Source organism: Meles meles, chromosome 11 (genome assembly GCF_922984935.1).
Source record: "Meles meles chromosome 11, mMelMel3.1 paternal haplotype, whole genome shotgun sequence".
In the NCBI taxonomy this organism is placed as follows: domain Eukaryota; kingdom Metazoa; phylum Chordata; class Mammalia; order Carnivora; family Mustelidae; genus Meles; species Meles meles.
Window position 1 is genome coordinate 29567475 of NC_060076.1, and position 144179 is coordinate 29711653.

Genomic DNA, 144179 nt, shown 5'->3' on the forward strand with positions numbered 1-144179 from the left:
GTGCAAAAAATGTTTAAATATGTGGAGGGATATATATCATGTTTATGGACTAGAAGATTCAATATTTTTAAAATGTCAGTTTTGATATATGGGTTTAAGAACAATTTCATCCATCCCAGCAATTATTTTTTTGGATATCAACAAACTAATTCTAATATATTTATGAAAATGCAGAGGACCCAGAACAGCCAATATAACATGGAAGAGTAACAAATCTGAAGAACTCAAACTATTTTTCTATAAAGCCACACTTATTATAAAACTATGTTAACTGAGAGCGTGTGACACTAGTAAAGACAAGACACATAAAGTATAGTCTTTCCAACAAATGGTACTGGAACAATTAAGTGTCCACATGCAAAACAAATTCATAATTCAAAGAACTCTTAAGATTTAAAAGATCTAAACAACATCTCAATGAAATTATAAAAATGGTAAACATCATACAAATAAATATTTGTCATTAGGGAATATAACTAAAATAGCAATCATTGCATAACCATTAGGGATGTCTATTACACCAAGAAAAAAGAAGAGGAAGGGGTTGGAGAGGAAAGACAAAAGAGGAAGGAAGGAAGGAAAAAAAGAAGGCAACAGTGTCAACTGTCATTTACTGGAAGGGATATGAGCAACAGGAATTCTCATTCACTAATAATGGGAATGCAAATAATAGCCAGTAGTTTCTTAGCAAATTCTAAATAGTTTTACTTCACCATTCAATAATCACATACTGAAATGATTTCAAAAGTTATGCCTATATAAAAACCTGAATATAAATGTTTATAGAATCCTTATTTATAATGTCAAAAACTGGTAACAACCGCAGTGTCTTTCAATATGTGAATGGATATACAAGCTGTAACACATCCATGAAATATTTTTCAGTGATTGAAAAAAAACAAAAAAAACAAAAACAAGATATCAAGTCATAAAAGAATACAAAGGAATCTTAAGTGCATATGTTACTGACGACAGGAGAGTATGCATTATATGAATGGAAGTTTGGGTCCTTGGATTCCCCAGGAAAAGATTTACATGGGGAACTTTACTCCAATAAAAACAACCAGAAGGAAAGTCACAACTACAAAGCAGTTCATTTAAGTGAGAGTCCACTCTCAAGGTGGGAAAACAGGCAGGTTCCATGAAGTGGAATGGCCTCTAGGTTGTTTTCGGATTGGGTCTCTCTGAGCTGGGAGGAGCTAGGATGTATAGTGGGGGTGGTCTCTAATGGAAGCTGCTTCTAATCATTTGGGGAGTTCCTCCTACAGGCTGGGAAGGGGAGTTTATGAACCTACAAATTTGTACTAGAACCATCATAGCAGCCTTTCTCCATTGGGGGAGAGGGCTGTCCCACAATGCAAATACATTATAATGAGTCTAGGGGTTACCCTGGGGCAGAGGTACAAGAGGAGAGTGCAAGCTCCTTACTGTGGCTCTTGATCTGTTAGCCCAAAGGTCTCGGAAGCCACAAGATCAGGATGTTGTGCTGCAGGGCTTTTAATGTGTAGTTTATTTATCATGGTCCATGCCTCCAGCTCATGTTTCCATTATTCCCATTCAAGGACTTGGGACTCTACCTCAGGCTATTTCTTCCACTGCTCATGTCTAGCTTCTACCTAATACATCGTGCAAAGTGAAAGAAGCCCATTTCAAAAAGTTACATACTACATTATTCCAAATATATGACATTTTGAAAAAGCTTAAAACTAGTAAAAAGTATCAGTGGTTACAAAGGTTCAGGAATTTGTGAGAAGTTTGAATACACGAGACATGGGACTTTTCAAGACTGAAACTATTTTGTAGGTTCTATATGTAAAAAACATCATTAAACTTTTGTCAAAATCCACAGAATTTACAGCACATATAGTAAAATAATATAAAACAATTAAAAAACTATTTAGGAGATTATGGGGTCACAGTATGAAATGCAGAATCTGGCTAAAGAATTTCAGTTTTTTACAATTCCGCTGCTGTCCTTGGTATTGAACCTGCGCTCCTTGGTAGGTGAACTTAGTCCTGGCTGGATTTTTTGTTGATCTTCTAGGGGAGGGGTCTGTTGTAGTGACTCTCAAGTGTCTTTGCCCGATGCGGAATTGCACCGCTCTCACCAGTGACCAGGTTAAGTAATCCGCTCGGTTTTGTTTTCGGGAGCTTTTGTTCCCTGAATGCTTTCCGTAGAGTTCTGGAGGATGAGACTGAAAATGGCAGCCTCCCAGTCTCTGGTCTGGAGGAGCCGAGAGCCTGGGGCCCCACTCCTCAGTGCGCCCCCAGAGAACAGTGCCCAATCACTCCCGTATCCCCAGCCTCCGGCCATGCTCCGAGCTCACCTAGCCTGCAACCGGTTCAAAGTAACCCTGAGCTGAGAGCTCACTCCTCAGCTCTGTCTCTGTAGCTGACTTCCCTGTTCTAACCCCTGCAAGCTCTGCAACACTCAGACACCCCCAATCCTTCTGTGACCCTGCGAGACGTGGGGCCACGCTGACCCCGCGTAGGCTTCACACTTGTTTAGCCTCTGGAGCGATGTCCCTCAGTCTAACAGACTTTTAAAAGTCCTGATTTTGTGCTCCGTTGCTCTGCCACTTGCCAGGAGCCGGCCCCTCCCCCCGCGGTCTATCTTCCCATCATTTTGGATTCACTTCTCCGCCAGTCCTACCTTTCAGAAAGTGGTGATTTTCTGCTTCTAGAATTGCTATTCTTCTTTTCTTCAATCTCCCGTTGGATTTGTAGGTGTTTGCAATGTTTAGATAAGCTATCTAGCTGATCTCCTGCTACCTGATGTAGTCTCAGCCTGCTACTTCTCCACCATCTTGACTCCTCCTCCTGTATGCTGTTTCTTTAAGAGATTGCCATTTTGCAGTGTTCTGCAGCTTGGTTATGTCTTGACAGTGGTGGTTGTATGAGAGGACATACTGGAGAGTGATCTCTGAAGCTTGACATCCCAGGTTTGCTTCTTAGCTCTAAGATTTCCTCACATAATAGAAGTCCTTGTTTGCTGATATGTTTTCTAACTTTTCAAGTGGAAAGTAAGTTCCAAGAGACCAAAGTAAGTCAAAATAAAACCACAGAAATGGAAACACTGGCATGTATTAGGCATTTAACAAATATTAAATGAATGAGTGAATGGAACTCAAGTGTCTCTAAACTGATAAGGAGATATATTCAGTGTAACTTCTTACTTTCTCCAAGAAAGTTAAAAAAAATTCTGGTTATAAAATTTCAGTAATAAATAATCCTGCTTCAGAGTTACCTGAAAACACGGCCTGACCAGAATTGCATTCACCATGGATACTTTGAGTCCTATTTTCTTTGTTTTAATATTTCTGTAAATGTGTATATATTCAGTACATAAAATAACTTTTTGAATGATTCTGAAAGAGGATTATCAAAAATGATTTCTACTGTGGTATGATTATTTGAGTAAGTCGAAGTTTTCCATGATAAATGCTTTATTTTTTTTTATTGTGTTTTTTAGCCACTGTAGAGTACCATAATTAGTTTTTGATGTAGTATTCAATGATTCATTAGTTAAGTATAACACTCAGGGCTCATCACAGCATGTGCCCCTTCTCATAACCCATCACCCTGTTACCTCCTCCCCCTCCAAAACCCCCGGACTATTTCTCAGGGTCCATAGTCCTATTTTTAAGTGTAATTGATGATACGGATGGAAATATTTTAGAAGAGCATTTATAGTCGAAGGATCTAAAGTTACATCATTCATAAGGATTTGGTTAGAGAAACTGCTTTATTGACTACATGGTGCTTTCAATAAATTAGACCTGGGTTCCAAGTGAATGTATTGCTTAGCAAAAAATATTTATATAAATCCTTACAAAGTGTTCATTGCCTGGATTAATGCCATCTAATTATTTTTTCTTATTAATCATTTGCTTCAAATTATATTTTTTTCAAAAAAGTTTTGCAGGCCTCTACAAGATAATGAATAAGTTAATAGAAATATATAAAAGGGCTTATTATATATGAAAGGGAAGCTTAACTGTTGCCTTTGTACCAACCTTTGATTTAAAAGAAATTTTTTCAAAGACATTAAGAAGCCAAATGAAAGAAATATCATGAGCATTTGCCATCAAAGATAGGAAAGAAACTTGTCCTAAGTGAGCTGTTTAAATATCTGTGGAATGTGCTACTTTGTGCAGGAGCTAAGTAAAAAGATGAGTGACTGAATTCTTACAGTTCAAAAAGAATTAGAAGGCACAAAATTCTATTTCCAGTCTGAGCCTCATTACATCCTAACACATGATTTACCTATAAAATGAGACTTATGCTCTCTTTTCTTTCAGATAACCGGATTGTCATATGTGAGATACACGTTAAACTGTTTTATAATTCCAGATAAATAATATATGTTCTATTTAACAAAAATAGCAATATTAGATAAATTTTGCCTATTACTTGATATATGTCAGGTACCTTTATATATGAGCTCATTTATTCCTTCCAACAACCTTATGATGAATATATTTTTTAATTATTTTTTGACATTGAGGAAAATGAAGCTTAAGAGTGGTTAGGTCACTGTCCTAGGCTCATACAGCCAAAGGTAGTAGGGCTGGGGATTTGACATGCAGATCCTTCATTATACTAGACTCTTTCCATCATTTTCATCAATAATAAATAGAAGTAGAGTTAACGTATGTCTAAATTTTGTTCTAGATCCAATATTCTGTGTTTCTAACTAAAATATTTCTCAGTCTACTTGTCAAAAGATTTTTGAACCTCATTTAAATTTAGAAGACTAAGTCTGACATATATCAAGTAATAGGCAAAATTTATCTAATATTGCTATTTTTGTTAAATAGAACATATATTATTTATCTGGAATTATAAAACAGTTTAACGTGTATCTCACATATGACAACCTGAGGGTTTTGAAGGGTCAGGGGTGGGAGGTTGGGGGAACAGGTGGTGGGTGATGGGGAGGGCACGTTTTGCATGGAGCACTGGGTGTTGTGCAAAAAGAATGAATACTGTTACGCTGAAAAAGAAATAAATAAATAAAAAGGGGAAAAAAAAATTTAGAAGACTTATAAATACTTAGTAATATTCCAGGAATATCCTTGTCATAGTCCAAACTATAGACTAAGGCATAAAATGATAACTAGGAAAAAGAGGAAAAGAGAAGAGATATTGCTCAGAAAATTTTTCAAAAAAAAAAAAAAGATTGTTAGATTAGACAACAGTGTCGGGAATTAACAGCAGCATTGCCTGAAGAAAAGAAGCAAATGCTTTCAGGTAACATATGAGTTATTAAAAAAAAAAGTATTTCAAATGATTGTGATTTCCTAATCTCTGAAAGTAAAGTGTCAATTAATAATATGTGCCTATTAATAATATGACGTGTTGAACTTCACAAGTCTTCATGTTGAGATAATCATCCTGCTTTACAATTCATAGGACTTTACAATTTTATTTATCATTTATAAGAATTTTACCTCATTAAGTTTATTCTTAAGTCTTTCTAGGAACCTAGTTTTTATAAATGAAATTTGACTAAGGGTTAAGGGCAAGTATCTTATTTCTACTGAAAATCACTGTGTACTAGGCACCCTGGAGTCCATGCACCTTATCTAAGATTCACAGCAGCCCCAAATGTAGATGTTATTATCATCATTTCACCCTTACTGTTGAGGCTCAAAGAGCTTTAATAGAATACAAAAGAAAAAGCTAATATATTCCTGAACCAGTACTTGAGTCTATCAAAGGTATTATCTATCTTAAAGCAAAATATTTACTTGTTCAGAAAAGGTCATCATTGCCTCTCTCATCCCCACCAAAAGCAAATTATGAAGCCATTATTCAGGGAGTGGGATGAGAGTACAACCTAAGTGTACCAAAGAGAATTAGTATTTTAGTTAAAGTGGAGTTACATAATGCTTAAATTACTGCAGCTTCTTCTGCCTTTTCCACTCTCGGTCTTTGGTAATCACATTACATCTGTGTAGCAGGTACTATACAGCCACATTGCCCGGCTTTGAGAATCTAAGGTTCTCCACTTTATAGAGACAGTGGGCAAATTACTCAGTAGATCTTTGCCTCAACTTTCTCATCTCTAAAATGGAGAGAAAAAAGACCCATACCGGCTTCATAGGATTTTATAAGAAGTAAATAACTTAATATGGATAAACTAAAACTGTGCTTGACACATTTGAGCTCAAAAAGAGAGAGTTATCATTAGAATAATAATAATTATTATATAATTATTGTTATTTATATAATATATAATATATATAATAATAATATTATAATTATTATTATTTATATATTATATATAATATATATTTATATATAAATATATATAATTATAATATAATTATTATTAGAATAATAATAATTATTATCACTATCTTTAGATGATATTCTCAATAAGGTTGAACTTCTAATATTAACAATAACCCTAGTAACACTGTTCATATATTTAATGAAAAATAGATATGTACAAGTGTTAAGTAAAATTATTAAATTCTACAAAGTGTGAAGTAGTTTTATTATTTTTATAGGGTCACAGTCTTATTAAATTCAGCAATCCATGGTGTTAGTAAGCACAATAAATTTCTGGTGTTTCACTTTCAGAGCTTTATAGGCAATTTGCATTCAATTGGAATTCTATTTAACTCATATCCTTCCTGAAAACTTTTTCTCTGTAGTTATTATTACTAATTCTTGAAATATTATCCTCATCTAACACATACAAAAGATGAGGAGGAGGATGATGAAGATGAGGATAAGGATGAGAGCAATGATGGAAGTCTCACTTTGGGCCAGGCAGAAGAGAATTTTTATTTCAGAAAGGACAAAACCTGATATCACAATTATTATCTTTTTTTGCTGGTAAAAGTAGGCTTCAAGTTGAATGTGTGTATCCCATTATACTCATGTATTAGATGATAGGTTCCCAAGTTTATTTTCCTACAGAAGTTTAGTTGAAAGACCAAAACTCAGGTAACCAAGTCTAGAGAATGATGGCAAAGCAATTTTTGTTCTTTCTGTTCCTCCTTTTTGATCTTCAAGCTAGAGGAAACCTATTCAATTTATTGCATAGGCCTCCTTCCAAACTTCATTAATTATATCCACATTCTCTCAGGATATAGTTAAAGAAGGAACTTTATATTTTCTAAAGTTTTTTTTTCCATTTTATTTATTTTTTCAGCGTAACAGTATTCATTCTTTTTGCACAACACCCAGTGCTCCATGCAAAACGTGCCCTCCCCATTACCCACCACCTGTTCCCCCAACCTCCCACCCCTGACCCTTCAAAACCCTCAGGTTGCCCCAACCTCCCACCCCTGACCCTTCAAAACCCTCAGGTTGCCCCAACCTCCCACCCCTGACCCTTCAAAACCCTCAGGTTGTTTTTCAGAGTCCATAGTCTCTTATGGTTCGCCTCCCCTTCCAAATTTTTTTTTTTAATAAACATATAATGTATTTTTATCCCCAGGGGTACAGGTCTGTGAATCGCCAGGTTTACACACTTCACAGCACTCACGATAGCACATACCCTCCCCAATGTCCATAGCCCGCTCCCCCTCTCCCAATCCCACCTCCCCCCAGCAACCCCCAGTTTGTTTTGTGAGATTAAGAGTCATTTATGGTTTGTCTCCCTCCCAATCCCATCTTGTTTCATTTATTCTTCTCCTATCCCCCTACCCCCCCATGTTGCTTCTCCATGTCCTCATATCAGAGAGATCATATGATAGTTGTCTTTCTCCGATTGACTTATTTCACTAAGCATGATACGCTCTAGTTCCATCCACGTCGTCGCAAATGGCAAGATTTCATTTCTTTTGATGGCTGCATAGTATTCCATTGTGTATATATACCAACTCTTCTTTATCCATTCATCTGTTGATGGACATCTAGGTTCTTTCCATAGTCTGGCTATTGTAGACATTGCTGCTATAAACATTCGGGTACACGTGCCCCTTCGGATCACTATGTTTGTATCTTGAGGGTAAATACCCAGTAGTGCAATTGCTGGGTCATAGGGTAGTTCTATTTTCAACATTTTGAGGAACCTCCATGCTGTTTTCCAAATTGGTCGCACCAGCTTGCATTCCCACCAACAGTGGAGGAGGGTTCCCCTTTCTCCACATCCTCTCCAGCATCTGTCATTTCCTGACTTGTTAATTTTAGCCATTCTGACTGGTGTGAGGTGATATCTCATTGTGGTTTTGATTTGTATTTCCCTGATGCCGAGTGACGTGGAGCACTTTTTCATGTGTCTGTTGGCCATCTGGATGTCTTCTTTGCAGAAATGTCTGTTCATGTCCTCTGCCCATTTCTTGATTGGATTGTTTGTTCTTTGGGTGTTGAGTTTGCTAAGTTCCTTAGAGATTTTGGATACTAGCCCTTTATCTGATATGTCGTTTGCAAATATCTTCTCCCATTCTGTCAGTTGTCTTTTCGTTTTGTGAACTGTTTCCTTTGCTGTGCAAAAGCTTTTGATCTTGATGAAATCCCAATAGTTCATTTTTGCCCTTGCTTCCCTTGCCTTTGCCGTTGTTCCTAGGAGGATGTTGCTACGGCTGAGGTCGAAGAGGTTGCTGCCTGCATTCTCCTCAAGGATTTTGATGGATTCCTTTCTCACATTGAGGTCCTTCATCCTCAAGTACACAACCTAACCCTATGCGTAAAGGAGCTGGAGAAAGAACAAGAAAGAAACCCTAAACCCAGCAGGAGAAGAGAAATCATAAAGATCAGAGCAGAAATCAACAAAATAGAAACCAAAAAAACAATAGAAAAAATCAATGAAACTAGGAGCTGGTTCTTTGAAAGAATCAATAAGATTGATAAACCCCTGGCCAGACTCATCAAAAAGAAAAGAGAAAGGACCCAAATAAATAAAATCATGAATGAAAGAGGAGAGATCACAACTAACACCAAAGAAATACAGACAATTGTAAGAACATACTATGAGCAACTCTACGCAAACAAATTTGACAATCTGGAAGAAATGGATGCATTCCTAGAGACATATAAACTACCACAACTGAACCAGGAAGAAATAGAAAACCTGAACAGGCCCATAACCAGTAAGGAGATTGAAACAGTCATCCAAAATCTCCAAACAAACAAAAGCCCAGGGCCAGACGGCTTCCCAGGGGAATTCTACCAAACATTTAAAGAAGAACTCATTCCTATTCTCCTGAAACTGTTCCAAAAAATAGAAATGGAAGGAAAACTTCCAAACTCATTTTATGAGGCCAGCATCACCTTGATCCCAAAACCAGACAAGGATCCCACCAAAAAAGAGAACTACAGACCAATATCCTTGATGAACACAGACGCAAAAATTTTCGCCAATATACTAGCCAATAGGATTCAACAGTACATTAAAAGGATTATTCACCACGATCAAGTGGGATTTATTTCAGGGCTGCAGGGTTGGTTCAACATCCGCAAATCAATCAATGTGATAGAACACATTAATAAAAGAAAGAACAAGAACCATATGATACTCTCCATAGATGCTGAAAAAGCATTTGACAAAGTACAGCATCCCTTCCTGATCAAAACTCTTCAAAGTGTAGGGATAGAGGGCACATACCTCAATATTATCAAAGCCATCTATGAAAAACCCACTGCAAATATCATTCTCAATGGAGAAAAACTGAAACCTTTTCCGCTAAGGTCAGGAACACGGCAGGGATGTCCATTATCACCCCTGCTATTCAACATAGTACTAGAAGTCCTAGCCTCAGCAATCAGACAACAAAAAGAAATTAAAGGCATCCAAATTGGTAAAGAAGAAGTCAAACTATCACTCTTCGCAGATGATATGATACTATATGTGGAAAACCCAAAAGACTCCACTCCAAAACTGCTAGAACTTGTACAGGAATTCAGTAAAGTGTCAGGATATAAAATCAATGCACAGAAATCAGTTGCATTTCTGTACACCAACAACAAGACAGAAGAAAGAGAAATTAAGGAGTCAATCCCATTTACAATTGTACCCAAAACTATAAGATACCTAGGAATAAACCTAACCAAAGAGACTAAGAATCTATACACAGAAAATTATAAAGTACTCATGAAAGAAATTGAGGAAGACACAAAAAAATGGAAAAATGTTCCATGCTCCTGGATTGGAAGAATAAATATTGTGAAAATGTCTATGCTACCTAAAGCAATCTACACATTTAATGCAATCCCTATCAAAATACCATCCATTTTTTTCAAAGAAATGGAACAAATAATCCTCAAATTTATATGGAACCAGAAAAGACCTCGAATAGCCAAAGGAATATTGAAGAACAAAGCCATAGTTGGTGGCATCACAATTCCGGACTTCAAGCTCTATTACAAAGCTGTCATCATCAAGACAGCATGGTACTGGCACAAAAACAGACACATAGATCAGTGGAACAGAATAGAGAGCCCAGAAATCGACCCTCAACTCTATGGTCAACTAATCTTCGACAAAGCAGGAAAGAATGTCCAATGGAAAAAAGACAGCCTCTTCAATAAATGGTGCTGGGAAAATTGGACAGCCACATGCAGAAAAATAAAATTGGACCACTTCCTTACACCACACACGAAAATAGACTCCATATATTTTCTAAAGTTTAACCTTTTATTTAAAACATCCTTGATTAATAAAGGGCTCCTGGGTGCCTCAGTTGGTTAATCTGCCTTAGGCACAGGTCATGATCTCATGGTCCTGGGATCAAACACTGCATCTGGTTCCCCGCTCAGCGGGACCCTGCTTCTCCCTTTCCTCCTTTCCTGCTTATGCGCTCACTCACGCTCTCTCTCTCTCTCTCTCTCTCACCCTCTTTTTCTCTCTCCCCTCCGTCACATAAATAAGTCTTTTTAAAAAAATGTTAAAAAATAAAAATAAAAAAATGAGATCATCCTTGATTAGTAAAAATTCATGGTCATTTTGTGATTCAAAATTTTCTGGAAATGTCTGAAAGATATGCTTCAGTCCCATAAGGTGTCCATTTGCCTGAGTGCCCAGGAAACCTCTTCCATGTGTGTGTGTGTGTGTTAGGATTCTCGGTGGAGAAATGAATATCCTAAGAGAGGGAGGATACAAAATTCAAGTACAATCCAAGTTTACTGAAGAAGGACTAAAAGAGAGATCTGAATAATAAATATCTTTTAATCATATTCCTTTCCAGTATGTCTCCTAGCCTGAAAATAGGAGCTTTCCGTGAAGAGCAAGTCAAATTGAAAACTCTATTTCACTATGCGAATGTGATTGTATATTTATGCAACACTTGGTTGCAAATAATCAACAGCTAACTTAATCACAGAGGGTAAAATAATGGAATGATGTGTAGTCAGGAAACATAGCTAGACCCCGTGAGGGACTGAAAGCAGGAATTTGTATGTGAACTGAGTTTATTATCACATTATTCCCAGTGATGTCTTGTTTCTTATCTCTTGCATTATTCTGAGTGTTTTATTTCTGTCTCATTCTTGAAGACTATTTATTTATTTATTGAAGTATAACTAATATACAGTGTTATATTAGTTTTAGGTGTATGATATAGTGATTCAACAGTTCTGTAGATTACTCCATGCACATCATGATACACATACTCTTAAACCCCATCACCTATTTCACCCATTCCCCACACAACTCCCCTCTGGCAACCATTGGCTTGTTCTCCAGATGCAAGAGTCTGTTTTGGGGTTTGTTTGTTTGTTTGTTTTTGGTCTTTTTCCCCTTTGTTCATTTATCTTGTCTCTTAAATTCCACATATGAGTAAAATCATATGGTTAGATATTTTATTTTAAATGTCTCTGTGCAGGGTGCCTGGGTGAATTCATACTTTAGGCATCAAACTCTTGATTTCAGCTCAGGTGATGATAGTCGTAAAATCAAAGAGCTCTATGGTGGGCTCCACATTGGGCATGGAGACTGCTTAACATTCTCTCTCTCCCTCTACCTCTCCCCTGACCAAAAATTAAATAAATAAAGAAATACTAAATGTATGTATATCTCTGTACATATTAGTGAAAACCAAGCACAGCTCCAACTTTCCATAATTTCATACCTGACTTTATAACTGAGAAGTTTTCCCTGATCAGTCTATACAAACAAATTCTGCCATAATTCTCAATCCTGTTATCTCACTTTGTCTTCATGATCATATAGCCATCTCACAGATTATTTAATTTTTTAATTTAACTTCTTTATTTTAATTTAATCAATTAAATTTAAATTTAGATAAAACTAATTTCTTTAATTTAATTTAGTTTTTCTCTCACCCTCACCAGATTAGAAGCTCCAAGGGAGTATGTACCCTCTGTTTTGTTCCCCAGGATCTAGTATAATGCCTGTCAAAAGTAAACATCTAATATATATTATATAAATGTATATGTAAAATATATACTTTATACATTTTCAATGAACAAGTGCTGGATCAATTTCATAGCTCAGTCACACACAAAAAAATAACTGACCTGTAAACTAACTAAATAGATACATGATAAGTGAGTGAGTGAGTGAGTGAGTGTGTGTGTGAATGAGAAAGAGAAAGAGAGAGAGGCTCAGAATACGGAATGCCTGGAAATTGGTGTTAACGAAAGAATTGTCTGGATGCCTTTCTTCCTTTTCCTTTTGAGACTCAAAAGGATCATTATTGCAGATCATAATCAGCTTTTTCTCTGTAAATTAAGATTCTACTCTCACTATACTCCTGGAAGAATATCCAGGGGAAATGAGGAGTGCTTAGGCAAGCCAAATATCGCCCAGTGATTTCTCTCTTTATGTAGAATTTACAGATTACTTATCACATACCAAACATGAAGCTAAATGTCTTACATATATTATCCTACTCTATGTATACATCAACTTTATGATGTGAATGCTATTATTATCAGCCCCATTTTATAAATGAAGAAACTGATTGAGAGGGATTTGGTACATTGGTGACTAGGATCCTGCTTAAAAATGATGGAGTAATGGTTCTCATTTGGGCAGTCCACATCTAAGGCCGTGCTCTTACCTAGAATGCTGCTACTTTATTTGCCATCCGAAATTATAAACTGCTGGTTAAGACCCGGTCAATTTCAGTTAGATTCTTACCATTTCATTGACCTGAATTTGATACTCCCATGTATATCCCACATCTAACTACCATATACCTATCCTATTCCCATCTCAGTATCACTTTTATATGAAAACCTGTGTTCAATTCATGCTAAGTGCTCCCCACAGAACACTTTTCTCCCCAAATAAACAAAAAACTAGTTTGTTGATATTTCTGTCTACCTCCTAAAGGACATTGTCCTCTTCTAAATTGAATAGAGTAGAATTCCTAAAATTTCCCATAAAATGATTCATGTTATTTTCCTTCTTATTTGATTTTTATTTTCTCAAGTTTTGCTGTCTTATATTGGATGTATTATACTTAATTCTAACAAACTACAAACTTTTTTTTGCTCATCAGATTGAATCCTTTTTAATTTAAAAGTGCTGGTGGTGGATATTATGGAGGGCACGTATTACATGGAGCAGAGGGTATGGGGCATAAACAATGAATTTTGGAATACTGAAAAAATAAAATTGTATTAAATTTTAAAAAGAGTGCTGCAATGATAATATAACGGCTTTTTAAAAAAAAAAAACTTTAAAAAAAATAGTATTGACTATTGTTCCTTTTCTCTTCTTGTTTATTTTGTAAAGTTACTGAATTTCCAAGTGGTCTCTTTACCTACTTACTCCTTTTTCTGGTAAGCATTCCAGATATTAAAATCTCAGGATTCAGAATTAGAGCTGTGTTTAAATTTTTACCACTAGAAATTGTTAGCTTATTGAGTCATTTAATCTCCCCAAATGACAGTAATACTGCATTCCTCAGGGTTGTTGTGTAGAATAAAGAAGATAACTAATTTAACCAAGCCTTCTGCTCTTCAGAGCTTTCCAGAATGGTATCTTGTAATTTTCTGTGACAACAGCTTTCTCCTTGGTTAGTCTGATCAGCATACTTTCTCAGATGCCCCTTTCTTACCACATTGTTTATTATTACTTCCTGCCTTGGGTGGCGTATTTTATTTAGATATAAAGAAAATAGTGTTGCAAAATAGTTATAGTCCATTGCAGGTTGGAAATAAAAATATATAAATGTATATATTTTTTTCAATTTCAGTATTCATTACCTTAAGTTTGTTAACGGTGAGTTAGCAAGTAAAATGTGACTCTGTGGGGATATGATACAGCTATGAACTACAGAGACTGAGAAATGGCTGCGGAACCAGAGAGATTGATTTCAATTCATGATACTTTTATTAGCTGTGTCATCTTGAGCAAGTTACTTAATCTCCATATGACTTAATTTCTTCATATATAACAAAAGAACAAAAATATCTACTTCATAGAGTTTGTTGTGAATGTTAAATGAAAAAAAAATTATGTGAAGGCTCAATTAGTGTTAGTTATTATTATCTTAATCCTAATGGATAACCCTCCACAGCCCTTTGATTACTCTGAATTTAGCTACTTATGATGTGCTAAAATCACTTACTTGGTGACTTTGCCTTTTTGTTTTGGTTCTTACAGTTTGGATATGCTCACAAGAGATGTAGGAGTTATTTTAATGCAGGGATTGATATGGAGAACCCAGGAGTCAGATTGCCTTGTTTTGCACTATCACCTGTTAACTGAGGGATCTTGAATAAGTTGTCTCTCTGAGCTTGATTTTCTTCATGGATAAAATGGGCATATTGAGTGCCTGTATCTCTCTCATGGCGTTATTGATCAGATGAGATAATACATGTAAAGTACTTAGCACAGTGCCTAATAATAAATAGTAGTCACTAATGCTGTTTTCTGTTTTTGGTATAATAATTTTTTAAAAATAAAAATGTTTTTTATGAAATAGATAGTGGTCACAATTAGATGCCCCTGTGAAGACCTATGTGATATCACTTTTACAGGAAAAAAACAATCTGACCTCATATTACCAAATGTTATTTTTCTTGTATTCCAAGAATTCCACTAGCTAGATATTCTTTTGAATAACAAGTCTTCTGAAGTGAAGTATCTTTCTGAATTGAGAGATTGTTGGTCTTCCATATTCATATGAGTTAAATTCAGCCACCTTTCCTTCCTTTTGAATGTAGTTGAGCTCAGTTTCACTGAAAAATGGTGCTATTCATTGGAGGAGTGGATGGGTTAGAACTCCTGGGTCATGGATTACTCTGGTATGCATGTGTCAGTCAATACTATTTAGGTTTATGGTATAGCGTTTAACCTCTTTCTGTCTCCACATTACATGTCCTCAATAATAAGTGACTGTTTTCCTTCAAAGGTACATAACACAGTCAGATCCCAGAGGAAGTTTCATGAAAATATAAACTAAAGAGTTTAATAGCCAGCTATGCAGAATTAAACTGTCATAGAAATAATTCTTTCACCAAAGAAAATGCAACATAGTTAAACTTCTAATTTCATAAGCCAGACTCTTGTTATAATAAAAAATGATCTTCTTTAATTAGAGAACAGGCCTATTTTTTTTTTAATTGTGTCAATTTATTTTTGTGTCATGGTGTAAGTAAGTGGTCTTGTTTCATTCTTTTGTATGTTACCTGTCCAGTTTTCCCAACGCCATTTGTGAAAGAAACAAGCTTTTTCCCATTGCATATTCTTTCCTGCCTTGTCAAAGATCATATCATTGTGGGTTTATCTCTGGAATTTCTAATGTGTTCCACTGATCTATGTGTGTGTTTTTGTGCCAGCACCATACTGTTTTGACTACTACAGCATTGTAATATAACTAGAAGTCCAGAATTGTAATGCCTCCAGCTTTTCTTTTTCTTTTCAAAATTGCTTTGACTATTCAAGGTCTTCTGTGGTTCCATACAAATTTTAGGATTGTTTATTCTAGCTCTGTGAAAATTGTTGTTGGTATTTTGATGGGGATTACATTAAATGTTTAGATTGCTTTGAGTAGTGTAACCATTTTAACAATATTTATTCTTCTAAACCATGAACATTTCTGTGTGTTGTCTGCAATTTCTTTCACCAGTGCTTTTTAGTTTTCAGAGTACAGATTGTTCACATCTCTGATTAGATTTATTATTGTTTTCTTTTATTCTTCGGGGGACATTCAAGTTTCAATGAATATTTGATTGTTTTTGTTTGCTATTGTCATTGACTTGTACTTTATAAGAAAATTTTAAGCACTTATCAACATTTAAATTTAGAAGAATCGCACATATTAGATAATCTATGCCCTCCATCTCTGCCCCCAGCCCATACTTATTTGTAGATATTCTTTTTTTCTTAATTACAGTCATTTTAATCAGTTATGATCAGTATCCTGCCCAGACCTTTGTCATAGTGATGTTTATGTAATTCACACCAGGCTATTTAAGTTCCTGGTCATAGAATTTTAGAGCTGGAAGTAAGGGAAATGAAGTGTTTAATTCTCTGTGGCAAAACTGGGAATATGTAAAGCCATTTTAACGGCCTAAAGATCAAATCTCTGGTCAGGGAATTAAATTAGCATTGAGACATGTAGACAAATGAGAAGCACATTTATTGTATTTTCCCATGTTTTTATCAACCATGGAAACTCATCTATCCCCTGTCAAATTTTATGTTTCTTGGTATTTCCTGAAGTGGTTCAGAATGGATTTCTGTGTCCTGCAATCAAAAGAAAGCCCCAGACTTTATCCTTATACAACTAAATGTATCATTTTATAGATGCCTATATCACAGGCATTAATTATTCCTGTTGTTCAACTGGGAAAGCTGAGAAAGAGGAAATGTCAATGACTACCTCACTGTCAGCCAAAGAGTGAGATATAAGACACTGGAATTCTATTTTGAGATAAAAGCTTGTGATAAAGAATGAAATACAAAGCAGAAAAGCAGAAGTTCAGAAAGAAGTATTTCTAGGTTTGTCTTGTTTCTGTGCTTTCTGGCCAGCAAATTCCCTACTTTTTGCTATTTGTAACCTACTTACTAGCATAAACCCTAATTATTTTAAGAGTGTAGCTCTTCCATTTCTATACTTAATTAAAGATCATGATTATTTGAAATTGTGATGGCTTATCACAGCTCTGATTTAATTCCAAATGGTAGAGTACACCAAATTACAACTGTTTCTGGAACTCACTAGGGATAATGGTTAATTTTACTTGCTTGACCAGTACTTTGATTACCATTGCTTTAATCAAGCTTTCCATCCACCTGAATCAGCCATCACATACTCAAGATTAGAATATTTTCTACAAAACACTGTGGCTGTAATTTTATATAATGCTTTAATGGAGGATTAAAGGCATACTGTGGATTAGTAGCCTGCACAGTTGAACAACTCCAAAATAAGGATTTGTTTTAAATAATTTTAGGGTTTACCTAGAATAATGGGCATTTTATATGCTCAGAATTGGCTGGTGTTATAATCATTCTTTTCACTTTCTGGTATAAATAGCTGGTGAGGTGGTAACAAACAAATGTGCCTTCAGTATCCAAATTGCCAAAGTAAAATCTTGAGCTTAACAACCTCAGGGACACCCAACTGATGTAGCTCTTAAATTCAGCAGAGTGAAAACCTGAATGGCCATTGACTCAATCATGAAAGGTTGTGCTTTGGTAAGGATAATCCAGAACTCTCAATGTCTTAAAATAATAAGGATTTATTTTTCACACATGTTGCAGGAAGGATAACACATTATCAGAATAACAAAATACCACATTGTAGTGTAATACCAAAGGCTGTAAAGGATGCAGGAAAGAGAAACCTCATACTCTAATCTCAGGAGTACAAACAGTTACAGTCATTCGAGAAGGCAATCTGTCATTATTTATTGAAATTAAGTGTGTGTTTGTTCTGTGGTTCAGTAATTCTACTTCTAGGTGTATATCCCCAACAGTCTCTTAAGGCCTATAGGAATGCACACATAATTCTGAGTAATAGAAAGGGAATGATATTTACAGTATAATTCTCTTTATATAAATTAAGTCATTTATCTCACAAATATATATTTAACAAGACTACACATATATTTAAGTACCTATCTGAAACACAACATATAGTTCTAGAACAGTGGGGAATAGGAGTGGTGATGAAAGGTGAGAAAATTTAAGTATAAAATTCCCTATGCTAAACTAATGATTGGAGAGGGGTGGAAATGTGCTATAAAGCAAGGAATATAATTTACCAAATTATTTGACCCATCATCAAATCAGAATTTTTACAAATGGTCAAGGGTTCAAAATAATCTCTAAGGACATTTATTTTTGTCCTAGCCATCTTTGGGCCATTATAGACCAAATCTACAGAAGAAATTTGTTTTCAGGTATGTTCTCATTGGCTATTATATTTTCTGTAGCTGTAGGACATCCATTCATCCATTTAATATTAGCAATTTAATTCTTAATTTCTACTATTCACCAAGATATTAATATGAATAAAATTGTTTTCCCCTTACACATAGGAAATATAGCATAAGGAAAAATTAGGAAGTGTAATAATAGGAATAAAAAATTAGTAAACTAAAATGTGATGTAATAAATGATAAAATATCAGATTAGGGTGGGGTGAGAGACAAATACAGAGACTAGAGTTTTGGAAAATTACCCCAAATAGTTGCACTAACTATATTTCTGTACTTAAGTACATAGCACCCACCTCATTTCTTCTGGTTTAGTCACTTATCCCCCCCTTCTTCCATCTACTTGTCCATCCGTCCCTCCAATCATATTAATGATAGCCGATTATGCCTTAGACAAATGGTGCCCTGGGTTCTGATGTTTAATATGCAAAGTAGCCAAAGTCCATCCCTTAATGAAGCTTTATTCTAGCCATTTTGTCAGAATTTAGAGATGGCTGTGTCTTGGAATTGAAAACAAGTCAGCTGGACTCCCTATTTTTCAATAAATATAAACCTAATTAAACATGTATTAAAAGGCTGAGTAGCGTTAAGTATCTAGACTCTGCTGAAAGAAAATATCTCCTGCAAGAGATAGGTTTCATTACAAATCTCTGAAAATATCAGATGAGGCAAGTGTAAATGAAAATAACTTTCAATCAACATTTCCATCTTTCAGTTTCTTTTAAACTAACTAGAATTGAGAGAGTTTTGCTTGTTTAAGGTTTATTTGTAGATTCTAACAACAGATAAATTTTATTAAATAGCTAATTGAGCCATTTCTTTAAAATTAAGGAAAGAGGTTTGATTTTTTAAAAACCAGTTATCAGGTTATATTTGGAAACTGTTAACAAAGAAATATAGATAAGTAAATATTGACAAATGTTTGAAAGAATGATAAATTGCCATTACACAGCCTTGCCCCCAAAAGTAAAAGAAGGACTGCCCAGACTCTTAGTTTAGTCAAATAGAGAAATTAATTGCATCTTCTGCTGAGACTTTTTGAGACTGCTTTTAAGACTACTTTTATTTTTCTTACAAAAATATGCTGTTTAAAATTCTATGTGTTCTTATTTCTATTTCCAAATAATTTCTTAAATAATACTTGTGCTTTTATTTTAATACTCTTAGCTATGGAAAACAGGGGAATGCATAAAATTTTTTAAATTCAACATAAATTCAATATAAACATTTAAAAAACTCAGTATGCATTGTAGTCTATGCACTTCTGGCATTTTTTTTCTTTACATATACAAACAAATGTACACTTTACATATGCATTGTATAGATTTTGAAACTTTCTTTTTTTATTTAATAGTATTTGAGTATTTTCCATGTTAAAAATTCATCTCTAAAGCATTATTTTTATTGAGGTTTAATTCACAGATGATATGATTCACAATGATGTTTGACATTTTAAAAAAATATATATATATACACATACACACATACATATGTAAATATATGAAATGTATACAGACACACACACACACACACACACACACATATATGTGACACTTCCATTGATAGTATATATAGTTGGTATATATAGTATAACAACATGGTGGTATATATAGTATTACAACCAAACAAGATAAAAAACCATTTCATCTCCACAGAGAGTACTTATACCACTTAGCAACCCCTGTCACCAACTATTTCATCTGTTCCCCATGTTTGGGGACTGATCCAATTTCTGTCACTGGATATTACTTTTATCTATTCTAGAAGTTTATACAAATTGGATCATGAAGTATTTATTTTTTTGCACCCAGCTTTTTTTGCTTAGCATGATGCTTAAAACTTTCAGCCGTGTTTGTTGCATGTATCAGTAGTTCATTTGTTTTTATTGTTGAGCAGTATTTCATTATACAAATATATCACAATTTGTAGTACATTTGGCTTGTTTCCAATTTTTGCTGTGAACATTTGGGACACATCATTTATGGACATTTCATTCTTTTATCAATACACCTAAAAGTTATTTATTTTTCTATTTTAATTTTCCCTATCAAAACGAATTCTGGAAAAAAAAACAATTCTGCTATAGATGGACATGTTCTTGTCTAAATAATTTACACATACTTGATTATTTACTAAAAATATATTCATTGAATTTTAATTACTTTATCAAGAATTTTGATATATGTAGACAAAATTTGCATCAAAATTATTGTAGAGATTCATAATTTTTCTTTTATTTTTACACAAGTAGAAAATAACTGAGTGGCGGGCGCCTGGGTGGCTCAGAGGATTAAGCCTCAGCCTTCAGCTCAGGTCATGGTCTCAGGGTCCTGGGATGGAGCCCCACATCAGGCTCTCTGCTCAGTGGGGAGCCTGCTTCCCCCTCTCTCTCTGCCTGCCTCTCTGCCTACTTGTGATCTCTGTCTGTCAAATAAATAAGTAAAATCTTAAAAAAAAAAGAAAAGAATATAACTGAGTGGCATAATTCCTTTTGTTCCTTCCCATAATTCCTTTTGTACTTCCACAGTGTGGAAGTACTGTTTGTGAGGCAAGGTGAGGGGGGTGTGCAGATGGAGGGGTCCTATGCCCTGTGTTGTTGTTTTATTTGAATTAATTTCTTCATTAACATATAATGTATTATTTGTTTCAGGGGTACAGGTCTGTGATTCATCAGTCTTACACAATTCACAGTATTCACCATAACTCATACCCCCCCCAAAGTCCATCACTCAGCCACCCCATCCCTCCAACCCTGTTCCACTTCAGCAACCCTCAGTTAGTTTCCCGAAATTAAGAGTCTCTTATGGTTTGTCTCCCTCTCTGGTTTTGTCTTGTTTAATTTTTCCCTCCCTTCCCCTATGATCTTCTGCCTTTTTTCTCAAATTCCTCATATTTGAATTAATTTAATTACCACTATGATTGAATATTCTTTTAACCCCTTTACATATACACACATAAATTAACAACAGTTTATATTGCATCTCAATTATGTGCATGTCTTTAAATGTGTATGTGTGCATGTGTATATCTAAACTTTAAGAACTAAAGAATCAAAATATTGAAATCACTTCTGGTGGATTAGGGTTAGGGTTAGGCTTAGGGCTACTCACCATTCTTGGAACAGCTCCTTATTTCATTTTGGTAACTCACTTCCACACTGTGTGCAGTCTACTTGGATTGGTTATTAGGTCCACCTTCTCTTGAATTAAGGAAACATGGGACTGACTACCATTTAGACACATACTCACGTGGTTATTAAATTAGAGATGCAGTAAAAAGGAACCTCACCAAATTATTTGATGGAGCAGCAGCATGTCTACTATCAAGTATCACTGATGTTAATGTTGCAAACATTGTGTTTATATTCAAAACAGATGCAACAGTGGTGTTTTTATGATACCAGTTTCTATGGCCTGCTTTTTGTCATTGTTCATTGCAGTTTATCTCTGTGCCTTGTTCTCAGGTCTACCCATGGTTTCTTGGACCAAACGTTTTTTTTAAATAAATGTTGTTTTTATTTAAATTAACTCCATATTACATTTCAGTTTCTTTAAACTTAAAAACCTATAGGTAGGGGCACCTGGGTGGTACATCTGCTTTTGGCTCCCTTCATGTTCTCTGGGTCCTGGGATTGAGCCCTCCGTATGTATTTGGCTCCCAGCTCAGCAGGGAGTCTGCCTCTTCTCCCCGCTTATGTACTCTCTCTCTCTCAAATAAATTAATAAAATCTTAAAAAATAACCCACAGGTAAATGTAGTCAGTTTAAGCATAGTTTCTTGCTTTATAAGTCACTTTCTTTCCCTTTCTGTAATTTCTTCTCGACTCTTAATTTTCTATTAGTTCTCTAATTAGAGATAGTAATCACTGTCCTATGTACATAGAAAATATTTTATCTGTGTCTATCAATATTATAACTTGGTTCATTTTCTTAATTAGAATGTAAATTTTTTAAAGATTTTATTTATTTATTTGACAGACAGAGATCACAAATAGGTAGAGGCAGGCAGAGAGAGAGAGGGGGAAGCAGGCTCTCTGCTGAGCAGAGAGGCTGATGCGGGGCTCAATCCCAGGACCCCGGGATCATGACCTGAGTTGAAGTCAGAGGCTTAACCCACTGAGCCACCCAGGTGCCCCTAGAATGTAAAATTTTATAAACTGTTTGCATACAGTTCTTCTCTATATGCAATTTTCTGTATTTTTTTATAGTTCTCCACTAGTTTATTCTTCAATGTAAAAATAAAACTTCCTAAAATAAGACCAGTGTGGGAGCTGACTAGTTTTTCCTCTGTAGCCCTAACTTGTAAAGCCATCTTTCTAGCTTTGTGTAATTGTGCAGTAGGAGAATCACTTCTCATATATCTCTCCTCAGTGAGTTATTGAAGTACCTGATATTATATTAATGTTTTAAAAACTAAATTCATACTTTTAAATTTTTAGCCTCATAACAGTTTTATGATATGGTTGAGGATAGCATTATTATATTAACTTTGCAAATGATACCTTAAGAAGTTGAAAAAAACTAAAGTTCATATGATATTAAAATACCAGAATTTTAATTTTTCATAATGTTATTCTTTCTGTTAAATTTCTTAGAAAGCAGAAATTACAGCTATTTTACGTAAATATTAAAATGATTATAAAACTAACACAGGATAACCACCTTCATTTATTCCTTCTCACGCTTCTCTATACTTTTTGGAGAAGATGTGGTCAGGTATCTTAAAGTAGTATTTTTTCCTTTTTATTCTCCTTCTCCTCTTCCTTCTTCTCTTCTTCCTCCTCCTCCTTCTTCTCCTTCTTCTCTTCCTTCTCCTTCCTCTTCTCCTCCTCCTCCCTTCCCCTCCTTCCCCTACCCCCTCCTCCCCCTCCTCCCCTTCCTCCCCTCTCCCCCTCCTCCTTCTTCTTCTTCCTTTTTCTCCTCCTCCTCCTCTTCTTCTTCTTCATCTTCTTCTTCTTGGTTTGAAACTACTTCAATTTACAGAAAAGTTCTAACCTTTAATTTTTGTAAACCATTTGGGACACAGTTTCTGATATCATACTCTTCACCACCTAGTACTTGTGTGTGTGGGTCTTAAAAAGACATTCTCCTAGGCAGTCAGTTGTACCTATCAAAATCAAGAAAATAACATTAAAATATTATACTATCTCTTCTTAGATCCCATTCCGTTATCTCCAGTAGTTCCCATGTCTTTGTAGCAAAATATCCAGGCCAAAGTCTGGTGATACACTGGTTTCAGGATGGCTTTATTAGTCTCCTTTGATCTGAAAGAATTTGTCCATCTTTTTTAGACTTTCATTTCTGTGAAACTTTTGAGGATTAGAGGCAATAGGTTTAAAATATGCTACTCAGTTTCAGTTTACCTAATGTCTCCCATGCTCAGGTTCAAGTTTTGTCCCTTTGGCAAGAATATCACAGATGTAATGGTACATTTTTCTCATCACTTCTTATCTGATCGTGTGTGATTTAGATTTGTCCTTTACATAGACCTCTTGATTAAGATAGTATCTCACTGTAAAGGTACTTTGATTTTATTTGGGGATTAATGATTACTTTGTAGAAAAATACTTTCATACAATATAAAGATTCTATACTTCATCAAACTTTCAAATGATTCATTTATTCTTTTATATCAGTATGGTTTCCTATACTCCTATTTTATTCAAAGAATGTAAAATTTTATAATTATTATGTATTTGATATTTAGAGTGACCACTATGATCAGCTTTAAGCTGGCTTCGTTGTCCCTTACCTTCTTCCCTGGGCTCTCCCCTACGTGGATGCCATCTCTCCCAAATCCAGTTTCAACTTCCTGTTTCAGGATAGCATCATGTCCCACTTTCTAACACATGGATATCTTCCCATCTTGTTTAATCTCTGATATTCCATTCTGGGTGACCATGGCTCCCACTAAGTCCCCTCTATAGATTAATTACCATTGAAAATAGTACAATGAGCAATACCATGGTAATAGGTTTTTTTTGTTTGTTTGTTTGTTTGTTTTTTACTTGTTGTGGTTTGTCTCCAGAATTACTGTTCCTTTTAAGGTTAAGTGAACTTTAGAACTCTTACTTTTTGAGTTTGCAATGAAAATGGATCCAATTATAGAGCCTGCAGTTAGAGACTAAGTTTTGACCTGGGTAGTGAAATCCTCTGCAGATCGTGAACATAAGAATTTTAGCTACAATAATAAAGCAACTGGTAATGTTGCTGAGAAATTAATATATATGTATTAATGTGATATTACACATATTTCAGAGCAAAAGCTATAAGATTAATTTAGAGCCTTAAGAACAAAATAATATACCCATGCTGACATTATAAAAATGTAGCTCTTCGATAAAATTAATTTAATTTTATTTTTTAAAAGATTTTATTTACTTATTTGGCAGAGAGATCACAAGTAGGCAGAGAGGCAGGCAGAGAGAGAGGGGGAGAAGCAGGCTCCCCGCTAAGCAGAGACCCCGATGCGGGGCTTGATCCCAGGACTGTGAGATCATGACCTGAGCCTAAGGCAGCGGTTTAACACACTGAGCCACCCAGGTGCCCCTAGTTTTAAAAGTATATATAACTGTTATATCTATTTATTAGAAAAACCTGTACTGAAGAAAATAAACAAGAGTTAATTCTAAACATACAGAGCTTTAAGCAAAAGGCTTTTACTAAGGAGTGCTAACTGAAATATGGTTATCAATTCAAAACTGTGCAGACATTCATATTCATTTCAAACTTCAAAATCTTCATGTTCTTATGTGATTTCAGATTTAATTTTTTTTATATCAGTAGTGTTTCAGTCAGTCCTTCAGGATGCAGTTGATGGGTAGGAGTTAGTAATATAAGCAATTCACTGAGGAATAATTCTAGTGAGCGATAAAAGAGAGTGGGAGCTGAATTGGGGCGGGTAAACCTACCCCTCACTCTCAGGACACCTGTGGGAGCAAAGGAAGGTAGGTGGATAAGGGCTAGTTAGGGCTTTTGACTGGTACGGATCTGAAAACTTATCAGATAACCCAGCAGACGGTTCTGAATCAAAGATGGCCCATTAGTGGAATCCTATTCTGCCTTAATCTGCACACCATGGTTCAGTCATTGACTGAAGGCTGCCCATGAGGAGTTATTTAGGCTCGTAAACTGAAACCTATCTTGAAGATGCTGAAATGCAGGGCAGTCAGCTAATTGCACTTCTTTCAGTTAATCAAGAAGTTCTTTCTTGAAGGAAACCCAAATGTTGGGTTTCCATGGCTGCCATAGCTGTATAATTTTATTTGGACAAAAATTTTTTAGATTTCTCAGTTTATCAGTGTGATAATTTATTACTCTGATTCATTCAGTGCATATCAAATATGAAGGTACTATGATGAATATGAATTATTTATTTCTCCAAAGGAGCTTAAAATCTGATGGTAGGGAAAGAACAGTAAAAAGGCAATTAAAATAGATTACAGCAGATATTATAATAAGGTTGAATACAGTAAATTCTGGAAGAACACGGATTGAGCCCCTAACCTAGACTTCAAAAACTCGTGAGACTTTCTAGAATAAGTGTAGGTAAACTGAAGTCTAAAGGAAGCAAAAAATATTTCATCAAAAAAGAGAGAGACTGGAAAAGTATGTGTAAAAAACTATATTTTAGAGTAGATATTATCTTTGAACTTGGTTTGATATATTTAGAGGTAAAATCAGACTGTATATATACACCCACCTTCTCTTACATCCCAAATCAAAAGTAACTGAAATACATATTTTCACAAATACATCCATCATAGCTCAAAAGTTAGAAAATATAGTATAAGCAGACCCGAAATTAGAATCATTTCTCCAAGTTAGAAAGTATAAATGGCTCAAATTAACAAAAGCACTGGAAGACCAAATCTCAATTTATGCTAGAGTAAATTACAAAGATGGCAAAACTACCATCTTAGAGTAAACAAGTCCAGAGTAACAGGTGATCTCTGGGACAATAGTCAGAGGAACTGGCTGAAAGGGAGGCACTATCGGGAGAATAACACACCTTTTTCTTATAACACACCTTTTTCTTAGTCCAGTAGTCTACCCATTGATAGGAATTCCATTTTTCTTTTGAATTCAAAGACACCACTATATTGGACTGTAAAACTGCAGCTGTGTATATCCAGCTGATGCAGGAATCTGAACATAATATGTAAAACAGATTTAACACAGAAAAGTCATGTGAAAGAATTATTTTTTAAATTGAGGGTTGTGAAAAACTATTTTAAGCAGTGGACTGCAACATTCAAATGTCTTTAGGAAGATAATTCCAGCAAAAATAGGAAAGACATATATAAAGTAAGACAATTAGGTCATTGCAAACAAGTGAAATATTTATCTATTAATCCAAAAGAGAATGATAAAAACAAAGAAGTTGTTACAAGAAGAGCAAAGGGGTAGATTAGGACAACTTATTCGAAATACAAAATGTCTTTATAATTCTGAATAAGAAATTTAGGTAATTTAAAATGCTCTTGCAATTTGATGGCAACTTCGTTGACTATAAAATCAATCTTATGGGTTTACCCACATTAAATATATTTTTCAAAGGTATTAAATACTTATATTTTTGTCTTATAATAGTGCCAATAAGAATGCATTTAAAATATTAATGCACGTTTGAGGGAGATATGTTTGTGCAATCTGTACTTTTTAGTTTTCTACATTTTCATGACTCTTGCATTTTGATTGAAGGGGCTTAAATGCCAATGTTTGAATCAATTCAACCAAACCTTGGGAATAGAATCTGTGACTCTTCATTCTAAAGAGTGAGGGAAATAAACAGTGTGGTGACAAATATAATTACAGTATTAGCAAATATAAATGCAAAGTACTGATTAACATTTCATTGTTAGTCTGTCAAGAGGCTATGTTTTTAACAGATGATTATAATATCCCATGAAAACAAAGTTTGGTTACACTCAAATCTGTCTATCTTATCTATCTGAACTTGTATAAACCACTTGAAGAGACTAGAATGAATTTTGTGAGCAGAGTCTAGAAAAATACAAACTAGTATGAACACTAAATTGGTAAAGGCAGGTAAACCCATTTTTGCAGAGTATTTGCAGAATAAAAATCCATTCAGAATGGATAAGGAAGATGTGGTACACACACACAATGGAGTATTATGCCTCCATCAGAAAGGATGAATACCCAACTTTTGTAGCAACTTGGACGGGACTGGAAAAGATTATGCTGAGCGAAATAAGTCAAGCAGAGAGAGTCAAGTATCATATGGTCTCACTTATTTGTGGAGCATAACAAATAACATGGAGGACATGGGGAGATGGAGAGGAGAGGGAGTTGAGGGAAACTGGAAGGGGAGATGAACCATGAGAGACTATGGACTCTGAAAAACAACCAGAGGGTTTTGAAGGGGTGGGGGTGGGTGGGAGGTTGAGGAACCAGGTGGTGGGTAATAGGTAGGGCACGTACTGCATGGAGCACTGGGTGTGATGTCAAAACAATGAACACTGTTATGCTGTAAATAAACAAATAAAAATAAAATAAAAAAAAAAAACCAAAGTTAAAAAAAAAGTAAAGCAAATCAAAGTTTGAGAAGGAAAAAAAAAAAATCCATTCAGAAAAGTGGGCTTCTTGATGCATTTCTTCTAGAGCTCATGCATTTTCCCCAGATTTTTACTTTCTCTTTTAGTATTTTTGTTAATTTTGGGGGAGAATCATGAGATATATACTAGTCCTTTAATCTTCTTCTTCTGTCTCTCCCTTCTTTCTGTCCTTCCTTCTTTCCTCCCATTTCTATTTTTAAATAAGTAATCAATATTCTTTTAGGAAAAAAAGAAATAAAGTAACAAAGTAAAAAACTAACCAACCAAGCAAATAAATATATGTCATCTACAATGTCACCACACTGAGACTAACACTGTTAGCATCTTAGTGTATCTCTCCACACATAATTTACATATACATTTTTAAATTACTAATAATGACAATTCATGTTAAAATGCACATTTTTTGCTGTACATACTTGTGTTATTTAACAATATACCATGCATATCTTTTTATATCGGTCACATATTTAAAGAATAGAGAGAGCCCTGCTATATGCCAGGAACTAGTCTCAGCACTTTGGCTACAAAATAGATTTAAAAAAAAACAACTTATTTTTTGACACATACATAATAAATGGATAAATTATATAATTCAAATAATTATATAATACAAATTATATAATAATAATACAATTATATAATTCAAAAAATAAATTATGCATTTTATAAGTGCTATAGAAATAAAATAGAGAGAGATAAGAGGGATCAGAGGTGTGGGGAACTTAAAATCTTATGCAGGATGATCAGAGGAGACTTTGCCAAGAAGGTAACATTTAAAGGAGACAGATGGGATTGGCATACAAGGATCTGGAGAAAGCACAATGTAACCAGTGGGAGCATCACTGCAAAGTCTTTAAGATAGGGTAGTCCAAAATATCTGTTCCTCTTGCTTTATTCTTCCACTTTTCTTTCCTCAGAAGAATGAGAGATAGACAAGTGCTTGTTATCCTTGTTCTTGGAATCTACAACAAGAGAAATATATGGGTTTTTATCTATGGCTTATAGGTTTTTAGTTCCTATATTTTTCAGAGTATCTCTAATCTCTGAATCCTGATTTACAAATGGTGAGTCAAACTTTTGTTCTTTAAAGACTATTGGAACCAAGCTAATTGTCCATAAAAGATAATATAGATGCATAGGTATATAGATATAGATACAGATATAGATAAATATACACACACAATATAATATTAGTAAGTCATACAGAAGAATGAGGTCTTGGGGTGGGGTGCCTGGATGACTCAGTTGGTTTAGCATCTGACTCATGATTTTGGCTCAGGACATGATCTCACAGGTTATGAGATCCAGCCCAACATAGGCTCCACACTCAGAGGGGAATCTGCTTGAGGTTCTCTCTATTCCTCTCCCTCTGTCCCTCCCCTGGCTCACTCTCTCTCTCTAAAATAAAAAACATAAATCTTTTGAAAAATCTTTTTAAAAAAGTGAATGAGATCTTGCCATTTGAGACATGGATGGACGTACAGGATATTATGCTAGGTGAAATAAGTCAGACAGAGAAAAACAAATACCATATGATTTCATTTATATGTGAAATCTAAAAAATAAATAAATAACAATGTTTGTAAAAACAGACTCATAGAGAACAATTTGTTGGTTGCCAGAAGAGGGGAGGGGGTTGGGTGGGGGATGAGTGAAGCAGGTGAAGGGAGTTAATAGGTACAAATTCCAGTTATAAAATAAATAAGTCACAGAGCTGAAAAGCACTGTGTAGGGAATATAGTCAGTAATATTATAATAATGTTATGGTGACAGATGGTGATGATACCTACTGTGGTGAGCATTGCATAATGTATAGAATTGTTGAGTCACTATGTTGTGGACCTGAAACTAATATAGAACATTGTATGTCCCCTATGCGTCAATAATAATTTTTTTAAATAAAGAAGACTAGTGGATATGAAACTACAATCAAACTAAAATTTGCATTCATTTAATAACATTTTAAATGGAAATGTTAAATATTTCAGTTAGAAATAGTTTTCTCTTGTGTTCAAATATTTAAAGGGTTATCTTTTGAAATTGGTACAGAGAACTGTTGCTATGGATTTGCTTTGTGCTCATAGCACGAAAGCCATGAGTCATACATCAGACAGGAATTTAGCCTTCATCAAGGCTTAAGCTGAATTCTCTCATAACCCACAGACAAGAGGTCCCCAAGGCACTATTTGAGCATCTTTATTTTTTTAAAGTAAATTCTTCAACAGAGCAGAAGTAAATATCACTGTTATTGCCAACTATTTCTTGTATAAATAAGGTCTGTTTTTATTTTTGATTATAAAATTAAAACCTAAAATTTCTGGTAAAATGTTTACTTTAAATTTTCTGATTCCTTCTCGGGGATCCAAGATGTATATATGAATTATCAACTTCAATTTGAGGTTTATGACCTCAAAATATCAGTGTCTTTCCCAACTCCACACCATCTATCATAAGTATCTTGAAATTAATGAGATATAGATGACACGCTTCTCTAATTTCCAATGCTACTAGTTTTTGTTTTCATTTTTCTTTTTGTAATTTCACTATATCTTTGGCTACTTCCACTGATTTCTCTCTGAGTGTTGAATTGTATCCATCTACTTGAGGCATCATCTTACCCTTAAGTCACGCTTCCAAACGTTCCTTTAAATAAGTTCTCATTACAATAAATTTTGCAGAATCACAGAATTCAGGTTTTTAAATTATTTCTTCAAACAATGAGATTAACCAAAATACTGGTATTAGCAGAACCATAATTAATTTTAAGATGATAGATGGTTCACAGTGTATCCAGGAAGACCAAAATCATAGTCTGAGGGTTTGTAACCAGGAACATGGCTGACACTGTTTCTTCTCATTGATTGATATGAGAGCTTACAATATAGATGAAGAACATGTGACCCCACCACTATTACTTCTTCCACTGCTACTTGTAAAGCCAGATGTTTGCTCTCCTCTAGAACATTTACCAAGGTTTGGAGTCTATGTTCTCTTTCCTCAGGTTGCTCTCTATCTACTACAGGATTGGGGAGATTTCATGTGATTGGAATAAGCAAGGTCACATTTTGGTTCCTATTTATTAGAAGTAAGATTTATAATAAATTTATTAAGGACACCAAGACTATATGAAAGTTGCTGGGCAGCCACTAATCTGTAACTAATCTGTAACTAATAAGCCATTACCCTATTAAACAAGCATTGATATCCCAGTATTACAAATAGAAGACTAAGGCCCACTTGATTGTCCTAGTTCTGCTTGTCACAAAAATGTATCTTTCTTGTATATTATGGTCCTTAAAATATTTCAGTTTATCCCATCTATAGACCTTTAGACAATACTGAATTTCTTGAAAAGCCAGCAAGTAAGGAAGCCACTGTGATGGTTCTTAAGCAGTTATACCAATGGCAAACTATATTAAAATTAGCTATTAATAATTATAATTACATGGTGAAAGAAAGCTACTAGATAAAAATTAAAACACTTAATGTAAAACCTACCACATCCCTTGTGACAAATACATGAAAATAATAACGAGCACAGTAAAAATAAATACAATTATGTGGCACAATGTTCTAGAAAATAATTCCCACTTGAATCTGAATGTGAATAATCAATTTAAGTTCCTTCTCTAATGTAGCAACCACTCTCATTACTACTGTTCATTCTCATTCTCACTATTCTGAACTTGTAGAAATTGTTCATAGATTTAAAACAAATGAAATTTTAGAATTGGAAAGGCCCCTAGATAACTTATAGTCCCATACTTTCATTTGATAAGTAATGGAATTTAGATCTCCAACTATGATCTCACAGTACAATACAGTTTCACATGTCATGAAGGCATGGGCTTTTCACTAACACTGAATAAGCTGTCTGGATCACACCACTGGCACTAACATTTCCTGACATTTTATAATTATGCACATATTTATGTATTCATGACTTGCTTCTTCTAACAGACTACAAATTCCTCAAAATCTGGAGATATATATTTATTATCTATTTATAATTTTAAATATGCTTTGTTTTCTATGACTGATATTTTTATAATAAAATATTGGGCTTAATATGACAATAATTATTTGTCTATTGATATAATTATTATTTAATGCAAAATGTTTAGAATTATTTTAATTCACTATAGCAAATTAAATTACTAGCTAATATTCATACCAATGATCTAAGAACTCTGCATATTCCTTTAATCTTTACAAAAGTCCTATAATGTCAGTGAAGAAATGAAACCCAGAGAGGTTAACTAACTTTCTAAGGACCACATAGTAAATGGTAGAGCCAGGAGTCAGAATCAAGGGGTCTGGCTCCACAAACAATGTTTTAATTAGTTTTCCATCCAAATCCAGTTGAGATGAAATATTCACCATCATCACACTACCCTTGGCAGAGTTTACTAGCAGATAAACTGCTTCCATTGTCCACAAAAGCTGGGTTGATCTGAACTTTCACACAAAGCAAGAAAAGCTGGAACAATGGTCTTTTTATCTTAAATTAGAGGCATGTTCATTTTCAGCTAAAGAGAGAATGTGCTTAAGCTGTACTTTCAAATTGGGGAACTTTCTGTCTTGGTAAGGACTACTGTAAGAAATTTACATTGTAAATTCTCCTATATTTCTTTTTCTCATGTCATTAGCAACAAGTTATTATTAAAAAAGATAAATAAGGGGCGCCTGGATGGCTCAGTGTGTTAAGCCCCTGTCTTCGGCTCAGGTCATGGTCTCAGGGTCCTGGGATCGAGCCCTGCATCAGGCTCTCTGCTCGACCGGGAGCCTGCTTCCCCTCTCTCTCTCTGCCTGCTTCTCTGCCTGCTTGTGATCTGTCTCTGTCAAATAAATATATATTTAAAAAAAAAAAAGATAAATAAGGGGCACCTGGGTGGCTCAGTGGGTTAAAGCCTCTGCCTTCAGCTCAGGTCATGATCCCGGTGTCCTGGGATTGAGCCCCACATCGGGCTCTCTGCTCAGCAGGGAGTCTTCTTCCCCCCCCCCCCACCCTCTGCTCAGCGGGGAGCCTGCTTCCTCCTCTTTCTACCTGCCTCTCTGCCTACTTGTGATTTCTGTCAAATAAGTAAATAAAATCTTTAAAAAAAAAAAAAAACCTCGAGTCGGAAAGAACACAGAGTAACCGGCACTTTCCTTTACACATATTATGTGTAAAAATTAAAGTATTTTTACTGCAAAAATTGTTGACATCTAAATAAATTAACAGAAAGGGGGAGGTGGATGGGGGATGGGTTAAATAAGTGATGGGGATTAAGGAGTGCATTTGTGATGAATACCAGGTGTTGTATGGAAGTGTTGAATCACCTGAAACTAATATTACACCTGAAATTAATACTGCACTGTATGTTAACTAACTGGAATTTAAACAAAAATTTTAAAAATATATATCTTTAATCACAGTAATTTTCATTGTAGAATTTATTCTTTGCACATGCTACCACTTAGTAGACATGCAGTGGTGAATATTGCATTATTCTTTCTAAAAGTGATATACTGTAAATAGCCTAAGTGTCCATCATCAAGGGACCCTTTAAATACATGTGACAGAGCAAGGAATTAGGTACTTAATAATTGATGATTCTGGCAGGTTCATAACAACTTTTATCAGCAGACATAAGAAACAAATAATATGAAAGGTAGACAGTCATCAAAGGAGAAAATGACAAAATGATGGGCCTTACCTTACAGAGCATGGAAACAATAGCTATTTTTCGGTCCAAGACAAAATAACTGGGTTGTGCTGTCTTCATTTCTATCTATTTCAGTCAAGTGACAGTTTCTTTAGGTGATGGATATATGCATAATTAGGGAAAAAGGGAAGGAAATAATCAACAGGAAATGTTAGGAAGTGGAGTGAAAAAATTATGTATATATTATGGTCCATTTAATCCAGTAGAATTCAAATTCCCAGTACAATAAATTAATTTGAATAATTGATTCTTATATGAGTATGACACCCTATGATTGAGCCTAAGCTTTCTGGTTTTTAATGAGAGCAATACCTCTAATTTTGTGACCTTGTTGCAAAGATTAGCTATTATATGAACATTTTATATCAGTTAATAACTATCAGTGGATTTTCCCTCCCTTTTATTTCTTTAATCCTTACAAGTTTTTTAGATAAAAATAATTGAAAATTATAGTGAATCCTAGGGAAAGTTCTGGGATAGTTGGAATTTCAATGAAATGTTACTGGAAAGTAAATTTGGTACAAAAAAACAAATATGCTTTTCAGTGACTAAAATAAATTCTACTTAAATAAAATTATTCAAAAATTTGTTTATGCTGATACAATAGAAATAGAAATATGAGAGAAATAGAGAAATAGGGGAGCATATTTATTGATAGAGGAGATTGAAATATAATAAAATAATACTAGTCCTAATTCCAGAGAATGTTTACAGGGGAAAGAAGACCAGTAAAAATCAAGCAAATTCCCTCCCAATCCCATCTTGTTTCATTGATTCTTCTCCTACAAACCATAAATGACTCTTAATCTCACAAAACAAACTGGGGGTTGCTGGGGGGAGGTGGGATTGGGAGAGGGGGAGCGGGCTATGGACATTGGGGAGGGGAGGCGAACCATAAGAGACTATGGACTCTGAAAAACAACCTGAGGGTTTTGAAGGGTCAGGGGTGGGAGGTTGGGGGAACAGGTGGTGGGTGATGGGGAGGGCACGTTTTGCATGGAGCACTGGGTGTTGTGCAAAAAGAATGAATACTGTTACGCTGAAAAAATAAATAAAAAAAATAAAAAAAAATCAAGCAAATTAACAACCTTTCTCTTCAGTTTAAAAGGAATTAATTAATATTAATAGGGCACATCATGCCCCCTAAGAAAACAAAAATAATTGTGCACTATGGGAATGAAGATGCTCTTATGGATAATCCAAGATATTCTCTCATTTTTAATGTAAAATACATTTTATTACCTCAAATACAGTATAATGTATAAAAACAAGTTACTAGGTCATATTAGTTGTCCTTCATTTGTACCTACATGTACCTACACTGAATTACAAGTATATCCTTAGACGTCTGTGGGGCTGAGTATCAATATTTGTTTAAACTGCAAATAAATTAGTCACTTAATTTCTCCTGCCCAAATGGATGACTTATGCCAATTAAGACTTTCATCATGTCCTTTATATTTTTTTAAATTTTATTTATTTGTCAGAAAGAGAGAGAGGGAATGCACAAGTAGGGGACAGTGGCAGACAGAGGGGGAAGCAGACTACCCACTGAGCAAGGATCTTAATACCAGGTTCATTCCCAGGGCCTCAGAAACATGACTGAGCAGAAGGCAGACACTTAACCAACTGAGCCACCCCGTCATCCCTTGTCATGTCTTTTAACAGCTGTTTTTGCTTATTTGTTTGTTGAGGTAAAATTGGTATATAACACTACATATGTTTTAAGAGTACAACATTATAATCTGACACTTGTATGCCCTGCAAAGTAATCATTATCAAAGTCTAGTTGCCATCCCTCACCATATAGCTGACCCCCTTCACCCATTTTGGACTCTCCCCACCTCCCTTACTCTGGCAACTGTCAATCTGTATCTATGAATTTGGTTTTGTTTTGATTTGCTTGTTCATTCGTTGTTGTTGTTTTAAATTCCAGATAAGAGTAAAATCATATGGTATCTGTCTTTCTTTGTCTGACTTATTTCACTTAGCCTAATTTCGTTAGTATTCTTCCATCCAGCCAGTCCAGAAGATGATGAAATCTTTAAATCCAGGAAATCTAAGGCCATAAAATTGATGTATATTTTTTAATTCTAATGAGATGTGCACAATTACATATGTAAAATTTATTTATGTAGCACAGCACTCATTTCATATTTCTTATTTTTACCCCCAAAAGTCTACCCATAATTAAAGTAGTTTTAAGCATTAGAAGAAATTTGTTTTTTATAGGAAGCCAATCATAATGAAATATTTTAATATTTGTAACTGGACTCTTTATTTTATTTTTTTTAAGGTCCTGTTGGTGGTCAAATTTGTATCCTATAAATTCAGGGTCCTCAGTGAAATGTGTTCTGTCATGAGAACACTGAACTGAGAAAGCTTACCTTTGACATGGAAGAATGCAGTGCAGAAAGTAAGCAACAGGAGAAACTAAGTCAATTATGAAGTTCTACTAATTTCTGGGTCCTGTCCATTTCTGAGAAAACCATCACTATATTTCAGCTGTAAGGTTTCAATAAACAACGTGTCTCTTAGGTCCCCCAATAATGGGTCTGTGATCAAAGGAGCAAGACTGATACAAAGCGAAGGTTAAGCAAAGCTTTATTTCACGCCAAGCTTCGAGAATCAAACCAACCGGCCGGGGCAGTCTCTTACAAAGAGGCGACCCCTCCCAGCCTCACAGACTAACTTTTATAGAGCAAAGACCATGTGGCTGAGCCTGGTCACACACAGGTGACCAATTGAATTTCAACTTACCCTAGTAGATATTTGAACTAGCTTATCACTTTGGTCAGAATTGGCACCCAAAAGGCGGGGCCCTCTCTTCTTGGTAGCTAGGGGGACAGTATGCGCACCCCACTGATTGGATGTCTCCACCTGGCCTGGGCCAGGTATCTGTATCTGGGCTTTGCTACCTGGGACTGGTTTCTCGGACTTGCTTTAAACAGCTTTAAATTTCAGTTCTTGGGCAAACATGTCCCTTTTCAATATTCTAAAATAATCTCAAAACCCTGGTGGTGGGTATTATGGAGGGCACGTATTGCATTGAGCACTGGGTGTGGTGCATAAACAATGAATTCTGTTACACTGAAAATAAATTAAATAAAAGTGAAAAATACAATAATAGTGTTGAATATAAAACTATCTTTCTGATACCAACTGCAATACCTATCAAAATACATTCTATAATGTAAATTTTAGTATGTCTCAATAAGGTCACAATTCAGGTAAGACCTAATAATGTATGCCTCTAGACTTTGAGAAATAATTCTTATTTGAAAAAAGGCTTTCAAGAAGCATCTTGTGTCCTTTCCAACTTTAGCGATTAATCTGTTTGTAGGATCACATACTGTGTTTGTCTGTAAACATATTTGTTTATGTTTTGATACCAATTTTTTTCTTATTTAGAATTGTGACACTGAAACCTACAGCATACTCTTTAATGTAGATCAATACTGTGAGCAATTTCTTAAACACTAGATGTTCATTTAATATAATTCTCATAGCTCTATATGATTCCATAATATAGACAGAGTGGATTTACTACCCTAATTTTCCTTCAATGTATGCTGTGTTATATTTATGATTTCATATTTTTTAACAGATTTTATTTATTTATTTATTTATTTATTTATTTATTTAAGAGAGCAAGAGGGACAGAGCCCATGTGCACACAGGGGGAGGAGAAAAGAGAGAGAGAGGGACAAACAGACTCCGTACTGAGCAGAGAGCCCATCACAGGGGCTTGATCTGACAACCCTGAAATCATGACCTCAGCTGAAATCAAGAGTTGGTCACTTAACCAACAGCTACGCAGATGACCCTACTGTTGCACATTTTTAAATAGTGATGCAATTAATATCATTATGCATGAATTTACATGAGGATCTTTTATCTTATATTCATTTGGATAGATTACTCATGTCAGAAATAGAAGCCTACCTTTCTTTCTTTCTTTTTATTAACATATAATATATTATTTGTGTCAGGAGTACAGGTGTGTGATTCATCAGGCTTACACAATTCACAGCACTCACCATAGCACATACCGCCCCAATGTCCATCACCCAGCCACCCTATCTTTCCCAACCCCCTCCACTCTGGCAACCCTTAGTTTGTGGTTTGTCTCCCTCCCCAGTCCCATCTTGTTTCATGTTTCCCTCCCTTTCCCTCATGACCCCTTGCCCTGCCTCTCAAATTCCTCATATCAGAGAGATCATATGATAATTGTCCTTCTCTGATTGACATACTATGCTTAATATAATACCCTCTAGGTCCATCTACATTATTGCAAATGGCAAGATTTCATTTCTTTTGATGGCTGGATAGTATTCCATGGTGTGTGTATGTGTGCGCATGCACACACACACACACACACACACACACCTTCTTTATCCATTCATCTGTTGATGGACATCTAGGCTTTCCATAGTTTGGCTATTGTGGACATTGCTGCTATAAACATTGGGGTGCATGTGCCCCTTCAGAACACTACATTTGCATCTTTAGGGTAAATACCCAGTAGTGTGATCGCTGGCTCATAGGATAGCTCTATTTTCAAATTTTTTTAGAAATCTCCATACTGTTTCCCATAGTGGCTGCACCAGCTTACATTCCCATCAACAGTGTAGGAGGGTTCCCCTTTCTCCACATCCTCACCAGCATCTGCCATTTCCTGAATGGTTAATTTTAGCCATTCTGACTGATGTGAGGTGATATCTCACTATGGTTTTGATTTGTATTTCCCTGATGCTGACTGATGTTGAGTATGTTTTCATGTGTCTGTTGGCCATCTGGATGTCTTTTTTGCAGAAATGTCTGTTCATGTCCTCTGCCCATTTCTTGATTGGATTATTTGTCCTTTGGGTGTTGAGTTTGATAAGTTCTTTATAGATTTGGGATACTAGCTCTTTATCTGATATGTCGTTTGTGAGTGTCTTCTTCCATTCTGTCCATTGTCTCTTGGTTTTGTTGACTATTTCCTTTGCTATGCAAAAGCTTTTGATCTTGATGAAGTCTCAATAGTTCATTTTTGCCCTTGCTTCCCTTGCCTTTGGTGATGTTTCTAGGAAGAAGTTGCTGTGGCTGAAGTCAAACAGGTTGATGCATGTGTTCTCCTCAAGGATTTTGATGGACTCCTTTCTCACATTGAGATCTTTCATTCATTTTGAGTCTATTTTTGTGTGTGGTGTAAGGAAATGGTCCAGTTTCATTCTTCTGCATGTGGCTGTATAATTTTCCCAACATTTGTTGAAGAGACTTTTTTACATTAGACATTCTTTCCTGTTTTGTCAAAGATTAGTTAACCATAGAGTTGAGGGCCCATTTCTGGACTCCCTATTCAGTTCCATTAATTTATGTGTCTGTTTTTGTGCCAGTACCATACTATCTTGATGATTATAACTTTGTAATAGAGCTTGAAGTCTGGAATTATGATGTCACCAAATTTGGTTTTCTTTTTCAGCATGTCTCTGGCTATTCAGGGTCTTTTCTTGTTCCATATAAGTTTTAGGATTATTTGTTCCATTTTTTTTAAAAAAAGTTGATGGTATTTTTTTTAAAGATTTTATTTATTTATTTGACAGACAGAGATCACAAGGAGGCAGAGAGGCAGGCAGAGAGAGAGGGGGAATCAGGCTCCCTGCTGAGCAGAGAGCCTGATATGGGGCTCGATCCCAGGACTCTGGGATCATGACCTGAGCTGAAGGCAGAGGCTTAACCCACGGAGCCACCCAGGCGCCCCAAAAGTTGCTGGTATTTTGATAGGGATTGCATTAAATCTGTTGATTGCTCTAGATAGCATAGACATTTTCATAATATTTTTCTTCCAGTCCATGAGCTTGAGAAGTTTTTCCATTTCTTTGTGTCTTCCTCCATTTCTGTCATGGGTAATTTATACTTTTCTGAGTTCAGATTGTTTGCCTTTTTGGTTAGATTTATTCCTAGGTATCTTATGGTTTGGGGTGCAATTGTAAGTGGGATTGACTCCTTAATTTCTCTTTCTTCTGTTTTACTATTGGTGTATAGAAATGCAACTGATTTCTGTGCATTGATTTTATATCCTAACACTTTCCTGAATTCCTTTACGAGTTTTAACAGTTTTCAATGGACTTTTTTGGGTTTTTTTTCCACATAAAGTATCATATCATCTGCAAAGAGTGAGAATTTGACATCTTCTTTGCTGATTCAGATGCCTTTTATTTCTTTTTGTTGTCTGATTGCTGAGGCTAGGATTTCTAGTACAGTGTGAATAGCTGTGGTCATAATGGACAGCCCTGCCATGCTCCTGGCCTTAGGCGAAAAGCTCTCAGTTTTTCTCCATTGAAAATGATATTCACTGTGTGTTTTTCATAGATGGCTTTGATGATATTGAGGTATGTACCTTCTATCCCTACACTTCGAAGAGTTTTGATCAAGAAAGGATGCTGTACTTTGTCAAATGCTTTTTCAGCATCTACTGAAAGAATCATATGGTTCTTGTTCTTTTTTTTATTAATGTATTGTATCACTGATTGATTTGTGGATGTTGAACCAAAATTGTAGCCCAGGAATAAATCCCACTTGGTTGTGGTGAATAATCCTTTTAATGTACTCTTGGATCCTATTGGCTAGTATTTTGGTGAGAATTTTCACATCTGTGTTCATCAAGGATATTGGTCTGCAATTCTCCTTTTGAGGAGTCTTTGTCTGGTTTTTAGATCAAGGTGATACTAGGTTCATAAAATGAGTTTGGAAGTTTTTCTTCCATTTCAATTTTTTGGAATAGTTTCAGGAAAATAGGTGTTAATTCTTTAAATGTTTCGTAGAAGTCCCCTGGGAAGCCATTGGCCCTGGGCTCTTGTTCGTTGGGAGGCTTTTGATGACTGCTTCAGTCTCATTACTGGTTACAGGTCTGTTCAAGTTTTCTATTTCTTCCTGGTTCAGTTTTGGTAGTTTATACGTCTCTAGGAATGCATCCTTTTCTTCCAGATTGTCAAATTTGCTGGTGTATAGTTACTCTTACTATATTTCTATAATTGTTTGTATTTCTTTGGTGTTGGTTGTGATCTCTCCTCTTTCTTTCATGATTTTATTAATTTCAGTCCTTTATCTTTTCTTTTTAGTAAGTCTGGTCCAGGGTTTATCAATCTTATTAATTCTTTCAAAGAACCAGCTCCTAGTTTTGGTGATCTGTTCTACTGTTCTTTTGGTTTCTATTTCATTGATTTCTGCTCTGATCTTTATGATTTCTCTTCTCCTGCTGGCTTGGGTTTTCTTTGCTGTTCTTTTTCCAGTTCCTTTGGGTGTAGGCTTAGGTTGTGTTTTGAGATCTTTCTTGTTTCTTGAGAAAGACTTGTATTGCTATATATTTTCATCTCAGGACTACCTTTGCTGTAACACAAAGATTTTGAACAGTTATATTTTCATTTTCATTTGTTTCCATGAATTTTTTAAATTCTTCTTCAATTTCCTGGTTGACCCATTCATTCTTTAGTAGGATGCTCTTTAACCTCCATGTATTTGAGTTCTTTCCAACTTTCCTCTTGTGATTGTGTTCCAGCTTCAGAGCATTGTGGTCTGAAAATATGCAGGGAATGATCCCAAACTTTTGGTACAAGTTGAGACCTGATTTGTGGCCCAGGATGTGATCTATTCTGGAGAATGTTCCATGTGCACCAGAGAAGAATGTGTATTCTGTTGCTTTGGGATGGAATGTTCTAAATATATCTGTGATGTCTGTCTCATCCAGTGTCATTTAAGGCCTTTATTTCCTAGTTGATCTTTTGCTTGAATGATCTGTCCATTTCAGTGAGTGTCGTGTAAAGCCCCCTACTATTATTGTATTACTGTCAATGTGTTTCTTTGATTTTGTTAGTAATTCGTTTATGTAGTTGGCTGCTCCCATGTTAGGGGCATAGATATTTAAAATTATTAGATCTTCTTGTTGGACAGACCCTTTGAGTATGATATAGTGTCCTTCCTCATCTCTTATTATAGTCTTTGGCTTAAAATCTAATTGATCTGATATAAGCATTGCCACCCCAGTTCTTTTGATGTCCATTATCATGGTAAATTGTTTTCCACCCCTTCACTTTAAATCTGGAGGTGTCTTTGAGTCTAAAATGAGTTACTTGTAGACAGCCTATTGATGGGTTTTGTTTTTTTATCCATCCTGATACCCTGTGTTTTTTTTTTTTAAGATTTTATTTATTTGAGAGAGAGCATGAGAGGGGAGAAAGTCAGAGGGAGAAGCAGACTCTCCAAGGAGCAGGGAGCCCGATGCAGGACTCGATCCCAGGACTCTGGGATCATGACCTGAGCTGAAGGCAGTCGCTTAACCAACTGAGCCACCCAGGCACCCCTACCCTGTGTTTTTTGATTGGAGCATTTAGCCCATTTACATTCAGGGTAACTATTAGAGAGATATGAATTTAGTGTCATTGTATTGCCTGTAAGGTGACTGTTACTGTATATTGTCTCTGTTCATTTCTGATCTACTACTTTTAGTCTCTCTCTTTGCTTAGTGGATCCCTTCCAATATTTCCTGTAGAACTGGTTTGGTGTTTATAAATTATTTTAGTTTTTGTTTGTCCTGGAAGCTTTTTATCTCTCCTTCTATTTTCAATGATAGCCTAGCTGGATATAGTATTCTTGGCTTTAGCTGGCTTTGTCTTTATAATCATCATTCTGAACTCTGGTTCTGACATTTTACTTATGTCCACATTGGTTAGTTCCCTAGCCATTGGTACTGCCTCTTGTTCTTTTTTATTGAGGTGAGTTTTTCCACCCTGTCATTTTATCCAGAGAAGAATAGATGAATGAGAGAACAAAACACTGAAAGGGTAGCATAATCCCAGAAAAATACACTAACCAAATCAGAAGGACCCAAAACAGGGGGAAAAGAAAGGAAAAAAGAATTTATACATATATGTATTTTAAAAACATATATATTTCATATATATTTCTACTGTTTTTTTTTTTACTATTTATCCATGGTTGATATATACAAAGAGGTATAATTTATTCATTCATTTTAACTATTACATAGGATCAATTCCTGTACTGATACTCCATTTGCTTTAAGTTTTCATCAGTAATAACAGTACTACAATGAACAGTTTTACAGAACTTCTTTTGAATTTAAGTGTCCAATTGCATGTACATTACAGTGAAAATGAGGACTCACTTGCATTATAAATTTTACTAGATGATGTCCTATTGCTTTCTAACATGACACCAGTATTCAGAAGTCCACCATCATGCTAAGACACTTATATTTTCTCTTTCTCTCTGAAGTAAGAATTTTTATTTCTTTTCGTTTCCTTAACTTGACTTTGAACATACATTTTATTGTTTGAATATGTAATTTTCTGTTTATTGGTGATGTTGACATTCTTCACATAGTTTTATTGGCTATTTTAAATCTCTTGTGAATTTCCTGGTCATATTCTTTGTCTGTTGTTCTTTTGTATGCTTTAACATTTTTAAAATCAGCCCAAGTAGTTTATACAATTTTAAACTAGTTTTTTTGATTTTTAAATATTTTGTAAATAAGGCAATAATGCACCTTATCCTGTTCTTTTATTCTAAGATAGCCTGTGTTGTGTTTTGTTGAATATATGTAGTGAGCATATTTACCATATAAAAACTTTAAAGTCAGTTAAAATGCCATTGGAAAAACATGTGAAAAGAAAGGACTAAAAAAGATACTTTAAAAATGAAGAACTGCAAATGACCAAGAACAACTTAAAGGAAAATAAGAAACATAAGTAGGAGCAATTGTATATATTATTAATTTTTGACTCATAAGCTCTTTTAAAAAGATATGCTGTAACAAAACACAGATTTTAAAATTCATCTGGAGATGAAAAATAAATGGATTACTATTTTTGTAAATGGAAATAATGAAATCATTTCAACAGAGGTGATTTCCAGTTTGAAATAAGAGAAATTCCCTAATTATTTTAATGTGAGAATAGCAGAATATCAGCAGTTTTATTTGACAAAAACACTATTAGGACAACAAATATTTATTAAGATTGAAACAAATACTATTTAATAATTTGATCAATATTTCAAACAATTTTAAGCGTATTATCCTTAGTTACATAGCTGTAAAAGATTTGCTCACTTCAGTTCAGTTAATAAAATTTATCCAATTGGCAAATTTCAGTAATAGTCACAAGGCCCATGCACTGTATTTCTTAAATATTTCCTCTGTCAACTCTTTTACATAACGTGCTTATTCAAATGAAATTAGCATATTGCCTCATCTCACTATTGTTTTTGTATCTGGTTATATTTCCTCTTATACAACATGTTCTAATAATTTTTCCACACATATCAGAAAGAAAACACCTTCGGAACTTTTCATTTGCTATAATTAATCTAATAATTTCTAATATTTTCTTAATCTTAACAAAAAAAAAGGAAATTAGATGGTTTCACAAAGGGTAAAAAGAACCTGCATGATGGGAGTAAATTGTTTATCTAATAAGAGTTTTTATCTAGAATAAGAACACTTAGAACTCAATAATAGGAAGAAAAATAACCTAGGTAAACAATAAGCAAGGAATCTTAGTAGTATTTCTTCAGAAAAGGTATATAAATGACCAATAAATACATGAAAATGTCCTCAACATTATTAGCCATCAGGATAATGAAAATTAAAGCCACAATAACATACTACTTCACACTCATTAGAATGACTATAATCAAAAACTCAGATAATAACAAGTGTTAACAAGACTGTGGAAGAGTTGAAACCCTTATATGCTGCTGATGGGAATGTTAAATTTGTGCAGCCACCTTTGAAAATTTCCATTGCTCAAAAGCTTTAACTTAGAGTTACAATATGATTCAACAATTCCACTCCTTGGTATATATTCAAGAAAAATGAAAATATACATCCTCCACAGAAAACATTTGCAGAAGTGTCCTTAATAGCAGTATTCATAATAGCTGAAAAAACAGAAATAAGTTTACATAGCAATGACTTAGAAATGTGGTCTAGTAGGTTGGGCGAACTGACACTTTCAGATGACAAAATTATTCTTGAGGATGTTAATTTACAATGACACAGTTTTGATACCACTTTTTCACAGACATCTTTTCTCTAAACTGTTGGCTTTTTTTTTTATTTGTTTATTTTCAGCGTAACAGTGTTCATTGTTTTGGCACCACACCCAGTGCTCCATGCAGTACGTGCCCTACCTATTACCCACCACCTGATTCCTCAACCCTCCAACCCCCCCCCCCCGCCCCTTCAAAACCCTCTGGTTGTTTTTCAGAGTCCATAGTCTCTCATGGTTCATCTCCCCTTCCAGTTTCCCTCAACTCCCTCTCCTCTCCATCTCCCCATGTCCTCCATGTTATTTGTTATGCTCCACAAATAAGTAAGACCATATGATACTTGAATCTCTCTTCTTGACTTATTTCACTCAGCATAATCTCTTCCAGTCCCGTCCATGTTGCTACAAAAGTTGGGTATTCGTCCTTTCTGATGGAGGCATAATACTCCATTGTGTATATGGACCACATCTTCCTTATCCATTCATCCATTGAAGGGCATCTTGGTTCTTTCCACAGTTTGGCAACTGTGCCCATTGCTGCAATAAACATTGGGGTACAGATGGCTCTTCTTTTCACTACATCTGTATCTTTGGGGTAAATACCCAGCAGTGCAATTGCAGGGTCATAGGGAAGCTCTATTCTTAATTTCTTGAGGAATCTCCACACTGTTCTCCAAAGTGGCTGTACCAACTTGCATTCCCACCAACAGTGGAAGAGGGTTCCCCTTTCTCCACATCCTCTCCAACACACGTTGTTTCCTGTCTTGCTAATTTGGGCCATTCTAACTAGTGTCAGATGGTATCTCAATGTGGTTTTACTTGGAATCTCCCTGATGGCTAGTGATGATGAACATTTTTTCATGTGTCTGATAGCCATTTGTATGTCTTCGTTGGAGAAGTGTCTGTTCATATCTTCTGCCCATTTTTTGATATGATTATTGTTTTGTGTGTGTTGAGTTTGAGGAGTTCTTTATAGATCCTGGATATCAACCTTTTGTATGTACTGTCATTTGCAAATATCTTCTCCCATTCCGTGGGTTGCCTCTTTGTTTTGTTAACTGTTTCCTTTGCTGTGCAGAAGCTTTTGATCTTGATGAAGTCCCAAAAGTTCATTTTCGCTTTTGTTTCCTTTGCCTTTGGAGACATATCTTGAAAGAAGTTGCTGTGGCTGATATCGAAGAGGCTACTGCCTATGTTCTCCTCTAGGATTCTGATGGATTCCTGTCTCATGTTGAGGTCTTTTATTTATTTTGAGTTTATCTTTGTGTACGGTGTAAGAGAATGGTCGAGTTTCATTCTTCTACATATAGCTGTCCAGTTTTCCCAGCAGCATTTATTGAAGAGACTGTCTTTTTTCCATTGTATATTTTTCCTGTTTTGTCGAAGATTATTTGACCATAGAGTTGAGGGTCCATATCTGGGCTCTCCACTCTGTTCCACTGGTCAATATGTCTGTTTTTATGCCAGTACCACGCTGTCTTGGTGATCACAACTTTGTAGTAAAGCTTGAAATCGGGTAACGTGATGCCACCAGTTTTGTTTTTGTTTTTCAACATTTCCTTAGCAATTCGGGGTCTCTTCTGATTCCATACAAATTTTAGGATTATTTGCTCCAGCTCTTTGAAAAATACCAGTGGAATTTTGACTGGAATGGCGTTAAAAGTATAGATTGCTCTAGGCAGTATAGACATTTTAACAATGTTTATTCTTCCAATCCAAGAGCATGGAACAGTCTTCCATCTTTTTGTGTCTTCAATTTCTTTCATCAGTGTTCTGTAGTTCCTTGAGTACAGGTCCTTTACCTCTTTGGTTAGGTTTATTCCCAGGTATCTTATGGTTCTTGGTGCTATAGTAAATGGGATCGATTCTCTAATTTCCCTTTCTGTATTTTAACACTTGATTAGCAATACAAGGAGACTGTGATACCATGTTGGGGATGGGAAAAACTAATCATCCCAGCCTTCGCTCATATGGCTTTTGTGAGCATTATTTAAAAAGAAAAAAAAGTGCTCTCTTTAATGTTGGCAGACTTGTGTCAGGGTGCATGTCTGGGCAAAGAGGCTGAAATCAGCCCTCACATTCCTCAGTTAAGCCCCACTAAAGAGGATGTGTATCGCAGTACTCAGCATCCTTTACCAAAATAATCTCTAACATGGTGTTTCCAAGTTTTACCTTAAAAGTAAACTCAAGAAGAGGGAGGAGTCAAGATGGCGGAGAAGTAGCAGCCTGAGACTACATCAGGTAGCAGGAGATCAGCTCGATAGCTTATCTAAACATTGCAAACATCTACAAATCCAACGGGAGAGCGAAGAGAAGAAGAACAGCAACTCTAGAAACAGAAAATCAACCACTTTCTGAAAGGTAGGACTGGCGGAGAAGTGAATCTAAAACGACGGGAAGATAGACCTCGGGGGGAGGGGCCGGCTCCCGGCAAGCGGCGGAGGAACGGAGCACAAAATCAGGACTTTTAAAAGTCTGTTCCACTGAGGGACATTGCTCCAGGGGCTAAACCGGGGTGAAGCCCACGCGGGGCCAGCGTGGCCCCAGGCCCCACAGGGTCACAGAAGGATCGGGGGTGTCGGAGTGTCAGAGAGCTCGCAGGTATTAGAACGGAGAAGCCGGCTGCAGAGACAGAGCTGAGGACTGAACTCTCAGCTCGGGGTTACCTTGAACTGGTCGCGGGCTGGGTGAGCTCGAGTGTGGCTAGAGGCTGGGGATACGGGAGTGATTGGGTGCTGTCCTCTGGGGGCGCACTGAGGAGTGGGGCCCCAGGCTCTCGGCTCCTCCGGGCCGGAGACTAGGAGGCCGCCATTTTCATTCCCGTCCTCCAGAACTCTACGGAAAGCGTTCAGGGAACAGAAGCTCCCAAAAGCGAACCCAAGCCGATTACTTAGTCCGGCCGCCAGTAAGGGCGGTGCAATCCCGCCTCGGGCAAAGACACTTGAGAGTCACTACAACAGGCCCCTCCCCCAGAAGATCAACAAAATATCCAGCCAGGACAAAGTTCATCTATCAAGGAGAAAGCAGATTCAATTCCTAAGACAGCAGAGCAATTCCAGAGGAGGAGAAAGCAAAGCACGGAACTCATGGCTTTCTCCCCATGATTCTTTAGTCTTGCGGCTACTTCAATTTTTTTTCTTTTTTCAATTTTTTTTTCTTTTTTCTTTTTTCTTCTTCTGCTAAATTTTTTAAAACTTTTACCCTTTTCTTTTTTTAACATTTTTTGACTAGTTCATCTAAATATATATATTTTTTCTTTCTTTTTTATATTTTTTTATTTGTTTTATTTTTTAAATTTTTTTCTTTCTTTTTTTTTTCTTTTTTTTTCAGAAGCTGTTTTTATCCCCGTTCTCCCCCCCACAATTTGGGGTTTCTTCTGATTTGGTTACAGCGCATTTTTCCGGGGTCTTTGCCACCCTTTTAGTAGTTTATTTGCTCCTTCATATCCTCTTATCTGGACAAAATGACAAGGCGGAAAAAATCACCACAAACAAAAGAACAAGAGACAGTACCGAAGGCTAGGGACCTAATCAACACAGACATGGGTAATATGTCAGATCAAGAGTTCAGAATGACGATTCTGAACATTCTAGCTGGGCTCGAAAAAGGCATGGAAGATATTAGAGAAACCCTCTCTGGAGATATTAAAGCCCTTTCTGGAGAGATTAAAGAACTAAAATCTAACCAAGTTGAAATCAAAAAAGCTATTAATGAGGTGCAATCAAAAATGGAGGCTCTCACTGCTAGGATAAATGAGGCAGAAGAAAGAATTAGTGATATAGAAGACCAAATGACAGAGAATAAGGAAGCCGAGCAAAAGAGGGACAAACAGCTACTGGACCATGAGGGGAGAATTCGAGAGATAAGTGACACCATAAGACGAAACAACATTAGAATAATTGGGATTCCAGAAGAAGAAGAAAGAGAGAGGGGAGCAGAAGGTCTATTGGAGAGAATCATTGGAGAGAATTTCCCTAATATGGCAAAGGGAACAAGCATCAAAATCCAGGAGATGCAGAGAACCCCCCTCAAAGTCAACAAGAATAGGTCCACACCCCGTCACCTAATAGTAAAATTTACAAGTCTTAGTGACAAAGAGAAAATCCTGAAAGCAGCCGGGAAAAGAAGTCTGTAACATACAATGGTAAAATGCTTAGATTAGCAGCAAACTTATCCACAGAGACCTGGCAGACCAGAAAGAGCTGGCATGGTATATTCAGAGCACTCAACGAGAAAAACATGCAGCCAAGAATACTCTATCCAGCTAGGCTATCATTGAAAATAGAAGGAGAGATAAAAAGCTTCCAGGACAAACAAAACCTGAAAGAATTGGCAAACACCAAACCAGCTCTACAGGAAATATTGAAAGGGGTCCTCTAAACAAAGAGAGAGCCTAAAAGTAGTAGATCAGAAAGGTACAGAGACAATAGACAGTAACAGTCACCTTACAGGCTAATAATGGCACTAAATTCATATCTCTCAATAGTTACCCTGAATGTTAATGGGCTAAATGCCCCAATCAAAAGACACAGGGTATCAGAATGGATAAAAAAACAAAACCCATCAGTATGTTGCCTACAAGAAACTCATTTTAGACACGAAGACACCTCCAGATTTAAAGTGAGGGGGTGGAAAACAATTTACCATGCTAATGGGCATCAGAAGAAAGCTGGGGTGGCAATTCTTATATCAGATCAATTAGATTTTAAGCCAAAGACTATAATAAGAGATGAGGAAGGACACTATATCCTACTCAAAGGGTCTCTCAAACAAGAAGATCTAACCATTTTAAATATCTATGCCCCTAACATGGGAGCAGACAACTATATCAACCAATTAATAACAAAATCAAAGAAACACATCAATAATAATACAATAATAGTAGGGGACTTTAACACTCCCCTCACTGAAATGGACAGATCATCCAAGCAAAAGATCAACAAGGAAATAAAGGCCTTAAATGACACACTGGACCAGATGGACATCACAGATCTATTCAGAACATTTCATCCCAAAGCAACAGAATACACATTCTTCTCTAGTGCACATGGAACCTTCTCCAGAATAGATCACATCCTGGGTCACAAATCAGGTCTCAACCGGTATCAAAAGATTAGGATTATTCCCTGCATATTTTCAGACCACAATGCTCTGAAGCTAGAACTCAATCACAAGAGGAAAGCTGGAAAGAACCCAAATACATGGAGACTAAACAGCATCCTTCTAAAGAATGAATGGGTTAACCAGGAAATTAAAGAAGAATTGAAAAAATTCATGGAAACAAATGATAATGAAAACACAACAGTTCAAAATCTGTGGGACACCGCAAAGGCAGTCCTGAGAGGAAAATATATAGCGGTACAAGCCTTTCTCAAGAAACAAGAAAGGTCTCAAGTACACAACCTAACCCTACATGTAAAGGAGCTGGAGAAAGAACAAGAAAGAAACCCTAAACCCAGCAGGAGAAGAGAAATCATAAAGATCAGAGCAGAAATCAATGAAATAGAAACCAAAAAAACAATAGAACAAATCAATGAAACTAGGAGCTGGTTCTTTGAAAGAATCAATAAGATTGATAAACCCCTGGCCAGACTCATCAAAAAGAAAAGAGAAAGGACCCAAATAAATAAAATCATGAATGAAAGAGGAGAGATCACAACTAACACCAAAGAAATACAGACAATTATAAGAACATACTATGAGCAACTCTACGCCAACAAATTGGACAATCTGGAAGAAATGGATGCATTCCTAGAGACATATAAACTACCACAACTGAACCAGGAAGAAATAGAAAACCTGAACAGGCCCATAACCAGTAAGGAGATTGAAACAGTCATCCAAAATCTCCAAACAAACAAAAGCCCAGGGCCAGACGGCTTCCCAGGGGAATTCTACCAAACATTTAAAGAAGAACTAATTCCTATTCTCCTGAAACTGTTCCAAAAAATAGAAATGCAAGGAAAACTTCCAAACTCATTTTATGAGGCCAGCATCACCTTGATCCCAAAACCAGACAAGGATCCCACCAAAAAAGAGAACTACAGACCAATATCCTTGATGAACACAGACGCAAAAATTTTCGCCAATATACTAGCCAATAGGATTCAACAGTACATTAAAAGGATTATTCACCATGATCAAGTGGGATTTATTCCAGGGCTGCAGGGTTGGTTCAACATCCGCAAATCAATCAATGTGATAGAACACATTAATAAAAGAAAGAACAAGAACCATATGATACTCTCAATAGATGCTGAAAAAGCATTTGACAAAGTACAGCATCCCTTCCTGATCAAAACTCTTCAAAGTGTAGGGATAGAGGGCACATACCTCAATATCACCAAAGCCATCTATGAAAAACCCACCGCAAATATCATTCTCAATGGAGAAAAACTGAAAGCTTTTCCGTTAAGGTCAGGAACAAGGCAGGGATGTCCATTATCGCCACTGCTATTCAACATAGTACTAGAAGTCCTAGCCTCAGCAATCAGACAACAAAAAGAAATTAAAGGCATCCAAATTGGTAAAGAAGAAGTCAAACTATCACTCTTCACAGATGATATGATACTATATGTGGAAAACCCAAAAGACTCCACTCCAAAACTGCTAGAACTTGTACAGGAATTCAGTCAAGTGTCAGGATATAAAATCAATGCACAGAAATCAGTTGCATTTCTGTACACCAACAACAAGACTGAAGAAAGAGAAATTAAGGAGTCAATCCCATTTACAATTGTACCCAAAACTATAAGATACCTAGGAATAAACCTAACCAAAGAGGCTAAGAAACTATACACAGAAAATTATAAAGTACTCATGAAAGAAATTGAGGAAGACACAAAGAAGTGGAAAAATGTTCCATGCTCCTGTATTGGAAGAATAAATATTGTGAAAATGTCTATGCTACCTAAAGCAATCTACACATTTAATGCAATCCCTATCAAAATACCATCCATTTTTTTCAAAGAAATGGAACAAATAATCCTCAAATTTATATGGAACCAGAAAAGACCTCGAATAGCCAAAGGAATATTGAAGAACAAAGCCAAAGTTGGTGGCATCACAATTCCGGACTTCAAGCTCTATTACAAAGCTGTCATCATCAAGACAGCATGGTACTGGCACAAAAACAGACACATAGATCAGTGGAACAGAATAGAGAGCCCAGAAATCGACCCTCAACTCTATGGTCAACTAATCTTCGACAAAGCAGGAAAGAATGTCCAATGGAAAAAAGACAGCCTCTTCAATAAATGGTGCTGGGAAAATTGGACAGCCACATGCAGAAAAATGAAATTGGACCACTTCCTTACACCACACACGAAAATAGACTCCAAATGGATGAAGGACCTCAATGTGAGAAAGGAATCCATCAAAATCCTTGAGGAGAATGCAGGCAGCAACCTCTTCGACCTCAGCCGTAGCAACATCTTCCTAGGAACAACGGCAAAGGCAAGGGAAGCAAGGGCAAAAATGAACCGTTGGGATTTCATCAAGATCAAAAGCTTTTGCACAGCAAAGGAAACAGTTAACAAAACCAAAAGACAACTGACAGAATGGGAGAAGATATTTGCAAACGACATATCAGATAAAGGGCTAGTATCCAAAATCTATAAGGAACTTAGGAAACTCAACACCCAAAGAACAAACAATCCAATCAAGAAATGGGCAGAGGACATGAACAGACATTTCTGCAAAGAAGATATCCAGATGGTCAACAGACACATGAAAAAGTGCTCCACGTCACTCGGCATCAGGGAAATACAAATCAAAACCACAATGAGATATCACCTCACACCAGTCAGAATGGCTAAAATTAACAAGTCAGGAAATGACAGATGCTGGAGAGGATGTGGAGAAAGGGGAACCCTCCTCCACTCTTGGTGGGAATGCAAGCTGGTGCAACCACTCTGGAAAACAGCATGGAGGTTCCTCAAAATGTTGAAAATAGAACTACCCTATGACCCAGCAATTGCACTACTGGGTATTTACCCTCAAGATACAAACATAGTGATCCGAAGGGGCACGTGTACCCGAATGTTTATAGCAGCAATGTCTACAATAGCCAGACTATGGAAAGAACCTAGATGTCCATCAACAGATGAATGGATAAAGAAGAGTGGTATATATACACAATGGAATACTATGCAGCCATCAAAAGAAATGAAATCTTGCCATTTGCGACGACGTGGATGGAACTAGAGCGTATCATGCTTAGTGAAATAAGTCAATCGGAGAAAGACAACTATCATATGATCTCCCTGATATGAGGACATGGAGAAGCAACGTGGGAGGGTAGGGGGATAGGAGAAGAATAAATGAAACAAGATGGGATTGGGAGGGAGACAAACCATAAATGACTCTTAATCTCACAAAACAAACTGGGGGTTTTGGGGGGAGGTGGGATTGGGAGAGGGGGAGCGGGCTATGGACATTGGGGAGGGGAGGCGAACCATAAGAGACTATGGACTCTGAGAAACAACCTGAGGGTTTTGAAGGGTCGGGGGTGGGAGGTTGGGGCAACCTGAGGGTTTTGAAGGGTCAGGGGTGGGAGGTTGGGGGAACAGGTGGTGGGTAATGGGGAGGGCACGTTTTGCATGGAGCACTGGGTGTTGTGCAAAAAGAATGAATACTGTTACGCTGAAAAAATAAATAAAATGAAAAAAAAAAGTAAACTCAAACTATATACACAGGCAATGGTGTTTGAGTTTGGCCCATGGATAAATAACTCCACTATAAATATCATTAACAACATATAGTAAAATCACTATATAGTGTGCCTCACTACACTAGAATCCCATAGTGAGATTTTACTATCTATTAAATCACTAGAAGCACCTTGTGAGTGATCTTGGCTTTTATCAAAGGGTTACACTTCACATTACCACCTCAAATATTCCATCTCACACATCACTAATTCACAGATAATCAGGGATGGACTCCTGGGGTTTATTGTACTTTACTTATAGGACTAGTTTAATTGCACGTGTCTGATGCAAACCACCTTCTTTTCTAAAAAACCTGCTTAATTGCTTTGCTTCTCCCTGTCTAGCCTTAGAATTTTCATGTGTGACGTTAGCCTTATGATGACTATATTTGTTATATTAGAAACAAGGGAAAATAGTGAACTGTATTCAGACTAGACAAGATAGAAAGAAGATGGTGACATTTTACTAATATTTACTTACAAATATTTCTTGGTTAATGAACTTTTGAACTTCAAGCTTTCTAGTAGTTTCCAAATAACTGATGGTTCGTTGTTTACTTGGTAGTGAAAAAAACAAACCCACCAGAAAATGTGTTTACCCAGAACTAAAAAGCACTTCAACTACAATGTTATCTATTTAACTGCTTATGCAGAGTTTTGATTGCAGTATCATAATTAAAATTTGGGGGGGGGATGGCTTTCTTTTACACAGTTAACATATGTGTTATCTTGCTTTTATTGAAAACTAAGTTTTTTAACTGACCAGTAACAGAGATATATGTGGCTTGGATGGCTTAAAGCATTTCCTATCTGGTTCCTTTCCATTTATCTGAATTTAACTTAGTCTTGTAATCTTCAGTATGGATGATACCAAATTATCTCTATCATTTATGGAGAAATGAGTGATCACTTCACATTTTTCTCCATTACATTCTTTTAAATATAATTCCTTTTATGACTAGATGAACTAATACTAGGTATTAATATGGGAGGACAAAGGCATATCATAGGGTATTACAAATGAAATTAAAAAACCAGCCACACACAGAGAAGGGAGGTATTCAATGCATAAAATTTCTACATGAGGCATAGAGAATTCCTACAAATCACCAAGAAAATGACAAAGACTTGAATAACTGAGTTAATATTACAAGTGTACAATTTCCATAAGAAGAAAAATAAACTGCTATTAAAAATGTAAAGAAATAATCCTCTATGTCACCAGTAATAAGGTGAACCAACAAAGTGAGCCAACAATGAAATCATAACAGTCATCACAAAACCTTATGGGGGGGGGTAGTAGGAAATTTTAACAGTATTGTTTTGTCAAAACATAAGTAAGTAGGAAATTAACTACTGGTTATGTGTAAACATATTATACTTCTAAGAACAATCTAAGATCCTGTACTTCTTTTTCTAAATGTATTCTCTGTCCAGAGTAACTCTTACACATTTATGAGAGAGATATGTAGTAGGTTTCTGTTATGAAACAAATAGAAATAGCATAAATGTCTATAATAGGAAAATAAATGAAAATGTTGCTTTATATTCATAGAAAATAAAAATACAGTGTGGGGAGAAATTAAATGACTATCAAACATAGGTATATCTCTAAAATAAAGCATTCAGTGAGAAAAGCAAGTCACAGATGTCATCACCTAGAGATGCTAAACTTTGAGACAATAACATGACTGAATTGCTCTTGAGATTATCTTCCTTGAGAAGAAAGTTATTTTTTACATCATGATTTGCATGTTGACTACTTTCTCCATCAAATCAAAAATAATTATGTACAAAAATAATGGTCTCTAGTATCCAGGTTTAGGGAAAACAAAATAATGAAGAAACCCTACTTTTTTGAGAAATAACAAATTAAAACATCTTTTTGACAGCATTAACTAAATCCTGTAATTTCTTTGAGGACAAAATATTTGACCCATACTTAAGACAGGATAAATGAAGAGTACTTGGCAAATACTTGTACAAAAGTAAACAAACCATAAATGAGACTGTGTCATATAGAATCATAAAATCTTTTAAAATTTTCATACACTGTGAATCTCTAATAAGATTTTATTACCAGTTAGTAATAATACCATGAAGAACACATAAAATTATGTTAATCTATTTACCGACACACAGTTTTGGCTTTCTCGCTGAGGGCAACTACTCCTAAGTTCCCATAGTCTTAACCGTCATCAGAAATTCATTATGGCTTTCCAAGTACAAGTATAATCTATAATTTTAAGTATCAAGGGAGAAATGTCTACTCTAATTAAAAGAACATAAAAGACAGCTTTTTACTGTGTGAGCAAGCTGGACTCGTTGCTATTTAAAAAGCAAATGCAATTTGTAGGCAGTCCCAACTTGCACAAGGGCTGTGCATCATAATTTCATTTATAAGACATTTGTGAGCTCAAAAGCTCTTTTTTTTTAATCAATGAAACAATATCTTAAAAGATGATTTGGTTTGCAGATATTTTATAGAGTTATTTAACCAACAGAATTCTTGAAATTAAATGTTATTCTTTAATTTATATTGCTCTATACAAATGACTGCCCTTTTTACTGTTATCTCTTTTTATTTTTTTTCCATTTCTGCTGGACTCCCCTATTTCCCAATTTACAAAAAATAATCTTCAAGAGTAAGTTTGAAGACATCCAGGAATTCCTCATTGTGCTTTATGGATCCATATGTTCTACTGGTCTCCTCTCCACACCTTTCAGGACCTATCTCTTGTATCCACTCACAATCCACATGAGCTCATCCTTTAGCCCATGTAAGATGCACCCTGACCATGGTCCTCTGTCACTTGAGTTCTCAACATCATGCTAAGCATTTGGGGCAATACACTTGAGATTTGATGTTTAAAAGATTCAGAACAGTATCAGAGAGGTCAATATAGTTTTTTAAAGATTTTATTTATTTATTAGAGAGAGAGAAAGAATGAGTGGGGGGCAGAGGCAGAGGGAGAAGCAGACTCTCCACTGAGCAGGGAACCTGATGCAGGGCTGGATTCCAGGCATGGCCTGAGCCAAAGGCAGATGCTTAAACGACTGAGCCCTCCACCCAGGAACCCTGAGAAGTCAGTATAATTAAGGAAGGTCCGCCTTACAAAGTATTCATATTCATGTCTTACAAAGTCTGGAAAGATATCACGGTTATTACATGTTTCACTCCATCAATTTCTAGAACTGTGTCATTGCCTAGACTAGTTCACTGCATCAGTAGACTCTTTTGCATACACTCGAGGCCATGTTCTCCCTCCCATGGTCTAGTAAGAATGTGCTTTTAACCACCTTTACATAACAAGCTCTGTTCTCCTTTGTGCTAGGTAGGAGAACATGCTCAGCTTGATATTCAGTCTGACTGAGATCACCATGATAGTGGTATTTTTAAATATGGTCCCCATATTTTAAATATAATCTCATTAAATATTCTCAAAAAATATATATATATGCACAGTAATTATGCTCTGTTACTCATCCTATCATTTTCCTAATAGTAGGTGGAGGGAAAATCCAGATATAAAGAAAGAAGCCAAAGACATCTACTATTTTACTTAGAACACTGTACTTATGTGCCTACAGGATTTCAGAGTTCGGGAAATAAACTAAAGGGATGGCAGAGGGAAAATAGAATTGCAAAGGAATTTGATTCTTCTGGCACCAATGGGAGGCATACTAGGATCAAAATATAAACAACAAGGGAAATGTCGGGGATTATATACTATTTTTCTGTTTAAAGCTTTGCAAAGAAGAGTCAGCCTATGGGTAGAGAGCAGGAGGGGTAGCATTCTAGAAAATGTTGGTTATTGTGTATGAGGGTGGGGCGGTGCCTGGGTGGCTCAGTCAGGTAAGTGTCTGACTCTTGATTTTGGCTCATGTCATGATCTCACGGTCCTGGGATCAAGCCCCAGGTCCTGCTCCATGCTCAGCGCAGTCTGCTTCATATTCTTTCTCTCCATCTGCTTCTCTCCCCACTCGCACTCTCTCTCTAAAATAATAAATAATAAATAAAATCTTTAAAATAAAAAGAATACTCTGTATGTGCATTTCATTTAATATTTTACATCACTATAAATTTCTAGTTTATTGTGTCTGCTTCTCTAATGTTTTACTGAAAATGTGTTTCAGGGTCTAAGAAAATATCTCTGACAATTCCTTTTTGAAATTCTTTTTTTCTTTTAAGCTTTCTATATTACTAATTTTACACTCAAATAATATTTAATGACTATTATAAACAAATGTGAATGCTAAATCTTTTAGTATAATAGAAACCTTCTACTCTATATTTAAGTCTGTGTTTTGTCTTTCTTTTCTTTGTTCTTTTGTTTTTTAAATTAGCAGTGAAATCATATGACATTTGCCTTTTTCTGACTTAACCTCACTTAGCCTTATACTCTCAAGATCCATCCATGTCATTGTAAATGGCAAGATTTCCTTTTTTTTATTGCTGACTAATTTTACATAAAATAAATTAGTCATTATAATATTTTGTGTGTGTAGCTGTTGGTATCCACCTCATCATTTGCCAAATATTTTATGGTTAACCAGTCACTGTCATGTTGGTTTATAATTATAAAGACCTTGAATGAAGAACCAAAGTGCATACTTGGGAATTAATTTAGACTTTGTTTCAATCATGGTCTCAGTACTTCTAGCTCAAAGGCTTTTTAGATTGAATTTCTTGGAGCCCAAAATTCCTTACTTGAAAAATAATTTCACCTATGTAATTGAATTGTATGAAAAGTTATATTAGAAGAGATATGTTATGAGAATATAATGTGTGCTCAACAAATAGTTCTTACCATTATTATTATTTAATTTTTGTCATTGAAACACCGGCTTTTCTATCATTGTCTCCAGGTCTTAATTTTTTTACATTCACTATATTATTCACTTAATTCCATGCCTTTTAATATGTGTAATATCTATATTGCTTACTTGGGTATTCTTTGACTTTAAGGGTATATACATTATTTTTCCTCCTAGTGGATAATCACATGCTTTCATAAAATATACTTGAACTTACTTTTTAAAAATCATTGAAGTTATAATATACTGAGACCTTAAGCTCATGTATTAATATGATAAATTTAGCATTACACCCTCAATTTCTTAAATTGTCCTATCTTTCTTAGAAATTTTATCAAACTATTTGTTCAGTTATTATTGGATCTTGTGATACTAATTTTTTACATGACTTCTTAAGTATATTATTACTATTTAAGGATTCATAACTTGTCATTTAATTATTGACTGCCTACCCATTTTAATGTTTTCCTAGTCTCTACTTCTTCAAATTGATTGATATTTTGGTTGGTCAAAATATGTTTAAAAACACATCATTTTTTCAGTAAGTCTATTGTAGATATAAACTTTCTGACCTTCTGAGTGTATAAGAATACCTTTATGATTACTTGCACAGGACTGACAAATTGGGCATAAAATTCTTGGGGTTTAGTTTGTGTCCCACAGGTTCCATTTGCTTTTAATAATGGAAAGTACAGAGCAACAGTTTTTAGAAGAAACCTGCATTACCCTGCTGTTTATTTAAATTATATTTTTATATAACCTTTTCAATGAAAATGTTCTTTTCATTGATCTTCCCATAGTCAGTAACCTATTTTAATTTTTAATTAGATAATTTTCTAAATTTTATAAATCAACCTCTCCCTCCCTCCCTCTACACCCCCTGCTCCTCTGTATTATTGTTGTTCTATGTGATTTGATCTTTTTTCCTAGGAATCCTGTTAGATAAGGAGTTATTGGGATGAATGTCATCATCTTCATGCCTCTCCTTTTTCTCATTTACCTTTAGGCTTAACATGTTAGCTCTGGGTGATTTTTTTTTTTAATCTTTCTTCTCCTTTACCAGTTGTACATTATATGATATTCTACCTGCTCCTTACATGATTTTTAATTTTATTTCATTTTATTTGACCATAATGTTTGTAACTTTTCTCAAACTATTTCTTACAATGATTGTGTAATTCCAGAAATATAGATGCAATATCCACTTGAATCTTCTTAAGAATAAGAACAGAAACACTCTTCTGTTCTTAACCATTTTTGGAGTATAGCAAATATGTAAAATGTACAGAAATCATAATTGGACAGCCCACTGTATTATTGCACAATGAATATACTATGCAGCCACCACCCAAAGAAATAGAAATACTAGGTGACTTTCTCTCCATGCCCAATTACTATGATTTGCATCCTCTTGTAAAAGTTTATTGTTTTCCTGAATTCTATTTGATATGTTAGTTCTGGCTTTTTTTGTTTTTGTTTTTGTTTGTTTTTTTTTGTTTCTAATGGAATTACATAGTATGCATTATGGTGAGTGTGACTTCTGTAAAACACACTTTGTTTATCAATTCTTCTGTTGTTAGACATTTGGATTGTCTCCATTTTTTGGCCATTTTAAATAATACTGCTGTAAATATGCACACATTTCTCTTAGTATACACCAAAAGTAGAATGATAAGTAAGAGGACACACACAAGTTCAACTTTGGTAGATAGTGCTAAATGATTTTCCAACATAGCTATAAAAGTTTACATGATTACCAAAAATACTGGTTACCCAGTACTACATAGCAAACTAAATAAATCTTAGTTGACTAACACAATAACTATTTTATTATACCTCATGAACTCTGGATCAGGAATCCAACTATAGTTGACCCGTGAACAATGTGAAGATTAGGAGTGCCAACCCCCATGCAGTCAAAAGTATGTGTATAACTTTTGACTCTCCCAAAATTTAACTAGTAGTAACCTACTATTGGTCAGAAGTCTTACTGATAACATAAGCAGTCAACTGACAAATAGTTGGCATGTTAAGTGTATTATATACTATATATTTTTACCATTGAGTAAACTAGAGAAAAGGAAATGTTATTAAGAAAATTTTAAGAGGGGTGCCTGAATGGTTCAGTTGATTAAACATCTGTCTTCAGCTCAGGTCATGATCCCAGAGTCCCAGGATGGAGCAAGCATTGGGCTCCTTGCTCAGCAGGAAGTCTGATTCTCCCTCTGCCCCTCCTCCCACTTGTGCTAGAAGAAAAAAAAAGTCCTCAGAAAGAGAAAATACATTTACAGGATGGTGCTATATTTTTCAACAAAACCCACATATAAGTGACCCCAACTTCAAACCTGTGTTTTCTGGGGGTCAACTGTATTTGAGGATGGTGTTCTTGGGAGAATATGTAATGTATTGGCAATAATTTTTAGGCTAGAGACTTTTTATTTTTCTTTTAGGCAGGAGTTCCTCAGTTGTTAGTAAGTCTTCAAGAGTAGGCTATAAAAAATCATAGATTTTCATATCATTATACTTAGGTTGAATTTAATTATGTGGACAATGAAGAACTGTTTTAAATAAGGTGGAGATGTGGCTTAGTTTTGGAAAAGATATTCTAGCATCTGTGGTAAGTCAATTAAATGTATGTGTAAGTAGAGACAAAAAAATAATTGAGAGACAATTGCATTTTTTCACCTGAAGATGTGGCTTAGTTTTGGAAAAGATATTCTAGCATCTGTGGTAAGTCAATTGAATGTATGTGTAAGTAGAGACAAAAAAATAATTGAGAGACAATTGCATTTTTTCACCTGAGATTACTAAGGTCTCAATTGGTATAAAACATGAGGAAGACAAGAACAATATTTAAAGAGGCAGAATCAGTGATACCTATTTAACAACTGAATGAAGGTCAATGAGAAAAAAGTCACCTGTCTGTTTCTGAGATTGTCTGTTTCTGAGATTGACATCTGGATGAATGGCAAATTCACTGAATATGTGAATGGCAAATTCACAGAATATATGGGAGAAGCTAGCTATAGCATTTTTCTTCATGCCCAAACATGTTCTATAATGGAAGCTTCCACTATAGAACAAATAAACATGAGCAATAACAAAACTTCACTTAAAGTGAATATTGATGAACAATAAAATCAGCATAATTTGTTTGTAAAATAAAACACACACACACACAGATCATGTTATTGTTCTCACAACAGCCAAAATCAGCTCTCATATGTGTACCTACTGTAAATAAAGTAATTGTTGCTAGAAAAAATAAATGACAGCATGGCGGTGAGAAGACATGGAGGGTGGGAAATCACTTGTAAAGAGTCACTTGTTCATTGAAATGGGATGGGAGTCTTGAAAATTATGCGTATACCACCCGAAAATGAAACAGCAAACAATATTGCATTCACCAGAATGCAGATCTATCATTCCTCTTGGAGACAGAAAGATTTTTACCCTGCATTCTAAGCAAGTTTTCCCTTCTCCAAAAAATAAAACAAGAAAATCTAAGCCTGCATCCAGAATAATATTAAGTTAGACAAGTATTTATTTTTTTACATAAGTTTGTGTTTTCCAGAACTGGGTAAGGTGAATTTGGCTGTGCACCTCTTGTTTTTGGAAATGGTTTCATACACAAGGTATTTTTCTTGCCAGTTTGCATGTGTTTTGCCTTTCTATGCCAGCAAGTTGTTTGCCAAGAACTTGTATTTTCACTAGAAAACATAGAAACATAGTGGGGCTTCCTTAATAGCTGGAAAGGATCCCAGTTAATCATATACATATATAATAGTTGGTGGTTCATATCCTCATAAGTGACTTTGTAATTATACACACCAAATAGAAAACTTTTGTCCAATGAGCTTCCTTGACTGAATTTCTAAAGTTTCATAATCATTTGTAAATAAAGTCTTATAGATCGGGGTTTCTTTTTTTTTTTTTTTTAAGATTTATTTATTTGACAGATAGAGACCATAAGTAGGCAGAGAGGCAGGCAGAGAGAGAGAGAGAGGAGGAAGCAGGCTCCCAGCCAAGCAGAGAGCCTGATGCGGGGCTCGATCCCAGGACCCTGGGATCATGACCTGAGCTGAAGGCAGAGGCTTTAAACCGCTGAGCCACCCAGGTGCCCTAGATCGGGGTTTCTAAGTGATTAGCTTACAGAATGCTTTAAAGATACTATTTTTCACAGAAAAACACACTGAATCATGAGTCGAAACTTAAGCCAAATATTGAATTATAATTTTTTAAAAGATTTTATTTGTCAGAGAAACAGAGAGAGAGAAGAGCAGACAGAGGGAGAAACAGGCTCCCCGCTGAGCAAGGAGACCAATGTGGGACTTGATCCCATGACCCTGGGATCATGACCTGAGCCAAAGCAGATGCTTAACTGACTGAGCCACCGAGGCATTCCTTGAATTACAGTTTTTTATCAGAGATGGAGCTTGTGTGGTAATCTTGCTCCATACATTGGGAATGAGAATAACAAATCCGTGAGACAGAATATTCCTTTGAGAGTAGCTTTCAAACATTCAAACATTTCACATGCCAAGGTTTAATTTAGAAAACGTAGCCCATACACATGTACAAAGCTATGACTATATGTGTCATGCTTGCTTTTCCCAATACACACAGGCGTATTTATGGGAACTGTCATTTGGACTGATAAAGTGTGTGCAGAAGGGAAGAAAAGGTCATTCTTGCATAGAATATCAGAAGATGTCAGTAGTTTGAGAACTAATGACTTAAAGGCTTAGGGAGAAATGAAGAAAACAGAGTGGTATTCTTCATGATTTATTTGATGCTTACCAAATGGCATGTGCCTAATAAATCTTCTTCATCCCTAAATATGTGTGATGGTCCCCAGGAACTGTCCAAAGCTAAAGAGGTATGTACAAAGCAGAAAAAGCAAAGCATGAAGATTATGTGAAGATTATGAAGATAATAAAGAAGACTTTTAAAAAGTAAAGAACTATGAAATAATGCATTCAGATTCACAGATCTCACTCTCTTAGGCATCTAGAAATAAATAACCAAATATTTCAGTCCATGGGTTTAAAAATTATTTAATTTAGGAAATAATATGCTGTCATTCTTTACCACATAAGTCATTAGGGAATAAGCATGCAATAGGCATACAAATAGCAAAAAAAATTTTGTAAGCATACAAATAGCAAAAAAAAGAAATTTTTTTAAAAATTTTATTTATTTATTCGACAGAGAGAGACCACAAGTAGGCAGAGAGGCAGGCAGAGAGAGAGAGAGAGGAGGAAGCAGGCTCCCAGCCAAGGAGAGAGCCCGATGCAGGGCTCGATCCCAGGACTCTGGGATCATGACCCGAGCTGAAGGCAGAGGCTTTAACCCTCTGAGCCACCCAGGCACCCCGCAAAAAAATTTTTTAAACGCACATGTGTCCAAGAATATATTAATTCAATTATAGCAATTTATGCAGTGGAATGCTATATAACTAATCAGTAATAGTATATCTCTGAAAAAAATTAAAAATGTATATATATATAATACTAGAGAAGGAAAGTACTAAAAGATTGAGGAAAAAAGAATATAAAAACATGGTATAAAATTTACATGATTTTACAAATTGTGTAAAAATATTTACTTATGTTTTCATGCATTATATAAAATATTAAGGATTTTAAAGTTATTTCTGAATAAAGAGATTACATTTTGTTTAAGTATTCTATGCCTTTCCACATTGTAGATTTTCTATTATCTAGTTTTTAAATTTTTTTACTATAAAACCACAAAATTTTATTTTTATTTATTTATTTTTTTTTAAAGATTTATTTTTTATTTGACAGATAGAGATTACAAGTAGGCAGAGAGAGAGAGAGGAGGAAGCAGGCTCCCAGCCAAGCAGAGAGCCCGATGCGGGGCTCGATCCCAGGACCCTGGGATCATGACCTGAGCTGAAGGCAGAGGCTTTAACCCGCTGAGCCACCCAGGCGCCCCCAAAATTTTATTTTTTTAACATGGAATTATTATATAACATGTAGACATAAATTTGGAAGATGTATAATCTTTATAAAGGAGAGGAAAGACTATCAGTGTAGTTTATTAACTAAAACTAAGAGTTAGATTTTATACCTTTTTTTTTTTTTTTGGAGAAGTGTTCAGAATATCACAGTTTCCCTGCTGTGTTGATCTGAACACAGTTTTCCTTTCAGTCAGTGTCTCCATAGGGATTCACCTCTTGATGAAGAATTTTCTCCAGGTGGAGCATTCCACTTTCCTGCTTCTAGATGCAATACATACTCTTATCAAGTCTTTGGTACAAGATCAGTCTGAGCTGGGAGGCACATAAGAGTGTATTTAGCTTTTATATTTGCCCAGGAAAAACAAAATTACATTTGAATCTCAAGAAAATGCTATTTTTGAAGTGTTGTTGCCCTGGACCTGGCATTAGGAGATACTACTGCTTTGGATTTTATAAACTACCGTAGCAATTGAAGAAGGCATATTTCAATTAATGTATTTGAGAAATGAAGTGACCATTTATTTGGTTTATTTTGGGACAGTTTTTTTTAATACTTCCTTGAGTTTTTTTTTTTTTTTAATAATTAAAGGAAGTTAAAGTGTGGACTAAACGTAGACTTGATTATTTTTTTACTCTGCTATATACCCAATGTAATCACATAATTAAAGTTAAATTTGAAAGAGAATTGCTTTCTTTTTTTTATTCACAAAATCTCTTCATATCTTGACAAAGAATTTTAAAATAACAAATTGTTTTCCTAAGTAGAAATATACACATACATCTTTTTCTAGATTCTCAGCTGATTTGGAATCTTATGAATCAGGAGAACTCATTCTTTTTTTTCTTATGTTATTAAAAAAAGGAGAGGAATGAAAGTAACAATCCAGGCAGTGATGTAACTAAAACGGCCCATGTGAGGTGTGGCAAAGAAAATGCCTTCTTTGTTCATTTTCCCTAATCAGAATTGCACATTGGACAACAAAAACAGTTAAGGCCCTTGGGAAGTTCTAGATATCATGTTCTGATGTAATAAGGTCATTTCTAACAACAGACATGTTTAGGCCGTTATTGAAGAGCTATTAGCACTGGATACTGTATTAAGTGCTTTGCATAAAAAATTTTATTTAACTTTCCAAATGACCCTGAATATTGCATTATCATCTCCATTTTCTAGAGGAGAAAAATGAGGCCTGAAAATACATTATCAGAAAATGCACAGCAATTTATCACAAAACTAAAAATCAAACCTAGGTTTCTGTGAATTCAAAGTCCATGTTCTTAACTAACAACTTATATTATTAAAAACCAAAACCAAACTATTATGATCCAGTAGCCACTGTTTCATAATAATTAATAAAAACATTTATTTGAAATGCTTAATTACTTATTTAACATTATTTTTATTGAATTCATTCATGCTAAATTAATCTAATTGTTATTAGCATTCTATTTTTACCAAAGGAATTGTACTCTGTTAATGAGGGTTATTTAAAAATCCTCAAGGAAAGTCATACAAAAGTTCTTCGATTATCTAGGAATTATTGGTCTGGGTGAAATGTCTATGTAAGATGGGACTACTCTTTCACTGTAAATAATAAAAAAATATTCTGAATGAGACTTGGCCCTGAAAAATATCAAAGATTAAGAAAGATTAAGATATTTGTTTAAACTCATATTTAACTACACTCAGTTATAAATTAAAATTAGCAGCTAATTCTTCAACAAAATAAATAAGCAATTGAATATTTTTTAATACTGTCCTACTTTCTGACACTACTTCCGACAAATATCGCACAATGGAGGAAAATGACAACTACTTTTTGACTTTCTGATCACAAAAATGAAGATAGTCTTTCTCCCAAGAATGTTATAGTCACATGAGATATCCTGAGGACTTCTTTTTTTTTTTTTTAAAGATTTTATTTATTTATTTGACAGATAGATCACAAGTAGGGAGAGAGGCAGGCATAGAGAGAGAGGAGGAAGCAGGCTCCTTGCCAAGCAGAGAGCCCGATGCAGGGCTCGATCCCAGGACCCGGGGACCATGACCTGAGCCGAAGGCAGAGGCTTTAACCCACTGAGCCACACAGGCGCCCCTGAGGACTTCTTTTAATTCCTTTGTTACTCTATACAGTTTTGTAGAACATGAGGATCAGATAACATTAGAATAAATACAGGTAATTTGATAAATGGCCTCAACTTGAGTATGCTCAGTGTGCTGAACAAACTGATTTTCAATAGTTCTTACTGCTATAACTGTTAGGTGGTGCTTCTCTCTCTGGTTTATGTATTATTCTCTGCCAAGTTGTCTGTGTCTACAATGAGATGATTTTATTTTATTTGGACTGTTCCCATAATCTGATAGAGACAATGGTTGTTCATTGAAGGAGGGGAGCATTTAGTGTCCAAGAACCACTTTTGTTGAATTTGATTCTGGGTTCTGAGAAGACAGAAAAAAAGTTTCAGGGGGTTGATGTGATAGGAATGAACACTCCATATGCTGCAGGTCTCAATTAACATAGTTTATTGAATATGCTTAAAAAAAAATAGAGATTTCACTCATAATATGCCTAAGTACTCGGGCAGGCAAGTCAGAAGATGCTCCAGTGATAAAAACATTCTTTGAACCAAACAACTTTATATTTCTTTCTTTCCTTCAAGGTCCCTGAAAGCAGAGGGACTCTCAGCTAGGATGAGAGGCTGTTCTTTTAGAAGAAAACACAACTGTTTTTCTTTTTTGAGTATAGTTAACATACAATGCTACATTAGTTTCAGGTGTACAACTTAGCAATTTGACCAATTTATACATTATGCTATGTTCACCACAAGTGTAGCTACCATCTGTTCCATTACATCACTATTACAATATCATAGACAGGATCCCTTATGTCTGCTTTTTTATTCCTGTGACTTACTCATTCCATAACTGAAGGCATTTGTCTCCCTCTCCCTTTTACCCATTTGCTCAACCCTCCACTGTCCTCCTCTCTGGTAAACATCACTTTTTTCTCTGTGTTTGTAATTCTGATTCTGCTTTTCATTTTTTTTAGATTCCACTTATGAGAAGAATCATATCATATTTGTCTTTCTCAATCCAACTTATTTCACTTCGCATAATACCCTCTAGGTCCATCCATGTTGTCTCAAGTGGGGCAATTTCATCTTTTTATGGCTATGTAATATTCTAGTGTGTGTGTGTGTGTGTGTACACCACATTTTCCTTATCCATTCATCTATTTATGGACACTTAGCTTGTTTCCATGTCTTGTCTATTGTAAATAACAATTCTTTTTGTTTCCTCTCTTATCTTCCCCCACTATGCAAAAAAGGCAAACTGTGCATTTTATTCATCTTTCAATCTGAGCATTCATTCCATTTTCTGGTGCTCAGTAGGCATTTGATAAATGCTTACATTTCTCTCAGTTCCTGGTTCTCTATAGGAATTCGACAAATTCTTACAGAAAAAATATATATATGATAAACGTAAAAAAATAAGTAAAATAACTAGAATTACTTACGATGTTTTATTTATATTATTTGAAATTACCTTATTTGACATATTTGGACAGTTACCTTGCTTTTATGGAAATTTTATCATGGGATATTAATGTTTGTTTCTGAATATGTTAAACCATTTCTCTCATTTATAAGCAGACAGCATCATAAGGAAAAAAGCTTTCTTATCCTGAAGTTAGAAGAATTTCTGCTCTCTAGACATTAATCAAAATCTTAACATCAAATCTCATAATTTAATGTATTGACAAACTTCAAATTAATCTATAATTCACAAGTATTTTGAATGGTATTGATTTTTTAAAATATTTTTGATACCAGATGGCTATCTCTTAACTCTTATAAATAAGTAGTGCTAAGACCGTCAACTTATTTTATAAAACTGTTTTGACTATATTAGGGCATTTTAATTTTTACATACACTTAAAAAATTTCATCTACTTTTACAAAACTCCTGCTGAGATTTGATTGAGATTGTACATGAATATATAAACCATTTTGGAGACAGAGGACATCTTGAAACTATTGAATGATCTGACTTATGAACAGAGGTTGTGTCTCTATTTTTTAAGGTGTCCTTTAATTTTACTCAGCAGTACGAAATAGTTTTTGGTACAGATCTTGTATATTTTTTGTTAAATTTTTTCTAGGTATTTTCTACACTTTAATGCAATTTAAATGTATTTTTAATTTCATTTTTCAATTGAAATTATGCTAATATACCATCTGATTATTTGAACACTATAGTTCTACAGATGATATTAATGAAAAATTTTCAAATGATATTTTTGAAAAATTATAATTTATTTCTTTAGAAATAATTGTAAAAGTATTTCAGTGATGATGTCATTGAATTACTGACATTAAGAACCAAAGTAATCTGATAATAGTATTTTGAAGACTTTAGAAATATATTCAATGGTAGTCATCTTTTTATTAAAATACAAACTATGTACAAAATATTCCTCATAATTAAAATTGACCTCATAATTAAAATTTTTCAATAAAACTCAAAGATAAAAATGTTTCAATTAAGTGAAAGAGTTATTTAATTCTTTCTAAATTATCATTTAAGGGCGGCCTTTTCCATATTATGAGGCAAATTCAAAATTTTTTTTGAATCATTTATTTACATAGGAATTCTTCTTTTTTTCTTAGCTTAGGAATTCCTTTTTTTTTTTTTTTAAAGATTTTATTTATTTATTTGACAGAGAGAGAGATCACAAGTAGGCAGAGAGGAAGGCAGAGAGAGAGAGGAGGAAGCAGGCTCCCCGCGGAGCAGGGAGCCCCATGTGGGGCTCGATCCCAGGACCCTGAGATCATGACCTGAGCCGAAGGCAGCGGCCTAATCCACTGAGCCACCCAGGCGCCCCTTAGCTTAGGAATTCTTGCTGAAAATATCCAAGTGCAAAGAATCCAAAGAATGAGAAATATTAAAGGTTAAAATCTAGGTAAATAATACAAATATTGAGATATTTAAATATTCAGAATCATCATTCTTTATTTATGTTGTTATCCACAACTAATTAAAAGTAGAAGTGTAATTTGTTCCCAGATTATCTATCAGATCTCATTGAGAAGAAGTGTCAGGAAAACATGGGATTTGTTCCATGTTTTTGATTCAGTGAATGTCTTAAAACTTTGGTCCGATTGATTTCTATTCAAAGTACTAGTAGCTAAGATTGAGGGTTTTTAAGTGATTATGACTGAATTTAAATTCACATACGTAATAGCCATGTAAACTGGTATATTTTCTTAGGGCTGCTATAATAAAGTACCATAAACTGGGTGGCTTAAAACAAAAGAAATTTGTCTCTCAGTTAAGGAGGCTAGAAATCCAAAATCAAAATATTGTCAGGGTCTGTTTCTTCTGGAGGCAATAAGGGAAAATCTATTTTACCCTACTCTCCTGGCTTCTGGCAGTTGCCAGAAATTTTTGGCATTCCTTGCTGATAGATGCTTCACTCCAGTTTCTGTCTCCATCTTTATGTTTTTCTCTCTGTGTCTATCTGCCTTTAAATACCCCTTTTATTATAAAGATAATATTCATTGAATTAAGGCTCATCTCAAGCAGTATGACCCCATTTTAACTTAATTACATCCACAAAGACCCTATTTCTTTTTTTAATTTTAAAAATCTTTTTATTTTATTTTATTTTATTTTCAGTGTTCCAGAATTCATTGTTTATGTACCACACCCAGTGCTCCATGCAATACATGCCCTCAATAATACCCACCTCTAGGCTGACCCACTCCCCAAACCCTTCTCCTCCAAAACCCTCAGTTTGTTTCTCAGAGTCCACAGTCTCTCATGGTTTGTCTCAGGAGAGGAGAAGTGAGTTAGGGGATATTGTAAAGACCCTATTTCTTTTTTTTTTTAAATTTTTTATTTATTTTTTATTTTTTTATAAACATATAATGTATTTTTATCCCCAGGGGTACAGGTCTGTGAATCACCAGGTTTACACACTTCACAGCACTCACCATAGCACATACCCTCCCCAATGTCCATAACACCCCCTCCCCCTCCCTCCCTCCTCCTCCCAGCAACCTTCAGTTTGTTTTGTGAGATTAAGAGTCACTTATGGTTTGTCTCCCTCCCAATCCCATCTTGTTTCATTTATTCTTCTCCTACCCCCCTAAACCCCCATGTTGCTTCTCCTCTTCCTCATATCAGGGAGATCATGTGATAGTTGTGGAAAGACCCTATTTCTAAATAAGGGTGCATTCACAGGTATAGTGGGTAAGACTTGGATACAGCTTTGGGGGGGCATAATTCAATCCACAGCACCTGGTTATTTACTTACTTTTTCCATACCTAAGTTTCCTCATATACAGAATTTGAATAATGATAAAACCTACTCCATGTAATTACTGTGAGGAGGAAATGAATCCATAAATACAATGTTCTTAACAAGTTTCACACATTAACCCATAAGTAATGATAGTTCCTTCTTTCTCTCCATTCTTTTAACTTTCTATTTTTGAAATAATTTAAGACCTTCAAAATGTTGTGAAAAGAATAAAGAGGGTTCCTGTATAGTATTTTCTCAGATTCTCTGAATTAACATTTTACCTAACTCTATTAATAATTATCAAAGCTAAGAAATTAAAATTGCTATAATATCATTAACTGCATAATTTATTTGGATATTACCAGTTCTTCTTTTCCACTAATGTACTTTATGTGATCTAGGATCTAATTTAGAATCCCATATAGCATTTAGTCTCCTCCAAACTATTACAGTACCTCAGTTTTTCCTTGTTTTTCATGACTTTCACATTTCTGAAAAGTTCTGATCAGTTATTTATTAAATGTCCCTGAATTTTGGTTTATCTGATGTTTTCTCATCATTAAACTGAGGTTATGCACTTTTGACAAAAGTCCCACAGAAGTGACATGCCTCCTTAATATATATATATATATATTATATATATATACTTATATACCTATATACATATATATATATATATATTAAGGAGGCATATCACTTACTTAAGTATAAGTGTATACTTACTTATATAAGTAAGTATATATATATTATATATATACTTATATACCTATATACATATATATATATATATATATATATATATATATATATATACTTATTTGAGAGAGTGAGAGAGAGGGCGAGTGCATGTGCAAGCAGGGTAAGGGGCTATGGGAGAGGGAGAATGAGAACCTCAGGCAGACCTCAGCATGAAGTCTGACTCTGGGTTCCACCTCATGATCCTGAGGTCATAAGCCGAAATCAAGAGTCAGCCCCTAAACCAACTGAACTACCCAGGTGCCCCCATGACATGCCCTTTTTAGTGCATTATGTCAGGAATTATGTGATGTCCATATGTTTAACTAATGGTGATATAAATCTTGCTTAGGGTGGTGTTGACTAGATTTTCCACTGTAAAGTTATCATGCTTCCCTTTAGAATTAATAAATATCTTTTGAGGGGGAACTTGGGTGGCTCAGTCAGTTAGCAACTGACGTGATTTCAGCTGAGGTCATAAACTCGTGGGTCGTGGGATCCAGCCCCGCTTAGGGCTCTGTGCTCAACAGGGAGTCTCCTTCTTTCCTTTTCCTTCTCCCTCTGCCCCTCCACAGGGTTTCTCTCTCTCTCTCTCTGTCTCAAGTCAATAAATAAATCTTTAAAAAAATTTAATCTCTTCGGGAGATACTTTAAAACTTTGTAAATACCCTTGTTCATGAGTAAATCTTGCCTGCAGTGATTATTCCTGTGATATTCTAATACTGATTTTCTATTTCCCACATCTCTTCTACATTTATTAACTGTACTCACTTTTCAAGGGAAATCTGTTCCTTCTCCATTAATTTACTTATTCAATTATTTGTTTAAATCAGCATGGGCAATTTCAGTATATGCATTAAGATGGTGGAATTATGTGGATCATGGGAAAATTGATAGTAATTTATATTGTTATTGGAAATAGTCAAATATCAAAACAGGAAAAATATATTTGTGAAGAACAAAAAATGTAAATTAAAAAATATGTTTAATGAGCTATTCTCTTTGAATCTCATGGAGTGTAAAATAGAGATTGATAAACGTACTTTTTACTTTCCTATAAGATCTACCTTATCAAATAAGTAGATTACAGAGGAATCAGAAGCAATGTTGGAGAAGATATGACCCACTAGAAAACACTCAGAGGGGAGCCACTGCTCTCTATATGTCACCTGAAGCTTTGGAAATCAGATCTTTCTGGAAGCTCCCAGTTAATATTGATTTTTCTTTGTTTCTACTAGTGCCAAATTGGACTTTGAAATTGAAAGCAGTACAGTGTTCAGGGCCTTTCATAGTTTTATACAAGAACAATGGAATATTAAGAAAAATGATTAATCTCTTTGATATCTTTTCAAGTAGAATTAAAATCAAATTGTATAATAGTCAAGTAAAAGATGATGTTATTTTAGTTTTCTGTGTGTTTGCCAATGAAAGCTCAGATTTGCTTTTGGAGAATGTTACGAAGGACACATCATAATTTTGCATAATATACTCTAGTTTTACCAGGGAAGACTATTAATGCCATTTTAAAACTATTTTCAGAATAAAAATATTGTAAAGTAGAAAACAGGTTTTCTATTTCTATACAGTCATGACATATTCATCCTAGAGGTTTCAACTTTAAATTGTCTAATAAAATGTTTTCTGGCCACTATTACATAATACTGACTCCAGAAAATTTTTGAGATATCTCACAGACTTCAATTCCAACAATACTTTTGCATAGAAAGTAAATCTCATAGGTTCAAATTTTCAGCAGATATAGACTTTAGATCATTGAGTCAGTGTTTTTCATTTTATTTCGGAAATATTTGAGCATAGTTTCTTTAAATATTTTCCCCACTTTTATATCTTTCTCTTTTCCTTCTGTAATTCTAATTCCATGTATTTTAGAAAGTTCAGTATTGTCCTACATATTATTGTGGCTCATTTTTTTTCCTTTGTACTCTTTAGTTTTTAGATTAGATGAATTTTTTTAACTGTCTTCTTATTCATTCAATCTTTCTTTTACTGTTTAAAATATGCTTTAAGCCAGCCATTGAAGTTGTTTTAATTTCAATTTATCATATGTATATGATTCCCATTTACCATATGTGTTATTTTGCTTTTTACAACTTCCATTTCTCTTTTGAATCTCCCTGTTCCTTCATTAAAGCAGATTAAGGACAGACCTGAATGCTTTGACACTCCACCCATTGAAAATTGACCTCTATTTCCTTTTTCCTTGAATTGGGCTGACCTGTAACAGCTTTGACCCCCAATTAGGAGAGTCGTAACACTCATCCTTCAGAAGACTGTTAGTTCTATAATTGCTCTCATGGGGATCTAAATTTCCAAGATGGTTTCATAGGTATATGCATATGTTCAAGCTCATCAAATTATATATATTACATATGTATAGTTTTGTATATATCAGTCATAATACAATAAAGCTTTTTTAAAAAAAATAAGGAAGTTTCATTATAATGCTAGAGGTATCCTGAGACAACATTAAGTAGAAAAAGAGATCAACTGAAACCAGACTTCCAATCATCACGACCATGTGTGATGAGCCATGTCTGTGAAATCGCCCATGGTCTCCAGACTAGACCAGTTGCAATTTGATTACAATTGTGTGACTCTGGTTGGAACAGAATAGCCTGCTCAAATTCTTGACTAAAAAATTAATTAATTAAATAATTAAAATGCCAGATTTAAGAAAAAATGTATTGTTCCTTTAAGCCATTTCACTTTGGAGTAGATTGTTATGTAGCAATAGATAACCAGAACAAAATTTAGTATGACAAAACAGGTAATGATATAATAAAACCAAACATGTGTCATAAACTTTGGCGTCAAGTTATGAAAAAAGAATTGGAAGTGTTTTAAGGACACTATTAGTGAATAATAAGATTTTTTAACTGGAGGTTGGAGAAAAGTACACCTATAGTATTCTGGCAGAACAGTGGGTAGCATTTTTGCTTACACTAACATGAAAACTAAAATTGTACATAATGATCTCAAAACTAGATAAGTGGTTTCCCACCAAATACTGAAATTTCTAGCTGTCTTCCCTTAGTGCCTGTAATAAAATAGAAAAGGGAAAAAAAAAACCAACTAAAGCAAGAACTGTATAATTTGAAACGCAGAAAGCCCACAAGTATTTAAAGGAATTGTATCAGCATTTACTAAACATGCAAGGATAGTTCAAATATAAAGATGTTGTTGCTACTCCGGTCATCCATGTGTGGAAAGCAGGCTGAAGAAGCTACTCAGTTGTAAACCTGTGCCATTTCTTATAAAAAGGGAAAAAGACACAGACAGAAGAACCCCAATCCAGTGAAAACATCTATGATTACTTATTGTTATTGAATAAATTCCAGGTTCTTTAGCTTCCTGTTATTGATTCTCCTGGCCTACATTTAAAATGATGAGAAGAGAATATATCTTACATTCTTTTACTACATGTAATTGCTTTAAATTACATGTTTATTTATATATATAACTTGTGTGAATTTCTGAGAACTGAAAGTTTGTGTAAACAAAAAAATTTTTTTTTGTCTCCAACTTTTGTGTAACTGGAACAGAAAGTCTTGTTTATTCATGGATTCATGACTTATACAGGATTACACAAAGACACGTTTGAAGTCTAAGTTTACAGGAGTCTCTTTCTTTTTTAAAAAGAATAGACCTTAGCTCTAGCTTCATGTTTAAGGATTGGTGTCAATAGAGAAATTAAACAGGATTCGTCTGTTTAATAGTAAGTGTGCTAGTTCTGAGGCTGAAATGATACAATTACTCAAACACATTTCCATGCAATAGGAAAATTATTATATTGCCATCACATATGTGGATGCTATAAAATCTGTTTTGTGTAGGCTGTTTCTTATGTGTTCACTTCCACTTCCCCTTGTATCCATTTATTTTTCTCCTAAGGTTTTAAAACAAAGAGTTCATACTTAGTTAAACCTCACAATTTGAAATCCAGTCTCAGAAAACATATCCATAGCTATCATAAAAATGATAATTTGGGAAATATGGAAGATATTTTTCTATTCTGATAATTATATCTATCTTTGTATCTATCAACCTCTCTTTCTACCATCATATATAAATAAATATAAATATGTATAATTGTAGCTATGAATTCCAATCTTGTTTATGCAATCCTCACAATCTTATTGGGTAGACAAAAAAATCTTCCAATTATAGCTGAGAAATGAAGTCTCATAAATGTTAAGCAACTTACTTAAATCCCTAAAGCTAATTATAGAAATCATTTATTTCAGCATTACCAGAGTTTCATTTGGATGAGGGATAGTGGAAGGAAAATTAGAAGAACAAGGTATTTGTTATGATCTCTTTACTAATTGAATAAAAAGCCACAATATTGGCTGGGAACTCTTACTGCATTTGGCACTGAGATTTAAATGCGACCAGAATTGTCCTCAAGGCCCAGCCATTAAAACATTGTCTCTTGACCTTCTGTTATGTTGTCAGAGAGCTTTTCACTGTGAGCAAGTATGGAAAGGGCTGTGTATATGTGTGTTATCTGTTAGGTTGGGGTAGGTTTTGTATAAGCCAATATGAAAAAAGGAATTGCAATAAAAAAAAAATCACCCTAAAAAATAAAAAAAAAAAAAGAGAAAGGGAAAACCCCACAAAGAAAGAAAACTACAAATCCTTCCTGAATACTATGAGTTCACATTATTCTACAAACAGACTGTGTCACAGCTTCAATTATTTTTTAATTATAAAATTTAATTTGTGTTTGTGCACATGTGTGTGTTAGGTTGGTTTGACTTAGACTGATATTGTTCCAAAAAAAAACATGTGCTTTGAACTACAACACCTTAAAAGAAATAACCATAGCAAATATTTTGGAAGCAGATCTTCAATTTTTTATGCTGCCCACTTCCTGTGGTACAATAAGAATCATCTGCCAGCATCAAATAAAATCAATTCAAAATTTTCTGACCAGAAGTCTGAAAAGAAGCAGGACATGGCAAATTCTTTCCTTTGGCAAAAGAAAGATCATACTTAGCTGAATTTCCATATCAACCGCAGAGCTGTTTTGCAGAGCTGGTCAGCTTCAATTTTATTAGTAACATTAATAATCATGACATGTCACATAGGCACTCAGATATAGGCTAGTCTCCTGGGTGGCTAGAAACCTATATTTTTAGAAGACTCTGAATTTTACTTTAATTATTTAGAAGTTAGTTGGCTCACATAAATGTTGTGCACTTTCATAAGGCTTCAGCAACGTGCTCCTACTTAACTGATATGGAAAGTAATAATAACAGATTGGACATCATGAATCTTGATAATCACACTGCTGTGCACACAAATAACTATCACTGTAATCTATATTTTTCAAATTTATTTTTCTCAGCTTGCTAATTTGAGTGTGAGTATTCAAGTGCTATATTCGGTCCTAAATTTAATTTTTTATTTTTATTTTTTTAAGATTTTATTTATTTATTTGACAGACAGAGATCACAGGTAGGCAGAGAGGCAGCCAGAGAGAGAAGAAGGGAAGCAGGCTCCCTGCAGAGCAGAGATCCCAATGCAGGGCTCCATCCCAGGACCCTGGGATCATGACCTGAGCCAAAGGCAGAGGCTTTAACCCACTGAGCCACCCAGGCGCCCTCGGTCCTAGATTTTAAATCAACTATCCTTATTTCATCAGTAAACTAGAACACTTTCTCTCTATATACTGTCATAATCTTAGACTTCTCTTAAAAAAATAAAACACTGGGGCACCTGCGGGGCTCAGTGAGTTACAACATCTGCTTTCGGCTCAGGTCATGATGCCAGGATCCTGGGATGGAGGGAGCCTGCTTCCCCTCTCTCTCTCTGTCTGCCTCTCTGCCTACTTGTGATCTCTGACGAATAAATAAAAATCTTAAAAATAAAAAAAACATTGACTCAATTTTACAAATATTTTATTTGCCACATATTCAGTAAGATATGTGTTCCTAAGTGTATGTTAAGGTTGAATTTACTCATCAATGTTTGAATAACTCTAATCAAATACTTATTCAGTAAAAATTTAAATCCTGTGAAGAATAGATTAGTTCCAATTGTTAAGTGTCATCAAAAATCAGGAATAAATGTTATTCTCAAGCAGCTGGCAGTTTATTTTAACTTCATCTGATACTATCTACAATCATATCCAAATCAAAAGTATCAAAATTCTGTACTTTAATTCTATGCTTCTAAAGAAACTGGTTAAAACACATTGTTTTCAAATAAGCCAAGTATTTTTTGCCTTCCATGTCCAAAGACAGATGTAATCAATGTGTTTATGCATGTGTGGCAGTCTTAATCTTAGATATTTTTAGAATATGGCCATAGTTAAGGGGAGATAGAAGGTACTTGTAAAAATAGCAACTGTTCATTTAAGCAGTGACCAAAGGGCTATCGCTCATCTAGTGACATGGATTATATATTGGAACTAAAATTGGGTACCAGAGGTAGTGGTTCCCTTTTGAAGTTGCATTGCATTTAAATTATCATCACAAGTTTATATTCTTCCTTTTATATGTGCAGGAGTTTTAGACCGTAGTATGGGTCATGCAGCTTTGTTGTTCCACTAGCCAGGAATTTGAGGTGTGCCAGAAACTCTGTAGAAGAGAGGCATCATCCCTGATGTTCTTATTTCTTAATTTCCAATTACAGTGATTTTGAGCATGATAAAATGATTTTGTTCTACAATACTAAAATCTGGGGATTTTTTAAAAGAGATTTTATTTATTTATTTGAGAGAGACCTAGCATGAGCACAAGTGGGGGGAGACAGAGGGAGAAGCAGACTCCCTGCTGAGCAGGAAGCCAGATGCAGGGCTGGATCCCAGCATCCTGGGATCATGACCTGAGCCGAAGGCAGCCGCTTAATTGGCTAAGCCACCAGGCACCCCTAAAATCTGGGGCTTTAAAAAATTTGGGGTGCCTGGGTGTCAGTTAGTTAAGTGACTGCCTTGAGCTCAGATCATGATCCCAGAATCCTGGGATCGAGTCCCACATCAGGCTCCCTGCTCCTTGGAGAGTCTGCTTCTCCCTCTGACTTTCTCCCCTCTCTTGCTCTCTCTCACTGTCTCTCTCTCAAATAAATAAAAACTTAAAAAAAAAAATTATTTAGTGGAGTACCTGGGTAGCTCAGTCGGTTAAGCATCTGTCTTTGGCTCGGGTCCTGATGTCAGGGTCCTGGGATTGAGCCTCCCATTGGCTCCCTGCTTGTCCCTCTGCCCCTACCCACTCTCATGTGCATGCACATGCATTTTCTCTCTCTCTCTCTCTCTCTCTCTCTCCTTTTTTTAAAAGGGAGTTTTGTTTGAAAAAGAGTTTGTTTCCCTCTCTCCTTTTTTACTCCTTTCCCATATGTTCATCTGTTTTCTTTCTTAAATTCCACATATGCTTGAGATCATCCGGTATTTGTCTTTCTCTGGCTAATTTCACTTGGCATAATGCACTCTAGCTCCACCCTTGTCATTGTAAATGGCAAGATTTTGTTCTTTTGACAGCTGAATAATATTCCAGCGTGTGCACGTGTGCACCATATCTTCTTTATCTGTTTGTCAATCAATGGACATTTGGGGATTGTTTTCTTAATTTTTTTTTCAGATTGTTCATTATACTATATAGAAAAACAACTGATTTTTGTGTGTTGATTTTGTATCTTGCAACTTTGCTGACTTTGTTAATTAGTTCTAACAATTTGTGTGTGTGTGTGTAATATTTAGGGTTTTTATACATATAAGATCAGATCATCTATTAGTAGACATAATTTCACTTCTGTCTTTCCAATTGGATGTCTTTTATTTCTTCTTCCTTTTTTTTTTAATTTGTTTTATCTAATTGTTTTGGCTAGTACTTCTAGTACCATGTTGAATAGAAGTGGAAGAAACAAGCAATCCTGTCTGGTTCCTGACCTTAGAAAAAACTTTCAGTCACCATTGAGGATGATTTTAACTGTGGGCCTTTCATAGATAGCCTATATTATTTTAAGGAAATTTTCTTCTATTTCTAGTTTATTTCATATTTTTATTATGAAAGGATGTTGAATTTTGTTAAATACTCTTTATCCATCAATTTACTCAGTTGTTGGCATGTAATTGTTCATAGTACTTTCTTCTGATCCTTTGTATTTGTGACTTCAATGGTAATATTTCCTTTCATTTCTGATTTTTATTATTTGAGTTTCTTTTTTCTTAATCTAGATAAGGGTTTTTCAACTTTGTTTAATCTTTTAAAAACAACTCTTAGTTAAGTTGATATTTTCTGTTGTCTATTCTCTCTTTGTTTATTTTTGTTGTAATCCTTATTATTGCCTTCCTTCTAACTTCAGGTTTAATTTGTTCTTTTTCTGGTTCATTGAGGTGCACAGTTGGGTTTTTGATTTGAGATCTTTCTTTTTTTCTTAATGTTGATATTTATTGCAATAAACTTCCTTCTTAGTACTACTTTGCTGTATCTCGTAAGTTTTAGTATATTGTGTTTTCATTTTCATTTGTCTTAAGATATTTTCTAATTTCCCTTGTGATTTCTTCTTTGGCCCATTTGTTGTTCAAGAGTTAATATATTTGTGATTTTCTAGGTTATCTTTTACTATTGATTGCTAATTTCATTCTAGTGGTTGGAAAAGATAGTTGACAAAATTTCAATGGTCTTAAATTAAATTTGTTAAGCCATGTTTTGTGTCCTAATATGTAATCTATCCTGAAAAATGTTCCATGTGCACTTGAGAAAAGTATGTATGTTAAGCTTTTGTCAGATGGGTGGTCTACATATGCCTATTAGGCCCAATCGACATATATTGTCCAACTCTCCTGTTTTCTTTTTGATCAATCCAGTTTTTCTTTATCATACTATTTTATACTTTCATCTTTAATTTCTGTACTCTGATTAGGTTGTGGAGTTCTACAGAGCAGAGACTATGGCATTCATCTGTGGATGCCATAGGTCAAAAATGGTGTCTAAGATTTGATGGAATAAACCTATGTTTAATGAAATTTTTTATTCCCTGAAAATGTTCCATTTTTTAATTAACAATTTCAATATGCTATTTTCCTATCCACATATGGTTATTCTTTGATCATAGAAATCTTCAGCGCCCAAATCCTTTTACTTATCCTTATTTTCTTCTCAATTATATCCTGTTAATTCATTATCTGATAGTTGTCTTACAGCATCCTTGGTTCTCTTTCATGTGTGCCTTTAATTAATATTGCACAGAAAATATCTGATCTTATATTAATACTACAATTTATTTTTTTCTGCTTAAGCACTTAAGTATCATAAGAGAAAACTATAATAATTAAGATTAGAAGACATCAATTTCTATGATCTATCAATTCAGAATTAAGATGATACTGTCAGTGTTTTTATTTCCTAATTCAACTTTCATTCTTCTGAATGTTCTCTATACTCTTCTTACTCTTCTCAAACCCATTACAGATCTACCTCTCCTGTTCTTGACAGACAACCTAGTTTATTACTTTAAAAAAATTTCATCTACTAAAAGAGATTATCTTCAATTGTGAAAATACCTGCTACAAATACATCTGTATTCAAACCTATCATCTCTTCCTTTATCCAAGTATTATTTCTTAAAGATTTTAATTATTTATTTATTCAAGAGAGTGAGACAGAGCACAAATGGTGGGGAGGGGTAGAGGGAGAAACAGACTCCCTGCTGAGCAGGGAACCCTATGTGGAGTATCAAAGTCTTAAAGTCTGATACACTTTCATGCAAGTCTTATAGTCTCATGTGATTCATACTTTGAGGGCAAATGGTTCACCATATGTCTTGATTTTTAATTTCATCATGCTTTCTTTGAAATATTGCTCCTTCTTTTTACTAATACACTATTCCATATAGTGACTCACTCCGATACTACTGACTCTTATGCATGGTCTTTGCATATCTCAGATCTCTCCCATCATAAAAATTCTTTCCTAATCTTGAATATTTCTGCAGAAACCTTTCAGTATTTTCCCTACTTCCCATCTAATTTTCTTGAAGAATATTCTGCAGTGCACTCATCATAATCAGAACCCCATCTTCTATTAACCATTCAACCTCTTTCCACCTGCTTTCAACATGTACCACTCAAATTAAACCTACTTTGCAGATAAATCCAGTCAGCAGAGTACTTTTATAACCTACATACCTGATTATGGTGTTTGTGAATTTAAAACCCCATTGTGCAAATACATGAAGTGCAAACTCACTTGGGTAATTTAAAATACATTCATGATCTGGGGTGCCTGGGTGGTGCAGTCAGTTAAGTGTCTGACTGTTGGTTTCAGCTCAGGTCATGATCTCAGGGCTGTGATCTCAGTGTTGTGATCTGTGATCTCAGGCTCCTGAGATTGAGCCTGGCTCTGTTCTCAGTGTGGACTCTGCTTGGGATTCTCTCTCCCCCTCCCTCTGCCCCTCCCTACCCCCATGTGCTCTGTCACTCTATCTCTCTCTCAATCAAATAAATAATCACAAAAAATACACTCATGGTCTGTCTTCTCAAACCTCTCTATTTCAAGTTTCTGCCATGACTTATTTTGTTACTGCTTATAGCACTTCACAGTTTTGCTTCAGAACTCCTACTTTTCCCACAGTAATTTTTACTTCCATGACTTGTTCTAAATCACCTCTCTGCCACAAAATTATTTTCTATGGTAAAATTTCTTCTCAGTTTTTAAAATGAGGGGACATCTTCTTGAGGCATGTTGTGCCAATTTTGTGGAGTATTAGGTAACCTTTATTTACAGTTCTGTTCTATTATCTGTAGTTGTGATAATTGACATTATTTTGTACCATTCTTACATATTACACTGCATATTTATTCAGTTTTCTTCTCCTTGAGGTTATTTCAAATTAGGGCTTATATTTGATTTACCTGTGTCAGATGTCAGCAAACTTTTTCTGTGAAGAGACAAGAAGTAAGTATTTTAGGCTTTATGGGCCATGTGGTCTTTCTTACAACTATTTAACTCTGTCACTGTAGCACAAAAAACCATAGACAACATATAAATGAATAAATTCTAATAAAATGTTATTTATAGATACTAAAATTTTAATTTCATATAATTTTACAATTTCGTGAAATATTATACTTATTTGAAATTTTTTAACCATTTAAAAATACAAATATCCATTTTGACTCTCAGGCCATATAAAAACCAGTAATAAACTGGTTTTGGCATGGGGTCTGTAATTTCTCTTAGTATTCTGGCATTTTGTACAATGTAGATACTTTTAGGTCCTTACAAATATCTATTGAGAGAATTAAGGAATGAAATACCATACTTCTTTTGATTCTCATGGTCTAAGATAAAAACAAATGAACAAACAAAAACCATTTAAATGATTGAGTCAAGAGTAACTTTCTTTTGAATCACAGTCTTGAATTTTAATTAATTTTAGAGTTATAAGTTATGTTGCACAATGCCTCTCCTCAAAAGTTTTAGAATGAATAAAGGACAACAATCACATGATTATATCAGTAGAGACAGAAAAAACACTTGGAAAAAATCCAGGACCTTTTCGTGATAAAAACACTTAAGAAAGTAGGAATTAAAGGGAACTTCCTCAATCTGATAAGGCATATCTACATAAAAAAATAGTAATACCCATGGCTAACATCATATATAGATCAAAACTAAGACTGTAATAAGGCAAAAATTACCAGTTTCATCATTTTTTTAACATTGTACTGGAGTTTATAGCCAAAGCAATTAGATAAGAAAATGAAATAAGAGGCACCCAGGTTTAAGAGGCAGCAAATGCATTGTTTCTAATACCACCTTCTTTATTGGCTCTAAGTCTGGTGATAGTACATTATATGGCTGTAGGAGCTCCATTCACTAGATCCTACCATGAAGACCTATGCAAAAAAAAAAAAAAACAAAATCCTGCCCTTTCTTGGTTGGCTCCAAACTCTTTGGTAACTTCTTTGCTGGCCACAACTCTATTTGACTTTTTTAAGGCTTTGACCCAAACAACATAGATCTAGACAAAGACAAGAACCCACTTGGTGTCTTCGATGGTGTATACTTTATGGGATTGAGTAAAGATCTAATGAGCCTTAAAACTACTGTATGCTTAGGCAAGGTGCAGGAAACTCCCATCGTTAATGCATTGCTAATGAACCTGGAGGAAACTGACATGGCTACACCAATATACAAAGGCTATAATACATCCCCTTCACTTAATCTGTATCCAAGTAACAACAAATATATACGTAAAAACTATTTTTGTTAATTACTTTTTTATATACTTTGTTTAATTTTTGCATGCTCATTTTCTATATAGAAACTACATATAGAAACTATATCTACATATAGTATAGATTTTCTAAATTCTCATATATTATAAAATTAATAAATGATGCCTAGTACATGTCTTTTACTATAATCAAATTATGGATTCTTTTGAAGTTCAGATTTTAGTATTATTAAGTCAAGTCACTGAAACATTTTCTTTCCTTTTTAGCCTTCTTTCATTACACATACACACACATGCAATCCTAAAAATTGTTTCAAGGTTTTATTCTCATTTTTTAAAAAGATTTTATTTATTTATTTATTTATTTATTTAAGAGAGAGACAGAGTGTGCCTAAGCCAGAGGAGGGGCAAAGAAGAAGATTCCCCATTGAGCGGAGGATCCAACATGAACCTCAAACCCAGAGCTCTGGGATCATGACCTGAGCTGAAGGCAGACGCTTAATCAACTGAACCACCCAGGCACACTTATTTTCACTTTTAAGAAATCACTTCATCCGAATTAAATTTTTTTGTATTTGTAATGAAAGATAGACACACTTTTTCAGCTAGAGAATGAAAAATAATCACAAAAGCATTTGGAAGTTTTTTTTTTATTGTGTTATGTTAGCCACCATACAGTACATCATTAGTTTTTGATGTAGTGTTCCATGATTCATTGTTTCCGTATAACACCCAATACTCCATGCAGTCTGTGCCCTCTTAATACCCATAACTAGGTTCAACCTTCCCCCACCCCCCTCCCTTCTGCAATGTCCACAATACCCAAAATGTGGAAAGAGCCAAGATGGCTTTCAACAGACGAAAGGGCAAAGAAGATGTGGTCCATAAACACAATGGAATATTACTCAGCCATCAGAAAGGATGAATACCCAACTTTTGCATCAACATGGATGAGACTGAAGGAGATTATGCTAAGTCAAGTAAGTGAAACAGAGAAAGTCAGTTATCATATCACAAATCAGTTTCACTTATTTGTGGAACATAAGGAATACCATGGTGGACATTTGGAAATATTTTACAACTTCCCCACTAATTAGAAATTGTGTCTCATTTATTAAATTCTTGCCTGTCCTCAGAGCTGATTCTTTTTATTGTGCTCTAAAATTTTTGTACTTTAAAAATAAATGGGGACGCCTGGGTGGCTCAGTTGGTTGAGCAGCTGCCTTCAGCTCAGGTCATGATCCCAGCGTCCTGGGATCGAGTCCCACATTGGGCTCCTTGCTTGGCGGGGAGCCTGCTTCTCCCTCTGCCTCTGCCTGTCACTCTGTCTGCTTGTGCTCACTCTCACTCCTCTCTCTCTCTGACAAATAAATAAAATCTTAAAAAAAAATTAAAAAAAAAATAAAATAAATGATAGCAGGGTATCTGGATGGTTCAGTTGATTAAGTGTCTGACTGGCTCAGGTCATGGTCTCAGGGTCCTGGGATCAAGCCCCACATTAGGCTTCCCACTCAGTGGGGAGTCTTCTTCTTCCTCTCCTTCTGCCCCTCCCCTGGTTGTGCTCTCTCTGTCTCTCTCTCTCTAAAATAAATAAAATCTTTTTTAAAAAAATATAAATAAAAATAAATGATAGCTTATTGCCTCTATTATAATCTCTTCAAATCTGTCTTGGTTATTCTTCACCTTTTTTTCTTTTTAAATAAATATCAAAAGTATTTTAAGTCCTAAAATCTGTTGTTTCAGATTTTCAATATAATGAGATATATAAACTAGTGTGTCAAAAAAGGTGTTTTTAAAATTTCAACCTTTGTTTTAAGAAGCATATGTCTCCTTTCATTTTTACCTTAGCAAAGAAAATAGTTTCTTAAAAATATATTATTTAAAAGCAAATATTCAGTAATTCTCATCATTTTCCTAACTTCATATTTTTAATATAAATAAGAAATCCTAACTATGAGTGACTAAGAAATTAGAAATTTATCAAGCTTCAAATAGGTGAGTTGTCTACCATAATAGATTAAACATTTTGGTCATTTTTTTGGTGATTTCTCAAAAGAATTAAGAAATGCGTATGCATATATATTTATTTACATACACACACACACACACACACATATATATACACATACACACACCTTTGTGACTGTTTTATAAGTTTGTCAGTAAGGTCTTAAATCATTTTTTAACCATGATATAAAGAATCTTTCATTTGTTTGCCAATCACACATGTGGACTGGGATCTTACTGATCTTTAGGTAAGAGCTCACTTTGTAAAATCATAGATCTCTGTGATCATTAACATAATAATTGTTAAGTTTAAACTCTGCACTCATTCTCTGTAATTTTTTTATAAACAATGAATTAAATATTTTGCAATCTAATATTTGACCATTCTGGATAGTCAGCCTTCCATCAGTGAGCAGTTACAAATAAGCAGAAAATTAATTTTAACTTATTAATATAATTTTATGTTATACAGATCCTAAGGATGCTTTCTCGTTCTTTTTTTTTTTTCCTAAAAGTTCTTCACAGATGTAGGAATGAATACGTATAGTACTAGTTAGTTTTCCCACTGGCCATTTAATAACAAGATAGAACTCTGCCAATCGGCATGACTCAGGTCCAGTTTGGAGGACTTCTCCCAGTCACAGGCATCTGCCAGGTAGTATTAATCATTCCCAAAGGGTGTCTGGAAGGAGTTACAGGAACAGACTGCAAGGAAATACTCCAATTCTCTGAGTGCTCAGAGGTCTGCATTGGAATAATTTATACGCAGATGGAACAACTGAGCTTTGGCAGAAAGGAACATTGAATGAGGATGTGGAACAATTATAACTCTCATTTATTGTGGGAATGTCAAATAGTACAACAATTGGGGGGAAGAAGTTTGAAAATTTCTTATAAACTTTAAAGTCTATTTTATGATTCACTGATGCCAATCTTAGGTATTTACCAAAGGGAAGTGAAAACATATAAACATAAAACATTGTGCAGAAATGTTGATAGAAGCTTTATTCCTAGTAACTAAACACTGCAAAGACCCTAGTAATCATTTTCAGAAAAATAGTTAAATAAATTTGGGCATATTTATACAGTGGAATACTCCTTAACAACATAAAAAGCATCAAATACTGACATATATAAGAACACGGTTGAATCTCATAAATATGTTCAGTGAAGGAACCCACACATGAAATATCATATACCTCATGATTTCATTTATATAATGTTCAAAAGTAGACAAAACTCATCTATAATAGTGGAAATTAGATTAATAGCTGCCTACAGTTAGGTATTGGTTATGAAAAAGCTGTATAACATCATTGGAATGGAGGTTTCATAGGGATATACAAAAATCAAAACCTACTAAATCCTATACTTAGCATCTTTGTATTGTAATCTTTGTAATTTTTATCTAAAAACATAAATTTAAGTAGATGAAATGAGTACATCACAAATAAAATAAATATGAAGGTATATCAATTATTCCAGTCAAAACATGAATAATTACCCACTGTGAGAAAAAAATCCAGCTGTATCTTGCTTGTGCTAACAGAGCTGAAACCAAAATTCACAGAAAAGTTGAAAGTAAATTAAATGTAAACAGCATCTAACAAGTAATCAAAACAAAGCAAATATCGTTACTTTTATATTAGAAATATTAGACTCTAAGACCAAAGCTATTATTATATTTAAAAAGACCATTTTAGGGGTGTCTGGATGGCTCAGTCACTATGTGTCTGACTTTGGCTTGGGTCATGATCCCAGGGTCCAGGGATCCAGTCCCTCATTAGGCTTCTTGCTCAGCAGGGAGCCTGCTTCTCCCTCTTCCTCTGCCTGCTGCTCTTGGTACTTGTGCTCTCTCTGTCTCTCTGTCAAATAAATAAATAAAATCTTTTAAAAAAATAAATAAAAATAAAAAGGCCATTTTATAAAAATGAATTTTTTTTTTGCTTTTTTGTTTATTTGGGGGGGGGGGTTGTAATTTTATTTTTTTTCAGGTTTCCAAGATTCATTGTTTTTGTACCAGATCCAGTGCTCCATGCAATACATGCCCTCCTTAATACCCACTACCAAGTTCACCCAATCCCCCACCCCCCTACCCTCCCAAACCCTCAGTTTGTTTCTCAGAGTCCACAGTCTCTCATGGTTTGTCTCCACCTCTGATTTCCCCCAACTCACTCCTCTATATCTCCCAGTGTCCTCCTCATTATTCCCTATGCTCCACAAGTAGATGAAACCATATAATTGACTCTCTCTGCTTGACTTATTTCACTCAGCGTAATCTCTTCCAGTCCTGTCCATTTTGATACAAAAGTTGGGTATTCATCCTATCTGATGGAGGCATAATACTCCATATATATATATATATATCTCCCATATCTTCTTTATCCATTTATCTGTTGAAGGGCATCTTGGCTCTTTCCACAATTTGGCCACTGCAGCCATTGTTGCTATGAACATTGGGGTACAGATGGCCCTTCTTTTCACTACATCTGTATCTTTGGGGTAAATACCCAGTAGTGCAATTGCAGGGTCATAGAGTAGCTCTATTTTTAATTTCTTAAGGAGTCTCCACACTGTTTTCCAAAGTGGCTGCACCAACTTTCATTCCCACCAACAGTGTAAGAGGTTTCCCCTTTCTCCATATCCTCTCCAACAATTATTGTTTACTGTCTTGTTGATTTCAGCCATTCTAACTGGTGTAAGATGGTACCTCAATGTGGTTTTCATTTGAATCAATCATTCAAGGAAACAGAAACCACTCTACTTTCCTAAAGGAAATGATTGGATGAATGGATTTAGAGGTGTATACAGTTGTAAGCTTTGAGGGCAGTTTCTAAAATTCGGGAAGTTGCATTAAGTGTAGGGGAACTTCTTCCAGATTATCTTATCTGCCTATAATGCTAATGAGTGAAGGTTCTTAGGTGGACCTGTCCCTACTGGCAACACAATACTGTTCCTGATGGCCAGGAGCTTGCCCACTATTGCTACTGAAAAAGAGCAGCTTCTCTCACGCTTCTATTTTCAAAACTTATGGTAGTTCTTTTCATTGGAGGAATCTCTTCCAGGACCTATTATCAGAGATTCTGGGAAAGCAGTTCTTACTTTTCTTCCTAAAAACAATTTATTTACCTAATATTAAACTTCAATATCTGTAAAGAAAAAAGAAAACCAGACAGTTCATTCCAAAGAAATATTGACAAATTCAACATTAATAAGAAAATTGTAACACACTTGATTGCAGTTGGCAGAATATTTAAGAAAAGAATAATAGACACTAATGCTGTTTCTATTATTTATTCTTTATATTCTAAACCAGATGTAACTAACAAAGTATTGAATTCCCAAACTTGGCTGTGCTGCACTTTCTCATTTAATATGAAAAAGAACCCCATGACTATCACCATTTTGCAGCACAAAAACCAAAGCTTTCTCTGTTAACCAATGTAGCAGTCAGTAAGGGTTTTTATTTGTCTTTTTTCTTAAAACACACATTGAATTTTATTTTAAAATAACTGCATTCTTTCACAGGCAAGTTTGAAAGAGGAACTTGTGTTATGTCTTCTAATACATTTTGGAACTTTATAATATCCGTACTACTTCTATAATTAATAAAGTTCATTCAAAAATTGTTTTAGTATGCATCATTAAATCAAAAGTCTGGTTATATTTACTCATAACACATTTTTTTAAACCAATGTCTAAAAGCAGACAATTTATTGGAAGTAGGCCCAGACTCTACACTTTGAGACTGTATCTATGTTTATTGCTTTTCATAGTTTATTTCTCTTAAATATGATTCATGAAATTTTGATATTTAAAGCAAAAATTATACTCATTCACATTTGCCTACTTAATTTCTTTAATATGTCATGATAAAATATATTTTTAACATTTTGCCAAATTATTTGAGGCTACTTATATATCTGTAGAATAATTATAAGACAAAACTTGAGGAAAGTCTAGGCATGTCATGATCTCAGAAATATAAAATCTTGAATGAGTTCCCTATTAGAAATAAGATACTATTTATATCTTTATGGCATAGTATCAGTAGAATAGCCTCTGACAAATTATTTTTGCAATTTTTCTTTTTTGTTGATTGATGGGTATATGACATTTGGTAAGTTACTTAAGCAATGGCATTACTGCAAGTAGGACATAAGTCAAAGAGTAAAGGCATCTATAACTTGCACAATGAATTATTAACAAAACATTGGCTTGATTAGGGATTCACATACAAGCATGAGTCATTTTTTAAAAAAATGATTCATATTAATAAAGATTAAAAAATCATATATTTAGAGTATAATGTATGACACCATATCTGTTTCTATCTTGTTTTCTCAATCAAGCCCCCATCCTGTATTGATTTTAGCTACTCTGAATACCAGCCAGGTGTTTACATTATAAGTTAGTCTGTGAGGTCATCAGCCTTTGCCTTGACCCCAGGTGATTTGGCAATTCAGCTTTCCTTGGTCCATAAATGGAATCTATATCCAAAGGAAATTTCTTTATAACTTCTTCCACCTTCCATGTTCTTGCCAACCCCCAAGTTTATAGATTTTGGTCATACTCTGTTGTGTTAACAAATTGATGTATTTAATACTGGTGCCCACAGTTTTTCTGGCTCCTCCTCCAAACTGTGTTTCAAAATTTAGCTTTCTCAGATTAAGTATTCCCCTTCAATCTCTAATTTGAGTCTTGAAATTTGACCAGTTGATGAAGGTGAATCAATATTTGGAGCTCGATTTTGTCTTTACCTTATTATCTCCTCTATTATTTCTTAAATAACTCTAGAAAAATCTATTTTTTAAATAAAAAAGATATACATGATGATATATATTATTACTATTTATATACACTACTGTAGGAGAAGGAAGAAAAAGAAAAGGGAGAAACAAAGAAACTTTCATGCTTTCAAATGCAAAACGTTATAAATGGGAAACCTTAAGTTTGGAAGATTATTATATTTATCCTTGAACCTAGATTAGGAAAAAGCAAATTCTCTTAAATAATATCACTAATCTGTTTTTTCCTAAATGTAGTTTCATTTAGATCCTATTTCATTTACAGTTTATTGTTTTCTCTTGTCTCTATAAATAATCCAGGACAATAAATTATTCTCTTCACAGGGACTTCTGTTTATAAAATATCATCTCACAATTATTTAGAAGTGCATCCCAAATTGTTTTTACCTCGTATTAAATGGACTATTTTTTTCCCTTTAACTAGGTCTTTGTTTTATCTGTACAATTTCTGCTACTCAAAGAAGAAATAGTATCTCCTATTTGGCAGATCTTAAGGAGCGGCATAAAAATGGATTTGATATATCTGAAGTATATGAGAAATTAGAAACAAATATTTTTTCAGACTTGGAATCCCTTTCCATATCGATATCCAACCCTTTCCCCCATGCACAAATATTCTCTGTGACTGGAAAAGCAGTTAACAAGGGCAAAAAATTGAGTATAAGAAGTCATGAGAAAAATGCACAGGCCCACTAAAAGTGTAAGAAAGTAGATTTTTGGAATGGGTGTGTGGTTAATGAGTGTGGACACTCTTCTCCCATCTTTCACAGAAAGGAAGCAAGAGACTTTCACTTTGACGATGAGAAGTGAAGGATTGTAAACATGAGAAATTAAATTGGCAAAGACTCTTTCTCTACTGCGTGGAATTTAGGGCTTTGTTGACATAGTAGCCTTCAGCATCTCATTTATTAAGGAAGGCAGGAGAGGAGATGGTGAAGTAGGAAGTACTGTTCAAAAATTGTGTGTTCCTTCTGCTGTACCTCTTGAGAATGTAAGAGTGACAGTCAAAACCACTGGAAAGTGGGAAGAAAATGCTTTATTTCAATTACTAGCTTTATTTTCCTGGGCTATTACTAAAAAAAAATTACCATTTGGTCTACTTTTAAACACATAGTATGTTTGTTGTTTTTTTTTTTTTTCTGGAGGTGTAAGAGATACTTTAAAAGAAAACATGAATCCTATACACAGTATAAAATATTAGCCATGATTAACAGAATTCATTCATCATAATGTTCCTTTAGTTTTAGTTCTAGAAACACATAGATTATAATCTCATGTCTTAACAGAAAGCAGTCTACTGGAGTGCTGCCCAGTTAATGAGTACATTTGAAAATCGCACTGAATTTTCTGTAGTATTGCCAACTCAAGAGATTTAAAACCCTACCCGAGTGAAAATAAGTTCCCTAAATGCTTAAAAACCAACAGAACACTAGACATAATAAACTTCAGGAATATGGTCACAAAAACAAATATTTGATTCAAAAAACAAAAGTACTACATTATATGTAAAATTTAATATGAATTCTACATGCCAATCTTTATATAATACACTAACAATATGTGAAATATGTAAGGAGTTCCAGGAATTTGGAAAGAAATCTACAAACATGTCTTTTTAAAAAATTATGTCCTTATCTTATATGGCTCTTATTCCCACTTTCTTTTCAGTATACATGCAATCCCATTTTTCTGTGCATACACATATATTATTTAGGATCCCAGAAGACCCAAAGGGCACACACAAGAATAATTCAAAGAGGATTTTTAAAGGTATGATCAGACAGTCACTACATTAGATAGTAGTGTTCCTAAAAGTTAGTAATACCAGGATTTCATCAGACCCCTAGTCCTGAAGTGATGAAGCTAAAGTAATTTATCATGTTAAGACAAAACATGTTGTTATACTGTAAAAAGACACAACTGACTACTGTTATACTGTAAAAAGACACAACTGACTACCAGGAAAGGATCATCTGACAAGAGCTAAATAAACCTTTCTTCAAGAGGAATCTTGCTGTACTAAAGCAGGCCTACAGGGATGGAGCTGGAGTAATCAGTGTTTTAAATCAACTCTCCTTTCTCTCCTGTTTTTGGCTAGACCCATCATGAATCCTAGGAATGTGGGATCCCTCATGTAGCCCATACATTTCAGCTCTCCTAGTGCAAGAAGTAGAAATGTGCAGAGTGGATCTTCAAGAGGATCTAAGAGATATCCAGTTAATGTACATATGTCTGTGTTATCAGTGTACTTCTGTATGGAATCTTCTAACTTTAAGAAAAACAAATTTAACTCTGTATCAAGAGAAGAAGAATTCTGATTTAGTCATAAATTATGGGCTAAACACTGTGTTAAGCACTTTAAAAATGAACTAAATAATATTTTCACATTTCACTTAAGGAAATAGGACAGAGAAAAAAAATGTCTTACTCAGGATCATAAAGCTAGTCAGTTTCAATCCATCTCTAATTCTAAAGTACTTGGTTTTAAACACTATATGATAAAGCTCTGCTCTTTGAAACATCCCTGTTTTTCTGTGTGTTCCAGCCAAATTTGATAATTATTTCCTGGACATTTTCCTGACATATCCAATCTTTGTGATTTTGAGGTAAATGGTAGAGGAGGCAAAGTTCTTCAATGGCTCTGAAATGGATTACAAATGACTTACAAGGGCTCATTCCTATTTTCTTTCTTTCTTTTCTTTTTTAATTAACTATAATATATTATTTGTTTCAGGGGTACATGTCTGTGAATCATCAGTCTTACACAATTCACAGCACTCACCATAACACATACCCTCTCCAATGTCTATCACCCAGCTACCCTATCCCGACCCACCCCCCAACAGCCCTCAGATAGTTTCCTGAAATTAAGAGTCTTTTATAGTTGTCTCCCTCCCAAATCCATCTTGTTTCATTTTTCCCTCCCTTCTCCCCACAAACCCCTGCCCTGCCTCTCAAATTCCTCATATCAGAGAGAGCATATGATAATTATCTTTCTCTGATTGACTTATGTTGCTTAGCATAATACCCTCTAGTTCCATCCACGTCATTGCAAATGGCAAGATTTTGGGGTTTTGTTGCCTGCATAGTATTCCATTGAATATATTTACCACATTTTCTTTATCCATTCGTCTGTTGATGGACATCTAGGTTTTTTCCATAGTTTGGCTATTGAGGACATTACTGCTATAAACATTCGGGTGCATATGAACATTCCTATTTTCTTAATGTTTCCATCCCTTCGTTCAACAGCATTTATTGAATAGATGCTGTAGGCCACACACTGAGGAAGGTGATGGCAACAAATTAAATAAATATTTCAAGAACGGAATGACATGTGCAATGGGTAAAGCATAAGGCATAGGTAGTAAAAAGAGGTGAGTTTGAATAGGTAAAAAATGGAAAGATATTCATGAATTTTGAAAATCCTGGCATTTTATAGACAAGGGAAAATTTTATTATGATATATTAGGTAGTAAGCTAGTATGGTCATATTAGCATATGACCATATGCATTTAGAAATATTACCTCAACTGCAGTAAATTGAAAGGGGTGATATTTGCAATAGGAAGACCAACTTTGGAAATTCATAAAATAATCTAAGTATAAGATAACTGATGCATGAGCAATGCTGGCCAAAAGAGGTATGCATGATTGGAATATTGGCGTGAGTTTGGGTGACATTAGAATATGAAGCTGTAACATTTAAAAAATCATTCATGTCTTTCCTTAGCTTTTTTTCAGGTGGAATTTGGTCAGTTGCTCTATAATTAGAATATTTTGTTTTTCTCTTTGTTTTATACAAAATACTGCTTCTGACTGCTTACTGATACAGAGCCACTGAGCTTTTAGAGTTGAGGCTAAGAAAAATACTGAGTCTAATGTTGTATTTGATATTATTTGGTAACTGTATTCAAACATAATCTTACAATACAAGAGGCCACACAAACTGCACTGAGGGAAAATTCAATCCCTCTGTTTTCTGTGTTCCCAGAATACCTCATACATATACTTTGAATATAGTTCTAATACTGGACAATTATTCATTTTTTTTCCGTTTTCCTCAGTGGAAAATTGAGTACTATAGGATTTTATTTTACAAACTATTGACTAAGATGCAATAAGACATATTCTGTCTTAACCTGCACTTTGGAATCATACAACCATGGTCAGGTTATTTGTTCAGTGATTAGCTCCTCTCTGTCTCAGTTTAATTCTAAATGAAGATAATAGTGTCTTTTACTGTGCTGTGGTTGAAGTAAAATAATGTATTAAGATCTAAGCAAACTATCTAATACCATATAATTAACTAATTAGAATAATTGAGATTACCCTTTTTCAGCATTCCTATAGTGAATATTTTGACAAATAAATAATAATAGCTAAAATGTTAACATCAAATGCCACACATAAATCTAAACAGTTTAAATGAATTGACTCATTTAATCCTTACAGCAAACCTAGATATTATGACTATGATGGCAGTTGTGCAGATGACTAAACTGAGACCAAGAGTGATTATATAATTTACCCAAGGTTTACATAGCCTGTTAATGGCAGAACCAGGATTAGAGCCATGCTATTTGTTGCCTTTCCAGATGCAAAAATGAATAAATCTATTTCCTTTCTTCCCATAACTCCTAGAGAGAGAGAGAAAGAAAGAAAGGAAGGGGGAGGGAGGGAGGCAGGGAAGGAGAAGGAGGGAGGGAGAGAATGGGAGGGAGGGAGGGAGGGAGGAAGGAAGGAAAAGGAAAGGAAAGAAACTATTAAAAAACAAAGTAAAAATAAAATCATTAGTAGCATAAATGAGGTAAAGCATGAGCCTGGTTTTCTCAATGCGGCATTCTCTTACCAAGCTCTATGCCTGGTACAGCATAAGCCTAATGAACTATTGAATGAATGAGTACCTGTTTATAATGCATACATACAGCTAATTCTGTTTTAATTGTTTTGAATGATCATTAGCATAAACAAGAGCAGCAACAAGAAAATCAAACCATCTGTCAAAAGATGTGATTAAGTGTCATGAACTGAGACCAGCATGAGGGTTGGGAAGAGAGTAAAAAATGTAGTAATAGAAAGATTGCCACAAATACATCTCTCCTCCTCCTGTGATAATGTGTCTTATTTCCAAATCTGCCACTTGGATCTAGTCTGGTAAAATATTCTTATTCCAAAATGTCCAGGCCAAGCACTCAGCATCACCACCCTTCTTTGGACAAACAAACGGTGAAATATTTATCAGAATTTTTATACAGTGTGCCTTTTTAGCAATAGCAAGCAAATTAATTATTGCTTAACTTAAAACCTCAATTTTTCTTACATATACTTGTATTTTTCCAATAGTGGCTATCAATTTGGAGATATTTCTGTTATTTTTTTTTAGCCAAGAAAAGAATCATGAGTTTTATCTATTCTCTCTTTTTATGAATTCCAGTTAAGATTATTAACAGAATATATGTCTGAGCACACATTCAAACTGTGTGAGCATCAGGCACTGTCAGGCCCTAGATTTCCAACTTGTTAGTCATCAGTATTCCGAGCAGGAACATTCTAAGCCTCTGCAAGAGATACAGACAGAAAATAATGCTTAGTTTATGCCACTTAGACATAAAAGAGATCACATCATGCACTCATTACATTGCTGTTCTCAGGATCCAGACAGCCTGTTTTTTCTGCTAGTGTTTTTATGCAGAAAGGTTAAAACAATATTAATACTTTGTGCTTTAGACTCCAGACCTATATTTATCTTGAGTCTAGGCAAACAGCTCAATCTTTATTGTCAACAAATATTCATTGTCCAATTTCCTCAAACTAAAATTTGAGAAAACAGATTTTTTTTCAGTTTATTTATTGACAGTTTCCTTCCTTCATGAGTACAGTAGAAAAGGTATTTTCATTCACCCTTTGCCCTTACCATTTACCACACCAAGTGTGTAAGAAGTAGAATTATAGTTTCTAATCAATCTCACCTGAACAGCTATTTCATCTAATTGATACTCTGCTGACAGAATTGTAAACACCAGTGATTTCTGATTTGAAATAAAATTGCACAACATCAAGGGACCGAGCATTTTCAAAGATTGGTAAATATGAGAACCTGGCCTAGTTTTAAAGCTGCTTTCATTTAGCATACTATCAAATGAGCAAACAAATTAGTATCAAGGATATATGCAAGATATAAGGGATACAAGGGAGTGAACATATATATAGCTATTTGTTGTCATGGAAGTGCACAGATTTCATGGTCAGTGGCAGCCCTCACAATATTGACAACTTTATAGGTCAAAGATGCTTAGAGATGTGATCTTGTTGCCTTTTACACACTGGACTATGAAAGATACTATATCATTCCTCAAATCCAACTATTGCCATATAAAACAATTTCCTATAGCATCAGAGGAACATTTCTGTATTCTGTTTCTTCCTGTACCATTGGACTTGGAACACCTAGATGTAGCCAGCACTGTGCCAGGGGTTTACAAGGTGTCCATTTCATATGCTATCTTCACCAAATATATGTAAGAGATTTTGTGATCAAGACAGCTAGTCTGTCTTCCTTCAGAAAAGTTAAAAAGGAAAGCGTGATTTCATAATGAGGTATGGAGGAAGGTAAATGGGATACAAATAAGACAACCCTGCTTCTTGTTAACTATGTATTTTGGACAACGTAATTAGCCTGTCAGAGCATCAAGTTTTTCTACAATGGGAATATCCAGAAAGCCTACTCTATATTTCTCACTGGGTTTTGGGAAAGGATATATATCATCACTTGCATAAGTGAAGCACCTTATAAATTCCAAAATGTTTTATTTATGCTTGGTTTGGTATTATTGCCTCAGTGAAAGTAAATAACTTAGTTGTAAACATAAGTATAATTTCTTCCTCTGTGAAATTAGAAGGGGAATTTAACAAGATTCCCAGATTTAGCAGACATTCTAAGTAGCCTTCACAATATCTACTCTTAACCCATCCTTAACTTTTAAAAAAATTAATAGACTTCATTTTTTAGAGTGATTTAAAGTTTATAGAAAACTTAAGCAGGAAGTATTAAAGTTCTCTTATACTCCTCCTTCTCCCTCGTAAGGTTCTCCTTATTATTAACATTTTGCTCGAGGTGTTATATTTGGCACAATTGATAAACCAGTATTAATACATAATTATTAACGAAAGTCCACAGTATACGTTAGAGTTCCCTCTTTGGGTTGCAGGGTTTTTTTGTTTGTTTGTTTTGCCAAATGCATGATTTAATGTATCCACAATTACAGTATTATAGAGAATAGTTTCATTGTCCTAAAAGCCCATGTTCTACCTAGTCATTCCTCCCTTGCCAAATCCATAACAACCAGTAATCTTTTTTACTGTGTCTGTAGTTTTGATCTTCCAAAAGTGTCATGTACTTGAAAGCATACATTATGTAACCTCTTCAAACTGGCTTCTTTCACTTAAGAATTTGTATTTAAGGTGCCTCCATGTCATTTCATGGCTTGATGGTTCATTTATTTTAATCATTGAGTAATATTTGATTGTATAGCTATACCATTTTTTCATTCACCTGTCCAAAACATCTGGGTTGCCTCTAAAATTGGACAATTATGAGTAAAGCTGCAATAAACATTCATGTTTGAGCTTTTATGTGATATAACTTTTCAACTTAATCAACTTAATCAAGTTAATACCTAAGAGTACAATTATTGGTCATTTAATCAGACTGTGTTTAACCCTATAAGGAACTTCCAAACTACCTTCTAAAGTGGTTGTATTATTTTAGATTCATACCAGCAATAAATGAGAATTCCTGTTGTTTCCCAACCTTGTCAGCATTTGGTGGTGTCAGTGTTTTAAATTTTAGCCATTCTAATAGGTATGTAATGGAATCTCATTGTTATTCTAATTTGAACTTCTCTAAGAACGTACGCTATTGGCATATTTTCATATGCTTATTTACCAGCTATTTATCTTCTTTGATGATTCATTTGTTCAGATCTCTGTCCACTTTTTAATGATGTTGTTCTTTATCTTAATGTTGCATTTTAAATTATCTGTATATTTGGATCTGAGTCACTTATTAGATATAGGATAAAGATATAAGCTAAAAATAGATATTTTTCCTAGTCTGTGTCTTGACTCTATTCTCTTAAGTGTCTTTCACAAAGAAGTTCTTCTTTGTTCCTTTTTTTTTTTTTAATAAAGTCCAGCATACCTTTTTTTCCATAGGTCATGCCTTTGCATTGTATTTAAAATCTCATTGCCAGGGGTGCCTGGGTGGCTCAGTTGTTAAGTGTCTGCCTTCAGCTCAGTTTGTGATCCTAGGGTACTGGGATTGAGCCCACATGGGGCTCCATACTGTGCCAGAAGCTTGTTTGTTTTGTTTGTTTGTGCTCCCTCTTTCATTGTGTCTGTCAAACAGATAAATAAAATCTTTAAAAAAAAATTAAAACTCATTGCCAAATCCAAAGTCACCTAGAATTTTTTCCTATATTATCTTCTAGAAGTTTTATAATTTTTCATTTTACATTTGAGGCTATATTCCATTCTGTATTAACTCTCATGAAAGGTCTAATGTCAGTATCTAGATACATTTTTGCACATGCATGTTGAGTTTTCTTGGTACTCTTTGTTGAAAGGACTATTCTTTTTCTATTGCGTTGTCTTTGTTCTTTGGTCAAAGGTAACTGTATTTACATGAAACTATTTTGAAACTCTCTATTCCAATTTATAGAATTATTTATCTCTTCTATCACTAATACCACAGTGGCATGATAACTATAATTATATTAATAAGACTGGAAGACATTATGATAAGACTGGAACTCTAGGATGCCTGGGTGGTTCAGTTGGTTAAGCAGCTGCCTTTGGCTCAGGTCGTGATCTCCGGATCCTAGGATAAAGCCCTGCATCAGGCTTCTTGTTCAGCAGGAGACTGCTTATCTATCTATCTCTCTCAAATAAATAAATAAAAATCTTTAAAAAAGAAAAGACTGGAAGTCTGGACAGAGGAATTAGGATGGCTGATTACTAGGAGGCCCTTATGTTTGCCTTGTCCCTTGAACAGAGCTAGATAATTATCAAATCATTCTGAACACCCAGGAAATTGATCTGAGGACTGAGAAACAAACTGAAAAACCAGAAGGAGAAAAGAGGCCATATCATGGAAGGTTAGGGGAGAAAGAATCACAGATGGTGCAAAGGAGAGGGAACCCTGATCACCAAGAGAGGAGGGAGAGAGATAAAGCAGCACACAGAGGATTACACAAGCAAAACACTTTCCCATAAACATTGAATGGGAAAATAAGAGGAGCTGATTATCACAAGTTTTTACAAGCAGCAGAACTGAACATCTGAAGTTTTAGAAGTCCATGCTATCACCAGGGTCAAGCCTGGTGGGTGTAGCAGTGCTCCTATGAGAAAGGAGGCTGAGGATCCCCTGGGTCACACTAGAAGAGACAATTTCCCTTCTTAGAGTACATTTGGGAGAGACAGCACTGCCTCTCGGGACAAAAGAGCCAGAGCATGTCCATGAATTGCCCCACTCACTAGCATACACGTAGAGATTCCTGCTGAGGGCAGCTAATCTAAATGCCAGTTTTTTGGGTGCACTTTATCATAAACTCTGAGACTCTCTCCCAGGATTAGTATGGGTTCATGCCATACCAGGTCCCTAAAATTTGGAGTTTTGAAACCCAGCCCTGTGCCTAAGATAAAACAGAAACACTGTGCCACCACTGGGCAGGCAGACAGCACAAACACAGACAGGGTGAAGGCAGGGATCTGATAGAGGCCTGGGCACAAGAGGGAAAATTGTTCATTCTTCTCTAGGGCTTCCTATAGAAAAGTGGGCATAAACTCCACTCTCAAGGGAAGAGAGTGGACCAAGACCTTTTTTCACCCCTCCCATCAGCACAGACCAACTTCAGCAAGCAGTATAGTGCCCACAGTGGAAGCCTAGAGCCACTTACACCAACCCCAGCCAACGGGTGCTCTGCACATTCCTTTTTGAATAGGGCAAGCACAGTTGAGACCCAGAGCAGTAGCAGGCCCTTCTTGCAGATGATCAGCACAGTCATTTATCCATGCACCTAGTTTACTGATCATAGATTTCCACAAAGCTTCAGCTTTAGTGGAAATAGGACCAGGCACAACTTTCCATACACACAAATGACAGAAACCTAGACAAAAAGCCAAGATGGAGGAATTTACCCCAAAAGAGAGAACAAAAAGAGATCACAGCCAGGGAGCTAATCAAAATAGAGATAAGTAATATGCCTGAACTAGGATTTTTATTTTTTTCTGAACCAAGATTTAAAACAACAATCATAAGGATACTAGCTGGTATTGAGAAAAGCATAGAAGAAACCCAGAAGACTTTTACCACAGAGGTAAAAGACCTAAAAACTAGTCCTTCCAACATAAAAAATGCTATAACAAATGCATAGCCAAATGGATATAATGACCACAAGGATGGAAGAAGCAGTACATGAATAAGTGATGTAGAAGATAAAATTATGGAAAATAATGATGCTGAAAAAAAAAGAGTAAAAGAAAAATATTGGACCATGAATGTAGACTTAAGGAACTCAGCAACCCATAAAGCATAATAACATTCATATAATAGGTGTCCCAGAAGAAGAGCCAGGAACTAGGGGACAGGTTTATTTGAACAAACCATGGCTGAGAAATTTCCTAACCTAGGGAAGGAAATAAGCATTCAGGTCCAAGAGGCACAGAAAAACTCCCTGCAAAATCAAAAGACCAATATCACTGATAAACATGGATGCAAAAATTCTCAAAAAGATACTGACAAGTTGAATCCAACAGTAAATTAAAAGAATTATTCACAACAATCAAGTGAGATTTATTCCTGGGCTACAGGGATGGGGGTGGTTCAGTATTCACAAATCAATCAACATGATATACACATTAATAAAAGAAAGGATTAAAAAATATGATCTTATAAATAGATGGAAAAAAGCATTTGACAAAATACAGCATCAGTTCTTGGTAAAAACACTCAAAAAAGTAGGAATAGAGGGAACATATCTCAACGTCATTAAGACCATATATGGAAGACCCACAGCTAATATCATCCTCAATAGGGAAAACCTGAGAGCTTTTCCTCAATAGTCAGGAACAAGACAGGGATGTCCACTGTCACCATTATTTAAAATTGTACTGGAAGTCCTAGCCTCAGCAATCAGACAACAAAAAGAAATAAAAGGCATCTGAATCAGCAACAAAGAAGTAAAACTTTCACTATTCATAGATGGCATGATACTCTAGAAAATCCAAAAGATTTCACCAAAAACTTCCTAGAACTGGTACATAAATTCAGCAAAGTTACAAGATACCAAATCAACATACAGAAATCTGTTGCATTACTATATACCAATAATGAAGCAGTAGAAAGAAATCAAGGACTTGATCCCATTTACGATAGCATCAAAAACTATAAAAGACCTAGAAACAAACCTAACCAAAGAGGTAAACGATCTATGCTCCAAAAACTATAGAACACTTACAAAAGAAATTTAAGAAGACACAAAGAAATGGAAAAACATCCCATGCTCACAGATTGGAAGGAAAATATTGTTAATATGTCTATACTACCCAAAGCAATCTACATTTTTAATGCAGTCCCTATTAAAATACCACCAGCATTTCCCACAGCACTAGAACAGACGAACCTAAAATTTTTATGGAACCAAAAAAGACCTCAAATAGCCAGATCAATCTTGAAAAAGAAAAACAAATCTAGAAGCATTGTAATTTCAGACTTTAAGCTATATTACAAAGCTATATTCATCAAGACAGTATGGTACTGGCACAAAAACAGACACATAGATGAATGGAACAGAATTGAAAACCCAGAAGCAGGGGTGCTTGGGTGGCTCAGAGGGTTGGGCCTCTGCCTTCGGCTCGGGTTGTGATCTCGGGGTCCTGGGATCAAGCTGTGCATCAGGTTCTCTGCTCGGTGGGAAGCCTGCTTCCCCCTCTCTCTCCCTGCTTGTGATCTGTCTCTCTCTCTCTGTCAAATAAATAAATAAAATCTTAAAAAAAAGAAAGAAAACCCAGAAACAAACACATAACTATATGGTCAGCTAATCTTTGACAAAACAGAAAAGAATGTATAATGGGAAAAAGACAGTCTCTTCAACAAATGGTATTGGGTATTTGGGACAGCAACATCCAGAAGAATGAAACTGTACCACCTTCTCGCACCATATACAAAAATAAATTTAAAATGGATTAAAGACCTAAAAGTAAGACAGAAAGCCATCAAAATCCTAGAGGAGAACACAGGTAGGAACCTCTTTGATTTGGACCATAGCAAACTCTTACTAGACATGTCTCTGGAGGCAATGGAAACAAAAGCAAAAAAGAACTATTGAGACTTCATCAAAATAAAAACTCCGGCACAACAAAGGAAACAATCAACAAAACTCAAAGGCAGCCTACAGAATGGGAGAAGATGTTTGCATCTGACACATATCTAATAAAGGGTTAGCGTCAAAAATCTATAAAGAACTTATCAAACTCAACACTCTAAAGACAAATAATGCAGTTAAGAAATGAGCAGAAGACATGAATAGACTTTTTCCAAAGAAGATATAAAAATGGCCAACAGACACATGAAAAAATGCACCACATCATTTGGCATCAGAGAAATACAAGTCCATAGTCAAATAATAGAAAGAGCCCAAATGTCCATTGACTGATGTATGGATAAGGAAGATGTGTGTGTGTGTGTGTGTGTGTGTGTGTGTGTGTGTGTGTGTGTGTGATGGAATATTTTTCAGCCATCAAAAAGAAACCTTGCCATTTACAATGATGTGGATGGCACTAGGGTGTATTACATGCTAAGTGAAATAAGTCAGAGAAAGGCAAATACCATATGATTTTACTCATAGGTGGAATTTAAGACAAAGCAGATGAACATAAGGGAAGGGAAAAAAAGAGGGAAGCAAACCATAAGAGACTCTTAACTGTAGAGAACAAACTGAGGACTGCTGAGGGGATAAGCTAAATGGGTGTTGGGTATTAAGGAGGGCATTTGCTATGATGAGCACTGAGTGTTTTATGTAAGTGATGAATCACTGAGTTCTACTCCTGAAAATAGTATTACATTGTATCTTATCTAACTAAATTTTAAATAAAAATTTGACATTGGGGAGGTTATGTGCTGTGGTGAGTACTAGTGTTGTGTGAGACTGATGAATCACAGACCTGTGCCCCTGAAATAAATAATATATTATATGTTAATTTTTTAAAATTTAAAGTAACATAAATAAATAAATAAATATTTGAGAAAAAACTGGAAGTCTCTTCATGTCAGTTCTCCAACTGTGTTTTTCTTTAATATTTTACTGGCTATTGGTGGTATTTTGTCTTTTCATATAAGCTTTAAAATCAGTTTATCATTATTCAAAAAGTATCTTTTGGAGATTTTTTTTCAAAGATTTTATTTATTTATTTGACAGAGAGAGAGAGGGAGATCACAAGTAGGCAGAGAAGCAGGCAGAGAGAAAAGGGGAAGCAGGCTCCCCACTGAGCAGAGAGCCCAATGCGGGGCTCGATCCCAGGACCCTAAGATCATGACCTGAGCGGAAGGCAGAGGCTTAACCCACTGAACCACCCAGGCTCCCCTCTTTTGGAGATTTTGTTTGATTTATATATATTGAGGCTTCTTGGAACATGTGTTATTTAGCATTGTGCTGTTTCATCCCCATGTATTTTGGAATTTTCCAGCTACCTTTTTGTTATTGATTTATAATAAGACAATCTCACTCCAGTGTGCTCTGAGAGCATACTTTGTATGATGTCTCTTTTAGATTTGTTAAAGTGTGTTTTGTATCTCAGCATATGGGATACTTTGGTGAATTTTTCATACGAACTAAGAAGAATATATTTTCTGTTGGTGTTGGATGAAGTATTCTGTAAATGTCAATTAGATCAAGTTGATTGCTATTGTGGTTCAGGTCAACTATATCCTCACTGACTTTAGGCTAACTGGCTATTTCAATTACTGATAGAAGGGTGTTGATGTCTCCAGCTATTATGATGTATTTGCCTTTTCCTCACAATTCTATCAACGTTGTTCAAGTAACTTTTAGAACCAGCTCTACTTTTAGAATACAAATTAAAGATGGTTTCATCTTCTTGGATATTATCCACCTTGTCATTACGTAATGTGCTTCTTTATTCCTGATAAGGTTCTGATAATCTGTATCTTCTTTTGATATCACTTTCCTTTGATCCAAATAACTTTTTCTAGCAGTTAGCATTTCTTAAAGCATAGATTTGATTTCAATAAATTAGCATAATTCCACTTTATCTAAGTGTCTATTTTAGCTTTATTCTTTAAGAATAATTTTGCTGGGGTGCCTGGGTGGCTCAGTGGTTTAAGCCACTGCCTTTGGCTTAGGTCATGATCTCAGGGTCCTGGGACTGAGTCCCGCATTGGACTCTCTGCTTGGCAGTGAGCCTGCTTCCCTCTCACTCTCTCTGCCTGCCTTTCTGCCTACTTGTGATGTCTCTCTGTCAAATAAATAAATAAAATCTTAAAAAAAAAACCATTAAAAAAAAGAATAATTTTGCTGGTCTTGTAGTTTTTGGTTGGTAGCTTTTGTTTGCTTATTTTCCTTTCAACACTTTAAAGACATTTTTCTACTGTCTTCTTATTTCCATAGTTTCTGATGAGAAGTAAGTTTAAATTGTTTTATTGTTCCTCTGTAATATATCATGTTTCTCTAGTTTCACCATTTATTCTCTTGCTTCTAAAGGTTAGGCCATTCTGTGCCTAAGTATAGTGGTTATTGTATTCATTAAGCTTAAGTTTCATTAAGTTTTTTTATTCTGTTAGTCTATTTGTTTCATCCCATTTAAATTGGATTTGGGGTTATTATTTCTTCACTGGCTTTCTTCTGTCCTATTTTCTTCTAGGATTCCAATTTTAAAAATTCAGTTTGTTTATATAAAATACAGATCTGTACTTTTTAATTTTTTTTCTATTTTTCAACTTGGTTAATTTTTATAGATCTATGCTTAAGCCCTTGTTTTCTCTCTGTCCCATTGTTCATTGCACCCAGAGGTTTTTTCATATATTACATTTTTTTTAGTTATGGAATTGCCATTTTACTCTTTTTTAAATCATATTTCTATATTCTGGTGAAGTTTTCTATTTTCACATTCCTTAAGATAATATTTTATCTAATCTAAATAATTGAGAAATATTATAAATTAATAGCAGCTATAGATCTTTGTCTCTTAATTCACATATATGGATCATCTATGATTGTTCTAAATTGATTTTTTTTTGCTTGAGAATGAATTTCATATTGCTGGATGTTTGAATATCAGGTAATTTTTATTATAATGTGGATATTACATAAATATTAACTTGTGAGACTCTGGATTCTGTGATTTTTTTTATGATTTATGTATCATTTTTTATAGAAGGAAATTGCTTCAGGTGAATATAGACTGAAAACATTTCTTGGTTGGCAGCTCCAGTCTCAGTAGAGAACTCTTGTCTTTAAGTGAGCTGCTTTAAGATTGAACAAGGGTCAGCCATATATATGAACCAAAAGAAACAAGATTTTCTCTAATGTTCTTTCCTTTGAAAGATTCCACCATCTTCTGTATCTACAGCTTTGTCTTCTTTCCCTAGGTCAGAAAGACTGCAGTTTCGCCTTTGCCATTACATGCATGATGACTGCTTCTGTTATCAACTCAGAAGCCAGCAAAAATTGGAAATTGACTAGCTAAATCCCCTCCTTTCAAAGTAGACTCATTACTAGAGTCTGTCTGCTTCACTTTACCCTTCAATACCTTTCCACAGATCTCTTCTGTACAGATATTTTGTTATTTCAGTAGAAATGTTGGTTTGGTAGTATTACTTACTCATCTGTTACCAGGAACATTTCCTGTAGACTTAAAACAAAGACACACTCAGACACACACAGAGTCAGTTCCATTGTAATGTTTATTTTGATAACACCAATTTCTTCTAGTGCAATTGATATATTAGGAAATAATTTGAACATAATGTGAGTCTTGTGTTTTCTTATGCACATTTCATCAGAATCAATAGGACATGAATGCAGAAAAATGCACTTAGTTGCACTGAGCTAATACAGATACACAATAGGCAGGCACAGGCAGGCAGACCTCAAAACTCTACTAGGTACCTCATTTTGCTACATGTGTTATGAGACACTTATTCACATCTTGGGCTACACTATCCATCTCATTTCAGATACCCTTTTTCCCACCACTTCATAGTTACTGAAAGCTGCAATACTTCTAACACCTATTTCTTCACCAAACTTTAGCTTTTATCAAAGTAAAGTGCCACATTTATTGTGATCTTTATGTACCATTTAACTACTTAAAATATGTACAGTAGTGCTGTTAGCATTATTAAATCCTTCTATGTGGTTTTTATTGAATTTTATATATCATAATAATATTTAGGAACATGTATGTTACATAGACTGTAAAAGACTGAATATTAGGGGTGGTATAAATGTAGCGATATCTATTTTACACATGATTTGGAAGTTAAAAATAATGTTTTACATTTTTATTAGGCCACATTGGCTCAAATGCTTCAAACTATATGGTTACAGATAATTTAATCCAGCAGCTTTGTGTGTATATCAGTTTTTTTCTTTGAATAGCTAATAATAATGTGTAGAGATAAAAAAAAATTAATGCATTAATGTCTCCCTGAGTAAGTATCGATATGAAGATGATTTTACTGGACATGATTTTGAACGTGAAGATTTTACCTCCTGGCTGAAAAAAATTTGTGTGTATATATCTAAATCCTTTTGCTTGTTCCCTTCATAAACTAATACAGGATTAATATGAGATGAAATTTTAATGTTGGCAAATTTTCTCCAGTATCCTGTGCTTTAGGGTCTTAGCATTGAATTCACCTGTAAACCATCCAAACTCTGCCTCCTTGGAAACTGCTTATAGTATAAATCATTATGACTCAGTTACCTTTCTTTAGACCAGTGAGACAAATATGAGTTTCTCATGCCAGTTTTCCCTCAGTTTTGGCCTCCTCAGGTTACTAAGTTGTAATACATCTACTCCTCCCTCCTCCTTGTCACTTACTTCTCTCTCTCACACTGCTGAGATGTGTAGAAAAAAATATAAGATACTTGTTATCAAAATTCACTCGATTTACGTAACATTTTGCAGAGTTTTATACATAATTATTTTAATATTGGAAATTCCTTAGAGAAGTTTTTTTTTTTCATTGATAGCATTAATAGAAAAATTTGAATTACACATTCAAACACTTAAAACATGCCATTTTTGAGTCTTACATCCAGATAGTGAAGTACTAACTCAGGTATTATGATCTATAAGGAAATGGAGATTCAGAGAAACCTAATGGCTTCAGGAAGGTCATTAAGATAGTAAATATAACAGATAGAATTTTAAAAGTACTATCTTTCACATATATCAATTAAGTTGTTTCTGAGAGATCTAAATAATAAAATAGTCCATAATATTCTCTTCTGACAACATTTCACAATCAAAAGATTATTGAATTTTGGAAAGTCATTTTCATTATAAAAAATATAGGAATAAAGATGAGAGAAGGAAATAGACAAGCCATATTATACCATCTAGAAAAATAAGTTTTTGGAGATAGTAAAATCATTCTTTGTAACTTCAGACACTATTATTTACTCATATTTGAACTCTGTCCTTAGCTAATCACAAGGCAAGCACAATTTTTTAATGCCAGAAATTTTGCACAATAAGCAGATGCCCAGATTAGATTGGATATGCAAAAATAATTCTAACATGCTGGGGTGCCTGGGTGAATTAAAACCTCTGCCTTCAGCTCAGGTCATGATTCCAGGGTCCTGGGATCAAGCCCTGCGTAGACCACTGCATGGGGCTCTCTGCTCAGTGGAGAGCCTCCTTCCTCCACTCTTCTCTGGCTGCCTCTCCACCTACTTGTGAGCTCTGTCTGTCAAATAAATAAAATCTTAAAAAAATAATAATAATTCTAACATGCTAGAGAAAGTATGAGGTGACTTGTCCAAGACTTTTTTCCAGGTAATAAATTTGTGTTAAATACAGTGAGTAGCCAGAGGAGACTTGATCCTTTGAGAAAAACTGTATGTCATTCTGATAACCTAAGCTAATACCCCACATGATTGTGTATATGGATAGGGGAGGCATTTAAACCTACAAACACATACTTACTCACATCACACATATGTATATGTAATATTAAGGGTTCAAAGTGTAATTCCCAGAAAAGAAGGGACCAGTATCTTTGTAAGCAATAAAAGACAATATCCTTGGATCAGACTTTGGGACCTTTCACAGTGGGCTACTGTGGCTTTGATGCAGGTGTTAGAAGGAATGTATAAAGAGGCAAGAAGTACCTACATGAATACTGGGCAATGGATAGTTTTTCAATACTCTATGCAAATGACATGAAAAGTACCTTATGATATTAAATATTCCCATCTGAATTTTCCCACTATAAATGTTTCCTTATGTTGAAAACATCCAAAAGAGAAAAACCTTAATAAAAGTTCTACTTTTATTAAAAATTTCTACTACTCACATATTGATGTTACTAACCCTTCTACAACTAATACTATCAAAAAAAAATTCTAAGTTTTAGATAAAAACTTTTATTCAAAAACATCATCTTCAGTGTGCCTACATATACATACACTTACTTTAGAGTTGTAATCATAAAGTTTTGGTTTTTAATTCTCTGACTCTTACATTTTTTCCCTAAAACATTAAAAAAAGTTTCAACACAACATTTATGATTTTGATTCCTAATATCCACAGTGTAGTGTATTTCATTCATTAACATTAGAATTTTCCAAGTTGTCGTTCTTACATTAAATTCAAAATAAATATCTACAAGTAATTCTTGCCTTAGGTTTAATTATTTTCTTATGTTAAATTCTTAGGTAAAATATAGGTGAGTCAGTAGGTATAAATATTTGTATACCATGTAACATTTCCATATGGCTTTCCAAAAATGTTATTCAGAATTAAAGTGTCACCAGTAGTTTATAATCATTTGTTTATTAAAAAATCTCCCAACATTTGCTGGTAAATTTTCTAGTTTTGAAAAATTTTATTTATAACGTCATTTTGTGTGGCTTTTTCCACATTTTGTGTGGAAAAATTTTGAAATGAGTTCCATCAATATTTTGTTTTCCATTTTATTTATTTTTTCAGCATAACAGTATTCATTGTTTTTGCACAACACCCAGTGCTCCATGCAATACGTGCCCTCCCTATTACCCACCACCTGTTCCCCCAACCTCCCACCCCTGACCCTTCAAAACCTTCAGGTTGTTTTTCAGAGTCCATAGTCTCTTATGGTTCGCCTCCCCTTCCAATTTTTTTTTTTTTAATAAACATATAATGTATTTTTATCCCCAGGGGTAGAGGTCTGTGAATCGCCAGGTTTACACACTTCACAGCACTCTCCATAGCACATACCTTCCCCAATGTCCATAGCCCCCTCCCCCTCTCCCAATCCCACCTCCCCCCAGCAACCCCCAGTTTGTTTTGTGAGATTAAGAGTCATTTATGGTTTGTCTCCCTCCCAATCCCATCTTGTTTCATTTATTCTTCTCCTATCCCCCTAACCCCCCATGTTGCTTCTCCATGTCCTCATATCAGGGAGATCATATGATAGTTGTCTTTCTCTGATTGACTTATTTCACTAAGCATGATACCCTCTAGTTCCATCCGCATCGTCGCAAATGGCAAGATTTCATTTCTTTTGATGGCTGCATAGTATTCCATTGTGTATATATACCACTCTTCTTTATCCATTCATCTGTTGATGGGCATCTAGGTTCTTTCCATAGTTTGGCTATTGTAGACATTGCTGCTATAAACATTCGGGTACACGTGCCCCTTCAGATCACTATGTTTGTATCTTGAGGGTAAATACCCAGTAGTGCAATTGCTGGGTCATAGGGTAGTTCTATTTTCAACATTTTGAGGAACCTCCATGCTGTTTTCCAGAGTGGTTGCACCAGCTTGCATTCCCACCAACAGTGGAGGAGGGTTCCCCTTTCTCCACATCCTCGCCAGCATCTCTCATTTCCTGACTTGTTAATTTTAGCCATTCTGACTGGTGTGAGGTGATATCTCATTGTGGTTTTGATTTGTATTTCCCTGATGCCGAGTGACGTGGAGCACTTTTTCATGTGTCTGTTGGCCATCTGGATGTCTTCTTTGCAGAAATGTCTGTTCATGTCCTCTGCCCATTTCTTGATTGGATTGTTTGTTCTTTGGGTGTTGAGTTTGCTAAGTTCCTTAGAGATTTTGGATACTAGCCCTTTATCTGATATGTCGTTTGCAAATATCTTCTCCCATTCTGTCAGTTGTCTTTTGGTTTTGTTAACTGTTTCCTTTGCTGTGCAAAAGCTTTTGATCTTGATGAAATCCCAAGAGTTCATTTTTGCCCTTGCTTCCCTTCCCTTTGCCTTGTTCCTAGGAAGATGTTGCTGCGGCTGAGGTCGAAGAGGTTGCTGCCTGCATTCTCCTCAAGGATTTTGATGGATTCCTTTCTCACATTGAGGTCCTTCATCCATTTGGAGTCTATTTTCGTGTGTGGTGTAAGGAAGTGGTCCAATTTCATTTTTCTGCATGTGGCTGTCCAGTTTTCCCAGCACCATTTATTGAAGAGGCTGTCTTTTTTCCATTGGACATTCTTTCCTGCTTTGTCGAAGATTAGTTGACCACAGAGTTGAGGGTCAATTTCTGGGCTCTCTATTCTGTTCCACTCATCTATGTGTCTGTTTTTGTGCTAGTACCATGCTGTCTTGATGATGACGGCTTTGTAATAGAGCTTGAAGTCCGGAATTGTGATGCCACCCACTTTGGCTTTCTTTTTCAATATTCCTTTGGCTATTCGAGGTCTTTTCTGGTTCCATATAAATTTGAGGATTATTTGTTCCATTTCTTTGAAAAAAATGGATGGTATTTTGATAGGGATTGCATTAAATGTGTAGATTGCTTTAGGTAGCATGGACATTTTCACAATATTTATTCTTCCAATCCAGGAGCATGGAACATTTTTCCATTTCTTTGTGTCTTCCTCAATTTCTTTCATGAGTACTTTATAGTTTTCTGTTTATAGATTCTTAACCTCTTTGGTTAGGTTTATTCCTAGGTATCTTATAGTTTTGGGTACAATTGTAAATGGGATTGACTCCTTCATTTCTCTTTCTTCTGTCTTGTTGTTGGTGTACAGAAATGCAACTGATTTCTGTGCATTGATTTTATATCCTGACACTTGACTGAATTCCTGTACAAGTTCTAGCAGTTTTGGAGTGGAGGCTTTTGGGTTTTCCACATATAGTATCATATCATCTGCGAAGAGTGATAGTTTGACTTCTTCTTTACCAATTTGGATGCCTTTAATTTCTTTTTGTTGTCTGATTGCTGAGGCTAGGACTTCTAGTACTATGTTGAATAGCAGTGGTGATAATGGACATCCCTGCCGTGTTCCTGACCTTAGCGGAAAAGCTTTCAGTTTTTGTCCATTGAGAATGATATTTGCGGTGGGTTTTTCATAGATGGCTTTGATAATATTGAGGTATGTGCCCTCTATCCCTACACTTTGAAGAGTTTTGATCAGGAAGGGATGCTGTACTTTGTCAAATGCTTTTTCAGCATCTATTGAGAGTATCATATGGTTCTTGTTCTTTCTTTTATTAATGTGTTCTATCACATTGATTGATTTGCGGATGTTGAACCAACCCTGCAGCCCTGGAATAAATCCCACTTGATCGTGGTGAATAATCCTTTTAATGTACTGTTGAATCCTATTCGCTAGTATTTTGGCGAGAATTTTTGCGTCTGTGTTCATCAAGGATATTGGTCTGTAGTTCTCTTTTTTGGTGGGATCCTTGTCTGGTTTTGGGATCAAGGTGATGCTGGCCTCATAAAATGAGTTTGGAAGTTTTCCTTCCATTTCTATTTTTTGGAACAGTTTTAGGAGATTAGGAATTAGTTCTTCTTTAAATGTTTGGTAGAATTCCCCTGGGAAGCCGTCTGGCCCTGGGCTTTTGTTTGTTTGGAGATTTTGGATGACTGTTTCAATCTCCTTACTGGTTATGGGCCTGTTCAGGTTTTCTATTTCTTCCTGGTTCAGTTGTGGTAGTTTATATGTCTCTAGGAATGCATCCATTTCTTCCAGATTGTCCAATTTGTTGGCGTAGAGTTGCTCATAGTATGTTCTTATAATTGTCTGTATTTCTTTGGTGTTAGTTGTGATCTCTCCTCTTTCATTCATGATTTTATTGATTTGGGTCCTTTCTCTTTTATTTTTGATGAGTCTGGCCAGGGGTTTATCAATCTTATTGATTCTTTCAAAGAACCAGCTCCTAGTTTCGTTGATTTGTTCTATTATTATTTTGGTTTCTATTTCATTGATTTCTGCTCTGATCTTTATGATTTCTCTTCTCCTGCTGGGTTTAGGGTTTCTTTCTTGTTCTTTCTCCAGCTCCTTTACGTGTAGGGTTAGGTTGTATACTTGATACCTTTCTTGTTTCTTGAGAAAGGCTTGTACCACTATATATTTTCCTCTCAGGACTGCCTTTGCTGTGTCCCACAGATTTTGAACTGTTGTGTTTTCATTATCATTTGTTTCCATGAATTTTTTCAATTCTTCTTTAATTTCCTGGTTGACACGTTCATTCTTTAGAAGGATGCTGTTTAGTCTCCATGTATTTGGGTTCTTTCCAGCTTTCCTCTTGTGATTGAGTTCTAGCTTCAGAGCATTGTGGTCTGAAAATATGCAGGGAATGATCCTAATCTTTTGATACCGGTTGAGACCTGATTTGTGACCCAGGATGTGATCTATTCTGGAGAAGGTTCCATGTGCACTAGAGAAGAATGTGTATTCTGTTGCTTTGGGATGAAATGTTCTGAATATATCTGTGATGTCCATCTGGTCCAGTGTGTCATTTAAGGCCTTTATTTCCTTGTTGATCTTTTGCTTGGATGATCTGTCCATTTCAGTGAGGGGAGTGTTAAAGTCCCCTACTATTATTGTATTATTATTGATGTGTTTCTTTGATTTTGTTATTAATTGGTTGATATAGTTGTCTGCTCCCACATTAGGGGCATAGATATTTAAAATTGTTAGATCTTCTTGTTTGAGAGACCCTTTGAGTAGGATATAGTGTCCTTCCTCATCTCTTATTATAGTCTTTGGCTTAAAATCGAATTGATCTGATATAAGGATTGCCACTCCAGCTTTCTTCTGATGCCCATTAGCATGGTAAATTGTTTTCCACCCCCTCACTTTAAATCTGGAGGTGTCTTCGCGTCTAAAATGAGTTTCTTGTAGGCAACATACTGATGGGTTTTGTTTTTTTATCCATTCTGATACCCTGTGTCTTTTGATTGGAGCATTTAGCCCATTAACATTCAGGGTAACTATTGAGAGATATGAATTTAGTGCCATTATTAGCCTGTAAGGTGACTGTTACTGTCTATTGTCTCTGTACCTTTCTGATCTACTACTTTTAGGCTCTCTCTTTGTTTAGAGGACCCCTTTCAATATTTCCTGTAGAGCTGGTTTGGTGTTTGCAAATTCTTTCAGTTTTTGTTTGTCCTGGAAGCTTTTGATCTCTCCTTCTATTTTCAATGATAGCCTAGCTGGATAGAGTATTCTTGGCTGCATGTTTTTCTCGTTGAGTGCTCTGAATATATCATGCCAGCTCTTCCTGGCCTGCCAGGTCTCTGTGGATAAGTCTGCTGCCAACCTTTTATTTTTATCATTGTATGTTACAGACTCCTTTTCTCGGGCTGCTTTCAGGATTTTCTCTTTGTCACTAAGACTTGTAAATTTTACTATTAGGTGACGGGGTGTGGACCTATTCTTGTTGACTTTGAGGGGGGTTCTCTGCATCTCCTGGATTTTGATGCTTGTTCCCTTTGCCATATTAGGGAAATTCTCTCCAATGATTCTCTCCAATAGACCTTCTGCTCCCCTCTCTGTTTCTTCTTCTGGAATCCCAATTATTCTAATGTTGTTTCGTCTTATGGTGTCACTTATCTCTCGAATTCTCCCCTCATGGTCCAGTAACTGTTTGTCCCTCTTTTGTTTGGCTTCTTTATTCTCTGTCATTTGGTCTTCTATATCACTAATTCTTTCTTCTGCCTCATTTATCCTAGCAGTGAGAGCCTCCATTTTTGATTGCACCTCATTAATAGCTGTTTTGATTTCAACTTGGTTAGGTTTTAGTTCTTTAATTTCTCCAGAAAGGGCTTTAATATCTCCAGAGAGGGTTTCTCTAATATCTTCCATGCCTTTTTTGAGCCTGGCTTGAATGTTCAGAATCGTCATTCTGAACTCTTGATCTGACATATTACCAATGTCTGTGTTGATTAGGTCCCTAGCCTTCGGTACTGTCTCTTGTTCTTTTGTTTGTGGTGATTTTTTCCGCCTTGTCATTTTGTCCAGATAAGAGGATATGAAGGAGAAAATAAAATACTAAAAGGGTGGCAAAGAACCCAGAAAAATGCGCTGTAACCAAATCAGAAGAGACCCCAAATTGTGGGGGGGAGAAAGGGGATAAAAACAGGTTCTGAAAAAAAAGAAAAAAATTTAAAAAATAAAACAAATAAAGAAAAAATATAAAAAAGAAAGAAAAAATATATATATTTAGATAAACTAGTCAAAAAGCGTTAAAAAAGAAAAGGGTAAAAGTTTTTAAAAAATTTAGCAGAAGAAGAAAAAAGAAAAAAGAAAAAAAATTGAAAAAAGAAAAAAAAAAATTGAAGTAGCCGCAAGACTAAAGAATCATGGGGAGAAAGCCATGAGTTCCGTGCTTTGCTTTCTCCTCCTCTGGAATTGCGCTGCTGTCTTAGGAATTGAACTCTCCTCGATAGATGAACTTCGTCCTGGCTGGATATTTTGTTGATCTTCTGGGGGAGGGGCCTGTTGTAGTGACTCTCAAGTGTCTTTGCCCGAGGCGGGATTGCACCGCCCTTACCGGCGGCCGGACTAAGTAAACGGCTCGGGTTCGCTTTTGGGAGCTTCTGTTCCCTGAACGCTTTCCGTAGAGTTCCTGGAGATCGGGAATGAAAATGGCGGCCTCCTAGTCTCTGGCCCGGAGGAGCCGAGAGCCCGGGGCCCCACTCCTCAGTGCGCCCCCAGAGGACAGCACCCAATCACTCCCGTATCCCCAGCCTCTTGCCGCGCTCCGAGCTCACCCAGCCCACGACCAGTTCAAGGTAACCCCGACCTGAGAGTTCAGTCCTCGGCTTTGTTTCTGCAGCCGGCTTCTCTGTTCTAATATCTGCGAGCTTTCCGACACTCCGACACCCCCAATCCTTCTGTGACCCTGCGGGACCTGGGGCCACGCTGACCCCGCATGGGCTTCACCCTCGTTTAGCCTCTGGAGCAATGTTCCTCAGTGGAACAGACTTTTAAAAGTCCTGATTTTGTGCTCCGTTCCTCCGCCGCTTGCCGGGAGCCGGCCCCTCCCCCCGCGGTCTATCTTCCCGTCGTTTTAGATTCACTTCTCCGCCAGTCCTACCTTTCAGAAAGTGGTTGATTTTCTGTTTCTAGAGTTGCTGTTCTTCTTCTCTTCGCTCTCCCGATGGATTTGTAAGTGTTTGCAATGTTTAGATAAGCTATCGAGCTGATCTCCTGCTACCTGATGTAGTCTCAGCCTGCTACTTCTCTGCCATCTTGACTCCTCCCCGCTACTTATCTCCATCATTATTTTTAAGTGATTGACTGTGTTGTGAGATTATTGTTTTCCTAATTCACATTACATCACACAATCACATTACAGAAAGAAGTAACCCAGAGTATAAAACCATGAACAAAGCTAAACAAATTTGCCATTTTTGCCTGGTATCAATAAAAAACAACACAAGATGCTCTGAGGATGTTTTTGGTATTAATTCCTTGTATCTTCATGAATCCCAGCCATAAGGCATGCTTACACTGGCTCTGGTAAAAGGGTGTCTTCTTCCCGTACATGGCAGAAAGAAAACTCAATATTGAAAATGAAAAATGTATGCTCAAGAAAGACTCAAGGAAGATCTATAATTACACCTTATGGGAAATAGGAAATGATCTATCTATCAAAAAAAAAAAAAGTATGGGGGCACCTGGGTGGCACAGTCATTTAAGCCTCTGACTCTGGGTTTTGGCTCAGGTCTTGATCTTCAAGGACATGAGATCAAGCCTCACATTAAGCTACTTGCTCAGCTGGAAGTCTGAGATTCTGTCTCCCTCCCCTTCTGCCCCTCCTGCTCCTGTTCTTTCTCTGTCTCTCTCTCTTTCTTAGATAAATGAATAAATCTTTTTTTAAAAGGTATCAATAAGGGGCGCCTGGGTGGCTCAGCGGGTTAAAGCCTCTGCCTTCAGCTCGGGTCATGATCCCGGGGTCCTGGGATCGAACCCCGCATCGGGCTCTCTGCTTAGCTGGGAGCCTGCTTCCTCCTCTCTTTCTCTCTGCCTGCCTCTCTGCCTACTTGTGGTCTCTATCTGTCAAATAAATAAATCTTTAAAAAAAAAAGGTATCAATAATGCATAAAACATACTTAAGTCATAAAGAAAGATCAACAAACATGACAGGATCCTACTCTGTTTTGCCTGACACCAGTGAAGATTTCTTGGTGCAATTTTATTAATAGATGTAAAATAAGTTTTCATTATTTTTCACATTGACTCATGATCATGTGATATTTAAAGTAGTGTGTGTGGAATGTCCATATCCGAAGAATCCAATTAAGGTGGGAAGTTCTCTCAATAGATTTTGGCAGCTGAATATGATGAGTTCATTCTCTCTCGTCAGAAACCTTTGTTCCTTCCTCAACTCATTGTGTTTGAAAACAAGCTAGACTCTATTGACTTACTTTTCAATGGCAAGGTTTTCTTCATCAAGTTGAGCATAAATACAATTGAAATAAATGTCTGCAATGGATAGAACACTGTAGATTTAGTTTCTTTTTACTTTTGCTCTTTGTAGTTGCTTTAGTTTTAAAGTTTTGTATGACTATAGAGAGTGATGTGAGGTCTGAGTCTATGTATTAAGAATAAGAAATGGTGGGGCGCCTGGGTGGCTCAGTGGGTTAAGCCGCTGCCTTCGGCTCAGGTCATGATCTCAGGGTCCTGGGATCGAGTCCCGCATCGGGCTCTCTGCTCAGCAGCGAGCCTGCTTCCCTCTCTCTCTCTCTCTCTCTGCCTGCCTCTCTGTCTACTTGTGATCTCTCTCTGTCAAATAAATAAATAAATAAATCTTAAAAAAAAAAATAGGAAATGGTTTTCGCTTAAAATAAGAGAAAATATGAGGTAATATGTAGGCAAAAGTTGCTCAAAGTTCCACAGGCATTATGAAAATAAATCCTAGATAACAAACAAAAAATGAAAATTAAAATAAATTACTTCATTTTATACTGTATTCTTCTAAACAGTACCAAATAATATATTATCTCACATAATAAAACCATGTAACGTACTCAAGGGCACAATTTGGGTCTCTTTTTTAATTAAATAGGCATAGGTTCATAGATGTATAAGTACCTAACAAGAGACAATTGGTTAATTCTAGAATTGGATTAGATATGTTTTTCTGACTTTTAAATTGATTGGTACTCCATACTATTTACGTATCTACAACATTATAAAAATTTCAAAGTATTTTGTCATCCTTTTTGAAATATTGTTTGTGATAGTCTCTGCTGTATATAACATGTATATATATATTTTTTTAAAGATTTTATTTATTTATTTGACAGATAGAGATCACAAGTAGGCAGAGAGGCAGGCAGAGAGAGAGGAAGGGAAGCAGGCTCGCTGCTGAGCAGAGAGTCCGATGTGGGGCTCCATCCCAGGATCCTGGGATCATGACCTGAGTGGAAGGCAGAGGCTTCAACCCAATGAGCCACCTAGGCGCCCCTATAACATGTATATTGTGCCGTTGTTTAGAAGTCCAGTGAATAGAACAGTGTCTGCCTATAGGAGAGGCTTAAATAATATTGATTGAATAAAATAATTCCCCATTCTTTGGGAATTAGTGCTGTCTTAAGAGGTGATTTCAAGATATGTTTCATCAGATATATTTGACTCTATGATATGCTTTTTCTGTAAATAATACTCCTGAATCATTTAGTTTACTAGGGATCTTAAATACAACTGAACAAAATAAACTGTTTTCATAAATGAAATTTTAAGAATTTTTTTAAAAAAATAAGACAGGGGGCGCCTGTGTGGCTCAGTGGATTAGGCCACTGCCTTCGGCTCAGGTCATGATCTCAGGGTCCTGGGATCGAGCCCCGCATTGGGCTCTCTGCTCTGCAGGGAGCCTGCTTCCTCCTCTCTCTCTGTCTGCCTCTCTGCCTACTTGTGATCTCTCTCTCTGTCAAATGAACAAATAAAATCTTTAAAAAAAAAAAAAATAAGACAGGATAGGAAATGAAGATGATGAAAATAGCAAGCTTTATCTACATCACAAATGGATTTTTTTGGTGACTCTTCAACTACTGTATAAGTGAGAAATATTTTTTAACCGAAAATTTTTGAAAAATTCTCAGAAAGAACTCACTGGAATTTTTAAAATTATGAATAATTCCAAAAATAGAACTATCTAAATATTTATAACTGACCCTACTTATAGACTTTAAGTTATGTGATATAATGCATTTCAATTTTGTTTAAACCACTTTGTCATGATCATCTTTTACCTACAGTCTCCAACATGCAGATACTGATCTCATATCCTTAACAATAGTATTGTTGCTTGATTAATCTTTGACTCCTCCTGATATCTAAAACAGTCTTGGTAATAGTAGAAACCAAATAACCACTTTAAAAAAAACAGATGCATGAGATGATATATAACTTATAATGAGTAAAACAATTAAGGTTATTGACTATATTAAAAATATAGTGTTGAAAATAAATCTGCATGAAGAGGTAGTCTGACATGAGAATTGCAAAGGTGAGTGGGGTTTCCAAGCAAGAGAAACGGCACAAACCATGCACTTGGGTTAATGTGAATTAAAATATGTGTTGGAGAAGTTATGGAAAGTACATAGGCAGAAAGGGGAAAATGATAAGGAATGAAAAATAAGTGTGGAGATAGTGTGCAATTTTTAATCTTTTGTTGTGTACTGCTAAGAGAACCAAAACAAAAACTAAAGACAGGGCACCTGGATGGCTCAGTGGGTTAAGCTGCTGCCTTCAGCTCAGGTCATGATCCCAGGGTTCTGGGATCGAGTCCTGCATTGGGCTCTCTACTAGGCAGGGAGCCTGGTTACCCCTCTCTCTCTGCCTGCCTCTCTGCTAACTTGTGATCTCTCTCTGTCAAATAAATAAATAATATCTTCAAAAAAGAAAAAAGAAACTAAAGATAAGCTAATCATTAAATATTAGAGAAATAACTACATTACAATAGTGGGTAAAATAGCTTATTAACTTGATAATTAAGTGAAAAAAATGAGTACAAATTGTATATTTGCTATGATTACAAGGACAACTGATGTAAAATAATATATGCAAGAGCATTTCTGCCCACATAATGGGAATCTATATTGTCTCATATTAACCCTTCTGACAGATAAAATATACACTCTGGACAAAATATAAAAAGCAATATTTGAAACATGGAAAGCAATAAAAACATTCAGAATCTGGAGGGATTTCAACATGTGACAGAAGAAAACTTCATTCAATGACATCCAGTTTGACAGAAATTTTCCCCATCGGCATTTTCCATTGTAAATGGCATTGGGAGGCTGGAATCAATTAGGAAGTCTCAGGTTTTTGTTTTGTTTTTTTTTTTTTTGGAAGTCTCAGTTTTATTATGATGACGTGTCAGAGGATAAAGCTGAGTGGTTTACAAATCAGTAGGAAATGTAGATGGAACATGAAGGAGAGGAGGGAACCATAGTGCAGTGTGTTTCAATATCTGCATAAAGGTTCCCCTGGTATTATTGGCTGTTACTTATAGATCTCTAATTACACTGCTTTACTTAAACAGTTGTTTGTTGGATACAAAATTCAATATTCATTTTTGGCTACTTTTGTTGTTTTTATTTTTATAAGATATATGGCAATATTCAAAATACCTTCTCCTTTATAATATGATATTTTGGTATTTCTAAGTATTTTTTGATTCTGTCAAATATGTTGTCCTGATATACTACTGCTTTTTAGTGTCTGAGGATCCAGTTCCCTTGATAGAACATCTGGGCAGCTAATTTTATTTTATGTTAATAGGTGTAATAGTTTCGTTATTGAAATCTTTATCTTCACCTTTTTATACCTTTAAAGCATTCAAAGGTATGTGTTTGGATTAGCAAACACATGCCTTTGAATGCTTTAGGAAGCATTTTACAAGGAATATTTTAGGAAATATTTTACAATGAAAAATGTCTGGTATCATTTTATGGGTAATTATGGGTCCTCCTGAATGATGAAGAATGAGATACCAATGTCAAATAAAGACTCAAGGAGTTCATCTCTCCTTCTTCCTTATCTTATTCATTAAGGACATTGGTTCATGACCACAATTTAAAAACCTTCAAGTTTTCAGAGTTTGCCATCCTCTGTGGACTCATGCTCTAACTCTTGGGAATATTAATTTTTTGGAGGGGACTTTTTTTCTTCCAAGAGACTGTACAAGTAAATAAGATGTAAGATAATGCCTCAATTATGGGGTCATGATGAACCTTAAATGAGATACATACATAAACCACAACAAGTATGGTCAGCTATGCATTCAGTACTCAATAACTTTTGATCTACTGCCCAGTACTAAACAAAAATTTATCCCACAGTAAGATAGAATAAGGTGACCCCCCCACCCTAAATTCATCCAAACAATTAAAAAATAACCACCAATACACTCACTACTAAAAATATTTACTTCTTCAGGCTAAACATTTCAAGCTTCCTAAAACATTTCCTCTTTTGCTGAAGACTACTTTCAACCCATATTCCACATATGTTATTTCTGTGAAGAGAGTCCAAAAAGCATTAATTCTGGGCCTCTTTTGACCCTTTTCTCATTCTGTCCTTGGGACCAAAGACTGACTAATGAGACTAGGAGATAGGATAGTTCATATAATGTTAGCCATTAGGATTTTTGTCATTGTTGGGAGATAATTGTCCATTGATCTCTCACATTTCTGTATTTCTTGTGACAGCTTTTTATTCCAGACAGCTTTTTCAAGAAGTTTTTTTGGTTTTTGTTTTTTTTGTTTTTAGCAAGCAGTCTGAGAAAATAGAGAATGTCTCCATCCAGGATAGAGGTATATTTGTTCACTGTTCAGGATAACAAAGATGATATACCCTCCACGACAAAGGTCTGAAAGGTTTGTTAGAAACTCCTTTTAAAAAAACAGAACTTTACTAAACTTAGCTATTACTCAAACCCAATGTGTGCCTGGTAGTCACCTGGGCAGCTCCACATAACCCCCCTCAGGCTGATGCAAACATGAAGCTCATCCTGCCTGCTGTAGTGTAATAAAGTCCTTTGTCTCTAAACCACAAGTCTTGTATCTTCTGCCAGTATCTAGATTTAGTTATTGCTTCTAGAAGTCGGGTAAAATCACAGACCCCTTACAGTTCTCAATAATGTATCTATCTATACATATTTTTTTTTCTTTTTTTACAACCTCATTGTCAATTAGCACCACATCAGAGGGCTCATGAGTATTTCTCCATGAGGTGGGAGTAGGTAACCCTGGACTAGTAAACATGGCCCCATTCCTATAAGAAAACTTCTCCCACTCTCCCTTGCAAGGTATTGCAGTAGTACAACATGCAAGGAACAGAAAAACACGAGACAGAAATAGGAAGACAAGAGGGAGAGTCAGACCATATAGTTTTTAGCTGCTAAAGGACTGCAGTTGGCTCTAAGTACTACTTAGGCTCAAAGATTGCTTTGATTTCGACAATATCTGCTTTCACCTCAAAAACGTTGGATCAGGGGTGCCTGGGTGGCTCAGTGGGTTAAAGCCTCTGCCTTCGGCCCAGGTCATGATCTCAGGGTCCTGGGATCGAGCCCCGCATCGGGCTCTCTGCTCAGCAGAGAGCCTGCTTCCCCCTCTCTCTCTGTCTGCCTCTCTGCCTACTTGTGTTCTCTGTCTGTCAAATAAATAAATAAAATCTTAAAAAAAAAAAAGTTGGATCAGAGTGAAATAATGTAAGCCAAGTTTCTTCCTGTAGATAGATTGTGGTTCAAACACAAATTTTCTGAAACTTATCAAAAAAAAAATAAAGTGTTATGCATTTTTAGACTTTGCTTTAGAGACAACTGTAGCTCTTACCATTTACAGGAACGTGAATTAAAGATAAATGGGTATAAATGGAGGGAAGTGAACCGTAATCTAAGGTACCAGAGTAAGCAGAAGAAGGGATAAATATGGCAGATATTTGCTAACTGGAATAAGAAGTAGGTCAACATTTAGATATAAAAAGTGAGGGAAAGAGAAGTATAGAATTATGAAAAATAAATGTTCTCTTTCTTCCACATTTTATAGACAAAAGTATTTCACATAATGTTAGAACTGCAAAGGAATTTTGAAAACATCTAGTTCAGAATGCTCACTCTGCAAATGAGGAAACTGCCCAATATCACTTTAATTACTAAGTGATGGCCTTAAACTTAAACTAAAACTAGATCATGACACTAACTCTTCACTAAACCTCAGCCTTCCATCTCCTTCTATGATTATGTTTATTATCATTTCTTAATTGTTCTTAAGTAAATGGATATGATTTCCTTATGTTATTCTTTGATGGCAGTGAAAAGAGAAGTCAGAGAGGTAATAGAAAAGCTAGAATATATAACTTTCTAAAAACACTCTGTATGATTTACTTGTTATTTGTACAAAATCAACATAAATATCATTAAGTGAAAATATGTTCGTTTTGAAGTTTTACCTATTAATTTTAATTAAGAAACTGAAAACACATCATTTGGCAGACTGTTCTCAATTGTTCAAATTTGGGTCATTTTCTACGGCTCGCTAAGAAAAGTAAATGAATTTATTTACAAGTGTTACTTTTTAATGTTTTATTCCATCCCCCCACCATGAGAATGCAATAATAACAGCAGTATAATTCTTAGTGAGAAAATCAGTGTTGTGTCTTGAATTCTTTTTAGTACCCTAACCTGTACATTTGTTATGTTTCTTTACTCCCTTTTTAGTGAGAATACCTGAGTCACTTTGTTCATCAGGCAAAGATGGATGAGTAAGAGTTTGCTTCCTTATCCATTATTGAACACACATAAGTTTCCCTTTTTGGAAGCCACATTAGCGCAAAAATCAATACAGTACTTAAATTGGCTACCCCATCAGCATCATCAATTGAGTTTATGAAGGGACTACCTAACCAAATAGTAGCCAAAACTAATCTGAGTCCAATTATAGTCCATTGAATAAAGGTTTCTCATTTATCACTAGATTAAGAGCCTGATTAGGTCCAGTCCATGATGCAATATTGAAATAAATGTGTGCTTCCAAGTTCATTCACCGAGCCTTAAATGCAAGGCACTTAGAATGAAGAAAATTCAACACTTAGTGTATTAAGAAACAAATATCACTCATGACAGAATGGAATTATAGACTTTTAGGTTTAAATGTGACAAAAGAAGTTGTTTAGTCTAAACACACAATGCTTGAGTCCCCTCTGAAAAATATCACCCAACTAGCCATGTGATTCATGTGCATATATCCTCTGTTCTCACCTACACTACTGGGTAATAATCCTCATCATTTCTTTTTAATCTTTAGCACCTCCCTGGCCAGATTACATATATATCCCCTCTCCCAAATTTGGCAGAGATAGAAACTAATAAATTATGATAGTCAGTGTTTATTAATAAATCTAAGGTCAACTTTGCCTTTTTAATTGCTCCATTTTGTGTTTGCAGAAAACATACAAGCACACATATAAGAAAGCAATTAAGAATCCCCCTCAATTTCAAAACATTTTGATGTATAGAGGTAAGGACAAAAAGCTTCCATTTAGACCATTCAATTCTATCCTATAACTTTCTTACTTGGAATCTGAAGCATAAAAAAAGCAATCTTGACAATTTCATTTTCTTATTTGTGAAGTCAGCTTCATGTCAATGTAATATTTTTTACTCCCTTGCACAACTAGTCATTGGTCTCTCAATCCCAAATATTGACAATGGATTGACCTAGGATTAGGTCAATTAGGATTTTCACCTTTTTCTCATTACTAATACATGCCTGCTATTTTAAAGTGACCAGACAAAAAATTAAAATAGAAACAAAACAAAAACAGATAAGGAAAGTTTTAATACTTCAGAGCACAGAAGGCTGTGGGCTCTGTTGAGATTCCTCTGGTGTTTTGAGTTATTGCCAGGGTTGATAAAGTGGTATGGCATAATGCACTTTTTCATGTGTCTGTTGGCCATCTGGATGTCTTCTTTGCAGAAATGTCTGTTCATGTCCTCTGCCCATTTCTTGATTGGATTGTTTGTTCTTTGGGTGTTGAGTTTGCTAAGTTCCTTATAGATTTTGGATACTAGCCCTTTATCTGATATGTCGTTTGCAAATATCTTCTCCCATTCTGTCAGCTGTCTTTTGGTTTTGTTAACTGTTTCCTTTGCTGTGCAAAAGCTTTTGATCTTGATGAAATCCCAATAGTTCATTTTTGCCCTTGCTTCCCTTGCCTTTGCCGTTGTTCCTAGGAAGATGTTGCTGCGGCTGAGGTCGAAGAGGTTGCTGCCTGCGTTCTCCTCAAGGATTTTGATGGATTCCTTTCTCACATTGAGGTCCTTCATCCATTTGGAGTCTATTTTCGTGTGTGGTGTAAGGAAGTGGTCCAATTTCATTTTTCTGCATGTGGCTGTCCAGTTTTCCCAGCACCATTTATTGAAGAGGCTGTCTTTTTTCCATTGGACATTCTTTCCTGCTTTGTCGAAGATTAGTTGACCATAGAGTTGAGGGTCGATTTCTGGGCTCTCTATTCTGTTCCACTGGTCTATGTGTCTGTTTTTGTGCCAGTACCATGCTGAAAGACTCCACTCCAAAACTGCTAGAACTTGTACAGGAATTCAGTAAAGTGTCAGGATATAAAATCAATGCACAGAAATCAGTTGCATTTCTGTACACCAACAACAAGGTATGGCATAATGCAACATAACAAATCATTGCCAATTATGTCTCATCATTTCCTTATTGATTTTACCTATTTTTTTCTGTTGCCTTTTTGTTCTGTGACTCAAAATTTTCATTTTTCCATCATCAATGAATTAATTAGATGTATCACAGCTGTCTATAGCTTATCCTCACCTTTTCTGTTCTCCTCACAGTTACCGCTCATATTTATCATTCTTTAGTGACTTTCCCTGAAGGATATCTATGAGATAAGTTTCAATTTCTTAGTGGAACTTCAGGAAAGCCTCCAATTACCCCTTTTAGTCAATGTTTTTAAATCCTCTTAGGCAGATTGTACTCTTCACCAGTTCTCAAGTATATTGTAACCACATGTCTTCCATTTTCTTTCAAAATTCCAATTTTATTATACAGTTCAATTTTCACTATAACCACACTTACAGTTGCCAGATTATATTTTCTAATTATTAGTGTGGCAGAGGTTTATCTCCTTGCAGTTGCTTTTATTTCTGCCTGCTGTGACCTATTCTTCATCTCACATTCTGAAATCATTCTTCCGCAAGATGGCACTTCTTTGTAACACTCCTGACACCAATATTCTCTCCCTCTTCAGAACTTCTGTAATTACTTGGGCTGAAAACATGAGTCTATATCTCTTTCTCTCTAGAATGGAAATACCTCGAGAACAGAAATACATCCATCATAGTTTCTGTTCTATCCTGTAAAATAATACATGCTTATTTACCTATGAGCTCTTTATAATGCTAAATTAGTATTTTAGTAAAATAGAATTTATTTATCATGGGGTTCAGTTCTTCTAACTAAAGTTAAAGAGTAATCCCAGATATAGAAATCGTTTTCTGATTTTCTGTGGCCTAAAATCTTTATTAACTCTCTCAATACCCAGAGCAGAAAACATCTGTTAAGCAGTGTATTTACTGAATAGTTTCTGCTTTTAAATGGAGGTTTGAATTTTTGGACTAATTATTTCAATATTATCCTGAGCTAATCAAGTAAATGCATGTGGGGTTTTGTTTTGTTTGTTTGTCTGCTCTTTTTTTTTTTTTTTTTTTTGGTTTTTGTAAAAAATGATTTTAGTCTTACTATAGTAAAAAGGAGAAGGACAGAAGTTAAGTGGCCTTGGAATTCTTTGAAAAGCTGTTGGGCTTGAAAGATGAAAGCAGCAGAATTCAAACATCTGACTTGCTTTTCTCAGGATCTAGATCTTGAGGGTTCAGTGAATGAACTCATTTGAGAAAAGTTCTTGTTCAGAAGGCCATGCCATGGCTTCTGTCTCCATGTTCATGTTTGGGGCTATATGACTGAGAAGAGGACATTTTGCCCCTTGTAGAACTAAAAGCCTCTTGGATAAGGGCCAGAAGAGACCCATGCTGGGAATCACACTCATGGTAACCCAAAGGGAAGGGTGAATGCTTGTGATCAGAGTGGCATCTCAATGCCAGAAGTTTGATAAGAGGTTGTAAAGGAGTGAAGAGCAGTCTAGTAGAACCTAACACTGCACCAGCATTTATGGCAGAAGAAATGCTATTTTAATATTCATTAGTAATTTTATTAATTATAAGTCTGTAATGAATTATGCAGTCCTTATTGATATAGTTGCATTTTTCTTGAGTTTGGCTGCAAACTTCAGCAAAGCTCCTACCTTCAGTACACAAAAGATGATCAGTTTTGTCATGAATAATGAAAATGCTTGTCAGATGTGAATTGCAAGCAATATCTATTTATAACACAAAGAACTGATAGAATTTAGTAAGCTAAATGTTCCTTAAAAAGTAAATTTTAAAAAATGCTTTGCTTTGTTTTGTTTAAATTATATTACAGGAGCTTCCTTGGCATATAACAGCATTGAATCTGTTAAGAGAATAGATAGGGAAATTCAACAGAAGTTTTTCAGTACACATGCAATTATTAAAGCATTTACCATAAATACTTTGGCTTTGTGATGCTGTGTGGTTGTAACATTGTCTTGTAAATGAAGATCTTGTTATTTAAACATATTTGTAAATTTTGACAAATAGATGCTTAGAAAAATGGAATTAACTTGGAATACGAAAAGAAAATAATTGAAGGTACTAATTACACTCTCTGGTGTTTAACAGATTGCATTTCTAACAGAAAATAAATTTGCACTGTCTTCTTGAGAAACCACTAGTTTCTGATCCTCTGTGACGAAGTACTGGCCAAATGTACATTTGCAGGACTTACTCCTCTAAGAGCACATTAAATGAGTCTGAAATAGAGTAGACACTCAAAAAACTACATACAAAATTAGTGTATATTTTAAATTATTACATATTGTATTTCTCTTTTGAATGTGGCAAATATTTACATTAATCAACTGCTCATAAACTTTTTTTTTTACATTCTACTTTCTTTAGTCGAAAAGAAAATTTAAAATTTGATTAAATATTATTCAGGTTAAAGGAAGCAGAATAGGTTCTATTTTAGAGCAACTTTCTAGAACCAACATAATTTTAGCAAGATTGTGGACACTTGTGTTCAGCGATTCAGGGATTGCTGATCAGGAGAGTTTCAGTTAAGTTACCATTCTCCTAAACTCTGACTGCATCTTCAACAGAAGGAATGCAGTTTTAACATATACAGAGCTTCCCAGAAAAGATAACCACTAAATAATAAATCTGTTTCACTATTTTTGTTGATGTCGTTCAGGGCTTTTTAAAGAGTTATCGACAACTGTTGAAGATCAGATTATTGTTTGCAATGTTACCTGTGCATGAGTTACTTGCAATTAGAACTCTCAATTTAATAGCACACCAATACCAGTCTTCTTTTCCATTTGTTGGATTCTAAGTGAGTCTGCTTATATGTGAGTATATGACTGCCTCACTGTTTTCTAGAAATGGAATGCTGTATTTGTGTATTAAAATACAGATTATTTTGTTATAACTTCACTTCCTTCTATTTCTCTTCTGCATTACAAGTTGAGGCATTGATTTTTTTAGGAGGCAAAGAGCCATATTGTTTATGGATTTAACTTCAAATCCTAAAGTTTTTGTGAAAAAAAGAAGTTGTGTCTGAAAAGCCTGAAAATCTCTAGACTAGGAGATTCAAAGAAGGTCATATTAATTAGTTTTATTTTCTAAAATGTTGTACATTCCCGCAAGGATCTAATTTACCAAACACATTGAATCCGCCGTGAGAAGTTAAACATGATTCAGATTACAATAGATGCAATGGATATTGAATGGATAACAAATGAAAGTATTACTCAAGGTTGCAGAAGGATGAATTTTGCCCATGGAAATAAGGATCAGTGGATATGAGACAGTTATTAAGTGCATCAAAGTTTTAAAGCTCCAAGAAATCAAACTAATGACAAAGAATATAAGTGTGAATTAAGGGGAAAAAGATGTAAGGAGTCATCAGAATGGTGACTTAAAATGCCAAACATACATATTTGTGAGTTTTTTTGTTTGGTTGTTTCTTTTTGTTTTGTTTTGCCTGAGCTCAGGAAAATTAGATTGGTGAGTCATTCTTTAGATCTATGACAGCAGGAGAAACAAATTATCCTAGTGTAAAGAAGAATTAGAAATAACTTCTGCTCCATTATGTCATTCATACAAACTCACAACTGGTGTGAGTAATATGAGTTTGTTTGTTTGTTTTTTCATTAAGAACTCCAGAAACAGAGCTTGCTCTCAGCTTCTAGTATGAAAGTGCATTTTCTTTTACATATGGTTTTTGTAGGATGGAAGAGAACAAGCAGTGCTGATATTCTAGGGTATGACTTTGTTTTTGGCTAGAGGGGAAAAAGTGAAATAAAAGTAATAGGTCAGTGATGCAGAAAAGGTGCTAAGATTAAAGCAGTGACATGGATATTATGCTGACTTCCAAATGAAGGTAAAACCACAGACTCCAGCTAAGGGTTGATTCTAGAAGAGAATACTTCATGACTAATGGCCTTTCATTTCCCAAAGAGCCGGAGCATAAGCTATTAGTAGAACATAGAGCAGAAACCGCAGAAGGACTTCATGATTGATTTCTTCCAATGTATCCAAGGACAGGAATGATAAGAATAGGTATTTCAAAGGGTAAAATTGTTGATAAGTTTGGAACTCAGACACTTTCTCTATTTGATTCCTCTGTTGTTCTTTATTCTTTGCCAAGAACCAAGTTTTTATATCTGCATAAGAATTCCAGAGTTGTCAAATCTTACATCTCAAGCAAGTGAAAGAATTAAAATAAGGGATTAAGTCGCAAAATGCATTCATCAACACATGTATGCATCATACTTTGCTTTAAAATATTTGCAGTGAGAGGGACACCTGGAGAGCTCAATTAGTTGGGGATCTGACTCTTGGTTTTGACTCAGGTTATGATATCAGGGTCCTGGGATTGTCCAGCTCTGCGCTCAGTGGGGACTCTGCTTGTCTCTCTCTCTCTGCTCCTTTACCCATTCATGCTCTCTCTCTCTCTATCTCTCTCTATATCTATCTATCTCTTAATAAATAAATAAATAAAATCTTTAAAAAATATATTTGCAGTGAAAAACATGTTCTTAGCCTAGTTCTTGTATAGAGTTATGTAAAAATACAATTGAGTGAATGGAAGAGCAATGAAGAAGCCATAAAAATGTAATAGGCAATTGCATAATATACTTATTAAGTCATATCATCTGTACACTTACAATATTTAAAGATGCATACATTTGAATAGCTGGTATATATCTATCTTATATCCAAACAAATAACAATCAAGAATTTTTAAAAATTCACCGAAGTACTATATTTTAAAAATACTTAGTAATGGTTAAAGTTTGTCAGATGTCTTAAGTCCCTTCTAGTTTTTTAAAACTCCCATGAAACCAATTTCAAAGCCTAATAACTTTATTTTCATATATTATAATCACAAGTTTGCCTCAGACCACATATGGAGTTAAAAATAAAACAAGCAAGCAAACAAAACTGCTTTCTTTTATGTGTATGTGTATGTATATACACATAGCTTTTTATTTTAATTCCAGAATAGTTAACATACAGTGTTATATTTGTTTCAGGTGTATAATATAATGATTCAACAATTGTGTACCTTACTCAGTGCTCATCATGATAAGTGTACTATTAATCCCCATCACCTATTTCCCCCATCCCCCAGCCCACCTCCCCTGTGGCAACCATGAGTTTGTCCTCTATACTTAAGAGTCTGTTTCTTAGTTTGTTTGTGTGTGTGTGTGTCTCTCTCTTTTTTTCCTTTGTTCATTTGTTTTGTTTCATAAATTTCACATATGAGTGAAATCCTATGGTATTTGTCTTTCTCTGACTGCCTTATCTCACTTAGCATTATACTCTCTAACTCCATCCACAGCATTATAAATGACAAGATTTCATTCCATTTTTATGGCAGAGTAATGTTCTGATGTGTGTATTTGTGTGTGTGTGTATACATATGTTCGATATATGAGAAAATATATACACACATATGTATGTATATATATGTGTGTGTGTATATATATATCACTTCTTCTTTATATATATAATATATAAATAGTATAAATATTATGTATAAATGAACATAATAAATATATGAATATAATATATGTTATATATAATAAATAAATATATAAACATATAATAAATAAATATAAATATAAATAATATAAAATGTATGTGTGTGTGTATATATATATATATTATATATATCTCACTTCTTCTTTATCCATTCATCTGTTGATGGACACTTGAGCTGCTTCCATAGTTTGGCTTCTGCAAATGATGCTGCAATAAACATAGGGGTGCATATATCCCTTTGAATTCATGTTTTTGTGTTTTGGGGTAAACACCCAGTAATGCAATTACTGTATCATAGGGTACTTCTATTTTTAACTTTTTGAGGAACCTCCATACTGGCTTTGCACAGTAGCTGCACCAGCTTGCATTCCCACCAGCAGTGTGGGTATGGGGGTTCCCCTTTCTCCACCTTCTCACTAACATGTTGTTTCTTGTGTTTTTGATTTTAGTCATTCTGACAGGTATGAGATTTTGATTTGTATTTCTCTGATGATGAGTGATGTTTAGCATCTTTTCATGTGTCTGTTGACCATTTGGATGTCTTCTTTGGAGAAATGTCTGTTCATGTCTTCTGTCCATTACCATTGGACCATCTGTGGGTTTTTTGGTGTTGAGTTATATGAGTTCTTTATATAGTTTGGATGCTAACGCTTTATAAGGTACATTGTTTATAAATATCTTCTCCCATAACCTGCTTTCTTACATTATGTATAGATGGGGGAAATAAAATGGTAAGAACATTTTTGTTGGCATCCCCTAACACAACCCTTTACACTTAACATTAGCAACTGACCCTACAATAAGATTAACCAGGTCTTTCTTTATGGCTCTCAGAATTTTCATTCCCTCATTTTTTATTCTATACCCTCAAGTCCATTAATTTTCTCTGAATTTTTACCTGTGTAAAGACAGGTTGGCCACATTAACACTGTTTATTTGTCTCTGCAATTTGGAATGGTATTGTTGCTGATGTCCAGAAATTACAATATGTGGTCATAAATTTTAATCTGGTTTGAACTGGAATTTCTGAAAACTTTACCTAGGTCATCATGACATGTAATTCAGGATCAGAAGTGCTAACTATTGGGAAATCAAGTATTCATTAGACTACACATGACTTATGCTGACTTCTTCCGGAAAATTACAAAATAGGGAACATCATAATCACAAAAAAGCTAGTTTCTATATACATTTCTAAGAATTTCGCTGATATGGTTTCTATTCAAATGATAAACTCAGTTATTCTCAACTAATAATCTTCTGATATGATCTCCCAGTAAAATTACAAAACTTTATTGAGTCGAATTGAATTGAACTGAATTATTCATTCATCCTATACATTTTCTGACTTTGACTTTTTGGACTACCATTTTCTTTTATTCATTTAAAGAGCGCTCCTTCTACCTTTCCACTCTTTCTTGGTTTAGAGAATAGCTTTTCTTTTCCCCTGAAAAGAAATAAGAGCATTAAGTGTATCCTAGTTGAGTTACTAAAGTTTAAAACTCTGCAAAATTGAGATACTGTTTGTTGCTCATTCTTTTCCTCATAAGACCAATTCTGGAAATATAAAATGCCTAGTGAAGGTTCTGGGTGTTCTCCTGTTGCATGTGATTTTTTTCTTTTGTTCATTAGTTGATGTCTTAAGAATTTGGATTCTTCTATATGAGACATGACAAATACCATCCCTAAATCTGAGCCTCAATTTTTTTTTCTTTTTCCCTAACTCCTGGGACATTCTGATACATAAAGCTACAGTGGTATGGTATTGAAATGCTAATCAGAGACTAGCACTTAGGCTAAAACAATAAAGGGAAATTAAACTTAAATAAATTAAAGAACTAAAGAGGAAAAGAAAAAGAGCTGAAGTGTGACATTTCCTAGTTGGAATTTCCATGGATCCTCATCTTTGATTAGTAAACTAGACACTGACTTCTACAATGCAATGCCTTGTGACATACAAAAATATTAAAATGAAATCTGAAAGTTTGGCTCAGTTTCTCATTATTTAGCCAGAGAGATTTCACTTGGGACACCACAAATACTACCTACATATATCTCTTCACAAGTATATTACTTTTGAATTGAAGTAGACAATGCCATCCTCCATCTCTATTCTCTGTTCCTCCTATTCAACATATGCTTCTTCTATAACCTACTCAGAAATTATAAAAACTTCCCTTTTAGAAAGGAAAAATAAATAAATAAATACATAAATGATAGTAGTTTTATTAGTCTTTATCACTTTGTTGGAAATCTTTTCAATTCAGAAAACAGAGAATTGTCCATGCTTTTGCGTTTAAAAGCTGAGCAGCACTTTAATCACCTGTGGAAAGGACGTTAGATGGCGCTCCAGCCCAACTTTCCGTCCAGTTAAAAGTCCTGGGTGGAATGGCTAGGAAGAAGCAAAGTTCTAGACTTGATTCTCTTTGACACTCTAGTAATGCTTTTCTTCTAAAGCACTCAAAGAGAGAAGTAGTCATCTAGAGACCCTTTTCTACAGTAGAAAAATTTAATAGTTCCTGGCTAAAAATCAGCAACATGAGGACTTTTCCTTGCTTCTTGGTACATGGCTCTCACCTCACTTTTGCCTTCCACACCCATCTGTATTAGTAGATCTCCACACAAGTATGTATGTTCTTAAAAAAATATCCTTCAATATTGAGGTATGTGCCCTCTATCCCCACACTTTGAAGAGTTTTGATCAGGAAGGGATGCTGTACTTTGTCAAATGCTTTTTCAGCATCTATTGAGAGTATCATATGGTTCTTGTTCTTTCTTTTATTAATGTGTTCTATCACATTGATTGATTTGCGGATGTTGAACCAACCCTGCAGCCCTGGAATAAATCCCACTTGATCGTGGTGAATAATCCTTTTAATGTACTGTTGAATCCTATTGGCTAGTATTTTGGCGAGAATTTTTGCGTCTGTGTTCATCAAGGATATTGGTCTGTAGTTCTCTTTTTTGGTGGGATCCTTGTCTGGTTTTGGGATCAAGGTGATGCTGGCCTCATAAAATGAGTTTGGAAGTTTTCCTTCCGTTTCTATTTTTTGGAACAGTTTCAGGAGAATAGGAATGAGTTCTTCTTTAAATGTTTGGTAGAATTCCCCTGGGAAGCCGTCTGGCCCTGGGCTTTTGTTTGTTTGGAGATTTTTGATGACTGTTTCAATCTCCTTACTGGTTATGGGCCTGTTCAGGTTTACTATTTCTTCCTGGTTCAGTTGTGGTAGTTTATATGTCTCTAGGAATGCATCCATTTCTTCCAGATTGTCCAATTTGTTGGCGTAGAGTTGCTCATAGTATGTTCTTATAATTGTCTGTATTTCTTTGGTGTTAGTTGTGATCTCTCCTCTTTCATTCATGATTTTATTGATTTGGGTCCTTTCTCTTTTCTTTTTGATGAGTCTGGCCAGGGGTTTATCAATCTTATTGATTCTTTCAAAGAACCAGCTCCTAGTTTCATTGATTTTTTCTATTGTTTTTTTGGTTTCTATTTCATTGATTTCTGCTCTGATCTTTGTGATTTCTCTTCTCCTGCTGGGTTTAGGGTTTCTTTCTTGTTCTTTCTCCAGCTCCTTTACGTGTAGGGTTAGGTTGTGTACTTGAGACCTTTCTTGTTTCTTGAGAAAGGCTTGTACCGCTATATATTTTCCTCTCAGGACTGCCTTTGCTGTGTCCCACAGATTTTGAACTGTTGTGTTTTCATTATCATTTGTTTCCATGAATTTTTTCAATTCTTCTTTAATTTCCTGGTTAACCCATTCATTCTTTAGAAGGATGCTGTTTAGTCTCCATGTATTTGGGTTCTTTCCAGCTTTCGTCTTGTGATTGAGTTCTAGCTTCAGAGCATTGTGGTCTGAAAATATGCATACCTCAATATTGTCAAAGCCATCTATGAAAAACCCACCGCAAATATCATTCTCAATGGAGAAAAACTGAAAGCTTTTCCGTTAAGGTCAGGAACACGGCAGGGATGTCCATTATCACCACTGCTATTCAACATAGTACTAGAAGTCCTAGCCTCAGCAATCAGACAACAAAAAGAAATTAAAGGCATCCAAATTGGTAAAGAAGAAGTCAAACTATCACTCTTCGCAGATGATATGATACTATATGTGGAAAACCCAAAAGACTCCACTCCAAAACTGCTAGAACTTGTACAGGAATTCAGTAAAGTGTCAGGATATAAAATCAATGCACAGAAATCAGTTGCATTTCTGTACACCAACAACAAGACTGAAGAAAGAGAAATTAAGGAGTCAATCCCATTTACAATTGTACCCAAAACTATAAGATACCTAGGAATAAACCTAACCAAAGAGATGAAGAATCTATACACAGAAAATTATAAAGTACTCATGAAAGAAATTGAGGAAGACACAAAAAAATGGAAAAATGTTCCATGCTCCTGGATTGGAAGAATAAATATTGTGAAAATGTCTATGCTACCTAAAGCAATCTACACATTTAATGCAATCCCTATCAAAATACCATCCATTTTTTTCAAAGAAATGGAACAAATAATCCTAAAATTTATATGGAACCAGAAAAGACCTCGAATAGCCAAAGGAATATTGAAGAACAAAGTCAAAGTTGGTGGCATCACAATTCCGGACTTCAAGCTCTATTACAAAGCTGTCATCATCAAGACAGCATGGTACTGGCACAAAAACAGACACATAGACCAGTGGAACAGAATAGAGAGCCCAGAAATCGACCCTCAACTCTATGGTCAACTCATCTTTGACAAAGCAGGAAAGAATGTCCAATGGAAAAAAGACAGCCTCTTCAATAAATGGTGCTGGGAAAATTGGACAGCCACATGCAGAAAAATGAAATTGGACCACTTCCTTACACCACACACGAAAATAGACTCCAAATGGATGAAGGACCTCAATGTGAGAAAGGAATCCATCAAAATCCTTGAGGAGAATGCAGGCAGCAACCTCTTCGACCTCAGCCGCAGCAACATCTTCCTAGGAACAACGGCAAAGGCAAGGGAAGCAAGGGCGAAAATGAACTATTGGGATTTCATCAAGATCAAAAGCTTTTGCACAGCAAAGGAAACAGTTAACAAAACCAAAAGACAGCTGACAGAATGGGAGAAGATATTTGCAAACGACATATCAGATAAAGGGCTAGTATCCAAAATCTATAAGGAACTTAGCAAACTCAACACCCAAAGAACACACAATCCAATCAAGAAATGGGCAGAGGACATGAACAGACATTTCTGCAAAGAAGACATCCAGATGGCCAACAGACACATGAAAAAGTGCTCCACGTCACTCGGCATCAGGGAAATACAAATCAAAACCACAATGAGATATCACCTCACACCAGTCAGAATGGCTAAAATTAACAAGTCAGGAAATGACAGATGCTGGCGAGGATGTGGAGAAAGGGGAACCCTCCTCCACTGTTGGTGGGAATGCAAGCTGGTGCAACCACTCTGGAAAACAGCATGGAGGTTCCTCAAAATGTTGAAAATAGAACTACCCTATGACCCAGCAATTGCACTACTGGGTATTTACCCTAAAGATACAAACATAGTGATCCGAAGGGGCACGTGTACCCGAATGTTTATAGCAGCAATGTCTACAATAGCCAGACTATGGAAAGAACCTAGATGTCCATCAACAGATGAATGGATACAGAAGATGTGGTATATATACACAATGGAATACTATGCAGCCATCAAAAGAAATGAAATCTTGCCATTTGCGACGACGTGGATGGAACTAGAGCGTATCATGCTTAGTGAAATAAGTCAATCGGAGAAAGACAACTATCATATGATCTCCCTGATATGAGGACATGGAGAAGCAACATGGGGGGGTAGGGGGATAGGAGAAGAATACATGAAACAAGATGGGATTGGGAGGGAGACAAACCATAAATGACTCTTAATCTCACAAAACAAACTGGGGGTTGCTGGGGGGAGGTGGGATTGGGAGAGGGGGAGGGGGCTATGGACATTGGGGAGGGGAGGCGAACCATAAGAGACTATGGACTCTGAAAAACAACCTGAGGGTTTTGAAGGGTCAGGGGTGGGAGGTTGGGGGAACAGGTGGTGGGTGATGGGGAGGGCACGTTTTGCATGGAGCACTGGGTGTTTTGCAAAAAGAATGAATACTGTTACGCTGAAAAAAAATAAATAAAAAAAAAAAAATAAAAAAAAAAAAAAAAATCAGTTAAAAACCAAAAAAAAAAAAAAAAAAAAAAAAAAAAAAATATCCTTCAATTTTGACATCTGTCCCTGGCCTTCACATTTCTTTCACATAATCTGTGGGGAGTGGCGAGACTGTTTATTAATGAGGTATGTTTGGCCCAGGAGCTTGTAATCTCTTTGAATCAAAAGGAATTTATTTAATCATTCCCCTCAACTGATGGAGTGTGCAAATGTTAAGCTTGGGTTAAATGATGCCATTAGCAGATGGCATTGACACAGACATGTTTTACAACCTCTCATAGGGCCTTTAAGCCCATGAGTGATCTATAGCAAAGCAGTAAATAACGTTTACATGATGTCTTTGAATAGGTCACAACATAGTCAGAGAATGACAAATGAAGATGAGCCATAAACTAGTTAACACTCAGAAATGATTCTCAGGAAAGCTAATTCATCTGGTCACGGACAAATAACAGAATTTTCTTCTCCCCACTTCTCAAGTGCTGACACTTTTTCTTAAATTTGAGAGGTTATTAGATTGCATTTTAGGAGTTGAAGAAGAGACATTTAGTCAAAGGAACTGATAGCCTAATGTATGTTGCATCGTGCATACATTACTACGTTAGCTGCCTTCTGCCAGCCCACACCTCATTAATTCCATTTGTACATTATACATGGTACTAACACTTGACTGATTAAATCTAAAAGGATGATCCTGAACATAACCAACCTGAAAGAGCACATTTCCTTCCACAGATATGTTAGATACACTTTTCATTTTTACAGGCATTCCTTAAGATTATCATACTGAGTTTTCAAAATTCACTTTAGTCAAGTTGTAATTTAAAAAATTAATTACCAAAATGGAAAAAATATGCTTATGGATACTGCTTTAATCATACCTGTTAATAAATATTCTGTACATATAAAATATCTGATATATATGGAATATAGATTTCATATATACAGTCTCTAAATTTCAAAAGAAAATATTACTAAAAACAGATATTGACTTCATATTTCCCCAAACTACTCTTTTCCCTAGAGAAATGAAATAGAGAATAGATGACACAATGAAATAGATGTTTTTTCTGCTGTTAAGGTTTTTTTAAAATATGAAGTTCACATCAGATCAATGCTTTCCCTTACAACATACACTCCCCACTAATTGCTGTGTAATAGTGTGACACCTGGTTAGAACATTTGTTATTTATGCACTACATATTGCTAAGAGTAAGTCTTCTCAGACTAGCTCAACATTATTAAACCACTTAATCTATTTGAGACCAATTAAAACAAAGAACTTTTTGAGAAACATCTAGGATACAATGGTTCATATAGTCAGAAATATTTTTGTAATATTCAAATGTAAATCATGGATTAGGCAATAAAGGGAGGGAGAAATGAAAATTCATTTTTATCTGTTTTAAATATAGAACTATATCAGGCTCTCTGCTCAGCAGGGAGCCTGCTTCCTCCTCCTCTCTCTTCGCCTGCCTCTCTGCCTACTTGTGATCTCTGTGTGTCAAATAAATACATAATTAAAAGAAATATAGAACTATAGATAATTTGGTTGTTTTTATTAACATAATAATTTTGTTTAGCTGTACAGTATGTAACATGAACAGTATGATGTAATAGAATACAGACTCATGAAGCAAATAGTTTTGGGTTAGAATTCCAAAACCAAATATTAGCTTTTTGGTAAATACTTGCTTTAGTGCTCAAAACCTCAGTATCATTATTTGTAAAGACATAGATAAAACCAGAATTCTGGTGGATATTAAATAGATAATAATGTAGAAGATGTCACAGTGTTGAGACTCAGCAATGATTTAAATAGCATTACTCCACATCTTTATAATTACCTGGCTTCTTAAAAACATAACATTTAAAAAAACACAAAAAACAAAAAACAAACATAACATTTTTACTACACAATTCTATTGAACGTAGTTTCCCAGTGTACTCATTATCCAAAATATCACATTACAATCTGTTCTTTTTTTTTTTTTTAAAGATTTTTTTTTATTTATTTATTTGACAGAGAGATCACAAGTAGGCAGAGAGGCAGGCAGAGAGAGAGGTGGAAGCAGGCTCCCTGCGGAGCAGAGAGCCCGATGCGGGGCTCGATCCCAGGACCCTGAGATCATGACCTGAGCCAAAGGCAGCGGCTTAATCCACTGAGCCACCCAGGCGCCCCACAATCTGTTCTTTTTAAAAAAGTACTACTTATGACTAAATAATTAGACATAGAAATAATATATAATGTGTGGTAAAAGAGAAGAAAATAGAGTAATTCATACTGACCCATAGTAAATATAATAGTATATATAACTCAACTTCAAATATATTTCCACATCTTTTATTCTTTTTCTCACTTGCATATAGTGAGAAAAATTAGCTATATACCTTTAGAACTCATTACTGTTACATTAAGCATGCATCATTCTAGAGTTTATTTGTATGTATGTGTACATTTAAGTATATATTACATAGAAGCACACGTATGTATATGTAAATGCATGTGCATTTTTTATCACACAGAGCATATTCTATTACCTGCTATTAAACTTTATAAATAAGTCATTAATGTTTTTCCATATGATTGAATATTATTTTAAATATGTGGAGTTCAAACAAATTTCCTGTAGATAATCTGACTCTAGGTCAATTTAGAGGTCAGAGAAAATGTCCATGTTTTCTCATCTACCAGAATGAATATTAGATATAGACTATCATTTTGGAGAAATCAAAATTTTTTACAGAATTTCTTTGTATGAATTCTGCAAGTAAAGGACTATTAATGACAAGATGCACTTGCCAATTAAGGAGATATTTTTATTCATACTATTCCAATAAGGAGAGTGTTGATTGATAAGGAACATCTCAAGGAAAAGGAAACGAAAAGGAAAAGAGTCTGAGCTCTTAAAGGCAGGTATATAATGGAATCTGAGGAAGAATGGAGGTTTTCTTATCTAAGTCATTGGGGAAGTGTGGAAGTGGAGCTTATTAAAATTATATTGGGGGAAGGGAGGTTTTTGCAGTTAGCCCTTTTCCAGAACACAAAAATGTGGAGAGATGTCTTAACTAACACTCTTTTCCTGAAGTACATTACTCGAATAAAATTAAACATTGTGAGGCCTCATCTACATAGGCATAAAAAGAAAGAATTTGTAAATTTGTGACAATGTGAAAAGCTAATCTGGATAATTCTGGTCAAAATAGCTGTTCTTCTTAATCCAGCACCAAGATTATAGGAAATGAATTAAATAGTTGCTCCAATATCAACTGGTATTAATAACTCAAATCATAACTGTAATACATTAACACAAATGTAGGCAGAATGTGTCAGCTATTGGATACAAGTGAAGTCTTATTATTATTCAAACTTCAAGTCTCTGGTATTAATAATTTCTCCAGAAGGATGATGGGGTTTATCTCTCATTTGGAAATCCGCCCCCCATCTAGTATTTCATGGGGATTACAGAGAAGGGAGAGAATTTGCTGTTGCACATAAATTGGCATGTGAATCTGTACAGTGGTTTAGAACCCAGTGTCACCTGACTCAGCATGCCCCCCCTGCTTTGTCCGAGATCACTGCCCAGACCACCCCCACTTTTCCCCATAGCCCTTTGATTACCATAACTCTTCCAGCTTATGGCTGCCATTATGATAGCACTTATCCCAAACACAGAATTTCCTCTCCATTTCCTTCCACAGATCTGAATATACTGAAACATTTAACAAGACCTTACTGAAAGCTCAGAGAAAGTAGAAGACCATTACACTAGAGAATGACTTAAAACTGCTGAACTGAGGTTATTTCCTCTTTACTAAAGGCCACCCCCATTAAATTGCTGATTCCTTTCAAGTTGTTAAATAGCTTTGAATATGGGTCCCAGTGGTGGGTTTGGTTCTCTTTTTTGCTTTCTGCTCAAACTCCTCAAGGAAATTTGCCTATAAAAGGATGTCATAAGGGACGTTTCTTTTATGAAAACAACTGTTAAGCATTGAATAGATGATTCAGACAAATCAGGTATGACACATTTAAAACAGTTACTGGTCAATTACTCTGATGTAAACCATATGGAATCCATATGGCTCAACTTTGGATTGTCACATTCCCCATTTCAGTGTTATCCAAACCTGTATCAACTTAGATATGCTAAGGTACATAGTGTGGTATCATAACTTCAAAATCTCAGTGGCTTAACGTGAAATTTGTCTCGCTTAAATCACATGTCCTTTGGAAGTCACCTCTAAATTCTGTTGTACATCATCCTCATTGTTGTGACCCAGGCTGATGGAGTAGTCATCAACTAGAACATTCTCCCTGTCCCAGAGGGAGAGAGTGAAAAATCTCCTAAAATTTTCAGTCAGAAGAGGCATATATCAATTCTGCTTACATTGAATTGGCCAAGCAAGTCGCAAGGCTCCAGTAATCTAAAGGAGTCTGTCAGAACAAAAAATTGCACTGGACAAGTTAAATAAGCCAGGAGGACTTTATTAAAGGCTACTGCAAGATGGGAGAAGGGTCAGAGCTCAGCCTAAACTCAATTCTACTGAAACAAAGACCTGAGAATTTTCAGGAGCTGGAGTTGGGGGTTCTTGGCCACAGATGGTGTATCTGTGTCTGCTAACCGGTTTTACCCAAACGAAAAGTAAACTTTCTCTTATCTTCATGACAGGAGGTAGTTTTACAACTTGCAGTCGAGATATTAGTCTTTTCCTGTCTTCAGACAACTCAGACCAGCGCTTACACTCTAGGCTTTTTAGTTCTCAGGCCTTTGAAAATTGACTCAAACTATACCATCAACTCCTCAGCAGATCTTAGGACTTCTCAGCCCTCACAATTGTGTGAGCCAGTTCCACTTCCTTATAATACATCTCTCTACATATAATACACAGACCCACAAACAACTAAATATACACACACACACATACATATATGCATATTTATTTATTTAATCTGATAACTATACCCACCCTCACCCTCATCCCCAGACATGTTGACTGCATTAAAAAACAAATGTATTGAATTAAGTCACTGAGATTTGGGGACTATTTGCAGTTGGCTATCTCAGGAAAATATAATACATTGCTGTCGTACACAACTTGCTCCAGGAATTACCAAGTTTTCCTTGTGTACCTGATAACTCTTCTTTTCTCACAAACTTATATATAGTCTGTTCACCCTTTTAAAACTGAACGAAAAGTTTTATGTCAAACACGACAAAATAGAAACTTCTATGCCTTTTACTTCTCAGAAGGTGACTGTGGCTTCCATTTCAGTGTAAATAATGTCTGTAGATGGAAGAAGTGATATTTCTAATCTATGGGTAACAAATGGATATTGAAAAAAGTTATTGAGCATCATACAGGCCTTCTGGGGATGGAAATAAGATCCACAACATATATGCACCCATCTCTATACATTTGAATCAAATGCACAACAGTGATATTTTTTATAGAAAGAGAATGGGAGTACTTGTCATTAAGTCGCATATCTTCCCAAGTAATTTATTGACAGAGAGGACCCTAGTATGGTTCATGACTGATATACATTCCCTATTCCCCCCAGGTATAGGCATATTAATTTCTCTACTCTCTGAGAAAGGTAAATGTGTTTTCATTTCGTTACCAAGGAAACTATCAGCAACACCAAGATTTCCTTATCTGAGGTTGTTTTTGCCCTTCTCAATATAAATTCTTCAGTGAATTTCTTCAGAAAATTCCATTTGATATTTTTTAATTTAGTCTGGTTCATTTGCCTCCTTCTTAGTCCTTGGCTTAAATTTAATTTGTACATTTTTACTAAATACATATTTTTAAATGTATTTGAAAATGTATTTAAATGTATTTTATTTGTATTACTAAATACATATTTACAATGTATTTTAAAATGTTATTTGACATGTATTTGTTTTTTGTTCGCTTTAGAAAATTTGGAAGAAAAAAGTAATGTATCTCTGACTTCCAATATAGCCATTTTGATGTATTTACTTTGTAATTTATTCTATCTATATTCTCCCCTCCCCAAAATATACAAAAATATATTTAAGGAATATAAGGAGCTCACCATTTTATGGTCTGCTTTTGTACTTAACAAAAAATTGTGAATATGTTTTACATAAATATTTCCAACCCTGTACTTCTTAATGAATAATTCACATTTTATTGGTGAACTATAATTTATTTACTAAATTAGAATATATTTAAATAGTTGCCAAATTTATGATAGGAGCTATAGAACCAAAATCAATCTTATATATAAAAAACCACATCTTTTCATGTGCTTATTTATATCATGAGGACCAACTGAGAGAAGTTTGATACTATATCCATTGGAGTGCACAGGTTAAGGTCTTTAATTTGTATTCTGTATTGACTTCTAATAGGCTTTTACCAACTTAAACTCCCAGTTTGAAATGAAGGTTTTCCTTTCCCATTATCTGAAAAACTGATTTTTAACTCTTCATTTCATCTTTGTTAATATGTTAGGATAAAATATTTTATTTATCACAATTTCTGTTTGATTATTTGTGAGGTTGAGCAATTTCATAATCATATGTAATTTCTATTTATTTTCAAATTATTTAACCATAGCCTGCTGTTTTTCTTATTCGTTAGTAATATTTTTTTTCACATGTTAAGAATATTAAGACTTTTTTTCATAAGACTTCTCTTTCTCATTAAGACTTATTTTCTGGTGTGCCTGGGTGGCTCAGTTGGTTAAGTGTCTGCCTTCAGCTCAGGTCATGATCCCAGGCTCCTGGGATGGAGCCCCACATAAGGTTCCCTGCTGAACTCCCTGCTTCTCCCTCTCCCTCTACCTGCTGCTGTCCCTGCTTGTGCTCTCTCTCTCCCTGTCAAATAAATAAATAAAATCTTTAAAAAAATAACATTTATTTTCCCATTTATTGCTCGCACAGTATTTCTATTCATTAAATTTATTTACCTATTTATATATCTATTTATAAAATTATTCTTACAGTTCTTCACATACATCAGTTACATATATCTATCTGTCTTTTAGATTTCTCTTCTAGATGTCTTCTAGATGTCT